General features: G+C 38.4%; 2 protein-coding genes across 6 annotated transcripts; both read right to left on the bottom strand.

The window, feature by feature from the left end:
• Positions 1–3,286: 3,286 nt before the first annotated feature.
• LOC139077075 (elongation factor G, mitochondrial-like) lies at positions 3,287–17,283 on the bottom strand. The gene is given in 8 exon segments (XM_070582965.1): positions 3,287–4,580; positions 4,936–5,093; positions 9,068–9,218; positions 11,303–11,419; positions 13,970–14,174; positions 14,865–14,997; positions 15,874–16,026; positions 16,936–17,283. Coding segments are annotated over 8 exon segments (1,392 nt in total). The 5' UTR covers positions 17,269–17,283; the 3' UTR covers positions 3,287–4,438.
• Positions 17,284–23,154: 5,871 nt separating this feature from the next.
• On the bottom strand, positions 23,155–66,735 carry MLF1 (myeloid leukemia factor 1). 5 transcript variants are annotated; one of them, XM_070582970.1, is made up of 9 exons: positions 66,628–66,735; positions 65,377–66,530; positions 40,039–40,186; positions 35,204–35,245; positions 31,386–31,469; positions 29,810–29,938; positions 27,224–27,383; positions 25,010–25,148; positions 23,155–23,458 (listed from the first exon to the last, which is right to left on the bottom strand). In XM_070582970.1, exons 2-9 carry the CDS (start codon positions 65,421–65,423, stop codon positions 23,353–23,355), a joined length of 855 nt encoding a protein of 284 aa, XP_070439071.1. In that variant the 5' UTR covers positions 65,424–66,530; positions 66,628–66,735; the 3' UTR covers positions 23,155–23,352. The 5 variants fall into 5 exon arrangements, with proteins under 5 accessions (XP_070439071.1, XP_008543044.2, XP_070439072.1 ...); XM_008544822.2 differs by lacking the exons at positions 65,377–66,530; positions 66,628–66,735 and adding an exon at positions 47,652–47,719; XM_070582971.1 differs by lacking the exons at positions 35,204–35,245; positions 66,628–66,735 and having other exon boundaries at positions 65,377–65,603.
• Between the last annotated feature and the right edge of the window lie 77,444 nt (positions 66,736–144,179).

Genomic DNA, 144,179 nt, shown 5'->3' with positions numbered 1-144,179 from the left:
AAAAAGAGGAATAAAAATCACATGATCATCTCAATAGATACAGAAAAAGCACTTGACGAGATTCAACATCCATTTATGATAAACCCACAGCCAACCCATACTCAATGGCGAAAAACTGAAAGCCATCCCTCGAAGAACAGGAACCCAAAAAGGATGCCCATTTTCATCACTCTTACTCAACATACTATTAGAAGTGCTAGCCAGAGCAATTAAGCAAGAAAAAGAAGAGGGATCCAAATTGGAAAGGGAGAAGTAAAACTGCCACTATTTGCAGATAACATGATTCTATATATAGAAAACCTTAACGAATTCACCAAAAAACTATTAGAAATAATTAACAAGTACAGTAAACTTGCAGTGTACAAAATCAACATTTAAAAATCAGTCTCATTTCTATACACGAACAATGAACTAGCAGAAAGAGAAATTAAGAATACAATTCCATTTACAATTGAAACAAAAAGAAGAAAATACCTAGGAATAAATTTAACCAAGGAGGTGAAAGACCTATACACTGAAAACATAAGACGTTATTGAAAGAAACTGAAAAAGACATACAGAAATGGAAAGCTATTCCGTGCTCACGGATTGGAAGAATTAACATAGTTGAAATGTCTATATCACCTAAAGCAATCTACAGATTCAATGCAATCCTTATCAAAATCCCAAGGACATTTTTCACTGAAATAAAACAAAGAATCCTAAAATATATGTGGAACAACAAAAGACCCCAAACAGCCAAAGGAATCCTGATAAAAAGAACAAAGCTGGAGGTATCACACTCCCTGATTTCAAAATATACTACAAAGCTATAGTAATCAAAACAGCATGGTACTGGCAGAAAAGCAGACACACAGATCAATGGAACACAACTGAGAGCCCAGAAATAAATTCACACATCTATGGACAACGGATCTCTGACAAAGGAGCCAAGAACATACAATGCAGAAAGGGAAGTCACTTCAACAGACGGTGTTGGGAAAACTGGACAGCCACGTGAAAAAGAATGAAAATAGACCATTATCTTACACCATACACAAAAATTAACTCAAAATGGATTAAAGACTTAAATGTAAGGCCTGAAACCATAAAACTCCTAGAAGGAAACATAGGTAGTACACTTTGACATAAGTCTTAGCAGCATCTTTTTGAATATCATGTCTACTCAGGCAAGGGAAACAAAAGAAAAAATAAATGAATGGGAGTCCTTCAAACCAAAAAGCTTCTGCATGGCAAGGAAACCATCAAGAAAATGAAGACAACTCACCAACTGGGAGAAAATATTTGCAAATCATATATCTGATAAAGGGTTAATATCCAAAATACATCAAAAAACATTTAACTCAACATCAAAAAAATGAACAACCCAATCAAAATGTGGGCAGAGGATAAGAACAGACATTTTTCCAAAGAAGATAAACAGATGGCCAACAGGCACATGAAAAGATGTTCAACATCATTAACTATTAGGGAAAGGTAATCAAAACGACAATGAGATATCACCTCACACCTGTAAGAATGGCTGTTATTAAAAAGACAAGAAATAAGTGTTGAAGAGGATGTATAGGAAAAGGAATCCTCATACACTGCTGGTGGGAATGTAAATTGGTGCAGCCACTACGGAAAACAGTATGGAGATTACTCAGAAAATTATAAATAGAAAATACCATATGATCTAGCTATTCCACTTCTGGGTATTTATCTAAAGAACATGAAAACACTAATTTGAAAAGATATATGCACCTCTATGTTCACTGTAGCATTACTCACAATAGCCAAGATTTGGAAGCACCCTAAGTGCCCATCAATGGATAAACAGATAAAGAAGATGTGGTATATGTATATATACACAATGGAATACTACTCAGCCATAAAAAAAGATGAAATAGTGCCATTTGTGACAACACTGATGGATCTTGAGAGTATTATGCTAAGCAAAATAAGTCACACAGAGAAAGACAATTACCATATGACTTCACTCCTATGTGGAAGATAAACACACAGATAAGGAGAACAAAGTGGTGGTTACCAGAGCAGCAGGTGGTAGAGGGCTGGGGGGGCAAAAGGGGTAAAGGGGCACACGTGTATGGCGACAGAGAGAAACTACACTTTTGGTGGTGAACTCAATGCACTCTACATAGAAATTAAAATATAATGATGTGTACCTGAAATTTATACAATGTTATAAACCAAAGCGACCTCAATCAAATAAATAATAATAAAAGTAATCAAACTTAGGAGAACTTCACACTACCTCCAAATATTTCCTATCAATCTTAGTAGTACATCTTATATACATGTTTTGGTTTGTCATAAACTACCTTAATACTAGCTTTGAATAAGATAAGTTAAATGGTTGTTGTTATTCTTTTTGGTATCACAATCCAAGATACTACTTCTGTTTCCTCCAAAATAAAAGTTATTAAAAGAAAATTTTAATTATTTATATAATTAGGAAGTATGCTTTTGCCTTCTAATATTATTTCATAAGTTCAGTTTAATAAAATAAGACACAAAAATAAGGTATAATTATTGGAAAGACAACAAAAACATCATTAGAAATGGTAAGATTGTACTATACATCTAAAAAACCCTTTGATAATCACCTGGAAAGCTATCTAAGTAAGAGTTCTGTGAAGTGACTGAATATAAAATGAGTATTCAAGAATCAATTCCTCCTGAACAGTAACACTAATCAATTAGATATATATTTAAAAGTTACCAATTTTTCCCACATTAATTTATGGGTTTAACACAATAGCAACCAAAATCCCAAGAGGAATATATAAACATTTGATAAGTGATTTAAAATCTACTTAGAAAAATGGTTAAAAATAGAAACTTTAAAAACTATGGCAATGAGAAGAAACTAACCCTGACTAATATTTAAAAAAATTAAATACTCCAAAACTTAAAAAGTATGGAACTAGCACCAATTAGACCGAACAGTCCATAGAGCATAGTTAAAAATCTAAAATGTTTAATTCATTTGTCAATAATGATTAAAAAAACATGACAATCAATGGAAAAGTGTAACGTTGTTCAAAACCTGGTAACGAGACAATGGGTCTTCTCTTTGGAGGCAGAGGAGATCCACTTAGACCCTACCTCACAGCACACAGCAAAACAAATTCCAGCCGGTTTAACAACCAATAAACAAAGCAGAGGAAACTAAAGAAATATTTACAAAATATATTCAAAGAGCAGGGCTTCTGCAGTTAAAAATGAGAGAATGACTCAAGATAAAGACATATATTTGATTATATAAATTTTAAACCGCTAATTGTTTTAAAAGAGAACTTTATTAGGGAAAGCTCATACCAATAAGTAAAACACTTTGACTCTAATTTTAAAAAAGGAAAGACAAAAGAAATAAAGAAACAATTACAAAAAAGGAAATGCAACTGCACAAACAGTATATGAAAAAATATTCTCTATCATTAGGAATTAAGGCAAGATGAAATATTAAAATGCCATTTTCATGTATGAAATCAGTACTGATTTTTAATAAATAATACTCAATTTGAACAAGACTCATTGAAATAACCTAGTACATTAATTCTGAGAGTATGAAAGCAATCTGGCAATACAAACCATTAAATATTAAAACATTCCATACTTTAAACTGAATAATCACTATTCTGGGATGCTAAGAAAGCATTCCTAAATACCTATTTTTAAAAGCTTTATGCATAAAATTGTCACTGCACAGTTATTTCTACTTTTGAATTTAAAATTATTTTCTCATTTTAGAAGTAATAAGAAGTAGATTGTAAAAATTTAAAAATAAAAACTAGGAAAAAGTCCCCAAATAAAATTCCATCCCAGAAATAACCACTCTTCACACTTCTAACTTATCCATCATTTTTCCCCACTTAAAATATTAGGACCAGAAGCAACAATATCCCAACAAAAAGCACACTCCATGCTCAAATCTTGGTTCCTAATACTATTCTTGATTAAAAGGAATCAGGGCTCCTAGAGAAATGGCTGATTCTAGGGCTTGGGCCATGTAATGCCACAAAGTAAGGAAGTATTCAAAAAAGCAAAACATTGAAGAACGTCAAAAAGACACAGGAGCCAACGGAAAGAGCTCCACTGGCCAAAGCTGGGCAACAGAATAAGTGACATACTACTGGATTACAACTCAAACTACAAATAAATATCCATGAATCCATACTGATATAAACTAATGACTGAATAAACACATAAACGGGGGTGAAGAGACAACTCTCCCATATAGAAGAATCCCAAGTAAGTTAATGTAGATGCTGCTCCTTCCAGGAGGGGGAGCTGATGCCCCACCCCTTAACTGTGGCTGTGCATAGTAACTTCCTTCTAAAGAGTCAGTATCAAAAGGGGGAAAAAAGAGTAACTTTATAGCAGAGAACCCTGTAACCAAATCTTTTATGAGTCAATTTATAATAGGAATAAAAACCTAAAAGAAAAGAAAATCTCTACCTACAGCAGTTAAATACATTAGAAAGCAACTTACCTCCAGTTTAAAAGCCAGGCCTACGAATGGGTGAGAACTGTCTCTTTTGGAGTTCATTAAGATTTTGGTTTTTTCTTTTGAATCACTTAAAATAAAAGAAACATAAATCTATGAGATGCAATATTTAATACTTCTTTTATATCAGTTTATTTCATCAGAGTATTAGCTAAGAAAATGCACGTGTGTTAAACGTTTCTGACCTCACATAAATGAAATTTCTTTGAAAGAGATCAGTAAGAATAACTTCCTTGGGCTTAGTTACAACATGGTGACAGGACCAGAGCAGACTAAAAAATACAGAAATTATCTGGTAGAGACAGGAAAGAAAAATAATCAATGCGTGCTTAAAAAAGTCTGTTTCTTAAAGGAACCATTGCTATCATATTGCGTAAGTGTTAACGTATTTCTGCAGAAACTAGGAGTCAGTTTGCAAGACTTACTCCTCCTGATGAAGAAGAGCATAATTCGGGACTTCAGATGGATTCGGTAGATACTCTAAAACAGCATCTAAGAGAGGCTGGACGCCTTTGTTCTTCAAGGCACTTCCCAAAAAGACAGGAGTAAAGGACCTATTTAGAGTAGCTCTTCGGATTGCAAGCTGCAACAGAAAAAAATTTAATGATTAATCTTAAAAATTACATTTTTTGTTTCAGATCAATTATAAACCAACAAATGAATGAAATGCATTGATACTCTCTGGAGTACTGGCTCTAGCGGAGACTAGCATCAGGTTCTCTATAACTTAAGGTCAAAATACAAAGAAAAAGAAACAAAATCAGTTCCTTTTTCAGGGCTTGGAAGCTACGTACTGTACAACGGCTTTCAACATTCTTGGAATGTCACTAATTTTCAATTTGGCAAAAAAAGATACATACACATAGAAAATAGACACATACACAGAAGAGTGTGAACAGTATGCTAACAATTGCACAAAATAGAGGGAAAAGTTATACATATGCAAAAAAAAATCTCTGGAAAGATACAACAGAAACCATTTACCAGTAACCTGCTTTAGGGAGGGGCAGAGAACTGAGCAGAGGGGAGACAGGTGGGAGATTTTTTACTGTATATCTTTGTATACTTTAAAAAATTTTAAACCATATGAAAGTATCATCTATTAAAAACACTTGGGGCCGGCCTGGAGGGGCAGTGGTTAAGTTCGCACCCTCCACTTTGGCAGCCCAGGGTTCACCAGTTTGGATCCCCAGCAGGGACCTACACACCACTCATCAAGCCATGCTGTGGTGGCATCCCACATAGAAGAATTAGAAGGACTTACAACTAGAATATACTACTACGTACTGGGGTTTTGGGGAGGAAAAAAAAGAGAAAGATTGGCAACAGACGTTAGCTCAGGGCCAACCTTCCTTACCAAAAAAAGGCATACCTTAGAAAACACTTGATTGTTTATTTATTTATTTTTTAAAAGAACATACATACAGGAAGTCCAGCGGTACGGATCACTCATCATAAAGGGCAATGAGAGTAAGAGGCTCTACAATAACGAACACCAGGCTTTAGTGCAAGCCCTATCAGTGGGCCTCAGGCTGCATCCCCAGGTGCCCGAATGGCCCAGGAGGTCTCCAAGCGTCAGCAGTGGAGCGTCAGCTCTTGCAGCTGAAAGAGGCCAAGGGCAGTGCTGTGGCCACAACCTACCTCTGCAGAAATACGGAGCCAGCATACAGTTATTTGTCAGTCCTCATGAAAAAAAAAAAACTACCCTCAAAAAGTTTAAAGAAAAATATTTATAACCAAAATTTTTAAACATCACGAAAATGAAAAGTAAGATAACAGCTAGCATGATAAAACAGAGCAGAACAGGGGAAAACATGCACGGCAAAAAAACAATTACTATTTGAAACTACCTTAGCAACTTGATTTTGCCATTGCTAGGAACCAAAAATGGCTAGGTCACTAACCACCGAGGCTACCCAGGCCACATGGTCACATCCTTGACCTTCCACCCCTCCCTTATACGCAAGTAGGGGCATATAAGAATCTTACCATGCTTACTTTACATCCATTGGATAGAGAAACAAATGAGAGTGGTAGATAAATAGAAAAACTATTCCTATACCAGCCTAACAAAAGCTGTACTTTTCCAAAATTTTCCCTTGTTTTCTTAAGAAACACTTTGTTGACTTCCACTGTCTCTAATAATAATATATCCAACAATACAGAAACTAAAGTTACCCACGCATCCTGTGCAGAAAACAGTAAACACAGCAGGACTGGAAGTGCTATCCTTAGAATGGCCTGCTTGCAAGGTTGGCCCCTGGCTGGTGTCTGGGAACCAGGATTTCAGGAGGGTGCCCAGCATTCCCAGAAGTGCTAAGACTGGTTCACCGGGCCAAGACTGTTTGTACAATGTGGTATATGCTAAACACCTGCTTTCCCTCTGGGAGTCCAGGAATTGGTGCATGCCAGGTAGAGGGTGTCATGTGACCAGCCCCCAATAAAACCTTAGGCACCGAGTTTCTGAGAAGCTTCCCTGGTAGATATTTCACAGGCGCAGGCACAACTTGCTGCTGGAGGAGTCAAGCACGCCTACGTGACTACACTGCGAGAGAACTCGTGGAAGCTTACACACGGTTTCTTCTGGACTTCACTTCACGTGCCTATTCCCTGTGCTGATTCTGCTGTATGTCCTCTCTCTGTAAGAAATCACAGCCTTGAGTGTGACTATGTCCTGAGTCCTGCGAGTCCTCCTAGTCAACAAACCTGGGCGTGGTCGTGGGGATCTTCCACATTCTGTTCAATAGATAAAAACCTAACTCTATTGTGGTTCCCAGGACACAATACTTGACTTTATTTATGGCCAGACCTATCCCTTCCTACACTGTGTTCCCTACTCATCAGAGAACTGAGGTGGTGAGCTTTGTGAGCGGTAAAGGACTAAGTTATGAGATATATTAGTAAGCATCCTCAGCTTCAACAGTTCTTTCCTTGGGCATCTGACCTGGAAACTCCATGAGTGCAATGTTTTACACACAATAATTACTTACGTGATTTCTGCTAAGTGCATGAAGTGGTTAGACAAAATGAATATCAGTCATTTTTTTATAATGATAAAATGTCCAAAAAATAAAATTTACCATTTTAACCATTTTTAAGTTTACGGTTCAGTGGCATTATGTACATTCACATTGCTATCTTACCATTACCACTATCCATTTCCACACCTTTTTCATTATCCCAAATTGGAACTCTGTCCCCAGTAAACTCCCCCTTCGGCCCCTCCCCAGCCCCTGATTAGCACTATTCTACTTTCTGTCTCTAGGAATTTGACTGTTCTGTGTACCTCATATACGTGGAATCAAATATTTGTTCTTTTGTGTCTAGCTTATTTCACTTAGCATAATGTCTTCAAGGTTCATTCACATAGTATGTATCACAATCTTATTCCTTTTTAAAGGCTCAATAATATTTCATTGTATGTGTATACCAATTTTGCTTATCCATTAATCCATTGGCGGACATTTGGGTCATTTCCCCCTCCTGGCTACTGTGGATAGTGCTGCTATCAAAACTGGTGGACAAGTACGTGTGAGTCCCTGTTTTCAGCTCTTCTGGGTATACACAAGTGCAATTGCTGGATCATACAGTAGTTCTGTTTAGTTTTTTGAGGAACTGCCATACTGTTTTCTACAGCAGTTATATCATTTTACATTCCCATCAGCAATGCACAAGGGTTCCAATTTCCCCACATCCTTGCCAACACCTATTATCTGCTTTTTTGTTTTTTTGAAATAATAGCCATCCTAATGGATGAAGCAGTATCTCATTGTGGTTTTGATTTGCTTTCCCTCATGGTTCACAATCTTAAGAATCTTTTCATGTGCTTATTGGTCATTTGTTATCTTCTATGCAGAAACATATAATCAAAAAATGGCTACCAGTCTTAGGCAGGGATCTTCTCTTTATTTGTAAAGAGTTGAGCAATGAAGTGAAAGACTCTATACAGCCTTCCAAACAGTACAACAGTGTAAGTACCAACATGCAGTCAGCAAACACTTAGCAGCCTTGTCTCTTAACCTCTCTTATTGCTGTAACATTTCTCTACATATCTTCTTTCTTTCTAATAAGGACATACCCAAGAGGTTAGCTATTTAAGTATCTTTTTTTCTAGAACAAACTATGACTCCTTTTCCATTTAAAAATATTACATAACTCATTACTTAAAAAAAACGAGTACGAGACCATGTCAAGTATTATTTTTTTCCTGAGGAAGATTCGCCCTGAGCTAACATCTGTTGCCAACCCTCCTCTTTTTTTTGCTTGAGAAGACTGGCCCTGAGCCAGTCTTCCTCCACTTTACACACTTGCATGGCTGACAAGTGGTGTAGGTCTGCCCTGGGATCCAAACCCGGGAAGCCAAAGCAGAGCACAATGAACTTAACCACTAGGCCACACGGCTAGCCCTCGAGTACTTTTTGAAGAAAGCAATCATGTTAAATAAGTTTACTCACATTCCATGAATAAGCCCATCAGAAAGCATCACATCTCCTCGCTGCAAACCAGACCCCCCACCTCGTGCTTTGTCAACTTAAGGCCCAGTTCGACAGCACCTGCCTTTAAATCAGAAACAGAGGGGATTTTTTCTTCCAGGAACATCTCACCAAGCTGCTCGTCTGAATTAGCAACACACTCAATCAGCTCCTGCCGGCGGTCAGCTGCTGCTGCTCTGAATTCTGCCGGAATTTCTCCGTATCGAACAACTTGACTAAGAAAAGAAACGTTTATTTTGGTACTTTGAGGATATTCGATTAAACACATAAAGCACCCATGAAAAAGATAAACCAATGGCTAAAATATTTTTTCAGATGAGAAAGAGCTCTGATATATTTGCAGTATAATGGCAAATAAGATTAACATACGGCTTTAAAGTTCAGACAAAACAGTGGGCAAAATACTTCACTGACACAGCCAGAGCAAACCGCTCAAGGGTGTCCTGCTAGTGAATGGAAGCGGCAGGATTCGAAACCAGTCTGACCCCAAAGCCCATGTGAGCACCTGAAAATTTATTGCCCAAATGAATCAGAACATCATGGTCTCTAACAAGCAGATTTAGAGACCCGACTCCATTGCTTTCCATTAATAACAAACCAATCACATAATTTTTAACACAGACTAACCCATTTTGCAGTAAAAAAAAAAAAAAAAGGTTACTAAATACGCAGACTCTTCAACTTTGATCCCAATGCTTCATTCCTCTAGGGGCCGAATAGCTAAGAGTCACAAATAAAACATACACAACCAAGAAATGGATACACCTGACACTTAGAAACAATAGTCTGACAGTTTTCAAAGTATTTCTTTAAAAATGGAACTTAATGTCAAAAAATAATAAGCTTTTCAGAAAACACATTTCTAAATCAAAAAAAGTAAAAGAAGCCAATTGCAAATGATCAGAAAATAATTATTATCCTAAAGAATGCTCTTCACAGCTTTTAGAGCTTAATTCCTTCCTTCCCGCAAGCTCCCTGACCCTTAGCGTTTCACATCAGAATATACACATGCCCGGCGGGCCAGCGCTGAGCAGGGGTAGGTATATTAAGAGGTTCCACCTGGGGTTCTGATGCACAACAAAGTTGACAAGCCTTCACTTTAGAAGACAGAAACGTGTGCCCTGGTAATTCTGGGGAAGTGGATTTAATCCTTTACCTACCAACATGTTTTGAGTCCCTGTTACGTACCAGGTTGTTCTGGGGCTAGGGACATGAAGGAATAAGCCTGACAAAAATCCGTGTCCTCTTGGGCCTTACATTCTAAGGAAGGACAGACAAACTTTGTTGCTGTCACACGAAAAGTGAGAGAAATGCCTCATCCGCTGGACAGCCTCCATCTTTTCCCTGACTACAAGATGAGATAAACTCTACAGCTAATTGATCATAGGCCCTATCACCCACCTGCAGGACCAGCAATCCCAGTTCCATAGCAGAGGAAGGAAATCCCTCAAGAAGTACCTTTGGAGAAAGTGCCAGGCCCTTGGGGCCACTCCTCAGAACAAAGGGTCATTTACCACTCCCCACACTGTCTAGATTAGTGCCACTCAAAGTGCGGTCTGCAGACTTGCAACATCAGCATCACCTGGGGGCTTTCCAGAAACGCAGATTCCAGGCCCCACCCTAGATGTACTGAATCAGAATCTCCGAAGGAAGATCCAGGAACATGTGCGTTAACAAGCTCTCCAGGGGATTTTTCTGAATGCTGTGGTTTGATAACCACTGGGCAATTATAGTGCTTTGTATGCAAAGGCCACTCAAAAGTGGACTGATGGACCAAATTCCATGTCAAAAAGTTACCAATTTGCTTCTTATATTACCCAAACCACACCTGTGCAATTTTTAACCGCCTTTACATATTAATCTTTTTATCTTTGTAATCTCATGAAATAGGCAGAGAAAATATTTATGATCCCTATTTTCTTCATAGTTTTTGTCACAAGACCCAAGACATAGCAGCTGCTCCAAAAAAGTTTGCAGAATGAATGAACGAATAAATAAATCAGTTGAAAAAGAGAGATTGCATTCCTAGCCCAAGCTGAAGGCCTCCTTCCACCACACCAGGCAGGGCACAATGTGATAGAAATCCATTAGCGAAAACTTAACCTATGCTCCCTTGGAATGAATACTAAGCAAAACAGGAAGAAACCAGGATTAAAGGCATTGGAACAGAATCAGCTTAAAGGATATTCTCCCAGCCTCATTTCAAAAAGATGTTTACTCTGCGTTTAAAGAACTCATTCTTTTCCTTCTCTTTCATACTTTTTAAAATGTAAGATTTTAATATATTTTTAATACTTACCCAAAGTCTCCATCAAAATAGATGGCTCGCTCCTCAATAAGATCTATAATCCCTTTAAAATCGCTCTCCAAACCAATGGGCATCTGCACAAACGCTGCATTATGACTTAGCTTAGACCTGAAAAATAAAAATACATACGTTTACCTCTTTCTTCACCCCAAATGTCTCTGAAATGACAAAATAAATATAAAAAGAAATCTATGGCAGATGAGGTGGGACAGTGAGGGGTGTCACCAGCAGGTCAGACTGGAAGACATACGGCAGTCAGGGACAGACTGACAACCAAACTCTTCGTGCTCAGGAAGCCACAACCCTATTTAGGCAACAAAAAGAACTCTAAAGTAAGTGTTTTGCCATCAGATCCCCAGAATAGCCTGGATCAGAAACCGAAGGGGGAGGAACAGGTCAATGGGTAGTCAGCCAGGAAATCTGAAGATGGTGGGATAACTGTGCCCACGCCTCATTCTCGGATCAGCCGACTCTCGTGAAGCCGAGTACTGCCATCTGAAGAGGAAGTTCTTAGGGGAAGACTCTCAGAGTAGGTGCTAAAGGCAGACACTCGTCACCAGCCCGTATCCCGACTCAGGCCAACCACTGAACAGAAGCCACACTCACCAGCAGGGCTTCTCCCTCAAGAAGGAATGGGCTCCAGCTACCAACATCCAGTCTAGACTTTAGGCCCCCATTTGTAACTATGGATAGATAACTAACAATCACCAAATATTCGAAGGAAACCAATAGCTTGAAAAAGAGGCATGAGTTCAAGAAATAGAACTAACGTCCAAAGAGAGAGTTACTATAAGAAAATAAAGTGTAAAGATGAGAAGTAATTACCTCTATTAACAAAGATGTTGCAGTAAAAGAGAAAGTTTATGGAAATTAACTATATAATTGCTGAAATTAAAAAGAAAACTACAGGCTAAACAAGAGAAGGGATGCAGATGAATATCAGAGTAGTAAGCTGGAAGACTGACCTCAAGAATTCTCTTGTAACCCAGTGCAAAATGAGAAGGAGACAGAAAGTATGGCAGAAAAGTTAAGAAGGCGAGATTCAGGAGTTTCAAAATCTGTTTAATGAGAGTTACAAAATGGGAAAACAGATTAAAGAGAGTAGGGGTCAGCCCAGGGTGCAGCAGTTAAGCACACACATTCCGCTTCGGCGGCCTGGGGTTCACCGGTTCGGAACCCATGGCACCACTTGGCACGCCATGCTGTGGTAGGTGTCCCACACACAAAGTAGAGGAAGATGGGCACGGGAGTTAGCTCAGGGCCAGTCTTCCTGTGCAAAATGAGGAGGACTGGCGGCAGATGTGAGCTCAGGAATAATCTTCCTCAAAAAAAAAAAAAAAAAAGAGAGTAGACTAAAGAACCAAAGTAGAAAAATAAACGCTAACAGAAAATTTTCCTGGAATTCAGAAAAAGACTTGGGAAGAGTCCACTACTGCCAAGCACAAGTAAAATATAAGTAATAAAGGCAAAAAAGTGAAAACGTTCTATTTTACCAAGAAAATATGACAAACATCCAATAAAGAAAAATTTCATTCTCATGTTCCCAAATAGCTCACTTCCATCTGAGTGCACACAGCGATACAAAGGTCCTCAGCACCATCCCTCCTGGCACTGGACACATCACTCAGTCTCTCCACTACCACGAACCCGACTGCCTACACCCATCAATCAGCTCTGCCATGGGAAAGCTGAGTGGGAACGCTACAGCTCCATTTACACAGTTACAAAGGGTGAAGAGCGAAACGTGGACTCTTCTCAAGGCTATGTGACACACACAGTATTGTGCAAAATGTAAAATGCCACAAATACCACTGGGTAACATCTGGCACAGAAAGAAGTGCTACTGTGTCTCAGCAAATATGTTACCACATGAGAGCAAGGGAAGAGAGCAGACTACCTAAGGGCATTAATTAAAATTAGTTGAAGATGATCTTTTAGGTTTGTCTCAGTAAATGCAAGTACTTTTAGGATCTAGCCAGGCCTGGTGGTCAGTGGTAAGATCTGGCGCTCTCACCATGCAGCCTGAGTTCGTTTCCCCATTAGGGAACCACACCAGCCCTCTGTTGGTTGTCATACTGTGGTGGCTGCATGTCGCCGTGATGCTGAAAGCTCTGCCACCAGGAATTCAAACACCAGCAGGGTCACCCATGGTGGGCAGGTTTCAGTGGAGCTTCCAGACTAGACAGACTGCGAAGAAGAGCCTGGTCACCCAGTTCCAGAAAAAGTGGCCATGAAAACCCTGTGAATAGCAGCGGAATACTTCTGACGTAGCGCCATACGGTGAGAGGACGGCGCAGAAAGACACCACTCTGCTGTGTCACTAGGAGTCGGAATCATGTCAACAGCTCTAACAAACTTTTAAAATCTACTCTAGATTATGACTTTTCTAACTATAGCAAAACAGTAATTGCCAGATTGTCTTCTGAATTCACCTTCAACAACCCTACAATTTAAGTCATATTTTCACCATTTTACAGAGAAGGCAGTTGATGAGATCACAACACAAATCAAACTACTGACCTCAGTGTTCCACTTACTAAGATAAGTCACTCACATAAATAAATTTCTTTTTCCAGTGACACTGAATCAATCGTACTTCTGGAGGTAAGGTTTGTTATCCAGATGGTCACAACCCCTGTCCTTTCTCAGGCTCGGTACCTCATTTGCTGTAGGGCCCTGGCTGGGTTGGAGCCCACGCGGTCCAGTTTGTTAATGAAAGTTAGGAATGGAACATTGTAGCGCTTCATCTGACGATTAACAGTCATGGTCTGGCACTGCACCCCTCCGACAGCACAGAGAACAAGGACTGCACCATCCAACACTCTCAGGGCCCTTTCAACTTCTATTGTGAAGTCCACGTGCCCTAAATGAGACAAAGAAGTGTGGGAGAGTCTTAAAGAGCGGTCTGATTTTTTTATAACATGCAAAATTAAAAGTTTTTTATCTTTCACGACATAAGTCTTCTAATTAGAATGTGGATTTCTTTTTTCTTTTTTAAAGATTCTATTTTTCCTCTTTCTCCCCAACGCCCCCCAGTACATAGTTGTATATATATTCTAGTTGTGGGTCCTTCTAGTTGTGGCATGTGGGATGCCGCCTCGGCATGGCCCTATGAGCGGTGCCATGTCCACGCCCAGGATTCAAACCGGCAAAATCCCAGGCTGCTGAAGGGGAGCATGCGAACTTAACCACTTGGCCACGGGGCCGGCCCCTAGAATGTGGATTTCTTAAATCACTCATACCATTCACCCAGCATAAGGTCCAGAGCCCCAAATCACTTCAAAAAGATACCAGGACATGGGCACCTTTGGATCAGCTACAACACATAAAACGTGAGAACCTTCCCACTCACAAATTATTTGCACTATTTTTCAAGGAAACTACATAAGGACGAAATGCTCTAGGTCCCAAGTCAGATTTCTCTAATAGGAAATTCACAGTCACACTTTAGAGTATTATTTGATACTCAACAATGAGCTGGGTCATAGAATAGAAAAGAACTAAATGGGCTTTTGCCAAAATAAGCTGCAACAAAACCAAGAACTCAGCTTACCAGGAGTATCTATAATGTTGATGTTGACATCCTTCCACACGGTATAGGTGGCCGCTGACTGAACAGTGATTCCTCTTTGTCTCTCTAGTTCCATGGAATCCATGACAGCACCAACGCCATCTTTACCTTTCACCTAAACACAAGCACAGTGATTCAGATTTCTCTGTCCCTATATTCCAAGAAGGAAAGAAGTCTTTACTGAGGTGGAACTAGAACACAGATGGTTAACTGGGCAATTTCCAAAGAAGCCTAATCACCAAACCAGATCATCTCTTGAAATAGAAAACTGGTAATAGGTTTTACCCTCTGTGAACTGTCTAACCCTCTTTTCACTGCTGCTCCCAGCAAGGGCTCCCACAGAGCAATCACCTGGTCTGAGAGCCATTGTTGCTCCCTCTGCCCCGCTCCTGCCCTCCGGCCTCGTGTTAGTCCAGGAGCAGATGTTCAGAGAACGGGTTCTGCCCTGCTCTGCTGCATGTAGAGTCTGAGGCCCAGGTGGGAAGGATTCAGCTTTTAAAGCGTATGATTTAACAAGACGATCTTTTATCTGAAGAAATATTTTTAAATGGAAAGTTAAGTCACTCAATGATATAATAATTTCTTCAAGAGAGTTTCAAGATTTAAAAAAATTTTTTTCTGCTATATGTATTTAACTCAAGCTCATACTATATATTATTTAAAACCATTTTTTCCACTTAACATTATAAACATCTCTAAATAACATTAAAAATTATGTATATACTATTTTAATGGCTGTTGAAGGGTACATCATATTGACAACATTCTTAAAAGACAATCTACTCAGGATACCCACAGTGATGGTCTAGACGGATTCCTGAGAGCAACATTTCAGGCCAACTTGAGCAATCCTCTGTGTGATATGACTGACTAGAGATCCACGGTTACCATTCTTTTAACCTTTCAAGTTTTGTGAAGTTTATCAAACCATTAACTACAAAACAAGTAAAACCAAGCTCTAACTACTCTGGAGCCCACCACAACCACACACCTCATGCATCTTTGCAATCCTGCCGGTGTACTAAAGCACCCGTGCTGTCAATGTGGTTTTCCCAGAATCAGTGTGAGCTGAGATTCCAATATTTCGTATTTTCTCGTTGGGAATCACCCCTGATGAACACCATCGGCAGACCTTCCAATTAACCTGAAAAGTAAGAGAGATCAATTCAGTGCACCTTTTCTAAGAGAGAGCATGGGTTCAGCGGACATCGCTCCTCCAGAGAAACTCAACGGACACAAAACACCATACGACACAGCTTGGAAAGGCAAAAGAGGGCACGTCTCCACCGCAACTCCCGCAACCAAAGGGAAGGCTGCAGGGGAGAGCAGAGAAGACACAGCCTGAAAACAAATACATAATCAACCAATCAGAAAAAGATGCTCGCATTAATTATGTAATTAATTAAAAGGGGACAACTACTTTTATCAAATGTTATAGGTTTGAAAGTATACACTGGGGATAATAAAATCAGAAAGATAGATCCTAACAACTACTTTACCAGGAACTAGAGTTTTCATCTTAAGTTCTGCTGTTTCCCCTTCCCCCTTAGTCTCGTTCACAGCTGGCAAGGCCGTCCGAGGACTTCCGTGCTTCACGCGGTGGTACCGACAGCTCTAACGCAGCCCACAAAAGGTTTCCAATTCCTTCTACACAAAGTTAACGCCTTTTTTTTAAACTTTATTTTACTCGGGGCGGGGCGGGGGGGACAGGGCAGAATCCTGCATTTTATGGAATTAAGACACAATGTAAACCACTGCCCACAGGGCTGCACATCCAAGTGCACTGCGGTCACTTGTGGGCAGAGGGAAGCACAACTTGGAAGCGGCGGGTAAAACTAATGGGAACCCTGGCGCCGGGCGCCTCCAGAGTAAACCCAGGGAAGCCTGCGAGCCGCGCGCGCCAGGCCCGGGCACAGCGGGCCACCGCCACCCGACGCCAGCCCCCCGGGCGCGCCCCGCGGCCGGCACGGACAGGGAGAGGGGCCCGGGCCGCTCCGAGGGCCACGCGGCCAGGGGACAGTCCGGGCTCGGCCCCGCTCCCCGGGCACTCTACCTGCCTCCCCTGCCAGCCCAGCGCGGCGGGGACCCGCGGGAGCCCGCGCCCCAGGGCCGCGGCCGTCCCCAGCAGCCTCATGGCCGGCGCAGAACGGGCGCGCAGGGCCCGCGGCTCCGGGATGCTCAGCAACCGGCACCGCGGCGGGAGACCTTCAAAGTCACGCCGGCCAGCAGCGCCTGAAGAGCACTTCCGGGGCGAAGGACGCGAGCGCGGAGGGACGAAGGGAAAGAGGGAGGAGCTCCCGGATCTCAGGGCCGAGCAGCGCCCTCCGCTGCCCGGGCGCCCTCTGCCGACGAGGAAGAGGAGCTGCAGTCGCTTCACCGAGCTCATCCAGCCTTGCACGCTCCCAGAGCGCTGCAGCCTTTTGGGATGTGGTGCCAACTGTAGCAACCTGGAGAAACGTTTTTTAACAGAATTTAAGTGACAAAAAGAGCAGTTGTCATCTATGCTACCATCACAGATATGAAAAAATACTTATCTACAGGACACGACCTGAAAAGAATGTGGAAAAATGATGACTGAACTATCAATTACAAGTGCTTTTTCTCATCTCGAACGTTCCGTCGTTCTTCGGTGTTAGGCGTTTTAGGGCCAGTTCATATGGAAGACAGCCTCCTTGACGATTCCACTTGGAGGCATCGCGAACTTACTCTGTCCGAAACGAAGCGTCTGATCTCCCTCCCAGCACCGTCTTCTGCAGTCGTCTTCATCTCATAAACCGCAGCCGGTGCCGCACTCAGTCGCTGTGAGCGCGCCGTCTCCTGGCAGCGCGTGCCTTAACCCCTCGCCGGGGGTCGGGGCCGCGCGCCAGCCCGCCTCTCCCGCCCCGGCCCCCTGCCCCCTGCCCCCTGCCCCGCCCGGCCGCTCCTGCCCGCGCTTTCCCTCCGTGCAGGCGGCCGCTCAACGGGGTGCTCCAGGCCCGGCTCTTCCGCGCCCGCGAGCTCCTCCCCGTCGCTCTTCTCGTGCGGCTTCGCTCTGCAGAGCGCTTCTCAGACCAGACGTCTCACACACCTGAGCGCTGTCTCCTTTCCCAGTGAGGTCAATGCCGTGAGAACAGTGACTGGGCTGTGGATCGCTGTGTCGCCCTGCGTGGGCTAGGTGCTCAATGATATTTGTGGAATGAACGAGATCGAATAAATAGAAATCAGAGTAAATTACAAGGGACAAGTAAAACCAGAGACTCAGTAATGAATTTCGAATTTACTTTTTGTATATCATCCATATATTAATTTACAAAAAAAGATTAAGCTTCTTTGATGAATAAATCCGTTAACACTGAATATACCATTAAATAAACTTTTTCATTTATAGACTTTCGAAGATTGTCTTAGAAGCCTTTATATGTATTTGTTTAAAATATATAAACACATAATTATGTAAATGGTAATAAAATTTTAAGATATAATTATTTAATAGTACATATAAAACAGTACATCTATTACACTGAAATTACCACTTTAACAGTTTCCTTGAGGAAAAATTCATACTCATTATCTTCTATGTGTGTATATTTTCATATTTTTCCGTAATTATTATACAAATTATATCTTATTTTTATTAATCACTTTTAACCAAAGGGATCAACTATTTTCTCCACAGAGGAAACTAAAAGACAAAAAACCAAGAAGTCTCTAGCTAAATTCTTATGTGTACACATTATATGGTACCTCTGTTAAGTTTTACAATGGCAAAATACACATATATGGTATCATCCAAAACATTTGCATATTCTTTTAATCCAGTCACTTTATAAATGTATAAGAATAAAGATACATTGAAACTATCCTTAGTGACCAAAGCTTTGTACCATTATTCACTTATAAATTATGCAAGTATCTAAGGGCTAATTGCACGTTTTCTAAGGTCTTGAGAAGTTACCTGAGGATTTGAATAATTACAATTTTAGCTAACACATTTGGTCCTTATAATTAATAGAATTACAATTTCATAATGTCAAAACCCCTTTAAAGGATATCTGTATTACAGCTTTATTTAAACACCATTTTATATTTTGTAACCTTACATAATTGGTGAGTCAGTGATAACTTATTTGACCTATAAGATGAATATAGGAAAGTTAGAAAATTTAAATCATGAGAAGTTCAACCTTAGTTTTATATAAGCTAGAATATTTTATTAGCATTAATTTTAAATAATAAAACCTGGAGAAGACATATAGTTGATTTAAAGAAATATTCATTCGTTTGCTCCAATTCATCCACTTACCGGAAATATTTCATAAACCTTTTTTAAAAATACTTTATAAACCTTATATTCATAATCATTAAATCATATTTAAAAGCTCCTCTTTTATCTTAAAACCTTTCTGCTTATAACCATAATAGCAAAGGCTATTATTTAAATTCGCTCGTCCACATTTTATGCAAAAGCAGCACAAATAGTTTATTGGCTTTTTTCTCTTAGCCATTTTGGATATTCATTTGCACCAGATAGTCCTAGATTGCACATATGACAAAATTATTTTTTTCTGAATTCATCTTTAAAAATTTTCAAGTGAGAGGAAAAAGAGAAATAGGAAAAAAGGTGAGCTAGAGCCAGCTTTATACCATTAAAAGATAAATTGAGGCATATTAAAAATTTTGACTTTGAGCAAAAATGGGTTGAAATCTGGCAGCAGCAAATGGGAAGTGGTCAGGAACAGCCCACCAGCGGGAGCCAGGGGAAGACTTTGTAGAGAAGAGGCAGAGGCCAAGCAAGGCGATCACTCGGCGGGCTGCGGCTTCCGCGGGCGCCTTCTTTGGGAAGCCTGGTGGGTGGCTGGGGCCCGAGGGTTTGCGGTCGCAACTCTCAGCCCCGGGGCGCTACAGGCCTAGGCTTTGGTTTGCCTACAGAGGCTGCTAAGGCATTAAAGCCCCTGTCTGATGGGCCTCCTCGGTTACTGAGTTTGATACTACTACCGTGAAAGTACCCCTGGAAAAGGCTGATTGCCTTCCTCTTCACGGAGAAGAGAAAGTTGAAATGTTAGCCACACAGTGAAAAAGCCCTTAAGAATGACATGAAAGGTGAGTGGTCTACCTAAACAAAGTGGTCTCTTTTAGACGAAGGACACAGAGGCTCTCCTCTTGAGGGTTTGTCTGCTGTTTTTCTGTTGGTGTGTTCTTCTAAGGCGCCTCTCCAGTGAAAGTCCTGTTCATTTCAAAGTTCCCCAGAGCGGCCACTACGATTCCGGGCTGCAGCTGCGCCAGCAGGTAGCACAAGTCCGTCCGCTGACAGCCCCATGGAAAGCCGCCTGATGCTCTATCAAACGCAAACCACTCCATGTCTGCCTCGGGCTTTAACCCTAACGTTAGACCGCCTGACTGCTAACCTGAGAAACGTGGGGTTAGAAGGCAACGTGGGTGGACAGAAGGTCTCTCCCCAAGCCGACTTCTCATACACAAAGACTGAGGAAAGTTTTCACCGACAATAGAAGATGGTGGGCGGGCAGGCACAAGATAGGAGATGGGACTTAAAGCCAAATTCACCAGAGGACTCCGAAGTCTGATCAGATTCCCCAAACCCCAGGAGACAATAAGCATGACATCGGGGTCAAAGAGATCATCAGAATGCGGATGCACTGCAAAATCCATGTAATCAGGGACAGGGGGCCTCAAGAGGCCTCAGATATGTACATTACTGCCAAACGGAAGGTCCTAATTCACTGCAGCGAGGGTGTAGGTCAAACCTCAGCAGACTCCAAATTGTCCTAGCTCCGTCAGCCTAAGACCACTGTCTTAGTCCATTCAGGCTGCTGCAACAAAAATACCACAGATCAGCTAGCTTATAAACAGTGGAAATTTATTTCACATAGTTCTGGAGGCTGGGAAGTTGAAGATCAAGGTGCCGGGAAGATTCGGTGTCTGATGAGGGCCCGCTCCCTGGTTCATAGGCAGCCAACTTCTCACTGTGTCTCCACATGGCAGAAAGGGCAAGGGAGTCCTCTGGGGTCTCTTTTATAAAGGCACTAATCCTATTTATGAGGGCTTCACCTTGCTGACCTAATCACATCCCAAAGGCCCCACCTCTAACACCATCACTTTGTGACATGCAGGGCACCATCTGATTCCAAGGTGCTCCTGCAACTGCCCTGTGACAGTAAAGGATAATGGAGCCATGAAGGTACAGTAATGAAAACCTCTGATACTGCCAGGTACCGGGAAAATCACTAAAGTGGCAAGGAGCCCAAGTATGCAACTTGGCCTTATTATCAAGGTCACATTCACCAAATTGTTAATATCCTTGCATTCCCAAAAGACCCAGGGTTCCAGAAACAACAACAGTCATCCATAAAGAAAAAGTATGTGAACTACAAGCTACAGAGAGCTTTCTTTTTTATATTGGTTGACTTTAGCATTACGGTAAAAATAAATTCTGAAGTCACTTTCAGCATCATGTAGACATAAAGAATTGACATTGAATCTCTATATGTCACCTATTTTATAAGTGGCACCTAGGGAGCACTGTGGCATAAGAAGAAATACATGCTTAATTCAATTTTTATTTGATTTCTATGGTAAACAAACTGGGAGGAAAAAAGTTTCTATGAATTCTCTGCTATATGATGTATAGATGTTATATTGTTCTAAGTACAATTATTTATTAAAGTGTGTTTTCATATTTGAATATAATGATTCAAGATACCATCAGCCTAATGATTTAGGGAAAAGGGGAATCATCACAGTGTCTATTGAGATTTGCTCTATCAAGTGAATTTATGCAAAAGTGTTATTTAAAATGTATGCCTTATGACAGCTTCCCAATATGTTATAGTATTTAGTATGCTAAAATATGCATGATTTTATATTCTCATAAACTTCAAACTAACTTTTATAAAAACATCTTTAAGTAATACATGCTCAATTACTTTCCATTATAAAAATGAATCGACACATACACATCTTATTTTAGTGGCAAATTAAAGGCATGAAACACTAATAAAATTAACAGGAGATGATACAGAAAATTAGAAGAGTATGAGCACAATCACATAGTTCTACTTCCAAAGTTACAAAAGGATGACAGTAGCATGAGAGAGTGATAGCAGATTTTCTGTTCTTTTTCTCCTTGATAGAAACATTTTCTTGTTTCTTGTTGGTTTTTTTTGCGGGGAAAGATGCACCAACATCTGCTGCCAATCTCCCTTTTTCTTCTTTTCCTCCCCAAAGCCCCTGTCCATAGTTGTATATCCCAGTTGTAGGTCCTTCTAAGGCCCTCTACGTGAGCTGCTGCCACAGCATGGCTACTGACAGACAAGTGTTGTGGTTCCGTGCCCAGGAACTGAACCTGGGCTGCTATAGCCGAATGCGCCAAACTTTAACCACTAGGCCATCAGGGCTGGCTCAGAAACACTTTCTCAAACAACAAAGACTTAAGAGTTAAGATTTTATATTCTCATAAACTTCAAACTAACTTTTATAAAAACAGATTACCATGAAGTCTGGAATAAACAAGCTAGACCTGATTTTTATATATGGTATAATTAAAAAGGGAACAACTGAACTAACTATCTTGTTCAAACACACACATCATCTGTCTAAGACATTTTCAGATAACCAATCATTCAGGTTTGCAGAATATCAAATGCATTTTTCTAAATGTCACAAAAAAGCTGAGCAGAGTTTCTCCCAGGACACTCTAACTTTAGAATGTTTCCGTCGAGATAGATTAAGCTGTTTGTGGGAAAGGAGAGCAGAAATATGTTACCTTAAAGTTAAAGGAAAGGTCAGCATAAAGTCTGATGAATGTCAAGAACGCAATATAGAACAAAAAAGAATATGCTGTGCAAAGAAATTATAAGAAGAAAACACATATAGCAGCAATTTAAAATCTGTTTCTTTCAAAATGAACTATTTGATGATTCTTTATGTTCTTTGTCAAAATAATAACTAATTTCTCACAAAACAGCACTAGTATAATTTTGCTTTATTTTAAAAAAAAATCTTTAAGCTAGCTGGCTACAAAACACCTTAAAGAATTTGAGGGAAATAATTTTAATCTTTACTCACATCACTCTAGTATACTGTTAGTGAAAAGAGACTTTTTTAACATTTTACTTTCGTATAACTAATTATATATAACAGAACTAGCTCTGCATTCAATCTTGAATATCTAAAAGACACACAGCCGAGAGGAAAATAACGTGGAAAGCAAAATCAGCACGCGTGCTTTAAAAATTAGTATGTTTCAAAGCAAAGAGTTTTACAGAATAACAACTTATTTGCATTGTTGAAAATCAGTTTTATTCCTAAAGTAGGAACAGTATAAAGCTACACTTGCAAGAACATTCAGATAATCAGAAGAAAGCTGCTAAGTACAGTACTGATTTAACAACAAGAGATTGGTCTTCTGTGTATTACCCAGCACCATCACTTTCTCTCTTAAAACAACCAAAACTAGAATGACATGCACAGCTATTTATTTTTTGTTGATTTTCACAGGTGAGCCTTTGATGTTAAGCTTGTCCACAAAGACAGTGGATCCTCTTCCATGTTCAATGGCTGGACTTTGATGAGGTTTCTCCCTGAGAAATATACACATGAACGTTAATACCATTTTTAAAATGGTCAATGGTTTCTAAATTAATACACACTTGTTAAAAATGAATATAACTTAAGGAGAGTTTTATCTTCAAATTTCCTTAACAGCTTTGAAAAGCATATGGCAGACGACTTCTCTCAACCTTTAAGAGAGCAACAGCTGCCTTCCCGAGGCACAGTGAGCTCCTTCAGTTTAACCTCACTGTCCAACATGGTGCTGCTAGCCAGCCATCACTTACATTTAAATTAATTAAAGTGAAACAAAAAGTGTTAAATTCAGTTCCTCGGTTGCATCGGCCACATTTCAAGCGTGATTCAACAGCCAGCGTGGCTAGTGGCTACCAGATTGAACAGTACAGATACACAACATTTTCATCTTCGCACAAAATCGTTTCAGAAAGTTCTGCTGGATGGTGCTAGTTTACAGAAAATGCCATTGATACAGCCCCAGATTTATGGATCATCTATAAAGAGCATGTTTTCTCTAATTGGGAGCTGGATTTCATAGTCAAACTTAGCACTGTTAGATTTTTATCAATAAACTTTTCAAAGTGAGACAAATATCTAAAATTAATACGGAAGCAAGTTTTCTACAGAAAATATTTGGGCTCTAAATTCCTAAACAAGTATTTTTAAATAAAAGACACTAACATGAAATTCTGCACAAGGGTTGATTGGCTTGACACCACTTGCCCTCCGCTGGCGCTGTGAAGCCTCGCGCCTTCTGCAGCAGCCCGCCACTCTTTGCAGCCCAGAGCACATTTCTGTTTCAGGGCCTGCTGAGGCCAATCTCCATTACCACGCACCGCCCCCCCCGCCGACCCCATTTCTCTCTCTCGTGTAATTAGGAGTTAGCCATTTTTTCAATTTTTTCCTTAGAGAACCAAATTAAATTGTAACTCTACAATATATACTAAATATATAAAAATCTCTGTAATCTTTAAGATGTGATTTCAGCACATTTATATTTCACAGCTATTCCAAAAGGTAATTCCAAAGGAGGCTAAAGTTTTTGCAAAACTCTTCCAAAATATCTAATATCTAATACAGATGTTACATATGATACAAGTCCCTAAAAATGCATTTACCATTAAATGCTAAATTTTGACTCGCTAGGGAAGTTTTGTTAATGCCTTTCAAATACAGCCTCTTTCTCCTTATCATATCTCTGGAAAATAACATCTTTACCATGTATGACTCCCACTCTATCCCGATTAAAATCTGTTTCACAAGAATAACTACATTATAGCACATTACTTTTCCTTAGGAGGATTTTAGCCCCTATCTTGTAAAGCATAATTTGCTAGTGAGTTACTAATCATACAGCCCTAAAATATTATTGGTTTTCAGATACAAATTTAAATTTGTGTGGAATACTCAGATATAATGTAAAATTATTACATCTTTCACAAAAGATATTGTTGCTACAAACAACTTAGATGTTAACCAAAACTTCCTGATAACAGAGGTAAAATTACTAACTTTTCTTCTAGTTCTTCTTTAAAAAACACAGATTATTTTAAAAATGACTTTACCTTCTTTTAAGCTCTCGGGATCTTGAATTCTCATGACCAACACTGCGCATCCTAGTGTTTTCTAGATTGCGCCATTGTCCCCCTGGTTTGTACTTCAAAATCTCATTTTGCCACTCATCATCAAATGCGTGAGCATCACCTACATTAAATATCAAAGTAAAGGGGTAAGTACTACAGTATCAACTGTCAGTAACTGCCTCTCTCCCTACACATTTCCTTCTAGCCTGTGTTTCCATCAGCCTAACCTAAAGATAGAGGCAGGAAACTGCTTCATATATAAAGGCTTTGACTCAGGGTAGTACTTACTTTTCTGTTTGTTCCTCTCCTATTCCTATTGTTAATTTGGTTATTGATGATCCGGTTTTTCACGCACCTGCCTGGATATCATATTATTCTACCCAATGGACCCCTGGACCCAATTACACTAAGACACAGTCTTTCTTCCTGGGTCATCTCATAGTTATCATGCTTTCCTCTGCACCTGGGCCCTCCTCCTATGACCAGCACTTCCTATCAGGCTCACCGTTTTCCCTCATAATTTGGCCTCAGAAGCGTCTGTTGTCCATTTCCTGAGATAGGTTACTTATCTCGATTGTCAATCTGTGTTGTTAGGGAGTATCTAACTTCCATAACAACAACAACTGGCAAATGACAGTACGTTTTCTTTCAGATTGCCTTTATAATAATGTTGCTTCACTAAATTTTTCTTCAACATGTTAACTATTGTGAAGTACTAGGTATATATTTAAATACGACAAAATTACAAAGGTTAAAATTAAAGAAAAGTTAAGTTATTGTGGCTTCCATCTTATTGTACAAGAATAATTTTTTTTTTAAAGATTGGCACCTGAGCTAACAACTATTGCCAATCTTCTTTCCTTTTTTTTCTTTTTCTCCCCAAATCCCCCCAGTACACAGTTATATATTCTAGCTGTGGGTTCTTCTACTTGTGGCACGTGGGATGCTGCCTCAGCATGGCCTGATGAGCAGTGCCATGTCCACACCCAGGATCCGAACCAGTGAAACCCTGGGCCGCCGAAGCAGAGCACCTGAACTTAACCACTCAGCTACAGGGCTGGACCCCACATAAGAATAATTTTATCAAATTCCAACCTTAAGAGAATTTCTTTTTCTAAAATGATACAAAACATTTTTATTCAAAATACTTTCTGAAAACAGGAGATGACTATAACTTAAAAATTATAATGAGAGGATAGGACAGTGGAAGGACTTAAATGCATTGAAGAATAAATACAAAATCTGGAAAATGGAAGTATTTACATTGATATATACATGATCCATTATCTAACAATACCAGAAATTAAAATCTTATCCATGCAAAAGCCTAAGTGCCAACAATACATAATGGCTTCAATAAATTACGACCTGTTCATGATAAAACTTTCAGGTACCATTTAGAACGTTTTTGAAAAATAACATCATAGGTGACTGTTCACAATTATAATGGTGAATTAAAATAAGCACAATATAAATTATATAGATAGTAAAATACTAATTTTGAGGGGCTGGCCCCGTGGCAGAGTGGTTAAGTTCGCGTGCTGCGCTGCAGGCGGCCCAGTGTTTCGTTGGTTCGAATCCTGGGCGCGGACATGGCACTGCTCATCAAACCACACTGAGGCAGCGTCCCACACGCCACAACTAGAAGGACCCACAATGAAGAATATACAACTATGTACCGGGGGGCTTTGGGGAGAAAAAGGAAAAAATAAAATCTTTAAAAAAAATACTAATTTTGAAAAAAAAAAGTGTGTTTACATATACATAAAACTATTAGGAAGGAATACACTTAAACATTAATAGTAGTTATTTGGGGTTGGGATTATGGACATTTTTAATTTTCTTCTTTATACTTTTCAAATATACTTCTTTGATAAACAGAAATATTTAAAAACTCATTTTGCCTGCTGGTAATTTTACTAAATAACAATTCAAAAGATTCCATTTTCCAAGTATGAAACAAAAAGTAAATTATATTCAATATTACCAAAAGTCACTATAAAAAACAGATCTACTATGGAACAATAAACCTCAATTTTATTACTTTGATAAGGTATTCCCTCCATATATTATTCATAAACTACCTCAAAATGACACCTTATGAAATGTTTCTACAAAAAATATTCATCAAGCTCTACTAGCACAGCTGCTGTTTTAACTTTAAGAGGAAGACTGCTATTTTCTGCAGCAACTTACTTTCATTCATATTGATAAATTCTTGATTGACCTCTTCATCTCCAGTCTTGTTGTTCTTTGACTTTTTAATGACGTGAGCTCTGTCACGGAGATGATGACCAACGGCCATTTTTTCTAGTCCACTGTCAGAATCTCTCAGTGCTCTCCTAGTTTCCTTTATCTGTAAAAATAAAGAAAATAAAAATTAGCTGTTATTTATATATATATATAGAATGGACATAATTTTAAAATCCTCAGGGCCTGTTTATCCATAGAGGTAAGACCATAAGTCTATTGCTTTAAAAATAATGAATACAGAGTTCCACTGCCAACTTGCAGTAAAAATGTGGGCATAGTTCTTTGATATTTCCTGAGCTGCTTAAAATTAAAACGGACAAATAGAACCAATACAATTTAACCTTTTTCCAAATTGTCATCAAATATTACAACAAAGAATACCTTAACTATACAAAACTTGTTAGTGCCTTCAACGTTGTCCTTGATAACGTAATAGATGGCTGTACATGCTACCAGCATTCTTACAAGTAAGGGCAACTAATTACCCAGAAGTCATGTTGATGGCTTGAATTTCATGGCTACCACCTACCAACTCTGGGGGTCATTAGAATATTTATGATAGCCAAAGACTATCAACACGACTTGCTGTGGGACATCTCCAATTATACGGTTTACATTTAAGCTGCATGTCACTTACAGCAAGGTAAAACGTCTGAGAGGAATTAGCTGTACTACAGTAAGAACAGCATTAAAGGGTGAATCTTTTTTTTTTTAAAAGATTGGCACCTGAGCTAACATCTGTTGCTAATCTTCATCTTTTGTTTTTTTCCCTTCTTCTCCTCCTCAAAATCCCCCCAGTACATAGCTGTATATTCTAGTTGTGAGTGCCTCTGGTTGTGGCACGTGGCATGCCGCCTCAGCATGGCCTGATGAGCAGTGCCATGTCCGTGCCCAGGATCCGAACCCTCCAAACCCTGGGCCGCTGAAGCAGAGTGCTTGAACTTAACCAGTCAGCCACAGGGCAGGCCCCCTAAAAGGTGAATCTTTATACGTAAGAATAAAAAATGAACTATTCACACACATTAGACAGGCAAATCTAATTTTTTTTTTTTTTTACTATAAGTACTCAAAGGGAAGTGGAGAAATGGGAACTCTTATACCAGAGTTTGTGGGAGCCAACCTTTTCAATCACTGTGTGACAGTAACTTGGTAATTTCTAGATAAAGATGAAGATACACACCTCCTACAACTCAACAATACCTTTCTAGACCCTTTGCACAAAGAGACATTTATAAAGATGAAGAAGTGAAAAATAAGAAACACTTAAATATCTATCGATAGAAAAATAGATAAATAACTGTGGTATATTCATACTTTGGATTTTGGATACTATATAGAAGTTAAAATAAAGAAACCAGAGCTACACATCAACTTGAATAAATCTCAGAAGCCTATTACTGGGCAAAGTCAAGCTGCAGAGGACATATGCAACATGAAACCATTTATATAAGTTTAGGAACCTGTACAATAATTCATTATATTGTTCATGCTGCATACATAAGTAATAAAATTATAAAAACATGCATGAAAATAATACATTTTGGATATAAGAAAATGGTTCTCTTTGGAAAGGGAGAAGGGACCACGGAAGAGGGCATTGGACGCTCTAACTGTATCTGTAACATTTCTGCTTAAAAAGAAAACAAAACAAGAGACAACTTAAATAGAGAAAAATGTTATGATTTGACTAACCTGGGTTGAAGGAATATAGGTATCATTCTCTAGATCCTTTCTGTACACTTCAAATATTTCATAAGTTAAAATTCATTTACACATGGGAAATTAATAGAAGCAGCCTTAACTAAATTGAAGTCAGGAATGCCTGTAGGGGGCACTCCCACAGCCTACCTCAACCACTCCAAAGAGGAACAGACAGGCGCTTGCTTCTCCCACAGGAAGTACAACTACATTACTACTGAAGAAAGACTCCTCTCTTGACCAGCACAGCCCAGCCAATGAGAAACAGTGCAGCTCAGCCAATGAGAAGCACTGAAGCCCAGCCAATGAGAAACGCCACAGCTCAGCCAATGAGAAGCCAGTTGCTGTCCTGAACTTTACTTTCCCCCAATGGACTTTTGTTTAGAACAGCTCCTCCCTATTCCCCCCTTTTCTCAATAAAAGCAAGGTCCTCTCCTTTGTTTTCTGGATTTGCCTATGGTTCACTATAGTATGCCCATGCCAAATTGCAATTCTTTTGGCTATTTCTGAATAAATTGATTTTGAGGGTAAAATAGGCGAATTTGCTTTTTAAGTTGACAACTTCGAACATAAATTAAAAGCAGAGATCTATTTCATGAAACAAAGACTTCTTTTAGTGTTTACTTACCTTGTCAACATGTAGAGGTAATCAATATCAATAGATACTTAGATAAAAAAGGCAGAATGGGAGGAGGACAAAAAATGTCGCAAACTAAGTAAATACGGTTAGCTTTAATGCTTTTCTCAGTGACGTCTCCCCGCCGCCCTGTACCACATAAAATTTTAATAATTAACATTATAAAGTTCCAAGAATGCTTAGAAGATACTTACTCCTCCTGGAGCCCTCCGAGTTTGAGTCGAGGCCTGGAAAACCTTTGCTGGTTCATCTCCCACTTTGGAATAAGTCATAACTGAGGAAGAACTAAATGAATGTCCATTTGGATCCATGGAAAGGTGACCCTAGAGATAAAAACATATATATATATAAATTGTAAATCTAGAGGATTTACTCAAATATGAAGAATTAATGTCAGAGGATTCAAATAAGCAACATCGGCTAGAAGTTCTACTAAGGATACTATACTATCAGTATGGTGTATCCAAATGGCACCCGCAGGAAGGTCCTAACCTCCTTTCATTTTAGGTACCAACTCCCACTCTCCTTGTGAGGAATAATAACAAGGGATTCACTTAGAGATCCTTAAGTCTTTGGGATCAAAGACTTGTGGCTTAGGGGGGCCGGCCCTGTGGTGGAATGGTTAAGTTCACGCTCTTGGCTTTGGCGGCTAGGGGTTTGCTGGTTCTGATCCTGGGCGCGGACATGGTACTGCTCATCAGGCCATGCTGAGGTCGCATCCCACACAGCAGAACCAGAAGGATCTACAACTAAAATACACAACTATGTACTGGGGGGCTTTGGGGAGAAGAAGGAAAAATAAAAAATAAAAATAATAAAATCTTAAAAAGAAAAAAAAGACTTGTGGCTTAGATTTAAATATAGATGCTGAGCCCTGAAACCTGTGATGCTTTTATAGTCAGTGGTGGACCCTTGTGTGCAATTTTGTCAACACTGCACCAATTAGCCACATACCACGAAGTTTTATACCTCCTGTGGGTACCTCATTGCTACATTACTAAAGTCATTTATAATGCCCTAGATTGGGACACTCTGAAATGATCCTCAGATTCCAAACTGGATGACTAAAATGATATAGGTCTTCATAGAAAATCAAGTTATTATAACGTTACTATTATGAGTAGAAAGTAAGACTATTAGTACTAGTTTATAGGTATTTAGACTGTATGGATCTATTCCAGTGCCTAAACATCATTCTTGAAATTTCTGTTTTCAGAGTATTTTTTTTTAAACACTAAAACTTAATTTTTTAGATGCTACAAATCCTTTAAGTAGACAGGTTATAAATAATAAAAATATCTAAATTCAAATAAAATGTTCATTTATAATAGTGACCTTCAGCACAACAAATGTTTTTGAGGTTTACTTTTTTCTACTTTTCAAACTTAATTAATGCTATCCTGTATGTTGTGAAATCAATTTGGTGGGTTGTGACCAGGATTTTTAAAATATGAAATAAAAAAGAAAATATCAGCACATATTGTAAATAGTACGAGTGCTTTCTCATGTGACTTTGTCTCCGGTATTTTTATCAAGTGCACAGCTATTTTGTACTGAAAATATCAGCACACATCGTAAATAGTATGATCATCTTCTCATGTAGCTTTGTTTCAGATATATTTATCAAGTACACAGTTATTTTGTACTGAGTCATGATCTAAGATATATTTTTCAACCACGGTGGATCGTGGTTAAAAAAATGTTTGAAAGTCACTATAGGGTACCAATAACTGAAAACAATGTTTTGCTCATCATTTTTTTAGTACTTACAAAGTTTCTTTGTACTTCTTGCATACTGTTTCTCATATTTAACATCATTCGGTCCATTGCCTGGAAAGGGTTGACACCTGTATGCTACAGGATATTAAGAAGTATGTTATTAACTATAAGTACAACACAAAAGCAGCAAATCAACCTTCTAAAAACATCGGAAACAATTTCTTCCCAATTTGTGCAGTGGGATCTCATACAGTAACCAACCAGCCAAAGATAATTTAAGGACTTATACAATGAAAGCGATTGGTTAAAGAAAAAATTGAAGCATAGACAAAATCCCAAACAGTCAACATATAAAAGTAACACTATAAAAACATGCATAAATACATGTGTATATATACACACATACATACATGCATGAACATATAAACACATATGTCATTTCTCATCTTTCTCAAAACGTAATTTGGTTAAAATTTAAATACTGAGAGGTGCATTCTGGGCTGGGATAGCTCTGACATAGAATAGTACACATTTTTCCTACTTCCCTTTCAATACCCCTTTATGCAAACAAATAAAACTTGGGTATAAGATGCCACTGTCATCTCTACCAGCACCACATGGCTGACAAGCTGCTTCTGGAGTGCCAGCCCTCCTTTTCATCACAGTACGGTCCAAGTGATAGAAGTCACTTCCCTCTACTATTAGGCTTTCCATTTACTGCCTACCACGTAAGGCTCAGTCAGGCATATCCTTGAAGCACAAGGTATGCTCCTTTAGAAGAACAGTTAAGGATTCCTCTAGAATAGTGGTTTCTCAACCAAGAGCAATTTTGACTCTCCAGGGACATCTGGCAATAATTATACTCAGTTTTGTTTGTCACAACTGAAGAGGATTATATGACTGGCATCTAGTAAGTACAGGCCAGGGATGCTGCTAAACATCCTACAATGCATAGGACAGCCCCCAAGAATGAGAATTGTCTGACCCAAAATGTCAGTAGTGTTGAGGCTGAGAAATCCTGTTCTAGAAAAATCTGCTATTGATTTTAGGTTTTATCACTGGAACACTCACCAGAAAATAAAAAGTGAAGCACACATTCTAATGTGTCAACCACTGCATCCTCTACTACTATAAAAGAGAGGGAGTGTCTGGTTCAAGGAACTCCTTCACTCCAGCAGGAGGAGTCCTGAATCCTGAAAGGCACTGTGGTTCAATGTCCATATTTCAGCCCTTCTGAAGGTTCTGCTGTGTGCCAAGCTGGGACTCAATAAAGAATTACCAAAGGCCTGTTTGTGTTTCTGCCTTCTACTGGGTTTTTAGTGCTGATAATGATGGGAAATAGATGGGAAAACCAAATTTAGGACCTGCACTTAACATATTAGGGAACAACAAAGGCACAGTTAGGAAATATTGATATGTCTCTGGGTACACAAAGGACTGAAGTAGAATTAATCTGCATTTTAGAAATTCAACACAATTTAGAAAATATTCTAAATGTTTTGTTTCAACACTAGGTTGAGAATCAGGGCTGTATAAGAGATACAATTCATGAGATGGAAGGGCTAGCCCAAGGAAGGGGTGTGGAGGGAGGGGGAGGGGAGGAGGGGGAGGAGGGGGAGAGGGAGGAGGAGGAAGAGGAGGGAGGGGAGAAGGGGGATGAGCAGGGAGGGGAGGAGGGGGAGGAGGAGGGAGGGGAGGAGGGGGAGGAGGAGGGAGGGGAGGAGGGGGAGGAGGAGGGAGGGGAGGAGGGGGAGGAGGAGGAGGAGATCAGATGTTTGGGTATACTCTGCCCTCTTCTCACTCACTACCAAATCACCATCAAAAGATGTATCTGTACTTGCTCTGAGGCGGCCCACCACCTTGGAGTGACAAACAGTGGGGGTACAAATTAGAGCTGAGATTCCAGTGGGCTCGTAAGGCCTTCAGGAGCTTTGTACACATGCTCTTCTCTCTGCCTAGAATGTTTTCTCCTGACTCTCAGCATAGTCAGTTTCTTCTCATCATTCAATTATCACCTCCTTAGAAAGGCCTCTTCTGGCCACCTGCCTAAACTAATCTCTGCTTCATCTCCCACCTGCCACTATATCATTACCCTGCTTCATCTCCTTCGGCGTACTTTGACTATCTGAAATTATTTTGTTGTTTGCTGTGTTTTCCCACTCTATAAAAATAACCCCTGAAAGCAGGGTTATCCTCTCTGTCTTATTCACTACTCTATTCCCAATACATATAAAATAATTCCCGGCATATAGGAGGGCTCAATAAATATTTGCTGAATGAATGGACAAATTATCTGTAGCTCAGCTCAGACTCATATATACAACTGTTTACCAGATAAATCCACCTGGAAAGCACACAGACACCTCAAATGCAAACACCTAAAACTGAAATGATCCTTTTGACCATCCCTGCCCTCATATTTGTACTGCATCAATGCTCTATTCCTTAGCTCAGTGGCATTCCCATCCACCTAATTCCTCCTGCCAGAAATACGGCATAATACTTTCCTTCTCCCTCTCTACTGCTCCTTCAGCACAATCAACCACCAAGTTCTATCCATTCACCTCTTTAACTCTCTCTCAAATGAAATGATTTCTCTTTATTTCCACAACCATTATCCAAGTAAAGGCCATCACTAATACTTCCCAGAATGCTTTAACAGCCCCTGGCCTCCCTGCCTCCACTGTGCTCCCTTCTAATCTCTCTCCCCTGTGGGCACAATGATCTTTCAAAAATGAGAATCTGATTCTATTGTAACTTTGATGAAAATTCATCAACTGCTTCCCCTACTCTTAAGATAATGTCCACAGTCCTTACCAGGGCCAAAAGAAGTCCCTGGTTACCTCTCCATCCTCATCTGTATCTACTCTCCAACTCATACTCTAGGATAAGTCATCCTCAACATCTTTAGGCAAGTCACCTTGCCTCCAGGTCTTTGCACATGCTGTTTCCTCTGTGTTGAGCACTTTTCTTTTCCCCTCCCTGCACTTCCTGGCTAATTCCTATTAATCCACAAGGTTCAGGAAGTTTTCTCTGGTTGACCTCCAACCCACGCCTCCAAAGGTCTAGGTTACATGCTTTTTTCTATCTGTGCTCCCACAGCATGCTGAACTTCCCGGGCATTTTAATGATAACTCTGTGCTATAACTGCTTTCTTTCTTCGTCATTCATCCCTCTAAAAACTCTGGTCGGGAAGGACAAATGTTATATGTCAAACTTCAGGGAGACAAATGGTTGAAGTCTAGGACAAGAGAATAAAAAGAAACTTTTTCATGAGAGTGTAGATGCATCCACAGGAAATGTTCCAAAGTCACACTATTCTCTGCTACTCCTCAGATGGCTTTTAAGTGTATTAGAAACTAGCATCACAGAAAACAGGACTAAAGCCCAAGAAATAGGTGGGAGAAAAGATGGTTGCAGAACAGCTGTACCCGGACATGGGAAAGGAAAAGTAACGGAACAAACTGGCCACAGAGTCCCAGGGAAAGCAGCCAAGCTGAGCTTTTCCGCACGCGCATGTCTGCCCGCAGGTCGGTGCTATGACGCCTTGGGGAAGGTCATCATAAATACGTGGAAGTCTCCCCTTTCAACACAACTATGGGGATCCTTTTTGTAAATCGAATGTTCATCTATTACACTGTACTTTCTTTTTGAAGACTGATTTTATATATGTTGATATGACTTACTGCAAAAAACACATGCCTAAATCCTCTAAGATAAATTTCATACATAAAACTGGTTTTCAGTACAAATACTAAAAAGCCATTATGGACGTGAGACTGCATGCCAATTCAGTTTGCATGAGTTAATGAAAAAGAAATATTCGTCAGAAAATACTGCTAAAATGGTTTGTGTCTCATGATACGAACCATACCACCAAAACTGCCAAAAGGCACAAGAGAACTCATTGCCTAGGAAAAAAAAAATACAATTAACTTTGGTTATGACATTTAATGATAATCCCTGAAAAAGAGAGAAATGCACTGCATAATCACATAGTTCAGAGCTAACAAAATTACAGAACCTTCTAATCCAAAAGAACTCAATATACATTTTTAAAATTATCTGCTTATAATTCATTGTAGAGTCTGACAGAAGCCTGGCAGGCAAACAGGGAGGTCATACGTCAATTTTAAATATGACTACTGTAGTATTTATTAAAGGCAGCTGAAAGAAAAAGTATTTGCTATGGATTAAGACAAACATTTCTCAGAGGAAATGCAAATTCACACCAAAATTAATTAAAACATAAGGTACAATGATTAAGATTATATCATTTCTTTTGCTCAACTATTCTATATTTTTAAAAAGTATAGAATATATATTTTATATAACAAATCAGTTAATCTTTTAATAAATTTTTAATAAATCAGTTAATCTTGCCTATAAGCAATTAAAAGTAAAAATTATCTACATTAATAACATTTCAAAAGATTAGCAGAGATATTGGGCAAAAAAAATGTAATGAAAACCTCCTGCAAACTAATTTATGGAATAAGAAACAGAGACTTCAGAAAGGATCACACACAGAGATTTAGAAATAGAGTCTTTGATAGGCAAAAGAATGTTACGTATACTGGAATAATCAAAATTAACACTTCACAAATAGTATTCCTCAATAGGTGCAGATGAATAAAAAAATTTTTAGACACATATTTGCAAAATTAAAAACTTTCATTACTTGGAAGTTTCAAATGTTGAAAATAAATTTTGAATTTCTGGGTAAAAGGTATATATAAAGTTTTACCATCATTCAGTGATCGATAATTTTCTCCCAGTATAAGTTTTGTTGAAAAATAGAGAAAACTTTGTTTATACTAAATTTTATAATAAATTATATCAGATATAATTTATCAGATTTTTATTTTATTTAAATTTGATTAATCTTAAATTATTTGTTTAAATTTATCAATAAATTGTATCACAGTTATACTGCGTATGTAGAACAGTAATCTCCAAAGTGTCCTGGCCGCACCAGCAAAAGCCCTCTCTCTATTTCTTTTCACTGAAAGGAAAGGCAGGTTCTAGACTGACTCTAGCACCATCACTCAATCTGAATGTCAGATGGTCACGTCATATCTTGAATTATAAATTGTCTAGTTAAATAAATTTACAGATTAAATTATATAGTTTTAAACAAAACTAATCCTCCCAAAGTGGACAACTGGCTTAAAAATATCCCCACAAAGAAATCACAAGCTGAAGAAAATGCTACTAGTATAAACACAAGAAAAGAGCATAGCTGATGCTTCTCCTACGTGTAGTAGCAGTCTGTTTTCCCTCATACTATGGCTGATAAAGATGACAAATGTCAAGGATGAGCCAAAAATAAAGCAAAAAATTATTAAGGTGTCAATTTGAAAAACAGATTTTTTTTTGGAGGAAGATTAGCCCTGAGCTAACATCCGTGCCCATCTTCCTCTACTTTATGTGTGGGACGCCTGCCTCAGCCATGGCCTGACAAATGGTGTGTAGGTCCGCACCCGGGATCCGGTGCTGAACCCCAGGCCGCTGAAGCGAATGTATGAATTTAATCACTGCACCACCAGGCTGGCCCCTTGAAAGACAGATTTTTATCCACTGTGCTTAAAACCATCAGCATAATGGCTCACTGCTTAATCACAACACTTATCTTAAAACGTATTACTTCATAAAAAGAAAGAAAAGCTCTGTATAAATTTTTATTAAAAGTTCAAATAGACTAGGACAGCCAGCAGGCTCAAAAAGCCTACTGTTTTGGCTATGCTTTTTTCAGACGTAGCAGTGGTCTTTTCCATCTTCTGCAGTCAGTTTCTAATTTTCATTCCTACCTTCACATCTAGTTATAAACCACTGACTTAGAAAAGTCAGGTTGGGATAGACGTCTTCTGTTGCTATTGCTGTTTGTTTTTGTTTTCTCTTAATTAATTATTGTTTGCTATTACATAGGTCTTTCATGCTCAGACATAAACATGTCAAAGGTATCACATCCTAGGGAAAAAAAGGAGAGCCACATCTCACCAGTATAAATTACAAATGTACAGAAAAAAGGTGAGTTTTGCTTAAGAGAGAGGCTGCATGTTCCTTTGAAAACCTGCTATAACTGGATGAAATTTCTATATCTTAATTTGAATTGAATTGAATTTATTGGCAAAGGATTTTCATAGTTTGAACAAGAAAAAAATGCACTGGTGTGAGCTTTCTAAGATAGTTGCTACAATATGATGTAATTAAAGAAAAATGTATACTAAGTGATTTTAGATGAGAGGCAAGTAAACACTACCAGCAGTATTTACTATCCAAAGAGCTATAAAACTTCAAGGTTTTATGAAATGGGTTGATCTAAATCTGATATAGCAAAAATTATCATTTATTTTTACTTAATAGGTAGATAAGTACTGCAGTTTTTCTTGGGAAAATGTTTAAAGCAATGATTTTTAAAGATTTTATTTTTTTTCCTTTTTCTCCCCAAAGCCCCCCAGTACATAATTGTATATTCTTCGTTGCAGGTCCTTCTAGTTGTGGCATGTGGGACGCCGCCTCAGTGTGGTCTGATGAGCAGTGCCATGTCCACACCCAGGATTCGAACCAACGAAACACTGGGCCGCCTGCAGCGGAGCGCATGCACTTAACCACTTGGCCACAGGGCCAGTCCCCTAAAGAGATGATTTTTAAATGAGAAACAAGATGATAAGTTCACATACAGTGCTCTTTACTCAGTACTGGTTAAAAAACGCTAAATGCTTTGGGGCCTATGTGAATGTCTATCGTCATGCCCTCCATTGAGGTACCCACTAGCCACACATGGCTATTTAAAATTAGATTTGAAATAATTAAAGGTAAATTAAAAATTCAGTTCCTCAGTAGCAGTAGGCGCATTCCAAGTTCTCAACAGTCAAATGTGGCTAGTGGCTAGCTTACGGGACAGGACAGATTTAGAACATTCCCATCAGAAAGGTTCTAGAACCCAGAAAGCACTATTGGATAATGCTAGCTACAGACTTTAGCCTATACTAATGATTCATAATTTTAGATAAAAGTTAATTTATGCCACCATACACTGTACAAGGTAACATCTATTTTAGTTTTTCATTCAAATGATGGTTTTGGCCTTCCACTGTATTCAGAACTGTTTTCCTACTTGACTTTCCTTATTCAATCATGACTTCTGCGCAACCATATTACTTCAGCTGAAGGTTTTTTTTTCATTCCCCAAAACTTGATTTCAAGCCACGTTGGCGAGGCAAATATAATGTAAGGTGAGCTAAAATGCAAACGGTTATAAATTATGAATTTTACAAACTACAGTTTCACAGAAAGTTCTCTCTTTATTCGGTTATATATTTCTTATTCCAGCGCATTAAACATCCAGATGTCTAAAGCACGAGTGCCCAGGAAAGAACCATTTACTTCTACTTCCAATGGATGACCAGTGGAGTCACAGTTGATGCGTATAGGCATCCTCAATGAGAACTTTACAGCTAATTATACACAGATCTATGCTCACGAGGAAATAAAAGCGTCACTTCTTGTTTCTTCCACAAAAGCTACAAGTAGCTCATTTATGCACATAAATACAAAGCACTACATATAGTCCAACTCTTTCCTTGCTATGATTATACAGATATACAAAATACTTCAATGCTCATGTGAAAGATAAAATTTCAGAATGTCATATCTGATTTTTCTGTCCTCTTTAATAATGTTTTTTCTCTGATCTTAATTTTAGACTTTACGGAAAGTGATAGCCCTAGAAGTAAAAAATATATATTATGATATGACTATTCACTAATTAAAAGAAAACTAATTGGAATGTGAATAATATATATATTGGAATAATATATATGTGAAAAAGAATATAAAGATTACTTTCATTTAAATGGCAAATATAATTTTATCTATCAAACTTCTTAGGAATATTTGAAATATTTTGTTCTATTTAAGATTATTGCAAACAGAAAATATAAAAATATTTTTCTGGAAGTTTCCCAATTGCCCAAATCAATGTTTACTGAGTTCCAAATATCTACATTTTAATTGCAGAGATTCATCTATATAGAAATTCCTGTGGATCTGTTATTCTAGAACTGCCATTCCTGATGCTGAAAAACACAGAACTAAAATAAAAGAAAATAGTTAAGATATATAAAGACCCTGCAGGTTTTTTTTTTGAGTTGAGTGTGTTTGTGACCTTCTAGTTTTGCTCTTAGACAAGACTTATGAGAATATATTGCAGTTATGCATTGGTTTTGAATACAGTTAGAAGCTTACCTAAGTGTTGAAGGTCCAAGGTAGCAGTGCAGGAGGCTGGTTTCTCAGGGTCCGACAGAGATAAAGCATTACACGATAGCTTCGGCTACTATTTTGCAGTGGGGGAATGTTCTAATTTAAGGCACAATTTAATTTATGCTTGTTCTAATTTAAGACATGGGAGGAAATTCTAAGGTGAACAAACCATATATACATATGAAAAATAATACTTGAAGTTTGGCTTATAATATATAACCCTATGGACCTAAGGTTTTGGGAGCACAGTGGAATTCTATACAGCTAACAATTCACTGTTAAAGGATTCAGCTTTTCAAAAGATCCCTACCTTGTATATACTAGTTATCTCTATAATGTAAGTATTGGTTATATCCTTTCATCATAGACACATTTCTTTGTGAGACTTTGCTTCAATTCCCACGGGACCTTCTCACTAACTTTAAAATAAAGAACTTACAGTCAAGGAATCTTCACCGTCATCACGTCCCATGTGATTAAGAGCTCTTCCTCTACCATCAGAGATGCTGAGCAAGTCTCTTCCAAAAGGCTCAGAAAAACTTCTCATCATCTGTCGCATACTTTCTCGTTGTGCAATAAAAGAATCACTGTTGAAAACAGATATAATCATATAAGAGTAAGTGTTGAAATTTAAATAAGTAGGCAGATAAATATTACCAAGAATTATTGTTGGCTAATATGCTTGTTAAAGAGACAGAAGAAGAGTTTAGGAGTATAGAATTATCTCATAAAAACCCACTATGCATGAATACAAAAACTGTTCTCTGTTCTATTTGTTATCCACTATAATTCAGTCATGTATATAATAAAAACACACCTTTACTTATCCCTTACTGTATAAAAAGGATAAACACAAAGTAACACATCTCAGGTAGCTTAAGCCAGCACTGAGGGAAATGGTAAAAAAAAGACTGCTACCTGCCACCAGGTAGAGACCACTTTGGGCAGTCAACAAGATAAATTCTAGTGAGGACTAACAAAGAATGCTGGCTTGTTTATTTTTTAACTCTTATTTATGAAATACGAGAACTATAGCTATGTTATGAACACTGTAAAGATACAACACTATTTTAATAGACAAAGACAAAGCTACAGATCACCTCTATGAGGCTAACTTCTGTTTCTAAGAACTCTAAATACTAGAAATCACCACATAGTAAAAACATCTTCTAAGTCTTAAGACAGTGGTTCTCAAACCTTTTTTGAAATTACCAATCAACTAGTGAGGAGGTTAGAAATAGATTCCTCTCCCCCTCCCCCAAACTCCCAATGGAATTCATTAGGTCTGGGTGTGGTTTGTGGACACGCATCCCTGGTTATCTTAACTCAAGTGGTCCCTCACCCACCTCTGAGGAACACTGCCTCTTCTGTGTTTGTGGTACCTGAATTAATTAGAAGCCAACCCTCTTTCTGAGCCTAAGTTTCCATAGCTGTAAGATGAAGATAATATCTATATCCTTGTTGTTAAGATTAAATCAAGTAATCTGAAGGCACAAAGCACAGTATCTGGTTCATATAATATATCTGACCCATATAAATGCTAATTTCCCTTATCTTCTTAACTCATGTATGAATGCTACTCCCTCTTATTCTATTATTAAATACCTCTGAGAATAAAAAGAGATGTATTTTACTTAAACACACATACAGCAATAATCATATTCCAGGCACTATTCTATGTGCTGTGTAAATATCGATGGTCTTAATCTGATGTTACCAGTTCACCCCAAGTCCCATTCAAGAACCTAAAATTTTTATTGCCTTTTCACAGTGGTTTCTCAACTTCATTTCAGTTGGAAAGTCACAGACCCACTGGTTAATTCCTTATTGCTTATTCTAGAACTTAAGGCATATCCCCACAAAGCTCACCTTACCAAGGCAAGCTTCTTTCCTGTAGTCCAGGGGAGGCCCTAACAGTTTGTCTTCCTTTCAGAATTCTCCAGCTCAGTTTCATTCTCCTTAGGTCACCCTTCCCAGTTCTAATTCTAAATTCCAATCTTCTGACGTCATCATGTCAACACTGTATCACAACATAATCATAAAACCACTCAAAAACTCTGTCCTGCTAGTAATTCCAGGCAGAAAGAGCTTTTCCTTTGAATTCTGCAGTATTACTATACCAAAACCTATTTCCAGGGAGCTCAGATTCATTCACATATTATGTTGGTGATTTTAAAACAAAAAAGCTTCAAGTGCAATTGATTAGCAAACCACTTAACTGGGTTTGTGTTTGCATATGTAAAGAGGATTTTTGTTTTAATTTAGCTTTGTTCAGGTGTAATTTACATAAACAAAATTTATACACTTTAATTCTACAATTTGATGACTTTTGAAAAATGTACAGCCACAACTACCACCACAATCAAGATGCAGAAAGCCCCTTGACCCCCCAAATTCCCTCTTGCTCATTTGCAGATAATTACCTCCCTCTAACCCTAGTTATCATTAGCTGACAGGCTTTCTGTCACTATAGAATTTCATATATTGGCCTCATACACTATGTTCGTCTTGTGTAGTTTCTTCCACTTAGCTAATGCTGCGATGGTTCATCCACATTGTTCCATTTGTCAGTAGTTCATTCAGTTTTCCTGCTAGGTCCATGGTCCACACGTGATTTACCGCAACATAATCACAAAACTGATTCTAGTTTTTGGCGATTATGAATAACGCGTCTGTGAACATCATATAAGCCGGTCTTCGTGCATACATAGTCTCATTTCTCTTGAGTAAAATGCCTAGGAGTAGGACTGCTGGGTTATACGGTAAGAGTGGGTTTAACTTTGTAAAAAATGTGAACTGAGAATTCCAGTTGTGCTACATTCTTGCTGAAACTTGGCACTGTCACTCTTTTTCATTTGAGAGGTGGTTTAATAATACCTCATTGGGGGTTTATTTTCTATTATTTGTCATTCATATATCTTCTTTGATAAAAAGTCTGTTCAAAGTTTTTCCCCGTTTAAAAACACCAGGTTGTCTTATTGTTATGGAGTTCTAAGAGTTCTTTATATATTCTAGACAAAAGACTTTGATCAAATATACGTCTTCTAAGTCTTTTTTCCCAGTCTTGGACTTGCCTTTTTTCTGAAAATGAACTTATTCGGCTACACAGCTATGAATCTGTTAACTCTTCAATTGTCACCAGACTATGACCTGTGTGTAGTAGTTTTATTTCTGACTTAGTTTTCTACTTCTGTCTTTCCTTTCATCTTTGTTTAATTAATTCCAATTCTTGTTACAAATTACATCTCTATATAAACTGCTTCAGATTATTTTTAGAAGATGAGGAATAAGTAGCATTTAAAAAGTGAAGGGAAGACTTGGAACAGGGAGTTAGAAGTGGGCACTCTGAGGGGAGTATGGTAAAAAATAGTAAACTGTGTTTATTATTCTAATATACCTTCTGAATTTCCTGTCTGAAAGTTAAAAGGCTTCTATTTTTATTTTGTATCTTCTAATATGGGAAAATCATTTGTAGTTTTTTACAAACTGTTCTGATATTACTGAACTTAATCCCAGTTAGGAATATTATGAACTTGTCTAGTCTCTGGTAAACTAATGAACTCACTAATTTATCTGTGTGGTAGATGCAGCATCTAAGATGGCCCCCGTGACCCCATCCCCTGGCACTCATGCCCTCATGTGACCCCTTTTCCTTGGGTAAGGGCTGGACTTACTGACTTGCTTCTAACAGGATACAACAGAAGCGAGGGGATGTCAATTCCAAAGTGGGGTCTTTAAAAGAACTGTGATTTCTGCTTGGGTGCTCTCTTCACACGATGGCTCTCTCTGGGCTATGAGGCAGCCCCACAGAGAGGGCCATGTGCGTGAGGTCAGAAGCAGATTTCCGAGGCCAGCCAACAGTCACTGAAAGAACTCAGAAGCATATCCTCCATCAGTCGAGCCTAGGGATGACTGCAGCCTCCTAAGAGGCCCTGAGTCAGAACCACCCAGCTGCTACTCCTGGATTCCTAACCTACAGAAATTACGACATAATAAACGTTTGCTGTTTTAAGCTGCTAAGTTACAGCAGCAATAGATAACTGATACATGTTACATCCCAAAGAGCAGTGCATAACACATTTAAGACTGCCCTCATTCTAAGTCTTCAATTTTGTTGGTTTCATCTAACAACTGGGAGGGAAATGCATCCAACCATATAAAAATAAGTAGTTTGTCTGTAGATCTGTTCCTGCATCATAAGAAAATGTTTTATAGATTTTCACCAAACTTTAAGACTATGTTTGGGATGGTATGAATTATAATATAAGCCTCTATGGCATTAAAAAAAACCTCAGTTGAGGGTGGAGTTTGTCTAACAGACAGGTGGTCCTACTCTAGAGCAGCTGAAATTGAGGCACAAGAAGCCCATGGAACTGCTGATCAGGAGAGACAAATCTCACGTATTAAAACATTTGGGCCAGAGAAAACAAACCCTAGTTTAAATGAGCACCACCAGTACCCCCCACCCCCCGGACCCCATCAAAGGTCACTGAGGAAGAAGTTCAGAGCCACAGATATTAAGTGGAGATGCCTCTCTATGTGGCATGTACCCAGATGAGTGGAGACTTTAAGGATGGTAAGCGACTCTCCCAAGAAGTGGTGGGGAGACCATCTGACATATAGGACGGTTCAATTTCAATAAACACTTATTATGTATCCTGTGTGTCAAGCACAGACATTGATTACTGGTCTGGAGGAATTTACAATCTGACAGAGAAGTGAGACTTAGATGTTTTAAAATTAAGATTATAAAACTGGATATTGTATTAGTTTACTATTGCTTCTCTGACAAATTACCACAAATTTAATGACTTAATACAGATTTATTTTCTTACAGTTCTGGAGGTCAGAAGCCCAGAATGGCTATCACTGGGCTAGAATCAAGGCGTTGGTAGGGCCGTGTGTCTTCTGGAGGCTGTAGAGGAAAATCTGTTTCCTTGTCTTTTCCAGCTTCTGGAGACTGCCCACGTTCCTTGGCACGTGGCCCTTTTCTCCTTTTTCAAAGCCAGCAGTATAGTATCTTCAAATCTCTCTCTGACTCTTCCATATTCAAAGGACCCTCATGATTAAATGGAGCCCACCTGGATAATCCAGGTGACTCGCCTATTTTAAGGTTATCTGATTAACAACCTTAATTCCATCTGTGTCCTTAATCCTCTCTGCCATGTAAAATAACATATTTCACAGATCCTGGTGATTAGGACATGGATGTCTTTAGGGAGGCCATTATTCTGCCTACCACAGATACATTCCTAAAATCACATTATTTAAAGCAATTTCCAACTGTCCATCTCTGTCTGCATAAAATAGTCTTAGAAGGTTGAAACGCTGTAAGAACAGCCTGTGATGAACCTGGCACTAGTATGCTGAATGGGATGTCTATGACTGATGATTAAGACACAAACAGATTAAGGAACATAAACCTGAATCAGGACCAGCCAAAAGAGATCCTGAAATCCTCTGCCCCTGAAGAGGTACCCACCCCAACTGCAGCACTCTCTCTGCACTAATGGCCTGATTTGTAACTGTTCTTTCCTATTATAAGTCAAGGGGACTGCTGAGGTCCATTCTTAAGACTATTAAGTGATTACAGAGTTAAAAAAAAAAAAAGGAAATAATTTGAGATCCATACCAATGAAAACTACTTTCTGTTCTTAATATAACAAAGCAAGTCGTCTTCTATACTTTCCCTCTCCGTCTCCCACAAAACCCTCTCCTCATACTCTTGGAGCTCTTGTCTCCTTTCCTTAGCACTTAAAATCTTCCAATAGGGGCCAGCCACATGGCTGAGTAGTTGGAGTTCTGCCTGCTCTGCTTCAGCAGCTCAGGTTCCTGGGTTCGAATCCTGGGCGTGGACCTGCTCCACTTGTTAGACATGCTGCAGGGGCAACCCACACACAAAGTAGAGGAAGACTGGCAGAGATGTTAGCTCAGGGCTAATCTTCCTCAAGCAAAAAAAAAAAAAAAAGAGGAGGATTGGCAGCGGATGTTAGGTCAGGGAAAATCTTCCCCACCAAAAAAAAATCTTCCAATAGTCATCTATACTTGTGTCCTTTACTTCTTGTGGCTCATTCACTTTATATCTTTACAAATGCCTTTTTCACCTCTGTATTAAAACTCCAAGAACTACCTTAACCTTTCAATTACTGAACCCCAAGGGTTGTCCCGATTCCTTGAATTCTCAGCAGCATTTGGGGGCTATGCATTGTTCTGAGCATTTTTTGAGAAATTTCTCCTTTAAATTCTCCTTTGATTGTTCTCTTTCCTTCTTGCCTGTGACAGAGCTTCCTGAATGCCACAGATAGATTCCCTCACCCTCGAGGCAGCAGGTGGGGCTGAGCCTACCAAAGCGCCTGGCCTGGTTACTCCTGGCTTCCATCAGTCTCTCCTTCTTGTGTTCCAAGGTGCTTTGTAAATATTCTCTAATTGTGAATGACATTAAAATGTTGAAAAGCACTGCCCTCTAAAGACATATTTTCTCTGGGCTTTATGCTTTATCCAGGCCTCTTTTCCCTGTCCTCTGTGGAGGACTTCTTTTAACTTGAACATGCTTACAAGAGCCATTCCAAGGACCTCACATAATAAACACCAATTCATCATCCTCAACCTTTTTATCAGGGACTTCTAGCTCAATTTCTGCTTGTTTTGATGCAAATAGTCTCCATTTATTGAACAAATACTCACTGAATACCTATGTAAAAGGTACTGTGCCAGGCAGTGGGGAGAGAACCCTGAACTTTGGAGGGCTAAAGCCGATTTTCAACTTCCTATTGGCCAGGAAGTTGAAACACTTTCTAAAGTACTCAGAGTACAAATTAAACATAATGACAAGGTAATTATCGAATACTTGCCTATTTCTATCCTAATAGGTCTTTTTTTTTTTTAAAGATTTTATTTTTTCCTTTTTCTCCCCAAAGCCCCCCCGGTACATAGTTGTATATTTTCTTCGTTGTGGGTCCTTCTAGTTGTGGTATGTGGGACGCTGCCTCAGCGTGGTTTGATGAGCAGTGTCATGTCCGCGCCCGGGATTCGAACCAATGAAACACTGGGCCGCCTGCAGCGGAGCGCGCGAACTTAACCACTCGGCCACGGGGCCAGCCCCCCTATCCTAATAGGTCTTTAAACCTAACATTTCTAACACTGTTCTTTTCCTTAGCCAGCTTTTCCTATGTCTCTATTTTTATTAAAGGCACAGCCATTGTTCTCCAAGTCACCCAAGTTCAAAACTTCAGGAATGGGTTGGATGTTAGTTGGATTTTTATCCGTCCTGTGCTGGCTCCAAGAGAGGAAAAGGGTGAACTTTGGTTCCCTGTGAAGAAGAAAGGAAACGGCAAGTCTCTAGTTCAATCTTCCTCCATCAAGAAAAGTTGAGGTTGTTTTACTTCTGGACTACCATTTCTTCTTGTATCTTACTATTTCCTCACTGGATTTTAATATCTAGTAATTTGAGCAGAGTAAACTCTGAGTACTCATGTCTAAATTTCTTCATTTCACACTCACACTGAAATAATGACTTATCTGAGTATAGAAATGCACATTATTTCCCCTCAGTATTTTGAGGACATTGCTTCATTATCTTCCTTACTTAGTGTTTAAGTCTGATGACAATCTGGTTCTCATTCTTTCTAAGAAATCTATACTCTGCAGAAGCTTCATATTTTTTTCTTTATACGTTTTTTAATGTAATGAGATTACATGTTCATGGGTCCAAGTGTAGAATTATTTTTCTATTTTTTTAATTGAGTTCATAACAGTTTACATCAATGTGAGATTTCAGTTGTACATTATTTCTCAACTGTCACCACATACGTGCTCCCCTTCACTCCCTGTGCCTGCCCGCCATGCCCCTTCCCCTGATAACCACTGAACTGTTGTCTTTGTCCATGTACTTGTTTATATTCCACATACGAGTGAAATCATCTGGTGTTTGTCTTTCTCAGACTGGCTTACTTCACTTAGCATAATTCCCTCCAGGTGTTTCCATGTTATTGCAAATAGGATGAATTTGTCTTTTTCTATGGCTGAGTAGTATTCCATTGTATATATACATACCACATCTTCCTTATCCAATCATCAGTTGATGGGCACTTGAGTTGCTTCCATGTCTTCGCTATTGTACACAGAGCTGTGACAAACATAGGGGTGCATATGTTACTTTGGATTGTTGATTTCAAATTGTTTGGCTAGATACCTAGTAGTGGGAGAGCTGGGTCATATGGTATGTCTATTTTTGGTTTTTGAGGAATCTCCATACTGTTTTCCATAGTGGCTGCACCAGTTTGCATTAGCACCAGCAGTGTACGAGGGTTCCCTTCTCTCCAACATTTGTTATTTTTAGTCTTAGTAATTATAGCCATTTTAACAGGCATAAGGTGGCATCTTAGTGTAGTTTTGATTTGCATTTCCCTGATGATTAGTGATGTTGAACACCTTTTCATGTGTTTATTGGCCATCTGTATATCTTCTTTGGAAAAATGTCTGTTCATCTCCTTTGCCCATTTTTTGATCAGGTTGTTTGGTTTTTTATTGTTCAGTTGTGTGAGTTCCATATATATTTTGGAGATTAACCCATTGTCAGATATATGATCTGCAAATATTTTCTCCCAATTGGTGGGTTGTCTCTGTTTTTATTCTAGTTTCTTTTTTTTTTTTTTATTAATGTTATGATAGATTACAACCTTGTGAGATTTCAGTTGTACATTTTTGTTAGTCATGTTGTGGGTACACCTTATTCTAGTTTCTTTTGCCTTGTAGAAGCTCTTTAGTCTGATGAACTCCCACTTGTGTATTTTTTCTTTTGTTTCCCTTGCCTGAGAGCACATGGTATATGAAAAGATTCTTTTTAGTTTGATGTCAAAGAGTATACCACCGATATTATCTTCCAGGAGTTTTACAGTTTCAGGACATATCTTCAAGTCTTTGACCCATTTTGAGTTTATTTTTGTGTATGGTGTGAGATAGTGGTCTACTTTCATTTTTTTTATTTCTTTGGAATTTTTACCATTATCTTCTTTTTATCTGTTCCTTCCTTGTAGACTTTTTAACCCTCTGTGACTTTGTGCTGCATGTCGGAAGAAATTCCTTGGCTCAGTTTCCCAGGTTAGTAACTGTAGGGGAGGAAGATATTTCCTCTACCTGCTCTGGGTCCTTCTGGCCAGACAATGAATTAAATTCACATGAGACAGAATAACAGGAGAAAATTAAACAAAGCTTTATAACATGTATACATGGGAGAGACCTAGAAAAACTGAGTAACTCACCAAAATGGTGGAAGCTCTCACCTTAAACTCCATCCTCAGCTAAAGACAAAGGAGGATGTTGGGGGGGGCGGGAGTCAGTTACGGGAGATCACCAGAAAAGCACAGTAAACAAGAGTCAGATTATCATGCAGACTTGAGTCCTTGCCTTCTGCATTGATAAGAGTTTCTAGAGATAAGGTCATCCCCTCTTCTTCCTGGTCCAGAGAGGCAGACACCTTTACAGATGGAGATTTCCCTTACAGATGGAAACGTCTCTTAACAAAGGGTAAGTAAATTCTACTTTCCAGAGTTTCTCTCATGTCTGCAGTTTTTAAAAGTAACCAGCCCAAAATAATCCTCATGCCAAAGAGACATATCAGGGAGTGGCCAATTCCAGTCCCCACCATAACTCAGTCTTTGGTTGCGAACATTCTGCTTAACTCAGTTTTTTCTTTTAAGATAAAAATTTCAATTTCTGCTATCTCTGGTTAGTGTTTTTTAATGACTGCACTATCTTCTGACATCTCTGAAGCTATTTCATATTTATCCACATGTAACGTTTTTGACAGTGTTCTTTCCCTAATGTTCAAGTTGTCACCTGATATCATTTTCCTTCACTAAAGAACTTTAACACTTGTTGTTCTACAGGTATGCCTGCAACAAATTCTCTTAATTTTCTTTTATCTTATTTTATTTCACTCTTTATTCTTAAAGGATATTTTCACATGATAAATCTAAGTTGATAGTTTTTTTCCTGTAGTACTTTAAAGATGTTTCACTGTCTATTGGCCTCTGTTGTTTCTGGTGGGAAGCCAAAGGGAATTCAAATTATTCTTCTCTTGCATACAATCAATGTGCCATTTTCCTCTGGCTGTTGTTGTTTTTTTTTTTTTAAAGTGTCTCAGACAAGATTGAATCTGGCGCTAACTAGGACATGATGGCAACTCCGGTTGCTTGTTTTTGAGGAACATTAGCCCTGAGCTAACATCTGCTGCCAATCCTCCTCTTTTTGCTGAGGAAGACTGGCCCTGAGCTAACATCTGTGCCCATCTTCCTCCACTTTATATGTGGGATGCCTACCACAGGATGGCTTGCCAAGGGGTGCCATGTCTGCACGTGGGATCCGAACCAGTGAACCCCAGGCCGCCAAAGCGGAACATGCACACTTAACCGCTGCGCCACCAGGCCGGCCCCCTCCTCTGGCTGTTTTCAAGATTTTTCTCTTTGTCTTTAGCTTTCAGAAGTTTGACTATGATGGATTTAGGCATAGTTTTCTTCATATTTATCCTTAAGAGTTCACTTACAGCTTCTTGACTTTCTAAAGTTTTATCTTTCACCAAATTTGGTAATTTCCATTATTTCAACTAATTTTTTATGCCTCATTCTCTCTTCTTCTTCTCCAATTACACCTATGTTAAGACATCTTGATATTTCCCTACAGATCTATTGGTTTTGTTTTCAGATTGACTTTTATTAATATACTTTCAAGTTCACTGACTCCTTCCTCTGTCATTTCCATTCTGCTGTTAAACCCATCAAGTGAATTTTTTCCTTAAAAATATCATATTTTTCAGTTCTAGAATTTCTATTTGTTTGTTTTTGTTCTATACTTTCTCTCCCTTGACTAATATTTCATATCTTTTGGTTCATTGCATGTTTTTCTTTATATCACTGAGAAAAATTATAATAAGTGCCTTAAAATTCTTGCCTGTTCCAACATCTGGATCATTTTGGGATCAGTCTCTATTGATTATCTTTCCTCTGTAGAATGAATCACATTTTCCTGTTTGTCAAGTAATTTTGTATTGTATCTATATGTTGCAGCTATTATGCCATAGAAGTTATATATCTGTTATATTCAGGAGTGGTGATTTTTTCTTTTTAAAAATTCAAATTCTGTCTCTTAAGTGGCAGTTCAAATCACAGTTTAGTTCTTTTAGATGGGCCACATCTATGTTGTTTCAGCCTCAGAGGGAGATTTGTGAGGAATTTATTCACAGTAGCTGGTGCTCATGCTCTCTGACTCTCTCCTTTTTGGGACTTCCTTCTCACTTTCCAATGACTATGGCTGCACTAAACTCTGTCCCTGGTTATTAGGCCAGAACAATTTAAAGTCTTGTATCAGAGTTTTACCCACCCTGCATGGCACAGATCAGGTTTACTCTCAAGCTAGAATTGCCTCTCCCTTCTTCCAACTGTTGAGTATCCTCCAGTGCATGTCTGCTTTTGGTCATTCTCCAGAAAGTTGTTTTTGTATTTTATCCTGGGCTTTTGATGTTATCTGTAGGCAAGTTGGTACAATTGGAGATTTTTTGGCCACATAAAATTACAGTCCTCTGAAGACATAAATTACACTTTCTATAGTCTTCTTTGTTCAATTAGCTTTGGTATTTTAAATGCTCATTCTTTTGTTGGATCAGCACAGCCTTGCAGAAGCTCTTTAGTCTGATGATGTCCCATTTGTTTACTTTTTCTTTTGTTTCCTTTGCTTAAGCAGACATAGTATTCAAAAAGATGCTTCTAAGACCGATAAAGATTGTACTGTCTATATTTTATTCTAGTTTTATGGTTTCATGTCTTACCTTCAAGTCTTTAATCCATTTTGAGTTAATTTTTGTGTATGGCAAAAGATAATGGTCTACTTTTGTTCTTTTGCATGTGGCTGTCCAGTTTTTCCAACACCATTTATTGAAGAGACTTTCCTTTCTCCATTGTATGTTCTTGGCTCCTTTGTCAAAGATTAGTTGTCCATAGATGTGTGGTTTTATTTCTGGACTTTCAATTTTGTTCCATTTATCTGTGTGTCTGTTTTTGTACCAATACCATGCTGTTTTGACTATTATAGCTTTGCAGTATATTTTGAAGTCAGGGGTTGTGATGCCTCCAGCTTTGTTCTTTTTTCTCAGGATTGCTTTAGCTTTTTGGGGTCTTTTGCTGCCCCTTATGAATTTTAGGATTCTTCATTTTATTTCTGTGAAGAATGTTATGAGGATCGCACTGAATCTATAGATCGCTTTAGGAAGTATGGACATTTTGACTATGTTTATTCTTCCAGTCCACGTGCATGGAATATCTTTCCATTTCTTCATGTCATCATTGATTTATTTCAATAATGTCTTATAGTTTCATTGTATAGGTCTTTCACTTCCTTGGTTACATTTATTCCTAGGTATTTTATTCTTTTTGTTGCGATTGTAAATGAGATTTATTCTTGAGATCTTTTTCCGTTAGTTCATTATTAGAGTATAGAAATGCAACTAGTTTTTTAAGTTGGTTTTGTACCCTGCAACTTTCCTGTAGTTGTTGACTATTTCTAATAGTTTTCCAATGGATTCTTTAGGGTTTACTATATACAGAACCATGTCGTCTGCAAAGAGTGAGAGTTTCACTTCTTCCTTGCCAATTTGGATTCTTTTTCTTTCTTTTTCTTTCGTAACTGCTCTGGCCAAAACCTCCAGTACTATGGTGAATAAGAGTGGTGAGAGTGGGCACCTTTGTCTTGTTCCTGTTCTGATAGGTATGGCTTTCAGTTTTCCCCCATTGAGTATGATGCTGGCTGTAGGTGTCATATATGGCCTTTATTATGTTGAGGTATTTTCTCTCTATACCCATTTTATTGACAGTTCCTATCAAAAATGGATGTTGGATCTTGTCAAATGCTTTCTACGCATCTATTGAGATGATCATGTGGTTTTTATTGCTCATTTTGTTAATGTGGTGTATCACACTGATTTGCAGATGTTGAGCCATCCCTGCATCACTAGTATAAATCCCACTTGATCATGGTGTATGATCTTTTTGATGTATTGCTGTATTCAGTTTGTCAATATTTTGGTGAGGATTTTTGCATCTTAGTTCATCAGCAATATTGGCCTGTAATTTTCCTTGTGTTGTCCTTGTCTGGCTTTGGGATCAGAGTGATGTTGGCCTTGTAGAATGAGTTAGGAAGTGTTCCATCTTCTCAATTTTTTGGAATAGTTTGAGAAGGATAGGTATTAAATCTTCTTTAAATGTTTGGTAGAATTATTCTGAGGAGCCATCTGGTCTTGGACTTTTATTTTGGGGGACGTTTTTGATTCTGTTTCAATCTCTTGTGATTGGTCTCTTCAGATTCTCTACTTCTTCTTGATTGAATTTGGGAAGATTGTATGACTCTAAGAATGGATCCATTTCTTCTTGACCGTCCAATTCTATATATACTTATTAAGTCCATCTGGTCTAGTTTTTCATTTAATTCCACTATTTCCATGTTGACTTCCTGTCTGGATGATCTATCTATTGATGTAAGTGGGGTGTTGAGGTCCTCTACTATTATTGTGTTGCTGTTAATTTTTCCTTTTCGATCTGTTAATAGTTGCTTTATGTACTTCATATGCTTTCCTTCCCTTTAACGTTATAGTGTTTGCTAACCTGTTCTGATAAAGAGCTGCAGTTCTCTGATTTTGTCTGACAATTTATCTCCTTGCTCCAGGCTTTGTAAACCTTATTTTCCCCCCCCGAACAGGGTCTTTCTTGGTCATTTCTTGTAGGGGGTGTCTTGTGGCAATGAATTCCCTCAGCTTTTGTTTAGCTGGATTTTTATTTCTTCATCGTATGTGAAGGATAGCTTTGCAGGATAGAGTATTCTTGGTTGAAAGTCTTGTCTTTCAGAATTCTGAATATATCATTCCACTCTCTCCTAGTGTGTAAGGTTTCTGCTGAGAAATCCACTGACAGCCTTGACAGGGGTTCCTTTATAGCTTATTTTCTTCTTCCTTGCTGACCTTAATATTTTTTCTTTATCTAAATATGCCAGGTTTACTAAAATATGCCTCAGAGGAGGTCTTTTTACATTGATGTAATTAGGTGGTCTATTGGCTTCATGTCCTTGTATGTCCAGTTTCTTTCCCAGGTTTGGGAAGTTCTCAGTTATTATTTCTTTGAACAAGCTCTCTGCTCCCTTCTCCCTCTCTTCTTCCTTTGGGATATCTATAATCCTTATGTTACTTTTCCTAATTCAGTCAGATATTTCTTGAAGTCTTTTTTTTTTTTTTTTTTTGAATCTTAGTTCTCTCTCCTCCTCCACTTGAAGCATTTCTAGGTTTCTATCTTCAAGGTCACTAAGTCTCTCCTCCATAAAGTCCACTCTATTTTTTATGTTCTGTATTTTTTATCTCACTAGTTGTGTACTTCATATGCAAAATTTTTTTAGTATTTTTTAGAGCATCAGTCTCTTTGGTGCAGTATTCTATTCCTTCTGTTCATTAATTTTATTCCTAAGCTCACTGAACTGTCTTTTTGAGTTTTCTTATAACCTCTAGTTTATGATAGCTATTTTGAATTTTCTGTTAGTTAAATTGTAGTCTTCTGTGACTTCATGTTTGGTTTCTGGAGAGTTGTCATTTTCTTTCTATTTTGCAGTGTTACTGTAATTCTTCATGGTGCTTGATGAATTGATCCTCTGCCAGCACGTTTGTGGTAGTAGTCACCTTTTCTTATTTGGGTACAGCTTTGGTTACTTTGCATCTGGTCACCTTGGTCTTGTTTTCCTCCACTGGCTTTCTACAGCCTTGAATCCTGCTGTCCTGTGCACCACCTGCACTGTTGCTGTTCCCAGGTTGTCTTGGGGTGCTGGGTTCATAAGTATCACTGTCACTGGACGGGGCCTGAAGACCCAGGGACTTGCAGACAGCCCCTGCTGGTGGAGCTGGTATCAGGGTTGCTGCCCCTGGGGGCTAGGTCACGGGTTCTGCTGTGGCACCTGTTGCAGATTCCACCTGCCACTGTTGGGTGGGGGGAGTGGGCTAGGGCTGTTTTTTTCTGTTCCCACTAGAACAGGTCTGCTCGTAGTTGTGCCAGTGGCTGCCCAGTGTTCATGTGGGCCAGCTGCAACCACTCAGTGAGATCCCTTTGCGCTTCTTGGGTGGGTCATGTTCGTGTGGGCAGGGCTGTCACTCAGGCGGGCTACCTTTGCATGGGCTGAGCTGCCGCCACTTGGCAGGGAGAGTTCATGTGGCCAGGGCTGCTGTGGCATGATGGGTACTCCCACAAGCCGGGCTACCCCCACCTCCACTCAAGCATGCTGGCCGGGGTTATGCGGATCCTCGACCTGGACTGTTGCCACCAGGGAGAGGGAGGAGGCCACACCCCTAGTTCCACTGCTTCCTGGGGGTCCAGTCCACCCACTTTTGGAGGTATAGCTGCATGGATCTCTGAGGCATCCTGTTGTGCTGTATAGGGAATCCTCTTTTGGTTAATGGATATTAATTTAGCTGTAACTTAAGGGGAGAGAAAAAGAGAACTCACTCCATCATGATGCCGATGTCACTCTTAAGGTTCTCCTGTTTTAACATCCTCCCAAAACTCTTTCAATCTGAGACCTAACAGACTTCTTTTTCTCCTATCAAACTGGCTTCTCCAGCTTCTTGAGTTTTGTATCCTTTTTTTATTGTGGTAAGAATACCTAATATGAAACCTACCCTCCTAACAAAAATTTAAGCACACAATACAGTATTGTTGACCATAGGCACAAGGTTATACAGTGATCTCTAGATCTATTATACAGTTTCAATCTCTAGATCTTACAATTTTCTTGTTCCTTCATTTCTGAGATTCAGTACAGCAAAGGAGTACCCTGGGAGCAATAATCTATCCTCCTAAAAAGGAAGTGAGGAGAGGGTAGACTGACTGCAAATTTTAATTTTTCCTCAGTCACATATAGTTATTTTCATTTACTTGTTTTAAAATAGCAACACAAAGGGAAAAAGAACATTTTGCTGCCAGAAATCACTGAGCAGGCTTGGGGTTGGAAGGGAAATAGAGATTAGGGAAAGTGGAGGAGGAGGATATAAAGTAGACTGGCATTCAATCCATTTCAATCTCCTTTCAATCTGCCTTTCTATACTTCAGAGACTGGAAAGCTAAAAACTTAATTCCCTAGACTGCACTGTAGCTAAGGTTCTCGAGTTAGGTTCTGCCAATTATGGGCAATTAATTGAGAACTGGAAGGTAGAGGTGCAGCAGAGTCTGTATGTGCTATTAATCCTTTTGCACATAGTTTTTCTGTAGCAGTGTTAGAATTTGCAGTGTCTCTGATCACTAGAGCTTCATGGGTATTGGGAGACAGTTATGAGAAATTCATTTTGTTATTACAGGTACAAGTAGGTTCACCATGGCTTTGGAGCCAGGAGCTTCCCAATTCAACAACTCCTAATGCTAGAAGTGGCAGTTACTCCCTTGGTGGTCTGGGTCTGTGATGTGGCTTTGGGAGTCATTCCTGAAAGGTTGATCTAGAGTCTGTTTCTTCAGCCATCACAGTGATTCTCTAAGCCATTTAAGAATAAACTCCTTCCTGCCTAAAATTGCTGGAGTAAATTTTGTTTTCTGCAACTGAACCAATGTAGGTGAGAAAGTTTACTCCTTTTATTTTTGTCAGCTTTAATCCCATTCCAGAATTTCTGAGTATTACTGACTCTTCCAACTATTTTATCATTTTTCTTTAAGTACTTCTATTTTTTTTCTACTTTCTTTTCTTTCTCTCAAAAAGGCAGCATAGGTTACCATTAATATTTTATGAAATAAGGTATTAATTGCCAGATGTTGGATGTTATTGAACTTTATGAACTTTTTTCATTTTTTAAACTTTATAGTGCATGTATAAATATGGAAAATTCAAATGGGAAAAAAGCTCTGCAATTCCAAATCAAACGCAAATGTTCAGTATAGGCTCCAAAATGCTTTTCTTTCACAATAATGATAAAGTTTATCTCTTGGCAACTCCCACTAGAATGCTGTAAAATAAAGTATGCCAACTTATCTCACTCTGTGAAAACCCTAAAGTATATTAGCTTGTCAAGTTTGTGTATTCACGTAAGATGCTACTAAGTTTTATGTTTCAATAAATTAGTATTTTCCACTTGTCATTAATTAGGCACAAGTTTTAAAAATATGCCAAGGCAGAAATTGTACTCCAAAAACATTGTGTAGTTCTGAGGTCTTATTGCCTTATTAACCTTGAACATTATTTATGAAAATTGAACACAGAAATTTGTTATATAGAATGTTTTGAGTGATTAAGTTGACTCTGGTATAAACAGTGTAAAGGTGAGTGTTTTTAACTTATCTAAAGGATTTCTTTTTTAACTACTGTGGTTAGATTGCTGATTTTCAGTTCAGAAACATAATAGCTCAGCAGTGAAGTTTTACTAAAAATAAAGAACTAGGTGTCATTAGTTTCAGCAGTCATAATCTAAGTCTTCTACTCAGAAAGCAGTGCCATTTCCCAGGTACACTTGATGATATTACAAAGTATTAAAATATAAAATAAAAAAGATCAGTATTCCCTGAATAAATCTAATAGGGAGGCTGCATATGAGAGTGTTTCCAGACGCTTTGTTCTACAGATCTGTTTATTCTTGTGCAGTATCCACTGCTTAAAGGAAACTTTTAAGCAGAAAAGAAATATAGTTATAAATTACTTAAATAGCAGATCCTCTGCATATCTGACCACAGGATAATTTCCAACCACCTCTGCATTATGACCACTGTGGTCTGGATGACCAATTTTACAAAGCAGATGTTTAAAATGCAAATTCTAAACAAACCGTGACATGTCAGTACTCTTACTCCTCCGTTTGTTCTCCTCAGACAACTCTTGTCTCCTACATAGCCATCCGCTTGGTGACACTGCTCTACTTTCCAGCCTCTTTCCAGCTCACTGACAAGTTTTATAAAAAGTCATAAAAGGAAAGTGCTCTCTAGTGTGTGCAGGTTGAGGATGCTCTTAGTGCAATAGAACACAAAAATTTCAAGAGGAGTCCAAAAATTAAACTATTCTTAACCAAATTAGTAACTGAGTCTTTCAGAACGAAGAATGTCTTTAGTTGAATGTCTAGTATTAACTGGAGAAACATAGTTGTACTAAATTCACTTAGGAAATATAATAAAACAAAGACACCAGAGTTAGATTTAGATATTACATATATTTCATCCTTTCCAACTAAAAACAGACTCTAACATAGAACAAACAAGTAAAGACAGTATACATGCAATACAGAAAAGTATTATAAATAAGGTGATTTTTCCATGGATTCTTGTGAGATTTTTAATTTTATATTTTATCTTAACGATAGGACTGACAGGCACAGAAAATTTAAGACCACCCTTCCTAGATTTTCCACCTGTTAAGTGTTTGAGAACGCTGATTCCAGCAGAATTATAGGCAGCGGCCTCTAGGAGGAAGCTGTGGCCATTCACAGCTTCAGTGGGTCACAGACAGGCAGCGAGCTGCAGCTTGTGCGTTAGCGTAGTAGAGGGCAGAAAGGGAGCTGCTTTATGCTCTCCTCAATCAAGATCTGAAGATCAAAGGTTACTTTAAAATGGAAGGATCTTAAAGGAACAGAGTTGCAAGTAGTTCTAACATTCATAAATGAGTCGTCTAAGAAACAATTTCCTTCTAATTCTTACCTCAAACACTATATTATTACAAAGTATGGCATATCTAGATAATACTCAATGCCAGATGATACCAAGCAATTGGAATTATTGTTAATTTTGCTAGATGTGAATATGGTATTGTGGTTATGTAAGAAGACAACCATATTTTTCAGAGACATATTTGGAAATGCATGGGGGAAGATGACAAAAAGTCTGGAAATCGCTTTAAATCATTTTGGAGACAGCAGCAGCAACAGAGATGGATAAAGTAAGTGTAAATTGTGAAATTCTGGGTGATGGGTACACAGTATTGTTATTCTGTTATACTTTTGTATGTCTGAAATGTTTCAGAATAAAAAACCAATCCTTAAAGAAGAAAAAAAGAAACAGAACTATGTAAAGAAGGAATTTCACACCACCTGATGTTTTAAAAAAATGGGTCATTCAAAAAAAGAGTCCTTTAGCTTAGATCTTTATACTCACTGGACATTTAGAGCTTAGAATATGGGTACAAATATGGAGATTAAAATGTTTGTTCTTATTAATACGCAGTTACTTGAGAAATTCAATCAACTTCCCCTTTAGATATGTGAGAGATTCAACTGCAAAGAAGAAAGATATTTCAGGGAATACTAAATTTTGCTCTGTGAATAAGTGAGTATTAAACAGGTATTATTTTACTATAGAGACATAAACTTTATTAAGATTTATTTTTCTGCTTGCATTATAATTGGGCTAAAAATTCAGCAACTAAATGTGGCTCATTTAAAATGTGGCCCAGATTTCTCTTTATTTATTTTTATTTTTTTATTTTTTTATTGAGTTAATGATAGGTTACAATCTTGTGTGATTTCAGTTGTACATTAATGTTTGTCATTCGTGTTGTAGGTGCACCACTTCACCCTTTGTGCCCACCCCCCACCCCACCTTTCCCCTGGTAGCCACTACCAGATTTCTCTTTATTTAAATAGAAATAGGTATATTTATACATAGAGTGAATGCTAAAAAAACATGTTTATTTTTTTGAGTGACATGAACAAAAGCCTGCCTGGTGGAAAAAGCATTAAGACAAAAGTGGGCTCACAGTCTGGCTTTTGCACCTGTCTGAAGAAATCAGGAAGCAATCTGGCTAGACCCTGAAGTGAGTTCAACCCACGTCTACCCAGAACAGCACTACTTGGAGGTGACTTTAAGATTTCTCTTGTTCAACCGTGAATTCTTCTTCATCAAAGCCAAAAATCTCCTGTTGTAGCAAGGAGTTGTTTTAATGCTTTTTAAATTAACCCGGTACAGAGTTTGTTTTCTGAGGTGAGAAGCTACTAGTTTTTATATTTTTCTATTTATCCATATTGTTCTCTTTTGAAAATTAATGTTTCATTCTTCTATAAAAATAAATTGGAAATATGATGAGGCTTTATAAAGTTCATACCCTATAAATTGGTCATTTCATGTACATAAACTAGTCTAAAGTTATCATTTGTAATGTGGTTAAACATCTATATGAAAAATATTCTTTGTGCATCCACAGGATGCAGTATTTTGCAGACACTAAATTCATGCTTTAAGGAATATATAAAGACTAGGAAAATGCTTATGTAAATGTTGAGGAAAAGTAGTATATTTATAACCATAAATTCTGGTTCCAATTTTAGAAAAAAATTTCATATATGGAAAATGGAAATGAAATACATCAAAATGATAGTAGCTAAAATCTTCAGTTGCATGACTTCCTTCACCAAACTTTCCATAGTTTTTGGATTTTCCATAAGGATGCCTTTTCATTGAAATCTGGAAAAACTTACTTATACTTTTACAATGGCCATACTACCTCTTTAAGGACTGCTGACACAAACCACAACCAAACAAAATGATATTTGGCACCAATGCACTTTTGCTATTCCATATTATTAACCTATCACAAGCTAGGAAAAATAAAGTGGTGCCCTATCCCCGTACAAAAAATTTTAACTCAGATTGATTCTGGGTCTCTTGGGAATAATTTCAACATAAAAGTTTTTTTTAAAGGGCTGATAATGTTTCACTTCAGAATAAGTTCCTGTTTTTAAGACTCTCTCCAACATAAACTTTTTTTTTTTTTGCCAGAGTTACAATTTTATTTGGCCTGTACAAGAATATAGATATTTGTGCTTCTAAGTAAAAAGTATTACATTATTCTTTATTACATAAGGGTCTCGAGTAATTGACATGGCAATCCCATTCATCAAGGAAAATTCCTTCCTTCCAGCACACATAGCAGTGGCAAAAGCTTAGCCAGCAGATTATTATGGCTCTCTTGATCACAAAAAAGTGTCCCCTAGTTTCAATGAGGTATACAGGTCCCTAAAAGGTGATCCAAGTTTTGACATTAGAAATAATGCACATAATATTCACAGGAGAATCTTAAGGGCATGGGCCATGACTTCTACAAATTTATAATAGAGTCCACAAGGCTGGGCATAGAGTAGAAACCTAAGAAACACTTGAAGAATGAATTACATTTCCATAGCCAATTCTATTTTCCTACTGTTTAGAAGCACAGTTTAAAATGGTGGTGTGGCAGAAACCTTTGATATTAAGAATTGTAGGAATGACTATGGCCCCCTCTCATCTATAAATACTCTTCTACCTTTGGGTGGATACTTAGAATGTTCATTGATAGAACATTGTATGATATGATCAGATGCTACCAAATGGCATTCCTTCACTCAGCAGCTATGTCACAATCGTGTTGTGCTCCTTGGCTCCTAACTAAATGGTTTGTACCTAATGAACCAAAGAATGCCCCAAACAAATAGTTTACCTTAGAAATTCTTTCAGTTCAAGGCTTATAGTGCCTCATCATATCAAATTTGATCTTAAAATCTGCAAAGTTCATTTCTAAGAAATATCTGTATTAAAATGTTTCTGAGAACAGAAATTTTTAGGCGCTAAAAAATCACAGTAACTGTCAAAGTCAACATAGAATAGGATCTTGAAAATCAAAAGCTTAAATTTTAGCTGAGCATGCTCAGGCTATCTTTATTAAATAATTAGAATTAGAGGTTCATGTGGCAGAAGACATTAGCACCAAACTACATCATCTTCATGAAGACCCTACCTCAGACTATATGTCTGGAAACAAATATGTAAGTAACTTTCAACATTCATTGTTCACAAAAACTTATATAGAAGGTGACTTTGTTTTATTTCCTCCCACAACAATATTCTCAATCAAGAAAATATCAGTCAATGCCTGTCTTGTAACATGGAACACATTCACTTTCAACTCAGTGAACAGGTCAAAGCAGTGTCCTCCAATCACCTCCAAAGTGCAAAACAAACTGTTTTTTTTGAGCAAGATTAGCCCTGAGCTAACATCTGCCACCAAAACTCCTGTTTTTGCTGAGGAAGACTGGCCCTGAGCTAACATTCATACCCACCTTCCTCTACTTTATATGTGGGACGCCTGCCACAGCATGGCTTGCCAAGCGGTGCCATGTCCGCACCTGGTATCTGAACTGGTGAACCCGGGGCTGCCAAAGCAGAAAGTGTGAACCCAACCGCTGTGCCACCGGGCCAGCCCCCAAAATAATTAATTTTTTAAAAATTTAAAAATAGAGATTATAGATATGTAAGTTTTAGCTCCTGCTAAGAGTAAGGAGATGGGAAAAGAAGCCAGCTGTGAATATATGGAGGGGTTCTTGGACCTAAGACTGATCATCACACATATGGTGCCCATATGAAGCGTTGGGTGGCTTAAGGAAATGCTAACAATTGATGATTAAAAAGAAGGCTGATAGATTTGTCAACCTGCCACTGAGACTTTAACATCTAACAGCGGATAAATGGTAACACAGCTATTCTCTGTAGATTTGCATGATCAGAATTTCATTTCTGTAGCTCAGAAGATTCAAAGTTCACATTTCTGCACAAAGAAATTTCTAGATTGTACTAGATATATATAAACTTTTATACTAAATAATCAATTATTTTAGGGTATAGGATAGATGCCAAAACCATTTTAACTTCAAATTTTCCTGTCCATACATACATATTTCTATTTCTTCTTAAGCAAATAAAAATTGGAAGAAAAAATAATATTCTTGAGAGGAAACAGCATGCCAGGAAGTGCTAGCTTTTAGTCTTGTGTTTCTACCCAAATTACAAGTGTTATTTACTTAAGAACATACACATGAAGGCACACTGTAAGGCAATTTTCACTGAAATATCTTCAGCTCTAAAACATAAGATGATACCAAAATTTTTTTAAAGTCCCAAATACGTAATAAAACACCAAACTTTAAAATATCATTTTTAAAGTTTCCCTTTAATTTTCTGATGAAACATTTAACATGTGCTATTATGGGAAGGTAAACACTGAAAATGAAATATCTGAATTCAAAACCACCGATTTTAATTGGTTTTTTACTCAGATCTTTCAAGCATTTGACAACTTGACCACGGTATTTTACCAGTTTGATAATTCTAATTGTGCATCCAGGAACTATGTATTTTTTCTCTGCCTGCTTTTCAATAATTAGTAAATCAGCAGTGTGCGCTTATATTGATATCCCTGATTTTGAACTAATGGATTATTTAGAAAATGGTAGTGCTCAAACTGGAAAATGCCAACATCAACAATGGCATCTGCTGAATACAAATAACTACTTATAGCAATCAACTAAATACCAAATTAACTACTAGACAGAGAGTAAAGGTTACCAGATTATCATTAAGCAATATTTACTGAACACTTTCTACATGTCAGACACTAAACTAGCCACTACTAGGGAACCCAACAACCAAACACATAATGTTAGCAATAGGGATAATACTTATATAAAAGATGGTGGTCATGGAACCCTTCTGTGTTCCTCAAGGTTACTGGATGATTTAATAAGTAGTCTGTCACCTTTATCAATTCCTTACGTTTGACTTATATTAAATAATCGATACTCATTTTGTTTGGGATTGGGCTAAAGGGGTAGGTGAAAAGACAGATTACTTGAAATAAGTATAAACTCACATTCTCTTTCTCCCTTACCTCACCAAAGTATGCTTACTCTCTCTATATAGTTAATTGTGGAGCAAATAAATAAGCATGAATCTGTTTTATAAAGTTAATTACATCCTCAACTTTAATAATGCGGCTGCCTGCATTTGAAGAAGGCTACAGAGAGCGATGACTGAGAGGCCTACTGAGCGGAGCTGACGGTCCTTTCCATCCTAAGCACAGGGGCAGTGTTCTTTGATGTAGGCCTACTATTTGTGGTGTTACTATTTCTGACCTGACTCTTGGGTTCATCGCCTTTGCTCAGTCACCCAAGAGTTTAAATTACACTTTTGTAAGACGTTTTAAAGAAGGTACTAAATATACATTCACGGTTTAGCTAAGGCCATTGCTCTTTCGAAATAATCAAGAACATACTACAACTTAAAAGTTGTCTATCATAAACTTAACCGTTAACCATTGTACTGATGTCACAATTACATAAGAACCTATGGACATATTTAGTCCCTACTCTCAAAGGCTTTTAAAAGATCAAATGATAATACAAAATTTACAATTTGTTAAAATGACACTGATCTTAAATGCCCCAACAGCTCCTAAAGAAGTTAACTAAAACAGCATAATAAATTTGCCTGAGTCTATATATCCCTTATTTACAATGAATAACCTTTAGAATAAAAAGCTAATCATTTTATTTTTTCGATATTACTCATTTCATCTTTTCTACTGTTAATTATCCTTTCAATTATCACTTTTATGTTATTTGGTTTTAAAATAATACTAACACACAAGCCAATATAATATTTTCCTTTAAAAACAAAAAAATCTATGTAGTATACTGTTAACATTTTAACCTTTTTAAAAAATGGTCCCCAAGTTGCATAGATAGAGAATTTAAATGATCATAATAAATTAGGACATCAAGTCAAAATTCAAATTGACAAAACACTTGGGCAAAGGAGGATCACAAATCGTCCTGTCTTAGGGATCCAACTAGATTGTGTTGTTATTTTCTATAACCGCCAGAGGAAGAACTAAACAAGCAAAACCAGAAAACTAGATCACAATGAAACAACTAATTAACTTCTGGATGCCGTCTTGCTAAGGCATCAGATTAGCTTTGTGACACAGCAAGCAAACAGTGCATCTGGCAGCTTCCAGCCACTTCGAGGTGAGGGACAGCACAACTCTCCAACTTCGCTGTGCTGTCAGAACGCTTATTTTACGAAAAATGTTGTTTTAAAACCTTTCCCTTTTCAAAGAACTGTCATCTTGTGAAATAATCCCGGCCCCTCATTTGGAATTGAAACAGGTGCGGAAATAGGCGCATTCTCACCAGAAGTTCCACCCAGAGGGCAGTGACCGCCACCTGCAGCTCTGCAGCGGCGAGGCGCGACTCCCCACGCGGGAAGCAACCGCGCATCCGAAGTCCCGCAAGCTGAGAGCGGCCCGCATAGTGGCCCCCAAATCCTGCTCTCCCCTCCTTCCCACGCCCCCGTCCCCTGCCCCCCCCCTGCCCCCCCCAGGTCCTCTCCTCCCTGCCTCCCACGCCCCCGGTCCCCCGCCCCCCCACACCCCTAGGTCCTCTCCTCCTTGCCTCCCACGACCCGGTCCCCCGCCCCCCCACACCCCCAGGTCCTCTCTTCCCTGCCTCCCACGGCCCCGGTCCCCCGCCCCCCCACACCCCAAGGTCCTCTCCTCCCTGCCTCCCACGCTCCCGGTCCCCCGCCCCCCCCACAACCTTAGGTCCTCTCCTCCCCGCCTCCCACGACCCTGGTCCCCGCCCCCCCACACCCCTAGGTCCTCTCCTCCCCCCCCCCACGCCCCCGGTCCCCCGCCCCCGCACAACCCTAGGTCCTCTCCTCCCCGCCTCCCACGACCCTGGTCCCCCGCCCCCCGACACCCCTAGGTCCTCTCCTCCCCCCCTCCCACGCCCCCGGTCCCCCGCCCCCCCACACCCTCAGGTCCTCTCCTCCCTGCCGCCCTCGCCCGCGGTCCTCCTCTCCCGCACACCGCCTCCCGGAGCCCCCGAGGCCCTCGCGCCCGCGGCAGTTTTCACTCGCTGCCCTCCCTCACGGGAGCTCGGCTCGAGACCCCAAACTCCCGCCGCCGCGGCTCCCGGCCCCGCACTCACGAGAAGAAGGGGTCATCCTCAAAGCTGCTGCTCAGCATCCCGAACATCCTGGCTCTGTCTCCGGCGGCGGCGGACGCGGACGGCCCGCAAGACGATGGCACCCGCCTTGGCCGCCACCGGAGCCGCCTCACCGCGCCGCCGACACCTCTCCCCGCCGCGAAGGTCGGGCCCGCCGGGAGAGGGGGGAGCGTGCGCCGCGCTGCTTTCCCATTGGGCGCTGGCCCACTGACGTCACCAAGACAGGCGGGAACAGTGCGCCGCTGCCATGGCAACCGCGGTCAACACTGGAGGCGAGAGGTTTGGCCTGGCGCCAACCAGGCCCCCCCCTCCCTGAAGCCTCCGGAGGAAGGAGATAGCTTGTTCTCCGGCCGGCAGGAACGCAAAAATTAGACACCCTCTGTGCGACCTTGGGCAAACCGCCCTCGGCCTCGAACCCTTTCTCTTATCGGGAAAATGGAGATAGGTCAAGATTTGGGTTAGATGGCGTTCAAAGGCCCATTCACCGGCCACACCTTGTGATCCACAGAAGAGTCCTATATCCGAACCGCTCTGTGGTAGTTGGTCACAAGCTGTGCACACATAATGAGAAAACACTGTGCCAAAAGATTTTGAGTACAGTTAGTAAATAGTATACTCACTGCTTGAAGGAAATGGGATGAGGCCTATCAGATTTCAACAAACTTCCTTGCCTTTTGTGAGTCTAAAACTCAAAGCACCTTTTCCCAAAGTGGGAAATGCTTAGGTTATACGTAGACATTGTATTCAAAAATAAGATAAGAAAGTAGCTCTTTTTTTGGTCCTCTTTCCAGTTTCTATTTCAAGGAGCAAGTCTCATGTCGGTGCTGGTATGTCTTTAACAGTTCTCCAGCATCCTTAACCTAACAGCAGGACTCAGGCACAGGCCTGCAGCAAGCTGTCATATCCAATTAAAACTCTATTACTATATACTTTTAATTATATTTCTGGGTGAGCCTTCTGTTTATGGCAAGTGAAACTGGCTTTAAATTTAGTAGTTAGCCTTCAAAAATTGAGGTGAGAAAGTGAGCTAATTTAAAGAAATAGTACAGGCGGGGTTTGGACTTGGCGGGGGAAAGATATAGTGACAGTGGTTCTCATAGATTCTGGAAAAGACTGTCCTGACGCCTTCCAGGAGCCTAGAGAGAGGTGGAGGAGAAGACAGAAGAAAAAGAGGACATTAAAGAGAGAGCAGAATGAGAGTGTAAGCAGAGCAAATGTACCTTGCTTGTCCACCTTTAGTTCAGGGGGCTCCCCAGCGTCTCTGGGGCCTGTCTTGTGGAGACAGAGGGCCATCCATGGCTTCACAGGGCCTCCTGGGACCGGGGCAGACAGTGGCACTCTGCCAGCATCCAGGAGCCTGCAGGGCCTGATTTGGAGGTGCCAGGAGTACTCGGGTTATTTCGGGAGCCGGAAATTCAATCCTTTGGACCTTTTACCTCCCCACCTTTAGCCAAGTTCTCTGGCAGCCTCCTTGTCCTGAGACTGGTGGCCTGAGGTCCGGCCGACTTCCCACCCCAAGTTAGCTTAGCCCAGCTCTTCCCAGAGAGAGGACACTTTCTCCTCCAGCCTCAGGGTGAGGTTCAGAGAGCATGTACATATGAGGGATTTTCTAAATTAGTTTCAAGACAAAGAAAAATTGTTTTAGAAGACTTGAAATTATTTTCTCTTTAAAATACTACAATCCAAGATGTTGAGGCCATTTCAAAAAAAAACCTAAATGAAATGGGGTAAGTTATTGGTGATAAATGACTGTATTAAAATTGTTCTGGATTAAGGTCAAATAAAGCAACTTGTGAGAAAATGTTCCCTCTTGTTCCCATAGGGATTTTTCTTAGAAGCACGTTGTTAAAACAAGGAAGCTTTAGTCCAGGCACAGGTTAGCCAGGGAGTCACCCGGAGTTCTAAAAGCAGTTTGGGCCTAATGGCAAATGCTTAAGACAAACTAGTGGAGGAAAGAGGAGAGTTGAAGCTCAGGAGAGCTCATCAGTTTCCCATCTAGTGGGTCACAGGTGAGAGAGGAAAGAAGGGGTGGGTCAGGAGAGGATGAACCCTTGAGCAGGGGAGGGTAGAGCTGCAGAGCAGGACCAAAGGGGAGTGGGTCCTGGATATGGCTGTAAATGGAATCACAGTAGCTAATATTTATGGAATGGGAGCCAGGCACTGTTGTAGGCACTTCATGTGTGTTAACTCATTGAATCCTCATGAGACTTTTATAGGGTAGAGAGAGTTTTTATCTCCATTTATAGGTGATGCAACCAAGATGCAGAAAGGCTAAGTACATTGCCAAGGTCCACACACCAGTAACTGAACTAGGCTGGGAGCCCAGAGTCTCCCGGCTGCGGTTGGTTGCATCTTTAAATGTCGGTGGTAGGCCACACGTAAAGACGCACGAGGAAAGCAGGTAATCATTTCTCAAAATCATGCTGACAAACTAAGTAATGGGCCCAAACTAAAAAGTATAGAATTCGGTGGGAATATACTCAAATCAAACCAAGTCAATTTTACAAATATTTATTGAGTACCTATCCTGTGTCAGGCACTGATCTAGACACTGAGGTCTTGGGGAACAAAACAGACAGAAATCTCTGCCCTCCTAAAGTTTATATTCTTGTGAGGGTGGAAGGAAAATAAATGACATAGAAAGTAGTACTATGTTAAAAGGCAATAGGTATTAGGGAAAAAAACTGAGTAGGGTAAGGGGACAGAGGTGTGCAATTATAAATAGGGGGTTCTGTGTTGGCCTCATTGAGAGGTGAATTTGAGCAGACTCACTGGAAGGAAGTGGGCGTCTATTGGAAACACATTCCAGGCCAATGCAAATGTCCTGGGGTAGCAAGTACCTGGTATGCATAATGTATAGTCTATTCATATGTCCTGAAATTTATCTTCAGAGGAATGAGATGAGCCAAGTAAAATAGAAATTACCTATTAGCATAATGGCTCCCACTTGTGTTTCCTTGTCCCAGGCATTATATTAAGTACTTTACATACATTTTCTCATTCAATCCTTACAACAACCCTGTATACAAAGATATGTACCCCCATACCACATGTGAACAAACTGAGACCCAGACAAATCTGGTGATGGTATGGTCAATTCCAATCCAGATTCAGCCTCCTCTGAACCTTATGTTCTTGTCGCCACTCTACTTTGCTTCCCTGTAAGAAGTTAAATTAACCATCTCCTCAGCACCTCTGTGTACTAGGCACTTTCATGCACATCATTTCCAACCGCACTACAACTTACGTTTCATTTGAAAGGTCACTGGTGAGTTGAGAGAATACAGAGGAAAGCGTGAAACCCAAGGCAACCCCACAACTTCTAGTCAAAACACCAAGAGTGCAAAATGTCCGTGGGTCCTCTTTTCTTTCACCCGTTCATACATCAGTTCTTTATTAAGGACCAGTCATATCCCAGGCGCTGTTCTAGGCTTTGAGGATACGAAACTCCCTGGCCTCTTGGAGCTTGCATTCCAGTGGACAGCTCTCTCATCAGCCAATTTTGCAATCACCATGTTACAGCGCTTCGGAATTTTCAAAATGCTTGTGAAGATGTTATCTCAAGCGCCTGAGAAGAAGGAACCAGGTTCTGGCCTGCTGGACTTTCCGACTTAATCATAGATCTCCGGAGCCAGGGGGTTAGGTCATTGTAAACACCTTTCTGCAGTTAATTTCAATGTGTCCAGGGTTCATAGTCCGAATCCTTTTGTCTTAAGCTGTGCCCAGAGGTGCTCCAGTAGTGAGATGTCACAGCAGATTCACAGGTGGTGCTCTGTGACGTCTAAAAATTTTTTTATTGTGGTCATAATAGCTTATAACATTGTGAAATTTCAGTTGTATATTAATATTTGTCATACACCATATAAATATGCCCATTCACCCCTTGTGCCCAGCCCCCATCCCCCTTCCCCCTGGTAACCACTAAATTGTTCTCTTTGTCCGTAAGTTTGTTCATATTCGACATATGAGTGAAATCATACAGTGTTAGTCTTTCTCTGTCTCGCTTATTTCACTTAACATAATATCCTCAAGTTCCATCCGTGTTGTTGCAAATGGGACGATTGTGTCTTTTTTATGGCTGAGTAGTGTTCCATTGTATATATATACCACATCTTCTTTATTCATTCATCAGTCATTGGGCACTTAGGTTGCTTCCATGTCTTGGGTATTGTGAATAATGCTGCAATGAACATAGGGGTGCATAAGTCTCTTTGTGTTGTTGATTTCAAGTTCTTTGAATAAATACCCAGTACTGGGATAGCTGGGTCATATGGTATTTCTATTTTTAATTTACTGAGGAATCTCCATACTGTTTTCCATAGTGGCTGCACCAGTTTGCATTCCCACCAGCAGTGGATAAGTGTTCCCTTTTCTCCACACCCTCTCCAACATTTGTTATTTTTTGTCTTGGTGATTATAGCCATTCTAACTGGCATAAGGTGATATCTAAGTATAGTTTTGATATGCAATTCCCTGATGATTAGTGATGTTGAGCATCTTTTCATGCCATCTGTATATCTCCTTTGGAAAAAATGCTTATATCCTCTGCCCACTTTTTGATTGGGTTGTTTGTTTTTTTGTAGTTCATTTGTGTGAATCCTTTGTATATTATGGAGATTAATCCCTTTATCAGATATCTGATTTGCAAATATTTTCTCCCATTTGTCGGGTTGTTTTTTCATTTTGATCTTGGTTTGCTTTGCCATGTAGAAGTTCTTTAGTCTGATGAAGTCCCATTTGTTTATTTTTTATTTTGTTTCCCTTCTCTGAGTAGACTTGGTATTGGGAAAGATCCTTTTAAGTCTGATGTCAAAGAGTGTACTACCTATATTTTCTTCCAGAAGTTTTATGGTTTCAGGTCTTACCTTCAAGTCTTTGGTCCATTTTGAATCTATTTTTGTGTATGGAGAAAGATAATGGTCTACCTTCATTCTTTTGCATGTGGCTGTCCAGTTTTCCCAGCACCATTTATTGAAGAGACTTTCCTTTCTCCATTATATGTTCTTGGCTCCTTTGTTGAAGATTAGCTGTCTGTAGATGTGCGGTTTTATTTCTGGGCTTTCAATTCTGTTCCATTTATCTGTGTGCCTGATTTTGTACCAGTACCATGCCATTTTGATTACTATAGCTTTGTAGTAGATTTTGAAGTCAGAGATTGCGATGCTACTAGCTTTGTTCTTATTTCTCAGGATTGCTTTGGCTATTCGGGGTCTTTTGTTGTCCCATGTGAGTTTTAAGATTCTTTGTTCTATTTCTGTGAAGAATGTCATTGGGATTCTGATTGGGATAGCGTTGAATCTGTAGATTGCTTTAGGTAGTATGGACATTTTAACTATGTTTGTTCTTCCAATCCATGTGCATGGAATACCTTTCTGTTTCTTTATGTTATTATTGATTTCTTTCAGTAGTGTCTTATAGTTTTCTTTGTATATGTCTCTCACCTCCTTTGTTGAATTATTCCTAAGATATGTTATTCTTTTCGTTGCGATTGTAAATCAGATTGTATTCTTGAGTTCTTGTTCTGTTAGTTTGTTAGTAGAGTATACAAATGCTACTTTTTGTAAGTTTTCTTTGTACCCTGTAACTTTGCTGTACTTGTTGATTATTTCTAATAGTTTTCCGATGGCTTCTTTAGGGTTTTCTATGTATAAAATCATGTTGTCTGCAACCAGCGAGAGTTTCACTTCTTTCTTCCCAATTTGGCTATCTTTTATTTCCTTTCCTCGCCTAATCGCTCTAGCCAAAACCTCTAGTACTATGTTGAATAGGAGTGGTGAGAGTGGGCATCCTTGTCTTGTTCCTGTTCTCAGAGGGATAGTTTCAGTTTTTCCCCATGGAGTATTATGCTTTCTGTGGGTTTGTCATATGTGGGCTTTAGCATGTTGAGGTACTTTCCTTCCATACCCATTTTATTGAGAGTTTTTATCATGACTGGATGTTGGGTCTTGTCCAATGCTCTCTCTGTGTCTATGGAGATTATCATGTGGTTTTTTTCCTCATTTTGTTAATGTGGTGTATCACATGGATTGCTTTGCGGGTATTGAACCATCCCTATGTCCCTGGTATGAATTCCACTTGATCATGATGTATGATCTTTTTAATGCATTGCTGTATTCAGTTTGTCAATATTTTATTGAGGATTTTTGCATCTGTGTTCATCAGTGATATTGGCCTGTAATTTTCCTTCTTTGTGTTGTCCTTGTCTGGCTTTAGGATCAGGGTGATGTTGACCTCATAGAGTGTGTTAGGAATATTTCCGTTTTCCTCAAGTTTTTTGAATATTTTGAGAAGAATAGGTGATAAATCTTTGAATGTTTGGTAGAATTCTCCAGAGAAGGCGTCTGCTCCTGGACTTTTATTTTGGGGGAGGTTTTAAATTACTGTTTCAATCTCTTTACTTGTGATTGGTCTGTTCAGATTCTCTATTTCTTCTTAATTCAGTTTTGGGAGGTTGTATGAGTCTAAGAATTTATCCATTTCTTCAGGATTGTCCAGTTTGATGGGATATAGTTTTTCATAAAATTCCCTTATAATCTTTTGTATTTCTGTGGTATCCATTGCAATTTCTCCTCTTTCATTTCTAATTTTATTTATTTGAGCCATCTCTCTTTTTTTCTTAGTGAGTCTGGCTAAAGGTTTGTCAATTTTGTTTATCTTCTCAAAGAACCAACTCCTCATTTCATTGATCCTGTCTACAGACTTTGTTTCAATTTCATTTATTTCTGCTCTAATTTTTATTATTTCCCTTCTTCTGATGAGTTTGGGCTTTGTTTGTTCTTCTTTTTCTAATTCTGTTAAGTGTAGTTTAAGATTCTTTATTTGAGATTTTTCTTGTTTGTGGGCCTGTATTGCTATAAATTGCTCTCTTATGACCACTTTTCCTGCATCCCATATGAGTTGGTATGGTGTGTTTTCATTCTCGTTTGTCTCCAAATATTTTCTGATTTCTCCCTTTATTTCTTCAATGACGCAATGGTTGTTCAGTAGCATGTTGTTTAGTCTCCACGATTTTGTTCCTTTCCTAGCTTTTTTCTTTTTTTTTTTTTTTAAAGATTTTATTTTTTCCTTTTTCTCCCCAAAGCCCCCCGGTACATAGTTGTGTATTCTTCGTTGTGGGTTCCTCTAGTTGTGGCATGTGGGACGCTGCCTCAGCGTGGTCTGACGAGCAGTGCCATGTCCGCACCCAGGATTCGAACCGACGAAACACTGGGCCGCTTGCAGCGGAGCGCGCGAACTTAACCACTCAGCCACGGGGCCAGCCCCCCTAGCTTTTTTCTTGTAGTTGATTTCTAGTTTTGTAGCATTATGGTCAGAAAGGATATTAGATATGATTTCAATCTTCTTAAATTTATTGAGGTTTGCCTTGTTTCCCAATATATGGTCTATCCTTGAGGATGTTCCATGTGCACTTGAGAAGAATGTATATTCTGCTGTTTTTGGATGTAGTACTCTATTTATATCTGTTAAGTTCATCTGGTCTAGCTTTTCATTTAATTCCACTATCTCCTTGTTGACTTTTTGTCTGGATGATCTATCCATTGATGTAAGTGGGGTGTTGAGGTCCCCTACTATTATCGTTTTGTTGGTAATATTTCCTTTTAGGATTGTTAATCGTTGCTTTATGTACTTCGGTGCTTCTGTGTTGGGTGCATATATAAGTGTTATGTCTTCTTGGTGGAGAGTCCCTTTTATCATTGTACACTGCCCCTCTATGTCTCTCTCTACCTGTCTTATCTTGAAGTCTACTTTGTCTGATATAAGTATTGTGACACCTGCTTTCTTCTGTTTGTCATTAGCTTGGAGTATTGTCTTCCATCCCTTCACTCTGAGCCTGTGTTTGTCTTTGGGGCTGAGGTGTGTTTCCTGGAGGCAGCATATTGTTGGGTCTTGTTCTTTAATCCCTCCTGCCACTCTGTGTCTTTTGATTGGAGAACTCAATCCATTTACTTTTAGAGAGATTACTGACATATGAGGGCTTAATACTGCCATCTTATTGCATATTTTCCAGTTCTTCTGCATTTCCTTTGTTTCTCGTCCTGTGTATTTTGGACTACCAATTTGATTAGGTAGTTTTGTATGTTGGTTTTCTTCATTTTCTCCTTCTTTATTGTATATGTCCCTGTTCTAATTATTTGTTTAGTGGTTACCATTAGGTTCATATAAAAAGTCTTGCAGATGAAATAGTCCATTTTCTGATTGCCCCTTATTTCCTTAGAATATACTGGTTCCATGGGATGTTTAAACATTTTAAGGGAAACAGAAACTATATCTGTTGGACATTGTGCAAACTACTAGCTTGAGACAGTGTTACCATATTAGATTGTGCTACATTCCTTTAGATGATGTCTTATCTTTGGCAAGCTGATTTTTTAAGACTTACTGTGATGAAAAGGAAGTATGGTGTGAAAATCAATGTAGAACAGGAAATGCTGGCGGCAGAGTTCATCTGTTTCTAAAGTGTGAGAAGTTGTGCAGCACCAGACCTGCACACAGCCATTAGTAAGTGTGACAATTTAAGAATGATATAACAATTGTTTTTTCTTTTGATTCACTTGCATTATTTTTTAAAAGGCTACTGAGTTTTTAGGACACAAATACAAGTTGTTTGAACCTGTTACATAATAAACAGAACTACTTGGTGTTTCTTTAGACCTGGGGGCCCAGAGAAGATATTACTGAGGCACTTAGGGCTCATGAACTGAGATAGTTTCGGGACCTCTGTCCTAACCTCACAATCTTTCTTTTCTTTCCCCACATTTAATTTTTTTAAACAAAGTTGTGTCATGAATCCATTTTCTCTAAAAGGTATGATTCATTTTCTTTTTAGTGTTTATCTTCTTTTTAGGTGGCTGTCTCATCAGTCCTTTACCAGGTTTCTATCACACCCTTATGAAAGATGGGGAAATGGTGGATAGTGATTAAGTGACTTACCTAATAAGAGTGTAGGTCCTCAGGTCTGCAAACTCCCTGTCAGGGCTGCCTTTAGTTCCTACGGCATCTTTGTTCAAATTAGGAACAGATGTCTCTCTCCAGATACTTTCATAATGGGAAAAATTGTTTAATAAATATACAAATCTGCAATGTGTATGATGTGACTGGCACCCTCTGAGGTGTCACGCACTTGTCCTTGGTATCCCTCTCAAGCTTAGATCTTTCCACGAGACAGGAGTTAATGAGTACCAAGCTCCACCCACAAACTCATGTGCAAGAAATGTCATTTCATTTTCCTACAACTGAACTGAATTTATATTCTGGGTTCCCATGCCAGTGGGAGCGACCCCTCCTCCTCTCCCAGAGAGACAATGCGTACACAAAAGCTCAATGGTCACCAGCCACGCTGCATGCCTGGTGGCATCTTTATTCTCCTCACTGGAACTGAGGACACTAAGCATGTGCGCCACAATCTGGCACAATGAACTGTCTTTCTCTAAATGCCAATTGCATCCCTCTTCCTTGAGAAACTAGAGCAAGTTTTCCCTTCAGGGAAGTAAAAATTCAAAGCAAATTTGAGTTCACAGAGGGACTTTTCCACTGTTAAATTCTGATTTTTGGTGCCTGCTCCTGAGGCAAGGCCAGGAGTTTTGTTCACACCAAACTATGAACAAGCAGCAAATTTTTTTCAGTTATGTTTACTTTTGCAGCTCATTTTCTCTGTGGGCATGTATAATTACGGCTGAGAGTTCATTTTGCACAAATCATAAATAAGTCACATTTTATTTGGAAAAATATGAAGAAAATGCCACCTATCAGGGTATTGGTAACAAGAGACCTGCCTTTGTGGAAAGATGCTTTAGGCAGCCTCTTGAGGGTAGAGGCTGAGGCTTCGGTCCTTGGGGTGGGGTCCTAACATTCAGAGAGGGAGTTTGTAGGAGAGAAGCAGTGGAATGTTCTGTTCTAGCTATGGAAGGCCAGAGAGGATGGAGATGCTAGAAAAAGCGGGAACAGAAGCGAGGACCCGCTGTAGAGTCAGGGATGAGCCAAAGATTATACAATCATTAATAAATACGGGCAAAAGTTGTAGCCTGTGCCACATTTCTTAGATGTAAATCTTTGAGGCCTGGATACTTTGGAGCACGTGTCATGATCTTCCCAAAATGAAGACTTAGGTAAGTGCTCGCTTCCATTTAGTAATAGTTTCCATTTAAAGAGTGTCTACCAAGAGCTTTGCAAACTTCCCTCCAACAAATTCTCTCCATACCCCTATGGGGGCATCCTCTCCATTTCACGAGTGAGAACACTGAGCCTCAGGGCAGTGGGGCGGCTTCCTAAGGCCCCGAGCTGGCCACTGGCAGAGGATGGATTCTGAGCCAGATCTGAGCATTTCGAGGTCGTTTCCTTCTTCCTACACTCGTAGCCGGCTCTCCTCACAGAAAGCCCTCGCTGGCGTAAGGTCACAGCAGCACGGACCTGCCAGGGTGGCCCAGCTTTGACGCAGGCTGTTTGCTTTTAGTACATGAAGAGATTTTTGAATTTTCCTGACAAACAAACAACAAAAGAATTGTTTAATGAATAAAACAAAGGCTATTACTCCAAAGACAAAGAATTTGAATGACAATGTAAAATACAAATATGCTGGGGCCGGCTCCGTGGCCGAGTGGTTAAGTTCACACGTTCCGCTGCAGCGGCCCAGGGTTCGGATCCTGGGGACAGACATGGCACCGCTCGTCAGGCCACGTTGAGGTGGCGCGTCTCACATCTCACAACTAGAAGGACGTGCAACTAAGACAAACAATTGTGTACATGGGGGGTTTGGGGAGATAAAGCAGGAAAAAAAAAAAAAAAGATTGGCAACACTTGTTAGCCCAGGTGCCAATAAAAAAAAAAACAAATATGTTATACTAATTTTCTGGGTGACAAAATTCACACTTTCCACAAAGCCCATAATGGAGCCCTGCGTAGTTGATGAAAATTCACATCAAAGCCTGATTTGTTTTTTATTTTCTTTTTAATTGAGGTATAATTTAAATATGGTAGTGTCCACTAATCTTAAATGTACAGCTCAATAAATTTCTACATATGAATAAACATATGTAAACCCCACCCAGTTGAAGATATAAAGCATTCCCGATAACCCAGAAAATTCCCTTGTGCTCCATCCCAGTTGATCTCTCTCAAGGGCAACCGGTCTCTAAGATTTGCTTCTTCTTGTCTACAAAATTCATTGTCGTTGCGAACAATGTTGTTGCAAAATACATATTCCTTCTTATAGCAATAGTTTATTCTTTTTCATTGCTGTGTAGTATTTTATTGTGTGAATTTACCACAAGTAATTTACCCATCTACTGCTGATAGAGTTTTGAATTGTTCTTTTTTTTCTTTTGACGTTTAAGACTGAAGAAGCTGCTCTGACCATTCTTGTGCACGTCTTGATTAGTTTTTAATTAAGTTTAACATTTAACAAGATCAGTTTAACATTCAGCTATTTTTAGATCTTTATTGTCGTTGAGATTTGGAGAACTTTTTTCTGCAGACAATAATTTCACCAAGAGGATTTTTCTATTGAGTCAACACTTTGATGTTTGTGACTCTATATTTCTTTTGTGCATAGAATAGAAGAAACACTTCGTTGCTTCTTTAAAAGGAATGAAAAAGTTTAGAATTATAGAGCCTAAAACAAGTTGAATAGTAGGTAGCATTCTTTAAGAAATACTGTTGAGGTCATCTCTGTAATGTGACGGTCTAAAGCGTTATTTTAAAAGTTCTTTTTAAATCTTTGATAAGATTTGAAGAGAATTCACGTTGTGGGTGGATGTCCCACTGCAAAGGCACTCATTTGAGGAGTGTGTCCAGGGATGAGCAAAGCATTTCGGAAAACTTTGAGACTTTGGAATGCCTTCATCCCTTTGTTATGCGCTTAGATGCTTTTACTATTTCAAATGGTAGGAAAAATCTGCTCTGTCTTAGAAGAGATGTTTTTAACTTCAAGGCCATGCAAGTTTTAATGCTATCTGGGGCATACATTTTGGGGTTACAAAATAAAGGGGTAAGAGGGAGTTAATAAAGAGTGGCTTCCCGCTCTCCCTGGCTTCCTCCTAATTCCTATCTCCCGCAGACCTGGAGCCCCGGTGGGACGCAGCTTCCCGTCAGGCTCATACAGCTGAATGGCACTGTCACCTGTTGGGAGACAGAGGTGGCCCAGGCCTGGGGCTGCTGGGGGACACGAGAAGGCTGTGGTCTGCTGTGTGTTCTTCATAATGAAAGCCAAAACGTACCATGTGCTAGGCACGTTGAGTCACTGCGGTGCCATTACTGTTTTATGGAAGTAAATAAACATAGGCTTTAGAGAGAGCAGTAATTTGTTTAAGGACATGTTGCTAGGAAGTAGTGGAGTTGGGACTAGAAGCCAAGCTGTGTGGCTGCAGAATCTGGGCTCTGAATTAACACACCGGGTACGAGCCCGCGCCCCACTGTCCGGCACCGAGGAGACTAGCTGTCTCTTCTCTCCCAGCTCAGGGCGGGGCTTTACCTAGAGCTGGAGTCAAAACACACACACCGCTAAGGGCCAGGCAAGTAACAAAAGTGAGGGAAGAGGGAGGGAAGGTGATAATGAGAATAAGAGTAAGTAATAATCAAAATAACAACAAACAACAGAACCAAACTTGTAGGTATGGAGAGCAGATTGGTGGTTCTGGGAGGGGAAGGGGGGTGGGGGCTGGGCAAAATGGGTGAAGGGGATCAGGAGGCACAAACTTCCAGTTATAAAATAAATAAGTCACGGGGATGTAATGTACAGTATGGGGACTAAAGTCAATAGTGTTGTATTGCATCTGTGAAAGTTGCTAAGAGACGTCTTGAAAGTTCTCTTCACAAGGAAAAAGAATTTTTTTAACTATATATGGTAACGGATGGTGACTAGATTTATCGTGGTGATCATTTCACAATGTATACAAATATGGAATTGTTATGTTGTATACCTGGAACTAATATAATGTTTTATGTCAGTTACACTACAATAAGAAACCCACAGAAAACAACAAACATTTATTGAATTTCCACTGTGTGCCAGGCACTGTTCTAAATACTGTACATCTTTTAACTCCCTTAATCCCCAAACAATCTAATGAGATTGATAATGACTAATAATAATGACTATTATTATGCCCATTTTACATGAGACGAAGCTAAGGGTCAGTGAAGAACAACACCTGCTCCAGGTCACACATCTGGGAGTGGCGCCCGGGAGTGCAGCTGGAGGAGGCGCCCCCTTGTCCCCTTGCTGCCCAGCCCTGGGCGCCGGAGGGGCTTGCCTCCAGCCAATGGGGGAGCTACTTTCAGCTCCAAATGATTGCCCTGCAGAAATTCATTCCCGCTGGTAGTGTGGCATTTCACATGAAATTGCCCAAGTTTTCAAAGTTAGCAATTAATTAAGAACAAAATACCTGAGCAGGACAAACAAAAGAAGCCTGTGGGCTGAATCTGGCCTGCAGACTTCGAGTGTGTGATCTAGTTACCGAGAGTGTGAGTTTTCAGGGCGTGAAAGGAAACCGGAGCCCAGTACCGTCCACAGATACGTCGGCTTCTGAATGTAACTCAAGCCCTCGCTGACCGCCAGTCTTGAGCGCTGGGAGCTGAGAAGCGCCCTGACTTTGGAAAGCCCTTGTGAGTGGACCCAGTCACCTCCGCATCACGGGCTGGCTGTATGTTAAAAGGTCAGGGCCATGAGGCAGGAGCTTCATTTCTGCAGGATATTTGGGTTACGAACTAATGTTTCCATCTGGTTTGCAAAAGTGCAGCACAAGTCTGTCGGGGTCTGGGTATTGTTTTACCTTTCTAATTCCGCTCAGTCTGAAAGTGGATCTGAAATCACCTTGCCTTGCTCTAAAATGCTTGCATTCCAATGTTTTATTTATTGAAGACTGTCCTTCCTGTATAGCTTTAGAAAAATTAGACTCTAATAATGTGTGTAATAGAATATTAAAAATACATTTATCCATACATAAACAGTCTGTTAAACTAAATGTGCTTGGACGCTTCCGAGATGTTTTTCCCTTAATGTTTGTCACTGGTTTACTTGCCACTTGTTGTCTCTCTGGCCAGCATGTGTAGGAGAGTCAGGTTCTAAACAAAAAGCTCACTAGGCAACATTTTTAGAAAATTATTTCTTTTTTTCCCCTTCAAACCTTTATATTCATACTTGGCACGTACTCTAGGTTCTTAGGAAAAAAATGCTTAAGCACTGTGCTAGTTCCTTAGGGCTGTCATAACAGAGCACCACAATCCCGGCGGCTTAAATCGTAGAAATGGACTCTCCCCAGCTCTGGAGGCCAGAAGTGAGTCACGCTGTGGCAGGGCCACGCTCCCTCTGAAGGCTCCAGGGAACGCTCGGCCTCGCCTCCTCCCGCTGGCCTGGCGATCCTCTGCAGGCCTGGGTTTGCCCCTGCCGCTCTCCAGTCTCGGCCTCTGTCATTGCATGGCCTTCTCCCCGGATGCCTCAGAATCCAAATCTCCCTCTCCTGATGACGACCCCAGTCACTGGGTTTAGGGCCCACTCTATTCCACTATGACCTCGTCGTAACTTCATTACGTCTCCAAGCACCCTACTTTTAAACAAGGTCACATTGATAGGTTCCCAGTGGACAGGACTTTTCAGCTGGTTGCGATGACACCATTCAACCCAGTGCATGCCTCCATCAGCAACGTGTACGAAAACAATCAGGGTAGGCACAGAGCAAAATTCCAAGACTCATTATGATACTGAACCTGTTAATCTCAGGTCCAAAAAATGTTCTCTTTTAACTGGTAATATTCTATGAATTTTTATAGAACATCTGATGCTTTTCTGGAACAAAGAATGGTATGAATAAATAAATACTAAAATAACCACTGTTAATTTGATGGTAGTGTTGGGATATTGGCCTCCATTTGAGAACAAACTCATTATGAGATTCTTTCTTCCATGATGAAATGCCAGTGTAGATCTCAGAGTGATGTCTCTAATTGCCTAGACCTTTTTACATTAGGTATCTGCATGAGTTAGAATTCCTTTGTGAAGATAAAAAGGCTGCTGCAAAAAATCATGCTGGCGCTGTGAGCACTGTCAGACTGGAGGCCATCTCAAATGAGATTAATGATGTCTGCCATAATGTAAGAAGATTTAGCATAACCAAGATGGCGGATTCTGCGGAAGCCTGCCAGCGCTCATTTACTTGGAATAAATATTATTTCTAATTAAATTCCTAAGGTAGGTTATTCCTGAACTAATGAGCTCTACAGTGGTTTCCTTTGGGAATGAATTTTCTTTCCTAATTCTTAGTCATTTTGATGATTACTGCTCATTCAATCTTACTTGTGGCGGTCAGCTTTATAGGACATGTTGATTTCTAGCTAAAGGTGCTAAATAACCCTGTGTCTGTCTTTACATGGTGCTCTCATTTTCTAATTATACTTATCATTTAATCCAAACGCTCTTATAGATTTGTCTGTCCAATTTAGCTGTATATAGCGAGTCAGCTTTATAAAATAAGGAGATCACTAACAAGAAAATAAAACTTCATTCTATGTGAAACGACAGGGAACATAACATCAGAAAATTATAGCATTGCTATTTTCTTATTGAAGTATAATTGACATATTATGTTAGTTTCAGGTGTACAACATAATGATTCCATATTTGTATACATTGTGAAATGATCACCACAGTCAGTCCAGCAACTTTCAAATATGCAGTACACTATTACTGACTCTAGTCACCATGCTGTACATTCCATTCCCATGACATTTATTTGATAACTGGAAGTTTGCCCCCTTATCTCCTTCACCCATTTCAGCGCCCCCCCCGATTCCCCTCCCCTCTGGCAACCACCAAGCTGTTTTCTGTGAGTTTTGTTTTGTTTGTTTTGCTTTTTAGATTTCACATACAAGTGAAATCATATGGTATTCGTCTTTCTCCTTCTCTTTTTGATGATAGCCATTCTGACAGGTGTAAGGTGGTATCTCATTGTGGTTTTGATTTGCATTTCCCTGTTGAGCATCTTTTCATCTGCCTGTGGGCCTTCTGTATATCTTCTTTGGAAAAATGTCCATTCAGATCCTCTGCCCATTTTTTAATTGGATTGTTTTTTTGTTATTGAGTTGTATCAGTACTTTATATATTTTGGATATTAACCCCTTATCGGATATATGAATTGCAAATATATTCTCCCATTCAGTAGGTTGCCTTTTCATTTTGTTGATGATTTCCCTCACTCAGCAGAAGCTTTTTAGTGCGATATAGTCACATTTGTTTGTTTTTTGCTTTTGTTGCCCTTGCCTTTGGAGTCAGGTCCAAAAAATGATCTCCAAGACTTATGCCACAGAGCTTACCGCCTATGTTTACTTCCAGGAGTTTTAGGGTTTCAGGTCTTCCAGTCAAGTCTTTAATCCATTTCGAGTTAATTTTTGTATATGGTGTAAGACAGGGGTCCAGTTTTCCCAACACCATTTGTTAAAGAGACTGTGCTTTCCGCCTTGTGTATCCCTGCCTCCTGTGTCATAAATTAATTGCCCATATATGCATGGGTTTATTTGGGCTCTCTATTCTGTTTCACTGATCTGTGTCTGTGTCTATGCCAATAGCTGTTTTGCTGGACTACAGCTTTGTAACATAGTTTGAAAGCAGGGATCCTGATGCCTCCAGCTTTGTTTTTCTTTCTCAAGATTGCTTTGGCTCTTCAGGATCTTTTGCGGTTCCATACAAATTTTAGGATTGTTTGTTCTGTTTCTGTGAAAGATGCCATTGGAATTTTGATAGAGATTGTATTGAATCTTTAGATTGCTTTGGGTAATATGGACATTTTAACAATATTAATTCTTCCAATCCATAAGCACAGATTATCTTTCCATTTCTTTATGTCTTCTTCAATTTCTTTCATCAATGTCTTTTAGTTTTCAGTGTACTGGTCTTTCACCTCCTTGGTTAAATTTATTCTTAGGTAGTTTATTTTTATGTTTATTTTTAATTTTCTGAGGAAGATTCACCCTGAGCTAACATGTGTTGCTAATCTTCCTCTTTTTTTTTTTTGCTTGAGGAAGATTAGCTCTGAGCTAACATCTGTGCCAATCTTCCTCTATTTTGTATTATGGGTCGCCACCACAGGCTGGCTGACCAGTGGTGTAGGTCCATGCCTGGGATCCAAACTTGTGAACCTGGGCAGCCAAAGCAGAGTGCACTGAAGTTAACCACTATGCCACGGGCCGACCCCAGTAGTTTATTCTCTTTGATGTAATTGTAAATGGGGTTGTTTTCTTAATTCCTCTTTCTGATAATTCATTGTTAGTGTATAAAAACACAGCAGGTTTTTGTACTAACAGTGCTAGTTTACGTATTTTTTATTGATCCTGGTTCTTTGCCAGGCACTGCCCCAGGTGTTTCACACACATCAACTCTAATCCGCACGGGAGTTCTGCAAGACAGGGGCTACTGTTCCCCTCCGCTAGATCACTGTGCAGAGGCTCGGGAGAGAGGGGCGAGGTTTAGTTCTGCAGCTCACGTTCACAGCCTCATGCCCTGCAGCCTCTGCTAATGGCGGCAGTGCCCAGCTTTCAGCAGCCCTCCACATAAACTGTCTATCAGTATGTGGTGCATCCAGATCTTCAGTGACTCAACAGGGTTGGTGTTCTGCTTACTATTGCTGGGTAACAAACCACCCCCAAACTTTGTGGTATCAAAGAGCCATTTTATCACATTCATAGATTCTGTGTGTAAGGAATCTACACAGGGAAATGAAGAAGCCTATTTCTAGGGCCTCGGCTAGATTCTGTCCTGGAGGGTTCTTCACGCGCCTGCTGGCTTTTGGCTGGAGCCTCGGGTGGGACTGTCAGCCAGAACACCAATCTGCAAACTCTCTATATTGCCTGGGTTTTCTCACCACATGTTAGCCCCTGAGTAGTTGGTCATCTTATAGGGCAGCTCAGGGCTCCAGCGTGAGTGTCCCAAAAGAATTAGGCATAAGCCTTTCCTGAGCTAGCCCTGGAAATTATGCTGGGCCACTCCTGATGCATGCTGTTGGTTACAAGCAAGTGACTAAGATTGACCTAGATTCAAGGAGGGGACATGGACACCCATTTCTTAATAGGAAAAGTATCAAAGAATTTGCAAACGTGCGTTAAAGCCATCACAGTGGGTAACAAATAGTCCACTACATACTGTGACTTGTGGCTAATCCGTTGGTGTTGGAGTTCCTGTGTGTCTCCCCTGTTGGACCTTGCCCCTGCCTGCTGACCCACTTGACTCCTAGAAATATAAGCCGGGGAGCCCTCCAGGCAAATGCCTCTCTATTACTGGTGGGGCTTCTGCCCCTAATTTCTAGCTGATCTGCTGCCTTGATAAACTGGCCAGGGAAGAGGCGAAGCATTGGTAGACTCCTTTTCAACCTTTTTTTCTAAGGACAGACAGTCAGAATATGCTTCTCATTAACCTTGGACGGTTTTGCGTGGCTTTTCAGAAGCAAGAGTAGGCTGAAAAATTCAAATTTATTACTTCACTCACATGAGATCATGCACCTGGTTAATTCAATTTTTTTAAGTAATTTTATTGGGATTATAATGGTTTGTAACAATGAGAATTCAATCTTTAGTAAATTAAAATATTTGTTGACAGAAAGACCCTGCTGGTGGAGACAGAAATCATTGATCAAGGTTGGTCGGTAAATGTAGAATTAGAATTGAATTGAGCATTTTCCATGTACTTACAATATAAGATGAATAAAAGTCTCTTTTGTTTTTTCCTTTAAAGGAGGAAAAATTGAGTAAAGACATGAAAACTACTTAACTGGAAAAGGTGATTAGACAGCAGAGTGGAATTGATGATTTGGTGCCTCCTTTTCCCTGGACCATCATTCCGAGAGACCACACACAGTTATGACATAAAGTCCAGCTGAAACGTTCATTCCAGATCTCTCTGAATGGGATACATTCAGGCTCAGGGAGCCGCTCTTAACTGACGGTGTTGCCTAGGACAGAGAGCTGTGGAGCAGCGGGGACCAGGAATTCTGAGTGTAGCCACCACTCGCTCACTTCACATTTGACACATACGCAGGTAAAGCTATTGCTGTTACTGCGTTTCATAATTTCATAAAAAGGCTGCTTATCAAGTAGCCTTTGGAGCGCTGGAAAAGAGAATGTGCCACTCAATAGTCTTCCATGAAACTGTTCTCTGAATTAACAGAAATCTGAAGGGTAGATGTGCTATGTATCTAGATTTCTTCAGGATTTTACTATATTTTTAAAGGAAATATTATGCTTCATAATTATCAGAATATTTTCTGCTATAACGAGCTGAAATACTACATTTCCCAATTTCTCTTGCAACAGGAGAGCAGTCATTTGACTAAGTTCTAAAGGGAGGGTATAAACTTCCAAGTCTCCTTTACTTTTAACTTCTGACTCTTCTTAAAAGAGAGGGAGTACATCCTTCATGCTGCCTGGAATGTGGGCATGTGGAATGTGAGCATGATGGCTAGAGCTTCAGCAGCCATTATGAACCATGTGGCGGAAGCCACCAGCTGAGGATAGTGGAATGAGAGCCTGGGTCCCTGACCTGTGAATCTACCACACCTGTCTTTACATGTCATTCACTTGAGAGACAAATAAACATTTTTCTTATTTAAGCTACTGTTCGTTGTGGCTGCTGTTATTGTTTATGGAACCCAAACTAACTGTTCTTAATCCTAACTGATACACTGTCCTTGAAGATAATTTTATCAGCTTTGGTCCCAGCAGGAAACAGAAGTGTTTAATGAAGGCATATATACAGAGATGTGGGCAGGGTTAAGGGAGCCAATCAGGGCCTAGGAGCTCCAGGAAACTGTTCCAGGGCCCAGGTGTCGGGGGAAGGAGGAGGGAGCTGTTCCTAGAACGTGGTAAGAGCTGTGTCCTGGGAGAAGGGCTGGACTGCAAGTGTTGCGGCCATAAGAAAGCAGCCACAGCTGAAACATGGCTGGGGGGTGGGTGGGTGGGTGGGTACAGAGACCAATTCTCTCTCCTCTTTCTTGATTTTCTGCCAGTGTCTCCTGTTGACTGAACCCAACGACAAGCCAGACGGCCAGGGAAACTAGGGGATGCAGTCAGTAAAGGTCAACCTCGTGGGACACTGCAGAGAAAACAGTGAAGAACCATTCTGGAGGGACGATGGAGCAGCATCTCCATCATCTACTCTGTGGGCAGCAACTCTACTTTTACGAATATTATCCAAGGCACATAATCAGAGAAAAAAGTTCACTGCAGGCCAATCTGCTTTCCTGGTCTGAAAAGAGCCCATGTGTCAGTCTGTCTACAGAGCTGTGTCGCTTAAGCACAGGGCAAGGCTGGGAAGGACTGTTGACTATGGGCTCGGGAGGGGAGGCACCGCAGCACACAGGATGGGGCAGACATTTCTGTACATTCAAAAATTGGTTGCATATGGATGACTTGGCATTTGCGTTTTTTAGTATTTTTTGATAAACAAAAAACAAACCCCACAAATCACTTTTGGAAGTGGAAAATACAAGAAAAAGCTTAATTCTTGATGTAACTTTCACGTTGCATGTTCTTTTATCAGGTTGTTGCCTGCATTTATATAAGGCTAGCAAATGGGCAGATTTAATAAATTATATGTGACCATTTGCTAGCGGGCATATTTAAATTATATAATTTATAGAAAATATATAAATGATATTGAGAAAATTTTGAAGTACTTAGCAGAAGAGTAATTTCTTTAGTAAAATGGTACCATTCATATTTTAATCACATCTTCCACATTTGAGCTGGAACCCAATATCCAAATCTCCTATTGACATTTAAACATTAGGTTGATTTTTTTTAACTTCCAAAGTAAAAATACATTTCAAAGCTATGCTGCCTTTGTTAGTAAAAGGACAGAGATTTTTGTCATATATTATGGGAATTCTAAAATAGGCTTTTCAAAAAATAAGAGAAAAAGCATAATATTTTTACAACTCTTTCAAAGCTCTGTAAGGTCTGTGAAAAGGCCTTTCAAAGAGATTTAGAAATTAATTGAACAACATCTCTTGGGAATTATATTGTGCAGTTATTATAATAACATAAAAATAATCAGAAATTGGAACTTCAAATTAAGGACCCCAAACAGGAACGGAATTTCTTGTATTTTTCTAGGCTGTGGTGAATGCTAACCTGTTTACCAATCACTTGTCACCTTCTCTTAGTAAGTTAAATATAAAGAAGGTGAACTGAAAGTCTCTCAGCACCTTTGTTGAAAATGGCCCACACGACCTTTAAAAAATTCAAGTGTGGTTGGAGGAGAACAAGAGTTATCAAGAAAATGGTTTTCTCCTTGAAGGTTCAAGGGCTTTTGATGGAAGAGCTATTAAGTAACACAGGGTTTGGGATACCAATTATGCTCTCTGGTAGGTATACAAAATTTTTAATGAAATATTTCAAACATGGAGAAATATACATTTATTGAAGATCATAATTTTGGATGACTTTCCATTTTCACCTCACATAATGAGATTGGAGCTGATTCAAATATATAGGATTTTAAAAAAAAGTACTTTTTCAAACCATTAATAAATGAGTTATCATATGAGTTATTTTCTCTAGGTCCGTTAGACTGACTACAGCAGAAAGGGGAAAGAGAGAAGCTACAACAAGGCTAAGTAAGCCAGTTACAGAATTTGTTTTAAAAAATCTCCCCAGTCTTTCATATAGTCATTCAATCCCTTGTGCTGGTATTTGGAAAACATTTATTTGTCAATTATTTATTTCTAAATAATTCAAGCACTGTATCAATTGAGTAATGGCCAAGAACTGGTTTAAAAATCTCTTCTGTAATACTCAAGGAATTCTGGGGTAGAGAAAGTGGCGGAATGAAGGAGTAACACGGGTACAAGAATTCCAGAACAATTCCTCCATAGTTTAGTGACCCCAAATGTCCCATGTCTTGTTTCATTTCTAGCTTTTGTTATTATAATTTGCTCACTTAAAGATTTTCACTTGATGCTCAAACCAAAGGAAAATCTGGGGAGGGTTCTAACCCCAGGCAAGCGGACTGTGTCTTTTAGTTCCAAAACGATGCTTTCTATAACAGGATCTGGTATCAGGGAACAGACAGTGGTCCACATGCTTGTACAAGGCCTTACTGGCAGATGCAATTCTCTCTTAGAGGTATTGAAAATCTTTCAGCTACCATTGCATACCTTGGGTCATGTCATTTGGCTGACAAGCAGTGATGATACAAGACTGCTCACGCTAGTGGCCAAATGAAGGCTTGGCTCATTCAGCCCATTCTCCACCAAAAGGAAGAAACGGTCAGAGAAAGCCAGAGGGTGACCAGGAACCTAAAATTTTGCCTGGACTTTTAAAAGATTGAGAGGGCAGGGCTACTGGGGTCTTTGACGAGAGGAACTCTTCCCTGGGTTAGAACTGCAACAGTTGCCAACCTTCTGGAGCTACTATCGGGAAGATGGAAGTGGGGGGTTGTGAGTTCTGGGGCTCCAGGAGCTTTCTTATCCTTCAAGTCTTGGTTCAGTTGTGATTTCTTCCCTGAAGCCTTCCTTAATTTCCTAACTTGGAGTAACTTCTCTCTTCTTTGCAACCAAGTCCTCTCCTCTGCCACTAAGTGTTATATCTCTGACATCATGTACGTGTCTGTGCTTCATAGAGTCTCCTGAGGGCAGGACCTGCACTGGATGCGCCTGTGTATACCCAACCACCCTTACTGTGCCCAGCACAAACTAGGTACTCCAAAAACGTTAATGAATAAGTGGGTCAATCTGACTGAAGAAGACCTCAAGTAAGTAGACGGTAGGCTGCTAACCATAGAGCAAGAAGGGATTATCGTGGTTTTGGCAAAGGGGAGCTCAGGGAAAGCTGGGACGAAGCTGGGTCTATTGGCCACGTCAGTTCAAGCGCATACGTAGGAGTACACCGACGTTGGGGTCTAGCTTTCCAAACGATTGCCCATGCGACCATTTGTCCCATATTTCCTCAAGATGGCTTCCACACCAAACTGTCACCTTGGCATAAACAGTATACTTTTTCTATGAAGGGCTTTCTTTTACGTTATTTTATTGAACAACTCAAGTGGGCAGGTACCCTCATTTCACATGCTAGGATGCTGAAGCGAAGCAGGTGAATGACTCCAAAGTGTTCTGTCCTCACATCCTTAGGTATCTGCCTCCTTAAAGGGAGTGCCAGAAAAAATGTTCTTATTCCATTTTCCCCGAGAATGCACTCAGTTCATATATGAAAACCAAACTTGTACTCATCATTTTTTATGAAATCAACGTTTCATAAAACACTTTGAGGTCTCATGTAAGTCCAAGTTATTATCATTCATCAAGTGACATGACAAGGACAGTTCTTTTTATAGACTCATTATATGAGGATGTTAAAGAAGGCCAGGATGTATGTTAGCTTGATAGTGATATGTTTGACAGTATTCTATGAACTCTTTCTAATTCACTTGCTTTGGCTTGTGTGGTAATACTGTAGTCTTCTAGATGAATGCAGGTAAATGAAATTAACAATACATTAAAATGAATCCTATTGGAAATCAGGAAGGAGGGGAATAGTCGCTGGGCTCCTGCAGGGACTAAAGTTCACTTATTAAAAAAATAACTTGATTCTCTATCTCTAGGAGAAATTTAGCTTTAACATACAAAGCTATTGCAGTTCAATCTCCTGGATTTGGGCATTTTGCCGCAGAGGAACACTGGCGTTCAACGTAAGTAAGGTACACCATGAGATTTTCAGTGTCTTATAGATGAGGAATGTAAGGCACGCTGAGAAAAACACCTAGTCCAGGTTCTTTGGAGAATCACTGGTGGCCCAAATGACAACCCACAGCCTTGCCTAGACCACTAAAATATACTTTCCCAAAGGGTGATAATAGTTTCACTGTTTACAAGTTATGCAAAGAATGAAATACAAAATGTTTCAGAAACTGAAAACCCTTTTTTAAAGAACAACTGATATTGAGGACACACTGGTTTATAACATTACATAAATTTCAGGTGTACATCATTATATTTTGACTTCTATATAGACTACACAGTGTTCACCACCAAAAGTCTAGCTGCCACCCGACACTGTACACACGTGCTCCTTTATGCTTTTTGCCCTCCCCGACCCCCTGCCGCTCTGGTAACCACTAATCTGTTCTCCTTATCTATGTGTATGTTTGTTTATCTTCCACATATGAGTGAAATCATACAGTATTTGTCTTTCTTTGTCTGACTTGTTTTGCTTAACATAATACCCTCAAGGTCCATCCATGTTGTCACAAACGGCACAATTTTGTCTTTTTATATGGCTGAGTAGTATTCCATTGTATATATACACCACATCTTCTTCATCTATTCATCTGTTGATGGGCACTTGGGTTACTTCCAAGTCTTAGCTATTGTGAATAGTGCTGCCATGAACATAGGGGTGCATAATATCTAATTAGTGTTTTTCATGTTCTTTGGATAAATACCTAGAAGTGGAATAGCTGAATGATATGGTAGTTCTATTTTTAATTTTTTGAGAAATCTCCATGCTGTTTTCCATAGTGGCTGCACCAGTTTGCATTCCCATGAGCAGTGTATGAGCGTTCCCTTCTCTCCACATCCTCTCCAACACTTGTTATTTCTCATCTTATTAATTACAGCCATGCTGACGGGTGTGAGGTGACATCTCATTGTAGTTTTGATTTGCGTTTCCCTATTAGTGATGTCGAGCATCTTTTCATGTGTGTTGGCCATCTGTATATTTCTTTGGAAAAATATCTGTTCATACCCTCTGCCCATTTTTTGATTAGGTTTTCGTTTTTTTGTTGTTGAGTTATATGAGTTCTTTATGTTTTTTGGAAATCAACCCCTTGTTGGATATGATTTGCAAATATTTTCTCCTAGTTGGTGGGTTGTCTTTTCATTTTGTCGAAGCTTTCCATTGCTGTGCAGAAGCTCTTTAGTCTGATATATTCCCATTTATTTATTTTTCCTTTTGTTTCCGTTGCCTGAGGAGACATGATATTCAGAAAGATACCGGTAAGACCGATGTCAAAGAGTGTCCTGCCTATGTTTTCTTCTGGGAGTTTTATGGTTTCAGGTCTTACATTCAAGTCTTTAATCCATTTGAGTTAATTTCTGTGTATGGTGTAAGACAATGGTCTACTTTCATTCTTTTGCATGTATCTGTCCAGTGAAAACCCTTTTTTAAGTCACTAAAAATTTGTATGTCTACATTAAAAACAACACCAACCTGAGTCCATGCTGGGCACTTTTACTTAAAGCTAAAGAAAAAAACACAAATTCGCATCTATTTAGAATGTGAAAATATGTTTGTGCAAAAACACGTATTTTGTTATCAGTCTGTTTTCCATACTTCTTACAATTGAGTGTAAGATCTTTATATTTTTCATTTTTAATAGGGATTAGAATTTTAGTAGTTTCAGAAACACACAAAAGATGGCATTAAAATATCTTACATATTGGTAATCTTAGCCCAAGAACTTCTCATGTTTATCTTGTGTTCCGAGACACAGTCTTCATAGAGTCTAGATCAGAGTGAGACGAGACAGAACAAAACAGAAAAGGGGCCTAGCCACGTCAGCTGTTGGAAACTTGTTTTGTAAGCCAAGGCCTAAAAGTCCGTATGTCTGGCACGGTAGTACGGAACGCACGGTTGATTTTCATTCAGCTTCTAGAGAAAGGTATCCACTATGACAGACGGCCTTATCAAAATCACAACGAGCTGGCCCCCTCTGCAGGGGGCAGCAGCTGGGTCAGTAAGACTGAAGTGAGAGCTCTCACAGGCTTCTCAGAAATGGTTTTTCCATCGTGGGTGTTTGTCCAGCTGGGTAGGTCTGGCATGAACATGTGATTTCCAAAAGAATCAGCTGGGATCTGCTCACGTGTTTCAAGGCAGCAGCTAGTGAAAGCTGATCTCTAGGCAATAAATCATCAATTTATTTAATTTTCAAGAAATTCCTTTAAGATGCTCATTCTGCTTACATTGTTTAGAGCTCCTTTTTATTGTGTCCAAAATTTTGCAATAAGGTAAAATAAAAAATTAAAAAATGTTTCAGAATACATGGTAGATGAAATCCCGTATTTACAGCACATAGTTTGATTCTTATATATGTGCGTGATTAATCAAAATTGTGTCTTTAAATGACAACTCGATATTCTTCAAATTGGACTCAGAAACACTACTACGTAACATTTATTTTAACACTGATACTTTTAGCATTAGCTTTATTGACAGTATGACATTTTCATGCATTCTTAAATTTCACAGTACTTTTAACATTTACAACGTTTGATTAAATTCAAATTAACAAATATTCAAGACTACATGAGAAAAAAATGAAATGAGATTATCTTTTTATATAATCAGTTAAATTCTTTTTAAGAGTAAAAATCTAATACTGGGATTTAAAAACCTAACTTTCCACTGCTCCTGTTAATTCAACCGTGCGTGGATCCCTCAGGCCACGGGGCTGCCCATGAGCCTCTCCTGTCGGAGAGCCATTAGCCTCTTGAACCACTTTTCCTCAGCATCAGCTTTCTCAATAAACAACTGAAATAAGAAAAAGAAAAAGGAAAATTGTTATTGTCTGCCAATCACTCGATTGGGCCTTACATGACACAAATACACCGTCACAGAATCCATCTTCCAGCACAGGACTTGGCGACTTTTAAACTCTTGACGACTTCTTAAGTGAAGATCATCTGTTGGAAGTAATAACGCTCGGAAAGTCTTGAAGCAAATATCAACATCGCTGGTTAACAACTTTACATCTGATTTTGTGAAGTTTATTTCCTACGATCTTTCTGACATAGTGAAATGACACTATTTCACAAAAGAGCAACATATGATGTTAGTGACATGCTCACAGTCAACGAACCAACGAATGCCGAGCCAGAATTAGATCTTTTGGTGCCAGATTAAAAACAAAACAAAACTCTTTTTTGACCTCTTTTTCTTAACCATAGAAAGACTTCTAGGAGGCAGGCAGCACGAGTTGGGCAATACCAGATTCAAAGACATGTAGCAGCTCTGAGGGCTGGGGGTCGGCTGCCTATTTTAGCAAAGAGGAACATAGGAATCCACTCCTCAAATGGTCTTGTTGCCAGCACAAGAGAACAACAGTTTGACTTGATTTCAGTCAACTAGACTTCAACTGACATTCTTGAGGTTTATGGATCTTACGTTTGGATGGGCCAGAGAGTTGTCATCTTGGTACTTGATGGCAGTAGGGATGCTGCCAGGGTCGATCTCCTTCTCATTACTGGGCGGCTCAGCAGTGACGGACGCTGGTCCTGATGCTGCCGCAGCTACATGCTTCACTTCACTGGGTTCCACTGACTGAAATATACAACACGCATTATTAACTGGATCACAATTAGAATTTTGCTTTAATAATATTTCTGATTTTGAATAATTGCTTAATTAGTCTCCTTTGAGATGACAATCACAAAAAGGTCCTAAGTTATTGAATAAGAAACAATTATTCCTAAAACAAGCAAAAAAACCCCAAAAACATTGGGAAATGTTTATCATTTCTTACGATCAGCATATTTTTCTTAAGAAGTTGGTACTTACGAGTCTATACTACTGAAAAAATACATATTTCATATATCTAAATTCTACTAATCAGAACAAGCTCGCAACAAATCTCTAGCATTCAGTTGGCCTCTTTAGGTATAAACAGCAAGTGTAAAGGTTATTTTGTTTTTGTTTTTTTAATAACAGACTTACTGACATATAATTCACATATCACAATTTATACAGCTTTTAGCATATCCACAGTTTTGCAACCATCACCACAAGCAACTTTAGAACATTTTCATCATCCTCCTAAAAAAACCTCTACCTATTAGCAGTCACTGCTCCCCATTCCTAGGCAACTGCTAATCTACCTTCCATCTTTATGGATTTGCCTATTCTGGACATTTCATATAAAAGGAATCATACAATATGTGGTTTTTGGTGACTGGCTTCTTTCATTTAGCATAATGTTTTCAAGGTTCACCCGTGTTGTAGCATGTATCAGTATTTCATCCTTTTTTTTTTTTTTTTTTTTTTGCTGAGGAAGATTAGCCCTGAGCTAACATCTGTTGCCAACCTTCCTCTTCTTTTGCCTGAGGAAGATTAGCCCTGAGCTAACAGCTGTGTCATTCTTTCTCCACGTTATATATGGGGTGCCACCACAGCATGGGTGACAAGTGGTGTAGGTCCCCACCTGAGATCTGAATCTACAAACCCAGGCTGCCAAAGTGGAGCACGCCCAACTTAAACACTATGCCATGGGGCTGGCCCTTCTTCATTCCTTTTTATTGCTGAATAACATTCCATTGTATAATATTATGTGACAGGCACTATACTAAGTGCTGGGGACAAAAAGACTAACAGATCCTGGTTCCTGTCTGGAAGCAGCCAGCAGTGCAGTGCTAACTCGAGTTAATTCCAATGTCTCCTTCTCCGAGAAAGGACAAGGCCAGGGACGTGGCTGACTAGCAGCAAGGGTGCAGAGATAATATGAAATGGATTAAATGAGAAGTTGAAATTAAAAGTTAAAACAAAAATCCTCGAGATGATTAGGAGATTTATCCCACTATTTAGCCTTTTTTCTACACCTATTGGTTCCACACCTCTAGTTTTTCAATGTCCATTTTCTTTTGAGTTATCTACTTCTGAATATTCACTTCTCTGAATGAAGTGCAAAACAGATATCAATAGGAAAAACATCTAGAAAATGAAATATCCATGAATTACTTAATTCTCTTACAATAAATTATCTTAGAATTGGAGATCCATCTATTTAATCAGTGTTTATTGAGCACTAATTGCTAAGCACTGGCCATACAGGGAGAAGAAAACAGGTATGTTCTCTGTCCCCACTGGAGACTGCATTTTGCTAATGGGGCTGAGAGATTACTAACAAATGTACATCCAAATAAATACATAACCACAAATTATAACAAATGCCATAGAGATATTTAAAGAAATATTTGTTAAATTTAATTTGGCAGTTTTCTTCTTACATTTTGGAGCCGATAAGTTTTTCCCTCAGGTCCCAAAGATTTCTAAGTCTCCAACACAGGGGCCTAAAGGCTCATAGCCCTAAGCGATGTTATACTGATACTTTATAAAACTGAGGCCATATAACAGTAAAGCCCAATACTCTGCACAGGGAAGTGGGAAGTATGTTAATCCAGGGAGGTCCAGGATGGCATCTTTGGTATTCTACACTGCCGTGCAGAGAATATAAGACCACACAAACAAAACAAAACACAACAGACTCATAGATACAGAGAACAAACTGCTGGTGGTCAGAGGAGAGGGGACGAATAAGTGAAGGGGCTCAAGAGGTACGAACGTCCAGGCATCAAACAAGTCAGTCACGGGGACGTGAGGTGCAGCGCAGGAATGCAGTCAACAATATTGTAATGACTTTGTCTGCTGACAGATGGTCACTGGTCTTACCAAGGTGACCGTTCCACAATGTATATATGTCAAATCCCTCTGCTGTACACCTGAAACTAATACAATACTGTATGTCAACTATACTTCAATTAAAAAAAATAAAACTTCTGCCATAATAAATTTTGTTTTAAAAAGAGCATGGCATTCTGCAGACCTCAGCCCTGCTCTCACAGGGCTCAGCAGGAGACTGCTGTCTACGTTGGACCGCCGTGATCACCTGTGGAGTGCCGTTATTATAGTGGTCACAGGTGTGCACCGCACGTGTTCAGGTGGCAGAGAGAACATTCTATTATGAAACCCAAGGATCTCATTCTGTTTTTCCCTACACAGCACATTAAAGAGTTCTTTGAGAAGTGCTTACACACATATAGGGTAAAGTTTTCAGAGGTTAGGATCAGAGCATGGAAGTTATTATTTAATAACAGCTAACTTAAAAGTGTGTGAGGAGAACCATTAATTGCTTCTTTACTTAAGTGAGGAAAACTGTTAGAGAAAATTTGAACATGGCCACTATCAAACACCTGGCTTTAACTGCCACCTGGTGGTTCCGTTTGGAAAAACTTGTTTTAAAATATACTTCCAAGTGAGAGAACAAATGACCAGACCGCTTAGGGTTATTGACCCTCCTTTGAAACAGAGGAGGATTTCTGCCAGCTACGACAATTTTAGGGTGGAATAATTGGTAATAAGCTTATCCGGGACAGTGGTCTGAAAACAAGCTGCACCTTGGGTCCTGAGGTTGATGATATAGCAGGAGATATCAAATTATGTCCTCACACAAAAGGAATATGATTGCAGAGAGTTAAACTAATTAAATCAATATGCATTGCAGGAGACACAATCTTTCACATGTCATTGGTAACAGCCACTTTTCTGGTAACAGCTCCCTAGCTTAATTAGCATGGGATTAACACAGCTAAAGAAAGACCTTATGAACTGAAGGGGTGGCTAGTATAGGCTTTTCAGAGATACAAACTTTATATCAGTGTGTGTAGAACTGACGAGGAGAGAAAGATCGTGGAACTCGGGTCATGGGTAGCTTAGCCCTCAAGAGAGGTAGTCTTTGCTATGCATCGGGGTAGCCCACCACCTCTCCCGTCTGGAGGCATTGGTCCTCAAGATAATTTACCTCCCTCTGCTAAGTAACCTCCTGATAAATAATTCAGCTTCTGGGGCATCCTGAATCCCTACCTTATAACGCAGACACAGACATTTCAGAAACCAGAAAGGGCTATCACTTTCTAAACTAACAAATTGGCCCTCTGCCTTGTATTACAGTCGAGCGTGAATTTATTCATTGTTAGCCCAGCACTGCTCTTCTGATCATTCTGAAATGCAGTGACTATGAAAGTCCAGTGTTGGATGGCTAATACTTTAGATTATTGTACATTCACTAAGGTAAATGCCATCTTCTGAGGCTTTTTAGCATACTTCGCTGTTGGCACCACTACCTAGCTTTCAATACATGCTTTCTTTATATTGCAACAGGGAGCGTGCATTGAATTCACAACTATGAGAGACATTTGATTAGTAGGAAAAACATGGGCTCTGGAGTCGGAAAAATTTGGTTTGGATATTGCTTCTTGTCATTTATTGGCAGTTTGACCACGGGTTATAAAATTTGCTAAGCCTCCGTTTCCTTAGCTATAAATAAGGGTTATTGGGACATTAGATAAATTATATACGTTAAATGTCTAGTATTAATGGTAGCCTTTATTATTTTAGTTATTTGAAGTTATTTAAATGTAAAAAACAGTGGGGCTAGGATACAACATTGTTTTACATCATTTGCTTAGTGCTTTAATGCTTTTTTTTTTGAGGAAGATTGGTGCTGAGCTAACATCAGTAGCAATCTTCCTCTATTTTGTATGTGGGACACTGCCACAGCATGGCTTGAAGAGCGGTGTGTAGGTCCACACCTGGGGTCCAAACCTGTGAACCCTGGGCCACCAAAGCGGAGTGCATGAAGTCAACCACTATGCCACTGGCCTGGCCCCCTTAGTGCTTGAACGTTTAACATTGAAACGAATTGGCAATGCTGATGTCTGTACGTGAAACCAGTAAGTTGCTGTGTAAAGCTGTGAAGTAATTTTTAACTATTTGCTCAGTTATACAATAGGCCATCGAGCCTCAAATGAAGAGAATTTTAGGGTCTATGACCATAAAAAATCACAGAAAACAACCTCTGGCCCAAACAAAACGGGGATCTTTGTACCTACAATTCCTCTTCAGGAAGCTATAGACAAATACAGCCCTCAGCATTCACAACAGGAGGAGGGGCAGTAACGGTAAGAAACTTTCATTTCTTGAGTACTTACCATGCGCCAGGCACCTGGCCAACTGTTTTATACAAAGTATCTTGATCATGCTTATAAAAACCTCTGACATGGGTATTATCCCCATTTTAAGATAAGAGAACTAGGGTGGTCCCTTTGATCAGAGATGTAGGTGGAATTCCTTTATATTGGTCCCATGGGAAGCTACTTAACCGTACAGGGTTTTGTTATAGATTTGAGAAGAAGAGTTTTTCTCTCAGATCAGTCAGTTGTCTTCAAATTAATAATCTATAGGGAAATAATTTATTTTTTGAGGAAGATTAGCCCTGAGCTAACATGTGCCACCAGTCCAACTCTTTTTGCTGAGGAAGACTGGCCCTGGGGAAGGTGTTTATACTTAAGACCTAGAGTAGTAGAGTTTTCAAGCTCTATGCTTAGTGTATAGAACGTGTTTAGATATCAAATAATTTAGATGCTCGAGTATGTTATTTAAAAATAAACACTTACTGGATTAAGAGCCATACTAGGTATTTAATAATCATTATATTTAATCTTCAACAACTCCAAAAAGTAGGTGTAATTAACTACTTTATGAATTTGGAAATGAGGCTTACTCAAGATCACAAATCATGGTAGGAAGTGTAGGAGTTAAGATTCAAACTCAGATCTCTTTGCGTCCAAAGCCCGTGCTCTTCCCAGGATGACAAACAGGCTTTTGATCAACTTCCTTACTCATTGCCAATTTCACCAGTTATTGGAAGAGCTGCCAGTATTTAGAGGAGAGGAATGGAATTAGAAATAAGTTTATTATATTAATAATTAGTACCAAACGAGAAAAAGTTTTTCAGAAGAAAACCCAGTGTATTAACTACAGAGGACTAAGTATTTCCACAGAAAGAAAATGCTGGTCTATCTTAATCAAGTCCACTAAGAACTGGGAAGTCAGGGTGCACTTCAGAAGACAAATACTGGGAAAGTAAATTTTAAAGTAAATTACAATTCTACTAGGACATACGAATGACCTTTTCATATGCAGAAGTAAGATATGAAATAAGATGGGCAGTTATATTTATGAATGCTCATTTCACAGCTCCATGTGTGAGGAGCTGTGGAGCCAACTGCAAAGAGTTCAAATGAAATCCAAGGCACGACGAGGCCGGGGCCGTGGATGAACCAAGGCTGCCCAGGGTGTGCGTCTGGCATGCAGCGCGTGCTCAATTTGTGGCTCCAGAATGAGTGGTTTTAAAAGTATACGGCTATTGAAAAGATGTTCTTCTCTCTCGTAACAAAAGAAATGCTAATAGAAACGCAAAAGGGCAGTTCTCACCTATTAGGTCAGTAAACAGGAAAAAGTCTGACAGGCCTTAGTGTTAACCAGAGGGGGAGAGGAGACATCTCCTCATACTTCTGGGTGGCATTTGAATTGTACAGTGTTTCTGAAGGATGACTTTGGGAACATGTGTAAAAAAACCACTACTGACGTTTAACAAATAACTCCATCTTGAAAAATTTATCTTAAGGCGATAATAATGGATATTTGCAAAATGTATGTAATACCTCCAAACTTACAAGTACTTCAATATCTACTATCAGAGAAAAAAATAAGTGAATTATGACACATTCATCAGTAGCATATTACACAGTCATTAAGACATTTAAAGATGTGGAACAACACTTTTCACTAAGTGGTAAGCACGCCATGTCTTCGTTACACATATGTTATTGGATCCATGCATTTCATAGCAGAACGCCTCTTTCTACTAAAGAAACAAACTCCTAAATGCAGCCCTGATGACAACGGAAAGAATATATGAAGCAGTCAACAGAAATAAAGTGCTAATCAAAGCTCCTTTTGCTGGAGTTGAACAAGTGACACCCATCCGGACAAGGAAGGTCAACACACGCCACTATGTGGGTTATAAGTTTATTGTTAAGGCCTTTTTCTGACTTTTCTCTAGCAACATCAATTCAAAAAGTAGACGTATACATTTGAAAGGAAAACTGTATGTGCTCGTGAAATCTGTATAACTGTTATAGAACCGTCATGTTGACGTTTTGTCTTCTCAGTGAATTTTAAAATAAAAATGGCATCTGACACATTTTTGTATATTTTTTTACAAGTTAAACTTGAGCTGCTTCTCATTGATTCATTCTCTCTCTTTCTCAATAACATGCTGACCCTCTCTTGCCTTACTTCATCTATCTATTAGAAGAAGCACTTATATTTAAGTAAAATCCGTTAATAAAGTCTCTCTTCAATTGGAATCTAAGGGCTTATTCATAAAGCCTGGATGAAAACTTACCTTTTTGACTTCTTTACTTGATCTGAATGTCTGCTGAACAAAAGAATCACTTTCAATGGCTTCAATTTCTTTCACTCTTTTTACTTGTTCTACCAGGGTGGCTTGGTCTAAAAAAAGAGACTATAATGTCAGTGTGTTTTGGTGTATAAGCTTGTTAACAACACTATACTGAAGCACTATTCTTTCTAAGAATTAATTTTACAAATTACAAAATTTAACTGGATGAAAAGAAAAGACATTATAGTTAAGCTATTAACAAGAAACTTTTTTCACCCTAAGATGCACAAATATAACATTCCTACACAGTAAGACACTCACCTAAAAGCTAAAACATTACTGAGAAGGCACTGCTATCAGGATCCAAGCTAATTTGGGCTAATCTGGTGGGAGGAGTTTTTAAAAAAATCAAGAAAAAACTATAATGGAAATACACATAAAATAAGAGTGCAATGAATCCACCTGCATTCATCACCCAGCTTCTAGAATCATTAACTGTCTATTATTCTTTTTTAATCTATCCATCCTCACTTCAATTTTTTTGGGCGGACCTGGAGTATTTAAAAGTAAATCCCAGACATCACACCATGTTACCTCTAAATATTTTAGTAGGCATCTCAGATAGTGCTTAAGAAAAAAACCAAAAACCAACCCAGCAACGTAACTACAATACCATCTTACATCCAACAATATTATCACTAATTCCTTATATCATCTTATACCGTACATATTTAATTTTCACTGATTGTCCAAAAAATGTCTTTTTACCATTGGTTTGTTTGAAACAGGATCCAAACAAGGTCCACACATTACACTTGATTGATAAGTTTCTTAAATCCCTTACAGTCCACTGTCCCTCCTTCATTGCCATTTATTTATTGAAGAAAATGGACCATTTATCCTTTAAGATTTTTCACATTCTGGATTTGGGTGATTTTATTCTCTTGGTGTCATTTAACATGTTCCTCTATCCCTCACATGTTGTGTAAACCAGTAGTTAGCCCGAGGCGCTTGATGAGATTCAGGTTCAATTTCTTCTGGTCAAGAGGGCCTCACAGGTGGTGCTGTGTGATCCCCACTGCATCATACCAGGATGTGCTCCTCCCACTTTCAGTCATGTTAAAATTGATCAGTGGGTCCAAAAGTTCTCCATCAACTTCTCACTTAATGGTTTTAGCAGACATTAGTGTTTGTTGCTTTCCTTAGAGGTTGCAAAATGGTGATTTTCTAATTCTATTCTTCCTCCTGCATTTATTAACTCCGCTTCCTCTCTAATGAAGAACTTCCCTCATTGACTATTTGGTGACTGTGAAATAGTCTGTACAGGAAAGGGAGAAGGAATGTTTAATTCTTTCACTTTATTTATCAATTTTGGTCCAAAGAGAACCACTATGAATTCATGACTATTTATATATTTGATATATTTCAGCCCATGGCAGTCATTTTCATATTTTCGAGCCCAAATTATCGTACGTTTGGGTAGTGGGGCCTCTTCAAGTTGGCTCCTGTATTATTTTGATATCATCTCTAGTAGCTAAGGCCTGACAAGATGTTCCGGGCTCATCTAGTACAGCTCCTGTCCCATACTCGAAATTAGCCACTGCTCCACAGAGCTCAGACTCCTCCCCTGGGGATGACATTTAGAGACAACAACCTGGCACGAGGGGTGCTTGTTGTTACTGGATTACGACTGCTTCTCAGCCTCTTCAGCGGGTGTATAAGAAAGACATACTTTTAGAAGAGAAAAATATGAGTTCATGCCGATACTACCAACCAAATTAACAACCACAGGACTTTTATTTAAAGGCTTTGATTTTATATTTGTGTATCTTTTCTCTTACTCTAAAAACTTAGACCTTAATGATATGATCAAAAGTACTTTCTTGTTTTTCCTAATATTGAGTTGAGTATGTACTAGTTTCAAAATAATAAGACAAACATTACTATTAAAGACAAGATGAATTAAATGCAGTTTAAAATTTCTTTATGGATCTTTTTGACCTTAGGATTTATTCCGCTGATGAACCGTCAAACACTATGCTCTGAAGCCGCTTGAAATAATTCTCCATGTGATTATGCTACCGACTTGATACAGAGTTAGATTAGGTTCATTTGTTTTAGTTCATTTTTGATTTTTAGGTCTTGCTTTGTTTTATTGCCTTTGTGATTAATATTTGTTTTTAAATTGCACTCACATGGTTCTCAAGTAGAAACTTCAAACAATATCCCTCCGAGAAGGGCAGGTTTCCTACCCCAGCCCATCCCTCTAGCTCTCCCCTGAGTCCGTTGGTAATTATTTTTCATTAGGTTTTGGTTTTTATCCTTCCATTGTTTGTTTCTGAAAATATAAGTATACATATTCTCTTCTTTCTTACACAAAATTAGCATACCACACATTCCTATGTATATTACTTCACTTAACAATACGTCTCCACTATCATTCCACAGCAGTACAAAGACTTCCACGTCCTACAAATTAAAGCTGTACCGTAATCTACTTTATGGCTTTTTGATAGTTTTTTCCAACCAATGCCCTGTTGTAGGTCATTTGATTTGTTTCCAATCTTTAGCTTTTACAAATAGCCATATGCATGTGTCATTTCATATTTTTGTGTTTTTTTTCACATGCCAGGTGGGCAGGAAAAATGCAACGTTATGGTTCACATCCTCCCTGTTCACATTCTTGCTGTAAGCTGATATGAATACACAGCTGAATCAGGAGCCATTGTAGTCAGCGAAGGCATCCAAAAATGTTGGGATTTTAGACTTTATAGATAAAAACTGGATTTGCTTGCTAAGAAACAACTGCCATAACTGGTTTGTTAAGAAGGTGGAGTAATTTGCATCAAAGTAATTTTTACATCCCAGCAGATCTAAGCTGAAAAGGTTAAGTGTTATAGAGACAACGACAAGAAATTTTGTTTTGTAAGATCAATAAAAATCAACATTTTGTGAAAAATTTTTCTCACATTTTGGCCAATCACAAATTATAATTAGATAGTCTTATGCAAGCTCCAGTTTATTTAAGGAAAGACAGTGCTTCTGCAGATGTGTCCCTCACAGACATAACCAGTCTGTCCTCAGCTGAGAAATCACGCACGGGATGTGTGGAAGTAACAGCCGCCAGAGCCAACACTCTCATCTTTGGAAGAATATATTTTTCTAGATGAAAGCAAGCACTGTTAGAGTGTCATGGAAGAGCAAATAGCTTCACATGCTTTAGAATAAAAGCTCCTGCGGATTTTAATGACGCAATATTCTAATTGAGCATGTGAAATGAGAGATTTTTTGCCCAGCTAATTTATTAATATTAACATATCCCATACCAATAGATAATATATTAGTTACATGTATAATAGTGTTATTTTAGCAAAGACAAATTATGTTGGATACCATTCCACATGATCCAACTTTAATTTGTCAATACGAGAAAACATTTGTTTGTGTAGGTCTCAATTAGTCTCACTATTGTCTCACAATCATTAATTCCCGGGCAAAAGACAACATTTCTGACTTGAGGATGATGTCTCATATGTATCAACTGTTTGACCCCTTGGATTTTTTTCTCTAACATCTTCTGTTGTTTGGATTTACAAAGCACATTGTTAGTATTAAATGTCAGAGGTGAGCTCATGAACGGTACCTGATGTCTAAAGCTTATAGTGTTTGTAGCTTTAAATATGGACATACGACCCGTCAGTATGTTTAGCAAAATAGCACTGGAGAAACTATAAAGGAGGGAAGGAAAAAGATTAGAGAAAACTAGAACATTATCTTTGTGTTTCTTTAAAGATCCACTTCAGGACTAAGACAGTGACAGGGCAGATAGGGGCATGCCAGCCTGCCTGACTTACAATATGAAAATAAACCAACATAGCTTTTACCTTTCAATGTGGGAGCCATTTTACTGGTGATACTTAAACTAAAGAATGTGATATTTAAACTAAAGAGTGTGATATTTAAATCAAAGAGTAAGAGAGTGATACTTAAAATTTGAAAGATTTATGAATTTACATTTTCAGCCTCATATATAGCTCAGCTCCCTGCTGTCTGAAGACAACAGATATAAAAAAAGGTTTTAAATTGCTTCATACTCAAAATTCTAATATTAATACCCACAAATGTATGTCTTGAGTATAACTGTGTCATTTTGGGAAGCAGAATAAAACACGAGTAATATATAATAAATTGCTGTAAATTTAGGTTCTTAAGTTATACATGCCAATTTGCCATTTAAAAATTCTATGCCAATTTTAAGACTGGAAAAAATGTGAATTAAAACTAGTTATTGTTTATACGCTTGGCATGAATGTCTAGCATAAAAAGTATTTTGCATTTATCAGTCATGAGCTAAAAATAAAGACAGCATCAAAGTCACTTGGAGAATCAAAATTACAGAATCTTTTTAAACATTAACACAGTAGCGCTGAAGGAAATATATCCGTGAGCACTTGACCCTTTTTGATAAACATATCATCGGTAAATAAAATGCCTTCCATAGGTTGGTTGTAGGATGTCAGCAGAAGGCATACACATTTCATAGTAAAATAAAAAATAATGGGGTCAGAAAGCTAAGTTATCACAGACTAAAAAAGCCAATACTCACCCACTGCACGAAAAGTCTTTTTTTCATTTTGTTATGAAAAATTAAAATCAAATATTTTATTGGTTATTTTAATGTTACATTGTAAAAGTTAGGCTCACATGCTACTTCAAGTTATATTTGACAATTTCGCATGATACATTTAGAGAATTTTCTTTTAAAATATTATTAAATGGTTCACAAGTTAAGATTATTAAGTAAAAATGACAAGGTCCAACATAAACCTTTCATTTGAGAAGACAAAATTTTAATCTGTACACCATTTGTAGATTACAAAATAACCTCGTCTCCTCTACACTGGCAGCAGTGCTAGTCTGAGAACAGCAGAGGGCACTATTACCCAAGATGTAGTCAGGGGATAAAAGACGGGAGTTTCATGAAAGGTATTTTAGACACAAGAATCTCATCTTCAACTGACTCTTTTTGAATATTAATACTTTATGAATTTCTCCAAAGTTAAAATGCACTTTATGTTACAAAAAGTTTGGGTCAGTTTGCCTCATAGTTATTGAATTACTTCTCTTCCAGGAAAAAAAATATTTATATACTAATAGTACCGTCACAAATGCATGAATAATATAAAAGCATATCTTATTTTCAGTTTAAACTGACTGAAATTTTAGTCAAGAATGGAAACATCCGTGAAATTCCTTTTTATCGTACACTATATATATTGATAACAAAACATTCAGATACTGAAATGTAAAGCATTTTCAAGTGCTTTACAAGAATAAAAAAAAGCAAAAAGTAACTGGCTATTCAATGAATAAATAAACTAATATGGCTATTTAATACAATCTGTAAGCAAATAACATCCTATACAGCTTGCTTGGAATTCTAAAGTTATTAAAACAATTTCTCATGAACACAGATTTTAATGAAACACAGCCATCGCTTTCTCTTTCAATAAGTCTCTTTTGTAGAACATACAAGGCATATATTAGAAACCCATCCAACCCCAACACTTTAAGGCTGCTCGTAAGTCCCATAGTCCTGGGCACAAATTTCCAGAACCGATATCTACAAATAACTTGGAAGATGAGAAAACTTCTTAAGTAGAATGTGGCTTGTTCTGGAAGCTTATGACACAGTCCTAAGTTACATAGGTCAATGAGGCTTTTGAAGTGTCTAGTAACACCCCCCTTGGATGAGGTCCAAGACAGACTCATCTTATATTAAACTGCTTTCCATATCAAACCAAGTAATAGGAATAACTTTAATGTGACTGCACCAGTGAAGAATTTCTGATAAACATTTTAACAGCAGCAGTGAACTGGGCATCAGGATAGGCTTCATGAAAGACAAAATCCACAGTGAGCACCTCACCTAGCTCCTCTTACCCAGAATGTGCTCCCCTTCCCTGAATCTCCCCTGTCATTTAAGGCCATTCCTAGTGCCCACCTTTGATGATGCCACCTGTGAAAACAGGAGTCTCTTATCACAGGTTGCCTGGCACTGATATTAATTTCTTCATGAGTGAAAGCTTCAGGGCTCCAGCTGGAGAGGGCACACCTTTCTGTGTCAACTCCAGGACTTAGGGAAGTAACGGTCTATTACTCAGTAAGCAGTAAAGAAACATTGGTTGAAAAACTGAAAATTAGAGGACACTAAAGTAACCATTAAAAAAATAAAACTTAATGGGAGGAAATGTCAAAGCATAAGAGGTTTTGTAATTAAAAAAATTAAATGTCTTTACGTGGTTAGTTTTAACAGCTCTGGGTTCAGACTCTCTGGGTTAACCGCTGTCTCTGCTACCTACTAGCTGTGTGGCCTTGGCTGTTCAGTTTCTCCACTCTGGCATTGGGGTAACAGCCAAAACATCACAGGATGGTTGAGAGCTTGACTGCTTTTCTCCCTCCTTCCCTTTCTCTCTCATTTCCTCCTTTCAAATATTTGAGCACATTCAATGTACCAGGCATTGTTCTACATACTAGGGTTTAGAAACAAACAAGAGTTTCTTGTCTCATGGAGCTTAAGTTTTAACGGGAGAGACAAATAACACAAAAATAAACAATATGTCAAGGAAAGTAGAATAGGGTAAGGGGCTAGAAAGTAGAAAGGTGGGGCTATTTCAGGCAGGGTAACCAGGGAAGAACTCCCTGACACAGTGATATTTCAATAGAGAGAAGAGTCGTGTGAAAGAGCAAGCCATAAAAATATGGGAGATGGTACCTGTGCTCAGCACAGGGCTAAGGAAGCATTAACAACACTCAATAAATGAGAGTTATCACCAGTAATCATACTGGAGGGCCAACAGTACTGAAGACATGGGAGTCGGCTAAAAAGTTTGAATACAAACCTCTTAGTTTCTGACCATATGGTTTAAAGCTGGCAACCTTTACTGAGTTCAGCCAGATAGTAATTAGCTTTAACTTACACCTCATGTGGCATCATCTGTGGTGTGGCAGGACTGTGGGAACGATGGGAAGAAGACACAGGCATGTGCACATCTCTGATTAGGCACAAAAAGCCCAGCTGAACTTTATCACCCGCCACAAGCCTGGAGTCCAGCACAGAATGCTGCAGGGGGAGTCGGGAAGCGAGGCTTTGCTGACACACGGACCGCCAGGCTCCGGGGACTTGGGATGGAGGTCCCATCACCTCCTAATGGTTGTCTGCTAAACCAAACTCCCCAAATGGTAGTTGTGTGCTGGAAATCATGAAATAAAGCAAACAGAGTTTAGCATCTGTAGGTGTACAGACATTTTGTTTTGATCATCAATATTTGGAATGCCTTTCTAGCGAGGAAGGTCACAGACGGTAACTTTTCATTTAAATGGTTGTTAAAAAGGCCAGATGAGCCGTCCTGGTAGCAGAAGTAGTAACTGCAGCAGTAACAGAAGCTTATGTTCCTGGCACTCTGCGCTAAGCACTTCTCGTGGATCACCTCATTTAACTATCATAACCAGGAGAGAGAGTACTATTATTACTCTCACTGTAGAGATAAGAAACTGAGGCTAAGTAACCTGGCCAAGGTCACACGGCTAGTTGGTGGGACAAATGGGATCCAATCCCTGAACTGTGATCCAGTCATTATTTCCTAGTCAAATAAATTCTTTACCCACACCTGCCAAGCAACAAATTATGTTTTTCCTCCTTCTCATCCATTTACTAGAAATAAAGAATTCTAGGTATTGTTCTTATTGTATATTTTACTGCTTATTTATTCAGTAAAATACAATGTAGCTTTACGTGTAGAAGAGATGCCATATACATTATCTTGGTTTTTTGGCATTATCTTGAGCCAGATTACAGATTTATATTTTCAGAATCTTTTGCACTTGAAAAAGTTTTTCAAGAATTATATATGTCATATTTGGAAAATCTTCATTAAAGAAGAAAAAAATAAAGTTTTTAGCAAACCTAGCTTTCTTTTATTTAAGTCTGAAAACAACCTGAGTAGTAAATTACCACTTAAGAGCTGTTCTTTCTTTATTGTGTAGCAATTGTCACAAAAAAACTAAAATGGTTTCTGTGAATTTGGCTAAACCAATAACAACTATGCAGTCCAACTACGTGGACTATTGCCTTATGCTTGTTTCAAATGTAATAAACATGGGTAATCAAATCTACTTTATTAGAGTGGTAAGAAATAATTATTCCAACAAAGCTAAGGCTACTGGAAGTTTTCTTATTTTAATAGAATAAAAGGAATATGATTTGAGGTATACCAGATTAATAGGGCAGAATATAGACTCTGAAGTTGTGTTTGCTGTCCGTTTTAATTCTAGAATTCTTATTGACTCTAATTAAAATTCTGTAGATGGAAGAGCTGTATGTTTCTAAGGACCTTGCAGTGAATGCTGTCTGCCAGCCATCTCCACACACCCCATAACCACACACAACCCGCCTGTCAGGAGAGCTAATGCAGACATCGCAGGGCACACCACATTTGTCACTGTGGCTAATATCAGAGATACGCAGCTCTTTTTTCTTAGCACACAAAAGCAAGATATGTAATTCAATGCTCAATTTACCCTTGTCTCGCAGGAGATTTTTCCCCGCTAATTGATAGAAATTAAGCCATTAATCAAGCCACTAGCCATCATTCAAACCAGAGAAGATGAATACAAACTTTCATCATAACCACCTTCCCCATTTTAGTGTTCATTAGCATTAATTTTTAATGCAATTATGCTATTCTTTTACGCTGAGCTCATAAATTACTGCTCTTTTGTTGCTGGCTGGCCTTGTAAAATCCAGACTAATGCTTTGTGCTCTGATCTTAAAGGCAATTACTAGGTTCTTCTATCTTTTATATCTTCGCATCCCCAATAACCTTTATATATAACGAACACCCATGACTGACTGTGCCTGTTTGTTTTCTTAATGTCTCTATATAAATCTCTGTGAACATATAAATGTAGTCAAATGTATCTATAATAAACATATATATATCTACACATACCACATATATTACAAAATATAGATGGTAATAGAAAAACAAGATCTCACAAATTCATATTGTAGTTTAGGCTCAAATATAAAGATATTATAGTTTCTCATGATTACAATGTAATGCATCATTGTATGATAGTTACAATTTTTATAACAAATTAGAAAATAGGAATATTAATAGTGGCAGATTATTACAAACATTTGTAAGGGCCAAACAACTAAAAATAGAAAGAATAGCTATGAAATATCAAAATCTCTTAGCTCTTTAGGTAGGGTTATCATTTTACTTTTAAATCCTTATTTAAAGGAAATTGTGTTGAAGCCCAAAAATTACTGAGATAAAAATGAAGATTACTGGAAGATCAAAAGAACCGCTCATCCATGAGTGTATTTATAAGCACATATAATAACTCCATAGTCTTATATTTTGCAAAGAGGATGCATCAATTTATTAGAGGATGACAGTAAAACGAAAAGAGAGATTTTCCAGAAACAAATACCGAACCCAGAGGCAACTCTGTCCTCCAACCCAGAGAAGGTGAAAAGTTGTAGTCTCCTTATAGTCCCCAAAAGCATCGGTTACGCTCACTCCTAGGTGCAGAGGAGATAGAGGAAATCGACAACTCTCTTCTTGTATCACCCCAGGAGCGCCTTTGCTCTCGTTTGCACGCTGCTATGTTCTGGCAGCCCACTAGCTAGAGAAAGGGTGCATATGTGGCATCAACGTTAACAAGAGAAAACTTTCTGGGAAAGTGTCAGTAGCACTGGTGTTGGTGCCAGTCCAGCCACCGTTTGGAGTTGCACAGCGGCTGCCTACCCTGAACACCACGGGCCTGGGGCAGGGAGCGGACAGTGTATTGAGGAGGCTTCTACAAAAAAAGGTCTGAGCCATTAACTTCTTACGATAAAAAGGTGCTGATCCACTTGACTTCATCTTATGTTTCCCCTCATGGCTAGTCCTTTATTAGATTTCACCTTTAACAGGAGGTTATACATGGATTAGAAGCAGTGAAGCTTAACTCTACAAGGACTTGATTCTCTGAACCAGGGGACTTACTATGCCAGGATAAGTGGACGGCTTAAGTTCAAGTCTTTTGTGATCCTCTCCTCTACGATGTCAGAAGAAAATGGGTACCCAACATATTTGTATTTGAACATTAAAGTTACCAGTATAAAGCTGTGACTTCTAATACCTCTTCTTTATAAGCATTTTGTGTTTGGGTTCTGAGCTTGGAGAGAACAGTCCATGGCTCCACATGCCTTAGTTGCCCTGAATACATTGATAAAAACTCTGGAGTTCAGAAACAGGAATTGAAATTAATTCAGCATATATATGCCAGGTGCTAGACTAGGTGCTGGAGATTTCTGATTGAAAATGACATACTTTTTACCCTCACAGAGGCCATGGGTAAAATGAAACTAACTTTTATTTAGAATTTTTACTCACAAGTAGTTACAAGCTGATTACATGGATCTGTTGTGTTTACAAAGTGCCTTTGCATCTGTTATTTCATTTGATCCTGAAACGGACATAATTTTTGGTAATAAATAGTACTTTCATTTTTCAGATCAGATACTTCATACTTTCAAAGTTTAAGAGATACCATAAGAGGCAGAGCTGGGACATGAAACCAAGCCTTTTGCACTTCAAATTCTGTGTGCTTCCCATTGTACCAGGCGGCTCCTCAGCCTCTGAATCTCTGATAACTTTACATGATAAATAGTAATGATTGTTTATGCTTATTTCATATACTTATCAAGTTCATATACAATTTTGATCTTTTAAACAGAGATGGGGTAGGGAGGATGGTAGTGCATGGTAGAAGATATTAATTTCTCTTTCTTAAAAGCAGAGCATGAGGTTTAAATAAACCACTAAATACTTCAAATTACATTTAAAGAACTTAGCTTAATTGAGGTACAATTTATGTATAATAACTATACTCATTTAAAGCATACAACTCAATGAGTTTTGAGTAACGTATACACCTGTGTAACCAACACCACAATCCAGACATAGAAATTTCCATCACCACCAAAAATGTCCTTGTGCCTCTTTGTGGTCAATCTCTGTCTGCTCTGACCCCAGACAATCACAGATCTGCTTCCTGCCAGTGTGGATTAGTCTGCATTTTCTAGAACTTCACCCTTTCATGTCTGATGCCTTCCACTCAGCATATTTTTGTGATAGCTCCATGTTGTTGGGTATCTCTGTTTTTTGTTCCTTGTATTACTGGCAGAATCCTATGAGATGAATATCCACAATTTGTTTATCCATTCACCTGTTGATGGATGCCTCGCTTATTTCCAGTTTCTGGCTTTTGAGAATAAAGTTGTTATTAACATTTATGTACAGCTTCTGTGTGGGCACATTTCTCACTTCCCTTGGGTAAATATGTAATATTGGAATGGCTGGGTTATATGGTAGGTTTGCATTTCTCTGATGACTAATGATATTGAGCATTTTTTTAATGCACTTATTGCCCATTCACTACTTTTTTAAAGTGTGTGTTCAAATCTTTTGCTCACTATTTATAATTAATAAATATAAGGCTGTTTGTCTTATTATTGTGTTGTAAGAGTTCTTTATATATAATGAATATACATCCTTTGACAATATTTTCTCCCATTCTGTGACTTGCCTTTTTGTTCTTTGTTTTGAGGAAGATTAGCCCTAAGCTAACATCTGCTGCCAATCCTCCTCTTTTTGCTGAGGAAGACTGGCCCTGAGCTAACATCTGTGCCCATTTTCCTGTTTTTATATGTGGGATGGCCTGCCACAGCATGGCTTGATAAGAGGTGTGTAGGTCCGTGCCTGGGATCTGAACTGGCGAAACCTGGGCTGCCGAAGTGGAGCACGCAAACTTAACAGCTATGCCACTGGGCCAGCTTCCATCTTGTTCTTAGTGGTGTCTTTCAAAGAGCAAAACCTTTTTAATTTAAAAAAGTCCAATTTACCATTTTAAAAAATGGTTTATACTTTTTGTGTCTACCAAAGAAATAATTTTCTTCCTCAAGGCTGCACAGATTTTCTCCTACATTTTCTTCTATAAGTTATATAGTTTTAGCCTTTATATTTAGGTCTATAATACATTTCAAGCTAACTCTTACATATTGTATGAGATAAGGGTCAACATTTATTCTTCTCTATAAGGATATCCAGTTTTCTCAGCACCATTTATGGAAAAGACTTTCCTTTCCCCACTGAATTGCTTTGGTAGTTTTGTTGAAAACTAATTGGCCACATATGTGAGGGCTGAATTTTGGTCTCTCTAGTCTGTTCCTTTTATCTCTATGCCTATCCTTACAGCAATCCGCAGTCTTGATGACTGTAGTTTTTATAGTAAGTTTTGAAATCAGGAAGTGTAAATCATCTTTGTTCTTTTTTAAAAATTGCTTTAATTAGTCCATGTTATTTACATTTTATATAAAATGGATTCTTAGTATAAACTTTGCTCCTAACACTTCATGTTGATTTTAGCATTAGGATGCAAAATATAACATATAATGTAATTTAATTCCAGGAATAAGTTGAAATATAAATGATTAATAGAATTAGATATTCTCAAAATATTAGTTTGTTAGGTATAACACTTAAATAAGAAAACAATTCCCAATTACATAAATCAACTTTGAAAATAGTTTTTTGGAACTGATCAAGTTGTAAAAATGCTATTTATCACAAATAGGTACTGCTATTGTAAATTTTTATTTCTTCTGATTTTAGAGTCAAAATTGAGCCACATTCACGTTCCTGTAGAAAGGAGTTGCCACATAATAAGATAATGGCTTGAATGACTAAAAAACAGCGCAAGATTACTTAAACATTTTTTTTATTTGGTCAATGATGTAGTCTGGAAAATGGATTCAGGTGTAACTGATGAAAGAAAAATCAGAAGTGAGAAAAAGGATGACACTCTAATAGAAACAATTTTTCAGGAACTGTAAAGATCCAAGGGTGAGTGCATGTGTTTAAGAGTCTGAACTACCTGGAGTAAATCTAACTGTCCAGGGAACAGAACTGGGGCATGCAGATCCCAAATCAAAAGGATGAATAATCTCTACTCCTCGACGTATCATTTAAGAAACAACATACATACACATCCTAAACTGAACTCTGAAGTCTGTAATTATAATCTCTTCTCTGTTTGGTCCACCATTTTGCCAATACTTTGTCCTCATTACAGTTTTTCCCTTCAAAGAAATGCAAATAAGATTCTTGGCTTTTAATCAAGAAAACCCCTAAATGCCACATTATCTATATTATTAAAGCAGGGTAGCTCTGTGTGTTTCTGTATGCTGAAATACAGTTGTCTAAGCTGTATCAAGAAACATATATGATTCTTATTTGGTTGAATTTATTGCTACTAACTTTGGATAGGCCTGAACTCTACCTGACAATGTTATGAAAATTATATGGTAGTAAGTCAGAGCTATGAATTACATGCATAGCTGTATAATTTTTTCAATTAAAATATTCTGGTGAAATAATCTAATAATTTGATTAAGTTCTACTTTAAGAAAAAGAGGGCAGCAAACACTTAAGTTGGAAATCTCACATCAATAACGATCACACCCTTTATAAAATGGAGAAAACTTTCCATATTTTAACCTGTTTCCAATACATTATGGTATCAATAAAGCAAATCATACCCAAGTCTCACATTTGCCACATTAAAAGGAGACACATATAGAGCCATTCGGATACAAAGAGGAGCAGAATAGAGTAAAAAGAGAGAAACAAAAGAATTAACAAATAGGAAACGAGATACACACTTTAGCCTACTCCTCTGAGAGTAGCTCCAGCAACCGTGGAACTGTGAAGCTGGAACTTAGAGCACTGATTTTCACAGTCACTTACTTCACCTGTAAATAAAGCTGGACTTGCCTGTCTTTTGCAAGTTTATGACTTAAAGCATTGTGTTTGTCATGAGAAAACACCATTAGAAGTAAATGAATGGCTAATATTAATATCACTTTGTTCCTACAGCTGATTTCCCTCAAACTCTTAACGGGTCTATAACGGGTCCATGCAAGTGGAGAAACTTATAAACCTCTTAAGGTATGTTTGCCAGTTTGAAGCATCTGTAACTGGAATAACCGGGGAACACTGGTTATATTGGACATGAGTAGACTTCAAGCAAAAAATGTAAGAATAAAATTCCAACCCATGAACATTACGTTTAATTAAAAATAGAAATTCTATATATAAACACATACACATACACGCATAAATACTTTCAGGCCTACTTAAACTTATTTAATAATTACAAAACTGATATCACATAACAATATTAGCACCAAAAATAAACCTTTGAAAATGAAACCACTGCAAATCCACAAGTAATTTTAAACATTTTAAGAAGAGTTTTTACAGGCTGGCCCAGGGCCTGAGCCTGGCAGCAGAAGGACATAGGAGGTAATAATCCAGAAGCAATGAGTCAGCGATTAGTCAGACAGCAAAACAAGTCCCTGGAAGCAGTTATTGTCCAAGACATCAGAAAGCCATTTGACCAAAATAGTCAGAAAATGGATTTAGAAGGTAAGTTTCAGGCCTCTCTCTACTGGTCCCTTCTAAGAATCTTGTTTAGCAAACTCACTCGTGAAGCCAGGCACCAACCTGAACAGTAATCACTCCCCACGAAGTCTGCGTTCAAAGGTGGCGGCTGGAGGGAAGTTCTAAACAGGACAGGTTCACCTGTCCCTCCGTGTGCTGGCTGAGGGAGAGCACACCTCCTTCTCTGTGTCTGTCTAGTCTGAGACAATGCAAAGCTGTAAGCTCTAAGAGAACCTGATATGGTCAAAAAGGTTATCAACCATCCTGAAATTTTGCTGCCAAACAGCAATGGGTCAAACCAGGGTGAATTAGGGAACCAAATATTATGTTTGAAAGTCTAACAAGATTAGTGTTTGGATCATATTAAGCATTCACAAGGAATCTAGTAGCTATTTGTTGTATGATGAGCTGAAGACAGAGAGGCTACTGTTGCTAGAGAATGTGGCATTCCTTTACTGGAGAGGGAAGCTCCTTAAAGATTCTCTTTCATTTTTAATTTTCAGGAAAACAGCAGATACAGTATTTCTCCCTTATCAGTGAGAGATATGTTCCAAGACCCCCAGTGGATGCCTGAAATTGCCGATGGTACCAAACCCTATATATACTATGTGTTTTTCCTCTACATACATACCTATGGTAAAGTTTAATTTATGAATTAGGCACAGTAAGAGATTAAAACAATAACTAATCATAAAGTTGGCTCTGGGGCCATCATTAAGTAAAATAAGGGTGACTTGAACCCAAGCACTGTGATACTATGACAGTCGATCTGATAACCAAGACAGCTCCTAAGTGACTAACGGGGGAGTAGTCTACACAGTGTGGATCCGCTGGACAAAGAGATAATTCACATCCCGGGTGGGGTGGAGCAGGGTGGCGCAAGATCTCATCACACTACACAGAATGGCATGCAATTTAAAACCATAAATTGTTTGTTTTTGGAATTTTCCATTTAATATTTTTGGACCGCAGTTGACTGCAAGTAACTGAAACCATGGAAAGCAAAACTGTGGATAAGGGGGGACTACTGTACTTGTTTATGGTTCTCAAGAATTTCTAGAGAGTACTTAAAAGCTACCTTTTCACTGTCCTTGAAACTACTAAATGGTCCTTCCAGGAGCAAGACTATATTTCTATTTCTTCTTTGACTCATCATTCAAGAGAAGTGACCACTTACTCATTCTTGAAACTTTTTTCCTCTGGCTTCCATAACATCCTACACTCCTGGTTTTCTTCCTCCTCACTGGTCACAATTCCTCATTTTCCTATACTGGCCCCTCTAAATGTCAGAGTGCCCCAACACTCAGTCTGGGCCCCTTCCTTTTCTCGATCTTTATTCTCTCTCTAGGTCACCTATAGCTATAAATGCCATCTATATGCTGATTAACCTCAAATTAGGTCTAGTCTTGACATCTTTATCAAACTCCAGACCTTGATTTTTCTCTCTTCCCTTCTATTAAACTATCACTTTTCATTGGCTTCCTATCACATTTAGAGTAAAATGCAAACTCCATACTCTTACAAAACTCTATATAATCTGGCTCCTGCTAAACTCTTCAACCAAATCTCTAATCCTTCCCTAGCCGCACTGGCCTTCTTTATGGTTCTTAAGTATTCTGAACTTGCTTCCCCTTAGGATCTTTACAGAAGCAGTTCCCTCCACCTAGAATGCTCTTTGCACGGCAAGTCTCTTCTTGTTCATCTTTAGTTTACATGCCAGCTCCTCAGGGAGATCCTCCCAGAGCACTCAGGCTACAGCAGCCATGGTCACTCTGTAGCACATCGAGAAGAGAGTGGAGGAACCAGTTAATTGTGAGGCTTTAATAGGAGTATAGGCAAGAGGTGATGACTACTCAGATCACGGTTAGCAGAGAAGATGGAGACATATTTTTGATGAAGAATAAACAAGGATTTAGTGGAGGGTGAGGGAAAGAAAGAAATCAAGCTGAGTTTCAAGTTTCCGGATCAAATAACTGGATAAATGGTAGTGCCATTCAATAAGATGAAGACTTGGGAGTGGATTGAAGAGTTTTAAAGATGATGATCTTGAGACGCTTGTATGTTAAAAAAAAAAGTCTCCAAGTCTGAAGTTCAGAAGATAAAGTCTGGGCTGAAGATACAAATTTGGAAGTAATAAGCATACACAAGGCATTTACTCAGGTGGAAAATGATAAATTGACCAAAGAAGAAAAATTACAAACATAAAAAACAGAAGGACTGAGTTCCAGTGAATGCCGACACTTGCAGACTGGGTGGAAGGAAGAGACAGGGTTGGCCAGGGCTGGGAAAAAAAATCAGATAAGTATTATGCTGTATAAAGTGAAGAAGGGGCAGTTTCAAAAAGAACAGTGCGGTAAGTTGTAAGTTGTGTTGACTGCTGCTGCAAGGTTAAACATGATGAGAAAAATATCATTAGATTTGGCAAATTAGAGAGTATTGGTGATTTTGAAAAAAAGCAGTTTGAATGGAGTGATGGGGTAAGACATTGGAGAGGGATGATGTTTAATTGAAGACTTCTGTTTCCTAAATAATGGCGGATAAGATTCTCTAAGTGATACTTCTCCTGAACACACCAACAAATAATGCTGGATAAAATATTTTTAAAAATCACCTTAAACATATTGCTGAGATCACATGAAGTAGGGAATCTGCAAAGACCAAAAGTGAAGCCAGCATCCTAGTAGTCCTCTAATTCATAAAGAAATGGAATCATTTGTGAAAAAATTTTCTATAAACACTAGGCTCACAGGGTTTTACAGAAAAGTTCTAACAAACCTTCAAGGAAAAGATAATTTTGATATTACACAAACCGACCTCCTAACTTATTTTATTGGGCTAGCACAAACAGCACAAAAGAGGAAAAGTTTTAGAAGCAAATCATGAATGCAAAAAGGGTACAAAGATACAAAAAGGGTAAAAGAGAAAAAAATATATATATACAATATATCTGTACACAAACATATATGTGTGTGTATAATTCATATATATAAACAAATGAAACCAAGGAGTGTAAAAAAAGATAATACATCATACTCATGTTGGATTAATTCCAAGACTGCAGATTTGGTTCAACATTAGAAGATATGTTAATGTAATTCATAACATTGTCTGATTAAAGGAGAAAACTAAAAACTAGTCTTTAACAAAATCCAACATCTATTTGAGATTAAAAACAAGGTAGGAAGGAAATATCTCTAAGCTGAAAAAGGGAATCTACCCCACCCCCCAAAAAACCCCAAACTAAAGCAAATAGAAATGGCAAGGCAAGTATCATACTCAATAATACAAGGTTGAAAAATAATATCTTTATGCCTACAAACAGGATAATGATGCTAGCTATCATCATTTCTACCAGGTACTGGTGGTCCTAGTCAGTACAGTAAGATTTTTAAAAAAAGAAACAAATGATATAAGAATTGGAAAGGAAGAAATGAAAAAGTGACTATTAACAGATAATATGATTATCTATGTAGAAAACTCAAATGTACTTACAGACAATTTATTAGTTAGGTACAAAATCAACATTATTTAGTGTAAGAATTCTTTCTTTATATATTCTGGATATTCAACCTTTATCAGATATATGATTGGGAAATATTTTCTCCTATTCTGTTGCTTGTCTTTTCATTTTCTTGATGACACTCCTTGAAGAACAAAAGTTTTTCTCTTTGATGAAGCATAATTTATCTACTTTATTTTATGTCAATGAAACGTAAAGATATTCTGTGCTCTTGGATTGGAAGAATTAAAATAGTTAAAATGTCCATACTACAGATTGAATGCAATCCATATCAAAGTTCCAACGACATTTTTCACAGAAATAGAACAAAGAATTCTAAAATTTATATGGAACAAAAGACCCTGAATAGCCAAAGGAATCCTGAGGAAAAAGAACAAAGCTGGAGGTATCACACTCTCTGATTTCAAAATATACTACAAAGCCATAGTAACCAAAACAGCATGGTACTGGCTCAAAAATAGACATACAGATCAATCGAACAGAATCGAGAGCCCAGAAATAAACCCACACGTTTATGGACAGCTAATTTTTGCCAAGGGAGCCAAGAGCATACGATGGAGAAAGGAAAGTCTCTGCTACAAACGGTGGTTGGAAAACTGGACAGCCACACGCAAATGAATGAAAGTAGACCATTCCCTTACACCATGCACAAAAATCAACTCCAAAAGGATTAAAGACTTGAATGTAAGACCTGAAACCATGAAACTTCTAGAAGAAAATATAGGCAGTACACTCTGTGATGTTGGTCTTAGCAGCATATTTTCAAGTCCCATGTCTGACTGGGCAAGGGAAACAAAAAGAAAAACTGAACAGATTGGACTACATCAAACTAAAAAGCTTCTGCACAGCAAAGGAAACCATCAACAAAATGAAAAGACAACCTAACAATTGGGAGAAGATATTTGCAAACCATATATCAGATAAGGGGTTAATATCCAAAATATACAAAGAACTCATATGTCTCAACAACAAAAAAACCAAAAACCCAATTAAAAAATGGGCAAAAGATCTGAACAGAGATTTCTCCAAAGAAGATAAACGGATGGCCAACAGGCATATGAAAAGATGCTCAACATCATTAGCTATCAGGGAAATGCAAATCAAAACTACAATGACATATCACCTCACTCCTGTCAGAATGGCTATAATTAACAAGACAGGAAACAACAAGTGTTGGAGAGGATGCGGAGAGAAGGGAATCCTTGTTCACTGCTGGTGGGAGTGCAAACTGGTGCAGCCACTATGGAAAACAGTATGGAGTTTCCTCAGAAAATTAAGAATAGATCTACCATATGATCTAGCTATTCCACTGCTGGGTATTTATCCAAACAACTTGAAAACACCAACGCATAAAGATACATGCACCCTATGTTCATTTCAGACTTATCAACAATAGCCAAGACTTGGAGGCAACCTAGGTGCCCATCAAGGGACAAAGGGATAAAGAAGATGTGGTGTATATACACAATGGAATACTACTCAGCCATGAGAAATGATGAAATCCAGCCATTTGTGATAACATGGATAGGCCTTGAGGGAATTATGCTAAGTGAAATAAGTCAGAGGGAGAAAGTCAAACACCATGTGATCTCATTCATAAGTAGAAGATAAAAACAATGACAAACAAACACATAGCAACAGAGATTGGATTGGTGGTTACCAGAGGGGAGGGGGGAAGGAATGAGGGGGAAAGGGGTGATTAGACACACTTCTGTGGTGATGGATTGTAATTAGTCTTTGGGTGGTAAACATGGTATAATCTACACAGAATTCGAAACATATTATGATGTACACCTGAAAGTTAAAAAAACCTAGCTATTGAATTCTTCATTTTAATAATTATTTTTATTTGAATTAAAAAAAACAACAAAAGACAAAAACAAAACAAGAGGAGCCTCGGAACAGCAGTAGAGGAAATGATAATACTCCCAATATAAGAGTGAGGATGAAAAAGATGGGAGAAAATTCCAGCTGGCTTACAGATGTGCAGGGGGCACAATGAGGAAGCTCCTGTCTGGTGGATTCCATTACATCAATGAAGTATGAGGTAGGTCAGCAGCTGAGCAGGAGCAGAGGGAAGATGGTTTGGTAGATTTAAAGAGAAAGAAGATAGGACATAGTTGAATTGGGACAGTGAGCCTACTGGAGAAACACAATGGGCTGGATGCGTATGTAGTTTGACATGTCTACTTGAAGTCTGTCATGATGAAAATAAATGAGAAACCAGTCAGCTAGTAAACGGCACAGTTAGGATTTGCAGTCAGATCTCTCTAAGGCCACGGTTTATCTATTATAACACACTGCTGAGACAGAGCATAAGTGTTATACTAAAGAATCAATTCTGAATCTTACGTCATAGACTGATCAGAATCATTTTCTCCATGAGTACTTATTAAAGAATCTGACAATAATTTGGTGGTATCAAAGACACTATGTGAAACAAACAACATTTTATATAAATAGTTCTTTTGCTTTTAGTATAGGGCACTGGCATCCAATTATTATTTTCTAACTTTAATTTTGCAAAATCTAGTCTTCTTAAGGTATTATGAAAAGTGAGCGGGTGCCATGTACAGCAGTGAGGTGCTAACGCTGGTGGTGAGACCAGGGCGGCCAAGCGAGCATCACTGAGGTGGGTGTCAGTTCACACATGATGCCTCTGCCTAGAGGATGTCACAGTTAGAAATCAAGAGGAATGCCATCACTGTAGTTACTTCCTCTATGAAGCTTCCCCAGATTATTTTAATAATATCTTCAATGCCATAGGGACCCAGGGAAATATTCCAACCCAACCTCTGCTAAAAACAGCTGTACACACTGATAGCAATCGAAGATGACCCCTGACAGCTTCCTTCTTGCTTGTTGTGTATAGTCAATGAGGAAAGATTAGTTAATCTTTTTCAGTAAATGTCATTGACCCATAGCAGGAAAAAAATAGAATATATAAGTAAGAAATCACATATGTTTACATGTAGGAAAAATAGAATATATCTGGAGAGAAATGTAAAATATCTCTTCTGTATGTATTTTAAAAGAAGAAGAGGGAAAGAGAATGACATTTATTAAGTATAACCAGTATTTATTAAGTATAACAAATATAACACAGACCTTAGTCATTGTGGAGAGTTGAGGGAGAAAAATGGGGGTTAGGGGACGAACAGATACAGAAAGAGAGTGGGGGGAGGCAAATGTGACATAGATACAGAAAAAAAGGCATGAGAAGACAGGAAGGAGAAATAAAAAGAAAACAATGAGAAAGAGAGAAGGAAAACAAATAAGATGGAAAGAGACAGGGAAGATTTCCAGCCTCGAGACAGGTGTCAGATGACTGGGCTGTGCATAGCCTGGTTATCACAGCCTCGAAGCTGGCTAAGCTCTCAGAAGCAAAGAACAAACCGCTTTAATACTACTCGCTCACTGAAAGGCTGATGATAAAACAAAATGAAACAAAACAAAAACGCAACACAGAAATCCTTAATGCCCAGAACTAAAAACTGAGATGTTATAAGAACTCTTGCACAAAGTTTTTGGTTAAAATTTGGAAACTTGGGCATTCTTGAAATTTTCCCTCCTCACCCCCTTTTTTCCTGAATAGAGAACAATCCTAATCCTGCTACACGGCAAGAATTGCCACATTTTATTTCATACACAAAAAGGCCATCTACTTTCATCAAGCAACATTACTCTTTTATGGACTTTTAAGGTGCTGCTACTCATGACATATTTTTAGAACAACAGACATTCATAGTATCACCTATAAAAATCTGCTCTGTGGGTAAATCTCTAGCCCTAGCAAATTTCCGGCGGCTTTTTCTTTGTCTGTTAAGGAAGGGTTTGTGCACCTCTGCATGGTAAGGCCTCTATACTTGCAGCCCATCATTTCCCCACATGAATCACTTTGTTTCAGCACTGCTAAAGTTTGCTCCGTTCTCGATTATTTGAGGAACCATGTTCTCATGTCTCCAGGTTTCACAAATGCTGTGCCCTCTATCTGAACACTCCTATCCTTTCCCTCTTTCATCTAACTGTTATTTGCTCTTTAACCCTCAGTTTAGAATTTACTTCTCCAGAAATCCTCCCTTGACCTCTACGTCTGATCAGGAACGCTTCTACAAACACCTACAGCATACAATACTTCTTTCCAAGTTCTTCCCTCAGGCTGGAGTGTCTATCATCTAGTCTTCAAAAGTAAATTTTACTTCTGCAAAATTCAGCTCAAATGCCACTCCCTACGAGGCCTCCCAAATCCCTACAGATTAGAGTTAACTGTTTCTTGGAACTCCCGACATGGCATTTATTTTATTTCCTTATATTATAGTTTTATACATCTTCTTCCCCTCTAGCTGATATGCTGCAAGAGCCCAGACATATGTGCTCCCACAGGTACTTAGCACCCAGGAGGGAGTCAGTAAGTGAAAGCCGGCTGAATGAACGGACTAGATGAAAGCAATCCTAGGCTGGAAGCTGACCTGAGAGCCAGGGCCCTGCTTATCCCAGGAGAGGGCACCTGGGTGCTTGGTGCTTCCAATTTAATGGAAAGATCACAAATTATAAGGAATATGAATCCCCTAAGACCAAAGTCTGCTTTATAAAAAAGTGCTGTAGTAGCTATAAAGTCATAAATAAAATAGTATATTACAAAAAATTTCTGGCGGTGATCTGGTAATAGATTTTGACTGAAGTGATTACTCACTGACAATACTCAACATAAGTCTTGCAAATGCATCAACTATGTAATGAACAGCTATTAAGTTTATTGATTTTCTGATTTCCATTGATAGCTAACAGGCCAAAGCTACACATCAATATTTGTGTTAGTAATACCCAAGAGCTAACAGTTTTGACAAATGAAAACCTCAACAGTCTAAACAGTCCAAATTAATGGAAATTTGAAGGCCAAACCTCAGAATTCAAATGAAATACCAAGCAAGTGAATCTAATACACTTAATAACTCAGTGAAGTCAGTGTTGATCAGTTTTTCCTGTAACAGACTTTTAAAGGTTTCCTTTATCCTAATAACGGGATCGTGTCCAAATAGGTATGCTCTCTATTTCTTCCCACAATTAAGACTTTGAAGTTACATAGCTATGGGCTAACACTTGGATAAACTTTACAAAGTGTTTTCATATAGTTAGTCCTTACAAAATTCCTGTGAGAGAGGCATTGTTTTCTTCATTTTGACATGAAGAACTGAAGTTCAGCATGGTTGAGTGATCTGGCCAAGGTCTCCCAACCAGTAGGGAGAAAAGCCAGCATGTGAATGAATTTAGGTCTTTCAATTAAAACATAATACAAAATAGTAGAGGACCATTTCATCCTTCTGCTCAACTTTTTCACTGCATATTACATTTGTTGACTATACCATTACTAATTTTTATAGTACATATTCAATTTTGTATTCTGCTTTTTTATCCCCACTTAGCAAATCCTCTTAATGCCACAGACTTTCTCTGGGAAGGTGTGGTGAACGTGCAGAAGACTTAGGCTATCTCAGTGAATGCTTTCATAGGTAACTGCTACCCTTTCACTATCTTCAAGGTCTGTTCCAGTGGTTCTTAAAGTGTGGTCCCCAGACCAAAGCATCAGCATTACCTGGAAATTTGTTAGAAGTGCAACTATCAGTCTCTATGCCAGACCTACTGAATCTGGGAGTGGTGCTATCAATTTCCAGATGATTTCAAGGCACACTAAAATTTGAGAACCACTGATCTATCGTATTCAAATAGAAACCTGGTCTCTCATGTATGCAAAAATATGATAAATACACAAAATCAAAGTTAAGTTCCTATTCATAGGAAGAATAACTACTCATGAATTTTAAGTCCCAATAGTACCTCTAGATATATATTATCATGAATGTAATAATAATATTTAATATTCAGGGCAAAGAAGTTAGGTAAGGGGCATGGGTACCACAAAAAAACCAGATAATTCTCAGATTTTTCTTTATGTATACTTTATACAACAAAGATACGTGTGTGGCTACATACATATTATATAATATATAATTATATTCTGTATTATATTTGTAACCATATTTTGGTATTAGAATTACTTTCTTATGATGTCGATCTGAGCCAGGGGTCAAGAAACTTTTTCCATAAAGGGCCAGACAGAAAATACGTCAGGCTTTGCAGGCCACACGGTCCCTGTCGTAACTACTCAAGTCTGCTGTTGCAGCCCAAAAGCAGCCGCGATATGTGAACGTTGTGCGTGGCTTTTGCGCCAATGGTGTTTTATTTACAAAACCAGGGAGTGAGGTGGATTTGGCAGGTCGGCTGTGTGTGCTGACCCCTGATTCAAGCTGTCATTAAAATGCATTTCCCATTACGTGAGCTTCCTGGGTGACCGAGGGCAGTGTGTGTATAATCAGGAACCGAACCTTGCAGGAATAATTCACATTGGAGATGCTGCTTTATAAGAAGAAAATACATGTAATGTGATAAATTAAGATTATATGTATCTCTAAAGGCATTCACAGAATTCAATTTCAAAGATAGAAGCTTTTTGAGGGGAAAGATCTTAGGAGTGCTTGTTCATACCTAATAACGTGCTACGTACTTAATAAGTATTCACTAATATCTGTTGATTTAATGACTAGTGGGCTTTGTAACAATAGAAATATTTTACTTTGTCAACTGTTGTTGTTTAGAGCCAAGTTTATTCTTTTTTTTTATGGGTACTGAGACAACATATAAAAAAACCAAGGGTTTGGGTAGAATATAGAAACTGAGTTTGAATCCTGGTTCTTGTCAAATTAACAGTGTGACTAGAGGGAGATTATTCGACCTTTCCAAGACTCAGTTTCCTTACCTGCAAAATGTTATCCACCTTTGTAGATTCTTGTGAGCATAAAACTAAACAAGAGAACACAGAGAAGGCACAGCACTTGGAACTTTACAGGTTTCTTTGCCCTGCTTGGGCCACCTTGCTCCTCTGTTTGCTAAGTAAGCCCTGAGAATACAAAATATTTCAATTTTCCCTAACCACATTCAAGCTAAAAGGGAGAATTATAATATTGAAGTGATAAAATAACTTCAAGAATTCCGTTGCTAAACCTTTTAAATGTCCTCTACCTGCCCCCCCCCCCCCCATTTTTTTTTAAAACCACCTCAGGTATGATTTTTATTCTAGTCCCAAAACTTTCTTAATGACTTCTCTGGATAGACCAAAAAATCTATTTTCTCTAGTTTGGTCCATTGTATGGAGAATCTCTTTAAAAAAGAAAGATTTCTGAAGCAACTCCAAAAGGGACGTATGGGACAAAACCTATTTTTTATATTCTCTGCTCAGACTTCTCTTTCCCTTTTCACCCAACAACAGAAAGGAAATTAAAAGTCCAAACCTCAAAACATGAATATAGGACCTGACTCAAACTGCGTCAAAGGCTCCTGCTCCTGGTTGGGAGAAGGCAGGTTTACTGGTACCTGCACTGCAAGGTGCCCGCTCAGCAATTACTCAGCTGTGAGCAATGACCTACCGCTTCAGCCCAGCACGTGATGACTGGGGCTTCTTGTAGCATTTGTGAAAAGGGATTTAACAAGTCTAACTTGACTTCAACCTGCTTCCCAGAATTCTCCAACTCTGCTGAAGATAAATGAAGGTGTAAACTACTATACAACCCCGGAGTGGGATCAGGAACCACTGAGTAGAATGAATTAACATAAAATACCAGACCGCCTCTTTCTGCCTATGGCTGTAGTAAGGTTTGTCCCTCCAGAACAAGTGTTCTTGATAGAAATGGGCACTGTTCAAGCAAGGTGATACTGAGAGCTTCTTTCTCTGAACCATAGACTTAGAAACACTTTCCTCCCTTGGACGTGGTTTTGCTTTTTCCCCTTCACCCCGGCACATTTCTGGTGAGTTTGCGTGTGTGCTGTGGGGGGAGGGGTGAGTATCTGAGGAGGGGGCAGGAGATGGGGGAAAATGAATCCTTAGTTACATAGTAAGCCAGCAAGGAGACAGCTGCACTAGATACCATCTTTAAGATTCCTCACAGCTCTATCATTGTGTGACTTTACTTATTTCTAATGAGAAAGAGGAAACAAAATGGCACTTAGAAATAAAATATTAACTTGAAAAGTATCTGAGAACAGAAGTCATCTAACCAGAACTCACTGGCAATTTATTTATGGGGAAAAAAGCAAGGGAAAATAACGAGAGGATCTCCCCCCCACCCCGGCGTACTTCTGGAGCACGTCCTGGAGCAGAGCACATCCAGCCGGATTTCCCACAGCACCTGCAGCTATCTTAGTCTCACACCACCTGCAGCTATCTGGAGAGAGCTCCGTAATGAACACAGCCTAAGAGCAGCTTTGCCCAGATTTGTTGAAAATTGTCCAAACTCAGAATGAGAGTTCTATTTGATTGAAAATACATTATGACTTTAAAAATTGTCTTATTACTTAACACTGTTAGGAGAGGCTTCTATTAAACAGATACAACTTAGAAAGTTTAAAAAAATTTTTCATAAGCAAATGCTACAGAAATATGAAAAATTCTCTTCAACGTATCAAAGTAGAGCCCTTATTGTCATGCTCTACATAGAAGGCAAAACTTCTGGATAAAGAACATGAGAACATTTTGTTCTCACTCATACCACCAGGTGTCAAAAGTATTAAGAGTTTTCATTCTTGGTATGCTTTGTGATCGTACGTGAAAAACACTCAATTACCTTCACTTTTATTATCTTGGCATATAATATGATAATAAAAGACATTATTTTTCCAATAATATTAACTGCTATACACTCAAAATGGTTAACCAAATCTAAGTAAAATTTTAAGTTAAAGTCCCCTTTCAGGAATTGCCAATTAATCAAAAATACACAATTTTAACAAGGTTAATTATACTGAAATCCTTAAAGAGCTACACCTACTGAGGCAAAAAACAAAAAACTTGGCTTTCTCATAATCTTGGAAAATTTTGAAATTGACTCAATTATCTGGCTGTGAAAGCCAGTCTAAGCTTACATCTTTCCGCAAACAGGGTTCTACACACTATACAACTACCTAATGTGGGTGCCGACACTAAGACGCTTTTCATTTTTATATATGCTAAATTAAAAAAAAAGTATTTAATGGGCAAGGAAGTTTTCAGTGAAAGTGCTGCTATAGCTATGATTTTATTTCTTTTAGAGTTCTTTCTTCTGGACTATTTCCTAGTAGACAACAGGAAATGAGATATCTATTATACAAATTACATAAGTGGGAAAACCATGATAACATTACCAGTTATAGTTGACCTCAAAATATGGCAGCAAAAGATAATCATTGAAAAGCAAAAGTTTTATATAATTTAATGTACTGACTTCACTTAAGTATCAGAATAATATACGATGTCTCCACTCCCACTACAAATTATTAGAGAGGTTTGTCTTCAACTGCTAAAATTACACTTAGTGAAGCTGTTACATTAAATCAATTCTCAACGCTGCTGTTAATCCTCGTCGCATTAAGTTATAAAAGCAGTGTGTTTCATAGCTGCACAATCTTCCCAATCTTAGCTGTACGTATATAATATGGACACTAATCAAGATCACTCAGCAGGTCAGGAGATTAAGATCACAGTCAGCCTCCATTTCCTGGGCTCCAGGCAGAAATTTCTCTCTGCTCACCTCCAGATCTATTACATGTGATCTCAACATTGTCCCACACCATAAGTAAACATATACATTATAGAGTCTAATGTGTCCTTTACCTAAATTAATCGATACAAATGACAGCTATACCTTATTTGATAATTCATTCTTAATTTGCTTCTAATAAAAGTATTAACTACTACTACATGGAATGACTATATCTAGAAATACAGAGACAAAAGAACACCGCTTCCCATCACTCTACACTGCTTCTATTTTCCTCACAAGGGGTCTGTTCTGCTTCATTTTAAATTCATGGGAGAATTTAAAGAATTACACTAAAAATAAGTTCAGTTTGGTTTTGTTAGATTTATTTACATTTTTAAGGTAATAAAGAAATAGATTTTCAATTGCAAACGAGCCACAGCACTTTGTTTTCGCTGTAACGAGTTCAGTTACAGTTACCCAATAACTCCCTGTATGTTTTTTCAGGACATAATGGATAACGTTCTTTGGTTTTCCTGTGATAAGAAAACACTCACTTTCATACATTATCTCAACAGTCCCTAGTTCAGAAACTCAGCTACATTATCTTTCAGAAAGTTAAGAAGATACCAATCCCTTTTCCTGTTTTACTATCAAATCATCCCATTAAAAATAAAACTAAAAAGCTACACCAGTTTAATAACAGATTGAAATATTTCATTTCTTTTTAAGGATGATTGGAGTTTGACCCTAGATTAACAACCCGACCAACAATATTCCACATAAAATAAATGTATCTTTTATATCATATATATCACGCTAAGTTCTAAAATAAATTAATTTGACATACTTATTGATCTTCTATTTACTGGTTTGTTTCTTCTACGTAGTACAAAATACTATGGCATCTCAGATCCACTGTAGCTTTATTTTCTATTGCCCTATAAACCTTCCTAATTTGTCCTACAGTCTTTTTCCTTATAAAATGTCAATAAAAAGATTAAGCACACATATACAAAGATCATAGCTACCACCAGATGTTGAGAGCGTCTCTTGAGACCAAAGATTCCACACCAGGTGGTTGAGCCAGCCTAATGAAGCAACACATGCTCATGAGGGATACAAAGGATGGACTTGCAGGGACCTGCTCTCATTTGGTTATTTATGAAAGTATAGAGAAGGATTTGAAATCAAAGTAAAATGAAATGAAATCAAAGCCTTCTCATTTATATAGCAGATTTTTTTTGTTAAAGGTTTTAAAATTTGTCTTCAAAATTAAGGCTGAAGAAAAAATCTTTTATGTATACTTTAGTGACAATATATCATTAAATATATTTCTGACTCTACCATGTGGTAAACATGAAAATAACTTTTCTTTAGGTGGATTAAAATACAAACATTATGTTTCTTATATCAAAAGACTTAAAAAAATGTGAGTTCATGTCAGTACTAGTATAACAAACTTTAGTAAATGGACTGACCATAAAGCATGACCTTAGGCAACAGCTAATGAACCTGAGAGCATTTTAATATATTTTCTTATCGCCAAGTGAAGCACTTTAAGTTATTATGGCTAGGCTGCATGACCTCATGCAATTGAATCATGCTAGAGCCAAACAGGCTAATGTCTTTGATAGCAATTAGATAAAGGCAGGATGTTAACTTTTACTTTAAGAAGTGTTAAACAAAGAGACTCATCTCCTGGCTTAACTTAGTTAGAAATAAGCTACTCATTTAACAGCAGAGGTTAATGTGGGAATGGCCTCTTTCACCTGTCAAAAAGAAAATTAATTTTATTTTAAAAATTATCAGGGAATTTTATTTCTATAATGAACACTTTTCTGGAGTTTCTAAAGTTTCCAATAGCAGCCTGATGGATCCTAATATCTAATATCTAAGCACCTCCTCTTTAATGTCTAAAATTTACAATATGCTCAGCATTGCTTAAGAAACGTCCTCCTGTCAGTCATTATCAGAAAGAATTGCTTATCTGAGCTGAACATGGCAGGTCACAACAGAGAAATCACATGACAAAACAGTACAATAAAATAATGTGATACAGGTACTAATATCATATTTCATCAAATCTAAGATGCTATTGATTGTAATACACAATTCTTTTACACGTCAGTAAGAAAGAAAAAGCTGTCGAACTATGGCACAATGCTTTCTTATCACCTAGAATTTTTTATACATATTAAAAGAGCTCTTTTAGACTGAAAAGATTTTTAGAAATTATATATTGCTCTTACACATATATAAAAAGACAAAGAGAAATAAATGGGCTAGGGTATTCCTAAAACTTTTTCACATTCAAAATATGACTTTTCTGAATCTTTCAACTTAGGGTTGTGGGAGTCTAGGGTTCTGCTCACAATTACGTTCTCTCTGCCAGCCAGGGTGTTTGCGAGGCAGCGTTTCTTAAAAGGATGCTGCTCCACCTTTGTCTCTGGGGTTTTCTTCCAAGTTACTGACACCCATTCTGCAAGTTTTGACTGGAAATTTAAAAAAAAGTCAAAGTTTGATTGGAAATTTTGGTACTTTCAAAGTCATACCATTTAATAGTTAAATGATCAGTGACTAGTTAACAAAAGCATGATTAAATAGGAATACGTGACTCTATATTCATTCAAGTAGTATGTGCTAAATCATGATTGCAGCTGGTGAGTTCAACAATTGCACAGAGCTGTTATTTCCAGGGCTTGTCTGTGCAGCAGTGCTGGCTAAAAATCAGAGCCACCTGAGAAACATGAAGAAAACATATAGGTTCTTGGGTTGACTCCCTCAAAATTCTGAAAAATATAAGGTGTCTGGAATTTAAATATTTAAAAAATCACCCTCAGGTCATTCAGACGTATGCCAAGCTGGGGAAGCACTGGTATGGTTTGGACCTGTTGCCGTGGAAGTCAAGATCAAGTTCCAATTGCCGTGTGGGCCAGTTGGCTGTAACACAGCGAAAAGAGCTCTGAATAGAAGGTTAGCACGTGACTTTTCACGTTGCAGCTCTACTGCTTACTAGTTGTATGACCTTGAGTAAGTCACTTAAATTGTCGAGTTTGCTTACTTATAAAATGAGAATACATAATTCATAGGGTTGTTGTGGGGCTGAAATTAGGTAACCTGTGTGTAGGTACTAGCACTGGTAAAGCACTTGGTATAAACTCAGAAAATGTTCTCTCACCTCCCCCACCACCTACATGTTTACTCCAGGCTTGTTCATACTGACAGGTTTGAAAAATGTAAGCAATTTCCTCAAGGCATTCCCCAATCCTCTCAGCTGCAAGTAATCTCCCCCCTTCTCACAGGCAGTCTACCTGTATTTCTTTACTGGAGCTTATTTCTACTTTGTTTTATACTTATTTATGCACATGACATATCCTCCCTAATAGGCTGCAAACTTTTTTAGAGCAAGAACCTTGCCTAATTTATCTTCAGAGCCCTCGCATTTAACAAGGTGCTTAGAAGAGATTTGGGGTTTTGCTAACGAAAGGACATGAATGAAACAGAAGGCAGCGATCCAGGTTCCATACCGACTTCTCTCTTTAAACAACCATTAACTGTAGGAGGTCACCACAGCTCAGTCAACACTCGAAGTCAGGGAAGGGGCATCAATTAGTCATTAGATCAAGTAACGTTTACTTGAGAGAAGGACATTTAAAGAAAGAGGGATATGTTTGCATTTTCTTAGTCTGCAATGCCTGTCATGGTTCTGGGGAAGGGATGAGGATGTGGTACACGACTGCTTAATGCTGGAGAAATGATAATCAGTATGGCTGCTAACAGCCAAGCAAGCGTAAGTGAGAAAACAAACATGAAGTTTTTCTTTGATGCTTACAGATAAGCCTTTAAGATCATGTCCTAAGTTCTCTGAAGTACTGTATGGGTATTTTACACACATGTGGACTTCACGTCAACCCAGACAAAGAACTCTTTCTAATTAAAGCGAGAATTTTTGTCCTGTAATTTTTATTGTTTTAGGGGAAAATACCTTTAAACAAAACTTCAGGTTAGTGACAATCACGTCCATCTCATTTATAAGAGTCAATCTGCACTGGAAAATGATAAGCTCATGTAAATCTACCACATGACTAAAAATAATTCACGAATCCTTCTGAACATAACTTTGAGGCAGTAGCTTCACCACTTTCAAAAAGTAGCCAGATAGTTCCTGTCAGACGTGAGAAAAATAAAACCACAAAGCTTCAGAGCCCACACACCGATGAGGAGAGCGGAAGATGGGCTCCGGAATGAAAAGTGCAATCTCATTCCAGCCACATGGGTTTCAATTCACAGGAAAAGATCAGAGGCAGAACTCTGGTGGTATACATGGCTTTGGTGCTTAGTGAGAGAACACATGCTATTTAATGATCTTAATATATTTATTTTATAACCTTTGTGGAAGATTTAAAAAGATACATTAAAATCAGAACTAAGCTTGACAATGTACATAATGAAATATTTGCTTTTAGCACCATTGTTTCAAAGGGATTTAAATGTTTATCTTTTTTGAGAAATCAAAATATCTGAATATTAAAAACCCAGAATTATTTCAGTTATTCGTCAAAAGTACAATCTACAATTAACTTCAGGTAATGATTGATGACACAACCGAGTGGACTTTTTTAGTAAATGAGATACATGAAGCAGCCTACAATCTTCATTCTTAGGTTACCAGGGGAAAACATCATCTCTCTGACTCATACTGATAAAGGTATAATGACACGGATTGCTAACGAGTAAATATTGAGGAATCACCCTGAAAAATAATAAAACCAGTTGAAAAATGGGCTCTGTAGATTTAGGACCAGGTTAAATTTGTTCAACACTTTGGTAAAATATTTAGCTTTCAAATAATAGATTAAGAAAAACAACCACATAGAGAATTGCATCTTCTATTTTATATTCTAGCTAATGTATTTGCTTTCTATAAATGGAAAGGCTAAAACTAGAACCCTTCCATTTTATATAAGAATTGTGGTAAATATTCAATCAAGTCATTGATGAGTTTTTCTTAACATCCTTAGATTGAAAGCTCCTCACAGTAATGTCTATCTACTTATTTATTTATATTCCTATGGACAAGTAGTAATTAGTAAGTTCTTTGAAATATTATTTCCAAATATTAATCAAAGCATTTTATAAGTTATTTTAGAGTCAAGCATTGCATATTTGATTTAAAAATTTCTACTTCTGAATAGCACAAAAATATACTGCTGCTAGAGAACTGACTGAAAAGATTAGAATATATATTTTTAGAACTACTATGCACAGCCTAATCATAATTTTCTTACACGACAGGTTATTTATTTGTACATTTTACAGACCAGCAAATCTTCATAATGGTATATGTGGATTTCACTCTATGTTTTGAACATCTTATACACCAATGGTTTACTTATTTTTATTAAAAAATGATAGTGAAATTCCCTTAATAACCAATAACATCTTTCTTGTTTGTGCTCACTCATTCTTTCTGCTCATGTGGGCCTCACTTCTAAGCCCATTCAAAATGATGTTTTCCAAACATGTGCCACATGACTTGTTCATATAAATGAAGCAAATTAAACTGTCTCCACATATATCCTATCACATTTGTAGCCCTGATTTCTCTCTTTAACACGTGGCCAAGACACCGTATTATCTGCCTGCAGAGGTTGACCTCAGGATATTAGATTCTGCCACATAGCTCTCTTGTACTAAACCGAGGGGAAACACTTAATCACTCCTGCCTTTTCAGGAAAAAATCAACTTTAAATTTGCCATGATGAAAAATCAATAAACCAGTAATTGCTTGGCTTATCATTGCGCGGAGGAACAAATTGGGAAGCGAGGCTTAGCGTCCGCACAGCTTTCAGCAAGACACATGGAGTTTCAGGATCACTAAGCTAGAAAAGGAAAAGGTCTCAGAGTGATAATTAAATCTACTCATGCTGATTTTCTGCCAAATTTATTTCCCAAGAGTATATAAAAATGTTTCACTGCTTACTAGTCAGGCATAACTAATCAAATCAATGTTACACAAACATATACAAGAAACCAAAAATGCAAATTCAAGACTGTAGGCATCAGAGTAACATATTCTTGAGAATGAATATTAATATAGTTACTTTTAAAATAAAAAAAACTTACTTAAATTTCTGTTTTTTTAAAGATTAAAAGTTTATTTCTTTGCTAGGTAAACGCCTATAAAAATTTTTATCTCATTAGCCAACACAACATTCAAACCTTTCAACTCTAAATTGTAAAAGTTTTCAATTAAAGTGCAGTATTTAAAAATAAATTTCAAACTATGAAACATTAACTATTTTTAATTCCCAGGATGATCTTTCTAGCTCATTTTACTTGGGTTCTCTACGCTTTGCTGATGCAAACACATGCTACTACATTTAAATTAGTCCATTATTGAATGTGAACTACCAGACCCGTTGTCTAAATGAGGCTTCACAAGTAAACAGAGATCTAGTGTCTATGAAACAAAACTAGGAACATACATCATCTTTCCTACAAGGAAAACACACACCAACTGAAAATATCACTGTAAATATTTAGTGATTTAAAAATTCTTACTACTAATAGACCTAATTTAATGCAGCCAATTAGCATAGTTCCAATGGAAGTGCAAATGTAATCACACTCAAACAGTCACAGTAAGAAGAGGAAGGAAGATGAAGCTTTTTCTTTTTCTTTTGTTAAAAAATGATTTTATGTGTGTCCTTCAACTGGCTACTGGGACTATGATAATTAAAACATTTAAAACAGCACAAGCCCCCCGGTCTCTAATCTGAAGCTCAGGTCAGCTGTCTGTAGATTCTAATTTGTCCTCCATTTGTATTCATGACAAGAAAATACTGCATATTTAATAGCAAACCAGCAGGAGGGGGTATTGTGGGCTTAGAGGTTAAATAATTTGATTTTTGCGCAGATTACACGTAACATCCAACATCTAATCTCACACCTGATTTGGCAATACAATTACAATAAAAATAATGTAGGGACACTGTAACTGTAAAGTGGAGAAATAAGAACTTTTCCCCAATGGGTTGAGAAGCAATAATTTTATTTAAAGTATTACATCTGTTTACTTATTTCTAAGGCCTAATTTTTCAATAATAAAGGTGAAAATGACTTTACAAAGCATGATTACTAAAAAGCAATGAGACTTGCAAACAAAATATAGGGCTCTGGAGGGGACTTTAAGCCTGCTGGTCCACTCTTTTGCCTTCAGGCAGGACTATATTGAAACAGGAGCTTTGTTTTGATCTAAGATAAACTTCCATTTGTTGAAAAATCCAAGAGCTGTTTCAGGAGAAAGAAATGCTTCTTGTGTCAGATAAGAGAAGAATAATTAAATGGGAAGCTAGAAGTTGAAAAACTCAATTTCTTTATAACATCATGGATTTGATTATAAATGTTACATAACAAACATTAAAGAATAACATTTGCTGGATTGAGACTTATGTTACACAGGTAAAAAACAAAGATCATTGTAGTTACAAATCATGAAAATATCCAGAAAAGCAAACACATTTCAATTTTACAGTTTTCAATCTTTTGTTTCAAGTTATTTTTGGATAAGATCCTCAGCAACTATATTGATGTATTTGTTTTTTCTTGGTAACTTCCGCTTCATAAATGTGAATTTTATCATAGTAATTTGTTAATTCATTATTGAAAAAGATTTTATTAATTTCAATAAAACTGATAAAAACAAAGAAAAGCATATTGGGACAAGAAAAAGAAGTATAACATTATAGGATTTTATTAAGCTGACTTTCTAGATTGATAAGATTTAATATTACATTTTAAAAGTGTACTTTTTCTGAGTTTTTAGAATTCCTTGGGGAGTCATCATTTTTAATCACTACACTAATTGCCCTGTGCTGGGTGCTGGGTGCGCCAAAGTCAACACACAAGCACGGTCACTGCTTTCTTACAGCTCACATTCTGGTGGAGCGCATATTATTATTACTATTATTCTTATTTAAATGAGAAAAAGCGAGAGAGGTGATCCAATTAGAAAATGGAAAGAAAAACAGGACACTGTCCATACTTTCAAGAAACTTTCAACATTTGTTTGTATACAGATTCACATTCAAAATAATCTCAACTAGGTCTTTTGTTATCACTTTTGCCTGATTCTTGTCTGTCTTTGTGGCACAGCAGTTCTGTGGCTCCTTCGCTCCTCCTCTTTTAGGGACTGGCAGCTTCCATGCAGCTGATATGGTGAAGGGAAAAAACCCAACTTCGATGCCGTTGACCAACCTGAATTCCAAATGCACAGACCTTTCCCAATCATGTCATGTAGTTTCTGTTCTCTTGTGTGATTTGTGTCAATAACTTAACCATTTGCAACTCAATTTCCCAATGTGTGAGATGGGAGGGCTGGACCAGAAAATCATTAAAGTTTATTTATTCAATGAGCAAGTTTCTAATGAGTGCCTATCATTTGTCTTTAGTTTCTAGCTAAGTGAACAGAGCAGTACAGGGTGACCTAGATGCTTAGAGCAGGATCATCTGTTTTAGCTTGATGGGGATTAGAGAGTGGTGGGAACCAACAAGATGGCTTTACCTGATACTTAACATGACTTAGATATACGTTAAATAAAGAGCAATCTATGATGATTAAGGAAATTGTGAGAACTTTGGGACTGAGTCAGAGGACAGTATAAATGATGCTGCTTCCCAGCAGCCCACAAACCAGCCTATAAGAATACAGCTCAGTTATCTCCTTAAATAGTAAGGTCATTTTCTGTTTCCGTAGGCCATTTCTAAGATCTTAGAGCTATGGTACTGTCTAAATTTTTGCTTGAAAATCTTAATTCTGTTGAATTCAATTAGAATTAGCAGTTTCAAGGGTCTCTATTCCATTTCCTGAGATTCACAGAGTTGCTATGTAAATACAGCTGTGATGACAGGCCCTGGATTATGCAGATTCCAACACCCTGGATAGTCACTTCCCGGTAATGAATTAAACCACGCTTAAAGGCATCATAAGGTTCTGAAATCAGTCACAGACTTTAAATATAAACTAAGACAGTTTAGAAAAGTGAACAAAAATTTTGCTTATTTTGCAGCAGAAGTGGAATTAAGATGGTATTCTTCTAAAACAAAAACAGAAACCCAACACACATGCATTCAAAGTTTTTGTGATACTCACACTTCAAGTAACAGAGATCATAGACAAATTTATGTAAAATGCACAAACTGACTATGGTTTCAGCACACTGCACTTATGCCTAACTGTCAGTTACTGATAAGCAGGCTATGGTGTTTATAATTTGCCTAATTTCCATCTAAGAGACTATAATATAAAAACTAGAAAAACCAGAATGTTCTCATTTGGAGGACTTTCAAATCCAATGCATAAATTTTTTTCTCTAAATATATCCATAGGTATTTCAATATATAAAAGGAAGATCTGTAAAATATCTTTTTGACTTTAAATACATTAAATTCTAGATTAATTAAATGACCAGGCTAATTAAAGGCTAAATTAATAAATCTAGTGAAAGAATAAAACACTTAAAATGTACAATTGGTTGATCTCAACTGGAGGGCTTTTTATTCTTTTGAAAGAAATTGAAAATAATTTATATCAAAATAATTGATTCCAAAACTTCAGAAATAACACAGACTTCTCTAAATTGTAGCTAGAATTTTACTACATCCAGATATGCTAACAGCTGGAGAACTTTAATTTTGGGGGAAAAAAATCTCATTTCCTATTTGTATGATTTCTATTCCTTCCTTCCCCTTGTATTTTGCATGCCATGGGAATTCTGCCCGGTCCCAAAGATGAACACTGAGCAAACACATGAGAAAGATGAACGTGAAGCTGCTAAACAGTTAACTTTGACTTTTGCTAAGGAAAACATTGTCCCCAATAAAGACACTGAAAGCTTGAAAGTGAGAACTGTAATTTTAAAAATGAAGAGAAAATGAGGGGTAATCAGTATTTCTAGAACAGTATTTGATACCTCTTGGCTCAAGAATCTGTTAGTAACAAGGCCAATGTTGAGGGTGTGACGGATCAGCTCAGTCAGCCATTTTACAGCTTCTGGCAACATCACACACATGGCCGCCCTAACAAGTCTGTGCTGCTCACCACAGAACGTCAGCAGGAACAAGACTCGCGAGTTCAGCGTAGAGATATCATCAGTGGGAAAATATATCACTGAAAATTCAGAGTGACTATTCTGAGTCAGGTACTGTATAAGCACTGAGATTACGAAGTATGAAAGACATGGTTTCTGTATTCAAGGTGCTATAATTCAGTTGAGGAGATGAGACTTAGATGTTGTGATGGATTTTAAAAAACAAACCAGAACACGAGTTTTCCCTCAAACATCACTTATTCAAATGATGTAAACACTGCTTTAACACACGAATATTCATAGCCTACCACACATCCACAATATGATTTTTCATAGCCTACCACGAAATCTTTTGAATAATCTAAATGTTGTCAAACAATCCTTGGAGGCTGGATTATATTTCTGTCATTATCGTTATAGATTTGGAATCACATCTGGTGAATAAAGTGGAGAATCAAGCTTGGTTAAACTGTTTTCAGTAAGGCAAAAACAAAAACAAAATTGAGTTATGCTATAAGGTCACAAGGTTTAATCCATTGTGTGTCTTGAAAATTGACTCCACTGAAGGGGACAACAATAACTTGGATGCATTAAAGCCAGTCTCATTTGCAAAAAATATAATACACCATCTCATATTACTAGCTACAGAATGAATGGTTTAGAGCAGTGGTTCAAAAATACGTCTACAGCATGGCGTTGGCTGGTTAAATAACAACCACAAGGCTTGTCCTAATTCTTTTGGTCTGAGGTGAGCATGGGAATCCATACACTATGTTTAAAAAGCTCTCAAGGATATTCTGATGACTGTGCCCACAGAATATTGCTTGTATTATTTGTTTGATCCAATTTATAAAATCTATTATAATCAGTAAATTTCAAAAATAAAGACACTTACAAAAATTAATCCACAATGATAAAATATGATATGATGCTGGTATCTTCCATAAATTAATTTTCTTTTTGTTAATAACTTTCCTGTGCTTAATTATTCCCTTTTATCTTTAGTCAACAACCTTCTACATATTAAATTGTGAATGCAATAGCACTCTCCATTTTAAACCTTTTTCCTTAGATATATTTCTTTCAGAAAACACTTGACTAATAACCCATTACTGAGGACTTCATATATTAAAATTGAAAAGAAAAGAGGAATTTCTAGAACAAAACAGATGAGGTTTCTGATGCAAAATCATTTCTATAACTGGCTTTTCTTGTCTACTTCAGAAATTTACACAGATTTGGACCTTATTAGTTGAAGCTACTGCTGAAAAAGAACCAATTGGTAGGAAGGGAAGGGGAGTTATAAGAATGACATCCTATTTCTGTACATACACGAGACTGTCCTTCCCAAGAAAAAATAGCTCCCGATAGGTGACATACGGCTCTCTACAGAGATAAAAGATGAACATCAAAACAAGTAGACTGATAACTTAAGAATCTGGGAGGAGGGGAAGAAGAGTAGTCAGCATTGTGTTTTTGTATGTTTAAGACAGTCTCAATTTTGTTATGTCTGAAAGTTTAATTTTTCTAGTTAATAAACTAGGCTCTTTTCTTACTCTCTGCCATTTCTACAAAAGAAATTACACTGTTTTGTTTTTTATAAGTCCATAGATGTGGGATAGAATTTGGTAATAATGTAAAATGATTTTGACATTCTGGAGAAAACACTAATATTTTTTAACTTGCTGAAGTGGTTGGAGTAATAAGATGCTAAGTAATACAAATTGGTAAATGTTAGTTGGCATGGCTTTATAACTACATTATTTGCAGTTTTTATCTCTTTATTTTTAAGAATTATCAAACAGATACAACACCAAAAATTCAGATATAAGAATACTGATTTACAGGAGTGGGATTCATCAAGAAAAAGAAGAAATTAAGAAAGTATTAACTTTTTTCTTTCTTTTTTTGAGGAAGATTAGCCCTGAGCTAACTACTGCCAGTCCTCCTCTTTTTTGCTGAGGAAGCCTGGCCCTGAGCTAACATCCGTGCCCATCTTCCTCTACTTTATATGTGAAATGCCTACCACAGCATGGCGTGCCAAGCGGTGCTATGTCCGCACCCGGGATCTGAACCAGCGAACCCCGGGCAGCCGAGAAGTGGAATGTGTGCACTTAACTGCTGTGCCACTGGGTCGGCCCCAAGAAAGTATTAACTTTAAAAGGTATGTATATTCTTCATTCAAAACTCTGCTCAAATGTCATCTTATTACAGATGTTTCCTGAAGATACTACACAAAAAACGACGTCCCTCCTCCAGCCTACCGTGCACCATGCTCTACTGCTGTCGCACTACTTATCATCACTTCACCACATTTATTTATTCGTTCACTATCTGTCTCTCCCCTCCAGAATGTGCTCTGTGTTTTGTTTTCTCTGATATCCCTGGACTAGAATAGTGCCTGGAATGTGGGAGGTAGCTTAATAAATACTTGTTGAATAAATGAATGATTAGCAACTGGGATAAATACTATGAAAAGACAGCATCGGATGCTAGAAGAGTGTTTCACGAGGAGACTTGATTAAACTGTGAGGTAAGGACACAGTTCCTCTGAAGACACCACATTTAAGCTGACACCTGAAATACTGGTATATATTAGCCAGGCAAAGAAGAGGGAGAATTTTCCAGCGGTGAGATAAGTTATAAACATTCTCTGCTCCTACCCTGAGCACGATTTCTGGACATTTGCCTTTCTAGACATTTCTTATAAATGGAATCATACAGCATAAATCATGCATCACTTAACAATGGGGATACGTCATGAGAAATGGTCGTCAGGCGATTTCATTGTGTGAACATCACAGAGTGCACTTACACAAACCTAGACGGTATAGCCTACTGCGCACCTGGGCCGTACGGTATAGCCCATTGCTCCGAGGTTACACAGCTGTGCAGCACGCCGCTGTACTGAATACTGCAGGCAATCGTAACACAACGGTAAGTATTTGCGAATCTAAATATATCTTAACATAGAAAAGATACAATAAAAACACAGCATAAAAGATAAAAAGTGGTTCGCCTGTATAGGGCACTTACTATGAACACAGCTTGCAGGACTGGAAGTTGCTCTGGTGAGGGAGTGAGTGAGTGGTGAGTGAGCGTGAAGGCCCAGGACAGGACCGTACACTGCTATGGACTTCATAAACACTGTACGCTTAGGCCACACTAAATTTATAAAAATATATTTTTTCTTGAATAAAAAATTAACTTTAGCTTACTAGAACTTTCTTACTTTATAAACTTTTAATTTTTCTTAACTTTTTGACTGTTCTGTAATAACACTTCTTGTCCCACTGGAAAGTCTTCAGGGGCAATAACACGCATGGAGCTGTAATCTCCTGTAATGGTCATTTATTGTCATGATAAAGTATTACGTACTACAGAAATTGTATGTACTATGCTTTTATACGATTGGCACTGCAGTAGCTTTGTCTACACCAGCATCACCACAACATGTGAGTGATGTGTCGCTAGGTGACAGGATTTCTTCAGTTCCATTATCATCTTATGGGACCACCATTGTATATATGGCCCATTGTTGACCAAAACATCATTATGCAGGGCATGACTGTATAATCTTTTGTGTCTAGCTTCTTTAACCCAGAACAATGTTTTTCAGTCTCATTTCTGTTGTAACATATATCAGTAATTCATCCCTATTAATTGCTGAATAGTATTTCATTAGATGGACATACCACAGATTGCTTATCCATTTACTAGTTAATGGATATTTGAAGTGTTTCCACTCTTTGGCTATCGTAAATAATGCTGTTATGAATACCGGTGTACAAGTCTTTGTATGGATGTTTCATTTCTCTTGGGTTAAATATCTCAATAAGGGGACTTGCTGAGTCATGTAGTAAATTTATGTTTAACTTTTGTTTATTGAAGTCAAAATAGTTTATAACACTGTGAAAATTCACTTGTACACTATTATTTGTCAGTCACCATATAAATGTGCCCCTTTACCCCTTATGCCCATCCCTCAATCCCCTTCCACTCTGGTAACCATTAATCTTTGTATTCATTTATCTTGCACATACGAGTGAAATCATACGGTGTTTGTCTTTCTCTGTCTGGCTTATTTTGCTTAACATAATACCCTCAAGGTCCATCCATGTTGTTGCAAACAGGACGATTTTGTCTGTTCTTTATGGCTGAGTAGTATTCCATTGTATGCATATACCACATCTTCTTTATCCAATCATTAGATGATGGGCACTTGGGTTGCTTCCACTTCTTGGCTATTGTGAATAATGCTGCAGTGAACATAGGGGTGCATAAGTCTCTTTGAATTGTTGATTTCAAATTCTTTGGATTTCAAGTTCAGGATTGGGATAGCTGGGTCATATGGTATTTCTATTTTTAATTTTTTGACAACTCTCCATACTGTTTTCCATAGTGGCTGCATCAGTTTGCATTCCCACCAGCAGTATAGGAGGGTTTCCTTTTCTCCACATCCTGACACTTGTCATTTTTTGTCTTGGTGATTATAGCCATTCCACAGGTATAAGGTGATTTCTTAGTGTAGTTTTGATTTGCAGTTCCCTGATGATTAGTGATGTTGAACATCTTTTCATGTGCCTCTTGGCCATCTGTATATCACTTGGGAAAAACGTCTGTTCATATCCTCTACCCATTTTTTTGATCAGGCTATTATTTTGTTGCTGAGTTGTGTGAGTTCTTTATACGTTATGGAGATTAACCCCTTGTCAGATATATGATTTGCAAATATTTTCTCCTAGTTGGTGGGTTGTGTTTCCGTTTTGGTCATGGTTTCCTTTGCCTTGCTGAAGCTCTCTAGTCTGATCAAGTCCGACTTGTTTATTTTTTCTTTTGTTTCCCTCATCTGAGTAGACATGGTATTCAAAAAGAACCTTCTGAGACTGATGTCAAAGAGTGTACTGCCTATATGTTTTTCTGGAAGTTTTACGGCTTCAGGTTTTACCTTCAAGTCTTTAATCCATTTTGAGTCAATTTTTGTGTATGGCGAAAGATAATGGTAACTTTCATTCTTTTGCTTGTGGCTGTCCAGTTTCCCCAACACCATTTATTAAAGAGACTTTCGTTTCTCCATTGTATGTCAGCACCTTTGTCAATGATCAGCTGTCTGTAGATGTGTGGTTTTATTTCTGGGCTTTCAATTCTGTTCCATTGATCTGTGTGTCTGTTTTTCTGCCAGTACCATGCTGTTTTAATTATTACAGCTTTGTAGTAGATTTTGAAGTCAAGAATTGTGATGCCTCCAGCTTTGTTCTTTTGTTCCCAGGATTGCTTTAGCTATTCGGGGTCTTTTGTTGCCCCATATGAATTTTAGGATTCTTTTTCTATTTCTGTGAAGAATGTCTTTGGGATTCTGATGGGGATTGTGTTGAATCTGCAGATTGCCTTAGGTAGTACAGACATTTTAACTATGTTTATTCTTCCAATCCATGTGCATGGAATATCTTGCCATTTTTTTTACATCATCATCAATTTCTCTCAATAATGTTCTAATTTTCATTGTACAGGTCTTTCACTTCCTTGGTTAAATTTATTCCTAGATATTTTATTCTTTTTGTTGAGGTTGTAAATGGGATTGTATTCTTGAGTTCTCTTTCTGTTAGTTTGTTATTAGGGTATAGAAACGCAACTAGTTTTTGTAAGTTGATTTTGTACCTTGCAACTTTGCTGTAATTGTTGATCATTTCTAATGGTTTTCTGATGGATTCTTTAGGGTTTTCTATATACAAAATCTCTTCATCTACAAACAGCAAGAGTTTCACTTCTTCCTTGTCAATTTGGAAATCTTTCATTTCTTTTTCCTGCCTAATTGCTTTGGTCAAAACCACCAGTACTGGGTTGGCCCTGGTGGCACAGTGGTTAGGTTTGCATGTTCCGCTTCTTGGTGGCCTGGGGTTCGCCAGTTCAGACCCCGGGTGTGGACATGGCACCACTTGGCAAAAGCCATGCTGTGGTAGGCGTTCCACATGTAAAGTAGAGGAAGATGGACATGGACGTTAGCTCAGGGCCAGTCTTCCTCAGCAAAAAGAGGAGGATTGGCAGTAGTTAGCTCAGAGCTAATCTTCCTCAAAACAAACAAACAAACAAAAAACCCCACCAGTACTATGTTGAATAACAGTGGTGAGAGTAGGCACCCTTCTCTTCTTCCTGTTCTCAGAAGGATGGCTTTCAGTTTTTCCCTGTTGACTATGATGTTGGCTGCAGGTTTGTCATATACAGCCTTTATTATGTTGAGGTACTTTCCTTCTATACCCATTTTATTGAGAATTTTTATCATAAACGGATGTTGGATCTTGTCAAGTGCTTTATCAGCATCTATTGAGATGATCATGTGGCTTTTATTCCTCACTGTGTTAATGTGGTGTATCACATTGATTGATTTGCAGATGTTGAATCATCCCTGCATCCCTGGTATAAATCCTACTTGATCACGGTATATGATTCTTTTGATGTATTGCTGTATTCAGTTTGCCAATATTTTGTTGAGGATTTTTGCATCTACGTTCATCAGCGTTACTGGTCTCTAATTTTCCTTCTTTATGTTGTCCTTGGCTGGCTTTGGGATCATGGTGATGCTGGCCTTGTAAAATGTGTTATGAGTGTTCCATCTTCTTCAACTTTTAGGAACAGTTTGAGAACGACAGGTATTAAGTCTTCTTTGAATGTTTGATAGAATTCTCCAGAGAGGGCATCTGGTCCTGGACTTTTGTTTTTTGTGAGGTTTCTGATTACTGTTTCAGTCTCTGTACTTGTGATTGGTCTATTCAGATTCTCTATTTCTTCTTGGTTCAGTTTTAGGAGGTTGTATGAGTCTAAGAATTTATCCATTTCTTCTTGATTATCCAGTTTGTTGGCATACAGTTTTTCAGAGTATTCTCTTATAATCTTTACTATTCTGTGGTATCCATTGTAATTTCTCTTCTTTCATTTCTAATTTTATTTATTTGAGCCTTCTCGCTTTTCTTCTTAGTGAGTCTGGCTAAGGGATTGTCAATTTTGTTTATCTTCTCAAAGAACCAGCTCTTAGTTTCATTGATCCTTTCTACTGTTATTTGG

This window comes from Equus przewalskii, chromosome 18, assembly GCF_037783145.1.
Source record: "Equus przewalskii isolate Varuska chromosome 18, EquPr2, whole genome shotgun sequence".
In the NCBI taxonomy this organism is placed as follows: Eukaryota; Metazoa; Chordata; class Mammalia; order Perissodactyla; family Equidae; genus Equus; species Equus przewalskii.
Note: the sequence above shows the minus strand (reverse complement) of the source record. Positions and strands in the feature narration are given on the sequence as shown.

Excerpts from the sequence above, each read along its gene's own strand:
- MLF1 (XM_070582970.1), bottom strand. The coding sequence starts at position 65,423 with ATGTTCGGGATGCTGAGCAGCAGCTTTGAGGATGACCCCTTCTTCTC. Across the intron at positions 40,187-65,376 it reads GAGGATGACCCCTTCTTCTC|TGATTCTTTTATTGCACAAC; the intron begins GTGAGTGCGGGG and ends TGTTTTCAACAG. Across the intron at positions 29,939-31,385 it reads AAGAAGTACAAAGAAACTTT|GGTCACCTTTCCATGGATCC; the intron begins GTAAGTACTAAA and ends TTTTATCTCTAG.